Source organism: Sebastes fasciatus, chromosome 21 (genome assembly GCF_043250625.1).
Source record: "Sebastes fasciatus isolate fSebFas1 chromosome 21, fSebFas1.pri, whole genome shotgun sequence".
Classification (NCBI taxonomy): domain Eukaryota; kingdom Metazoa; phylum Chordata; class Actinopteri; order Perciformes; family Sebastidae; genus Sebastes; species Sebastes fasciatus.
In genome coordinates, this window is record NC_133815.1 from 26,802,969 (window position 1) to 26,915,220 (window position 112,252).

Here is a 112,252-nt window from a genome sequence, read left to right on the forward strand (position 1 = left end):
CTGGGAGGAGAGAGTTACAATTACAAAACTTATTATCTACTATTTTCATAAAAGTAGTCTCTTTATGGTGTTTAATGCCCCAACATCTGGGTGAATGTACCTATAAGAAGACTACATTAAGGACTGGTAGGATATCAACAGAAAGCCTTGAAGGATGGTCCCGTTAACCGGGCTCCTTCTGCGCATGTCCTCTACGGTCCAACCGGACAGAGAGAGAGAGAGAGTTAGAGACAGAGAGAGAGAGAGAGAGAGAGAGAGAGAGAGAGAGTTAACAGGGATTCATGGAGCATGTCCCAGCACCAGTGTTTTCTATGTCTTCTTGTCCACGATGCACTTTAGGATTTCAATAAGATGCGTGTGTGTTTCCAGATAATCAGTTTCTTCCTCGCAGTCTACTTCCACTGCCCGCTGCTCCGAGCTCAGGGTGAGTCTGTCTGTCATTATGTCCACATCTTATGTCCACATCTTATGTCCACATGTCCTCCTGCATCTCTAATGCATCGGTAAACGTGCTGAAAGCGACAGCAGAGTGTTTAATCGGAGTGTAAGCCATCTGCAGGTCGGGTCTAACTTGTTGATCCACTGACAGCTGCTGGAACATCCCGCTGAAGTCCATTCACTAATCTCTCATGTGACTTTCCATCACTCCTTAGTGGAGCTGAACACCTCGCAGACTGCTCAGTAACATGTCTTCTGAATCATCAAGGTCATTTGGTAAATTCGGGTGAACAAAATGTCCAACAGCCGGTACAGTTTTTGTCCGGTAAAGCCTGTCGGTTTCTATGTGTAGTTCACGGCGCTAGCTGCCGCCCACCGTGGGTGATGACCGGGGGAATAACGGGGGGAAACTACTGTAAAAGTCTGAATTTAATCACGTTTAGTGTATTTAATACACGCCGAATTAAAGGCTGCATATTTGATAATGTCTTTATAGTGGTGCTTTTTAGGTTTGTACGTTTGCTGAAAGCAAAGCGACAATATGGAGAGTTAGTCCGTTATTAGGTGGACTGTTAGCTGGACGCTGGTCTGTCTGGGAGGAACGACGCTCCGCAGACAGACGGGTCCGTTAGCGTCCCGGGTGGAGGTCTCTGAGGACAGCTCTGAAGGGTTAATGACTACTATGAGGGACATAACACATGGTGTCCCCGCTGGGCTCCTGGAGGCTCAGAGTTTAGAAAGTATCGCTGGATAGTTGAGCTGGTTTTGTGACAGACAGACAGGAAGCGGATAGGGAGGAAAAGGGAAAAGGGACCGTTACATGAACAATTTAGCACTTTTCCTGCTGCTTGGTTATTACACACAGCTTCTGTTGGATTATTAAGATATTTTAATAATCAGTAGGACCCATTCTGTATTCGGCATCCATCCCATGCCTTAAAAACACGCACTTCCATAAAAACCTCATTATTCCCACATCATGCTCTCTCAGAGCTGGAGTGGTCAACTCTGGTAGACTAATCCCAGGTACTGATAGGAGGATTAGATTATCTCGGCTATAGGTCACATGTGTGGAGCTAGTCCTCCATCATGTCCCACTAGTTGTCTTAGGTGAGAGAGGAGACTACAGGAAGTAAAAGTGACTGGTGTTTTGAGTCTGGCCGCTAATAGAAGTGAGAATGTGTCTCTGTTAGCTTTTCAGGGTGCTAATTCATTCTCTGGGACTTGTTAAGGTAGTCTGACAACACACACACAGAGAGAGGTGTCTCTGTGTGTGTGTTGGTGCTGTAGGACAAGTGGCCTGGACATTTGCTTTCACTTGTTAATTGTGTGAGTCAACATGGAGCTGCCATTTCACACTTTGTTGCCACATTTCGGAGCCATTTGGAGGAGACGTGCTCTCAAGAGACCTCCAGCTGTTGTCCCTCTTTAATATCATTTTGTCCGTTGTGTATCCTAGCCTCCTTTATCACAGTGGGGCTCCATGGACTCTCCGGGTTCTAAATGCTGCTGGGGAGCTCTTTGAAGTCCAGTCCACATGGGTGCAGGATGTGGATTTGCTCTGGCTGAACACCACTACTTTTTTTCTGACACATCTGCCAGGAACATGAAAGAAACGCAGCTCTTTCAGATCCTCATTTGGGGTGCACATTGTCTCCCAGAGGCTTGTGACGATAACTAAGGTCTCAGAAAATCCCCAAAAGGTGTAATAAATAGCACTGTGTGGGAGAGTGATCAGCTGGTTGTGCCCTCAGGAAGATAATGGCTTCTTCCTCTTCTTCACTTATTTGGTGTATGAATTCCATACATTCCATAGTTCTCTACTGAGTTTTGCGAAACTTCTCTCCTTCATTTCTTTCATGTTGTGATTCGGTTATGGAGGCTAGCCATGAGAGAATGCATCTGGAACCAATTTGACTCCTCAAAGCAGAAGGAGAAGAGGAGGGGAGGAGAAGAAGAGGGGAGGAGGCTGAGGGGAGGAGAAGAGGAGGGGAGGAGGAGAGGAGGAGGGGAGTACGGGAGGGGAGGGAACGGCAGCCCCTTTTCTTTCCATGTCCACTGTGAGCAGGCATCGGCCTGAGTCCCACAAACCTAATTATAGTTTTGTGAACACAAGATTAAAGTGCAGCACAGAGAATTGATTTTTTCTTGGTACAGTATAGGCTAGTGATATTTGAATTTACTATGAAATATAATGTTTTTTCCAACCAGCAACCCATTGCTAGTGTTTTGTCAAGGCTAAATATAAAGAAAGAGAAATACACCCGGTGAACATGTGACATATCGTGTATATATATACTGGGAAAAGAAAGTTTGGAAACTTGTGTTTGGTGGATTATTTCTCTGTTGTTACAATGCTAATGGTCATTGTATTTTACATCGTTGGAAAGCCTGTTTATTTACCTTCACAATGATGTCCAACTTGTAAGGATCATGCATTTGTGGGATGAGCAGCACAGCTGATTATGTGGGTAGCGCCCAAGAAAAATGTTCCAAAATGCTCTGCCAATGGTAAACAGTGTATTCTCATAAGGCTACCAGGAAGCCTGCAATGAATGCCCTTCACCGTCAGGCCCGTTTGCGCTGGTGTCGACAACACAGACAATGGAACCTGAACATGTGGGGGAATGTCATGTTCAGTGATGAGTCCAGGTTCTGTCTGCCAAAGTTGGATGGCAGGGTCAAAGTATGGAGACGACGCGGAGAACGCTATGCTGATTGTTGCACCGATGGAGTAACAGCTTTTGGTGGAGGCTGTGTCATGGTGTGGGGCGGCATCTCCCTCACTGGCAAAACAAGGCTTGTCATCATTGAAGGCCATCTCAATGCAGGGAGATATCGGGATGAGATTCTGCAGCCAGTGGCAATCCCATATCTCCACAATCTGGGACCTAACTTCATCCTCCAAGATGACAACGCTCGCCCCCACAGAGCCAGGGTTATCACAGACTACCTCCACAATGTGGGAGTAGAGAGACTGGAACGGCCTGCCAAGAGTCCACACCTCAACCCAATTCAACACTTTTAGGATCAGTTTGGGCGTGCTGTACGTGTTAGAGTGACCAACACAACCACACTGGCTGACCTGCAACCAATCCTGGTTGAGGAATGGAACGCCATCCCACAGCAACGTGTGACCAGGTTGGTGACCAGCATGAGGAGGAGGTGCCAGGCTGTTGTGGCTGCGTATGGATCTTCACACCCGCTACTGAGGCTCCTGATGGTGTATTAAATGAATAAAGTGTAAAATAGCCAATATGTCTTGTTTGTTCCTTGTTACTGATAGAGAGTTCAATCATCCAATCCACCAAACAACTCAAAACAAGAGTCAATACCAACAGGAGAATACACTGTTTACCATTGACGGAGCATTTTGGCAAATTTTTCTTGGGCGCTACCTACATAATCAGCTGTGCTGCTCATCCCACAAATGCATGATCCTTACAAGTTGGAAATCATTGTGAAGGTAAATAAACAGGCTTTCCAACGATGTAAAATACAATGCCAATTAGCATTGTAACAACAGAGAAATAATCCACCAAACACAAGTTTCCAAACTTTTTTATCAACCTAAAAATCTTAAATTGCGTTATTATCGCGTTAACTTTCACAGCCCTAATTAAAATATTTATTTGCGATTAATCGCATGATTGTCCATAATTAATCTCAATTAATCGCAAATTAACCAAAATGTACCTCAAAGGAAGATTTGTCAAGTATTTAATACTCTTATCAACATGGGAGTGGACAAATATGCTGCTTTATACAAATGTATGTATATATTTATTATTGTAAATCAATTACCAACACAAAACAATGACAGATATTGTCCAGAAACCCTCACAGGTACTGCATTTAGCATAAAACAATATGCTCCAATCATAACATGGCAAACTGCAGCCCACCAGGCAACAACAGCTGTCAGTGTGTTTTCATTCACATATCTCGAGGTCAGAGGTCAAGGGACGATGTTAGGGCTGTCAATCAATTAAAATATTAAAATATGTATAATCTCATGATTGTCCATGGTTAATGGTGAGTCCCACTATCGACTCCTGTCTCCTAACTGTGTGATATCATTCCTCTTTTGTAAAACAGTTGTTACTGAGACAGAGGAGGTTCCATTAAAGTGACTGGTGGAACCCAGATAATACGCTACAGTATGATAGCTCCTGCTCTGTTTTGGTCTCTCTGGGTCTCCATCCCCTCAAAGGACAGCTCTGTCAAGATGGCTTGCTTTTCACCAAAGCTATAGAACGCTATGGAACATTGGCATAGCTTCATTTTGCCACCTCGAGCAGATCCTCTATTCCAATGGAAGAAACTGATTCCTCCACGGAATTTCTGCATTTTAAGTCCTGGTGTGTGCATGAGGACTTTCACCATTTGTACCACAAGTACATTCAGCACTTTTACTTGAAACTGAGCTACCTGATTATTTAAAGGTAGGGTTGGAGTCTTCCACCAGCTGCTAGCTTGACAGCTGTGAGTACTAACAGTAGCCATGTTGGTTGTTCACGTTCATAATGATCATTTTGGGGGAGTGTCTTTGCGGGGAGGCCTGAAGGGACTGACTGTCAGTGTTGCCGACTTGGTGACTTTCTCTCTAGATTTAGGGACTTTTGGAGCTGCTAGCTACTTTCATTGGTAAAGAGTTGGCAACACTGGGCTGTTGTTGTTGTTTTTTTTTTTTAAATCTAGCGTACTCTTGTTTCTCAACATTACCAACCCTAGCTTTAAGTAAATGAGTGACTACTACTTCCACCATTGAACCTTTCACAAAATATTCCCTAATGACAAAAGCCCAACTGTATTTGGATGTCAGACTGCAACAGTCAAGATGTTTAATGTTCTCTGAATTGTTGGCTGTGTAGCTCTTCATTTAGTTAGAAATAAGTAAAGGACTATTCCAGGATAATTAAATTTTCTGCTCATTTCCTGAAAGTGTTCTTCCAGTGTCTTTATCATGTTACACATACCGTATTTGTTATATTTATCTCTTCATTCTCCCCTCAAAATGAATTATTCTTTCCCAGGAGCACTCCAGGAAGAAATGCAATTAAGCTGTACTTTTATACAATCAAACTTTGTTTTCCATTTCATTTGAATGGGCTACAGTTGGCTTGACTGGGTTGTTACTGACAGAAGGCAGGTCCAAACAGAACCACAGAGGTTGTATTGTGTCAGTTGATTGTTGATCCATATTGTTTTTGTTGTACTGCATTTCCAATAATTCCAATATACACCTGAGTTTCTGTTTGTAGAAATGATAGGATGGTATGGTTTGGGGCATGTGTTGTATGTTTTAGATGATCTAGTTTAGGGCTGCGCAGTATACTGTACGTACACGTTTCAGCATCAACATTGAAATGTGCGCATGCACAATATTAGTCACATCGCAGGGACGTGCAATGTCGTCGAATGAACTCAAACACGTCGTGCTACAACTAAACTGGAAAAACAAAGTTTGGAAACTTGTGTTTGGTGGATTATTTCTCTGTTGTTACAATGCTAATGGTCATTGTATTTTACATTGTTGGAAAGCCTGTTTATTTACCTTCACAATGATGTCCAACTTGTAGGGATCATGCATTTGTGGGATGAGCACTACAGCTGATTATGTGGGGAGCGCCCAAGAAAAATTTGCCAAAATGCTCCGTCAATGGTAAACAGTGTATTCTCCTGTTGGTACTGACTCTTGTTTTAGGTTGTTTGGTGGATTGGATGATTGAACTCTCTATCAGTAACTAGGAACAAACAAGACATATTGACAATTTTACACTTTATTCCTTTAATACACCATCAGGAGCCTCAGTAGCGGGTGTGAAGATCCATACGCAGCCACAACAGCCTGGCACCTCGTCCTCATGCTGGTCACCAACCTGGTCACACGTTGCTGTGGGATGGCGTTCCATTCCTCAACCAGGATTGGTTGCAGGTCAGCCAGTGTGGTTGTGTTGGTCACTCTAACACGTACAGCACGCCCAAGCTGATCCTAAAAGTGTTGAATTGGGTTGAGGTGTGGACTCTTGGCAGGCCGTTCCGGTCTCTCTACTCCCACATTGTGGAGGTAGTCTGTGATAACCCTGGCTCTGTGGGGGCGAGCGTTGTCATCTTGGAGGATGAAGTTAGGTCCCAGATTGTGGAGATATGGGATTGCCACTGGCTGCAGAATCTCATCCCGATATCTCCCTGCATTGAGATGGCCTTCAATGATGACAAGCCTTGTTTTGCCAGCGAGGGAGATGCCGCCCCACACCATGACACAGCCTCCACCAAAAGCTGTTACTCCATCGGTGCAACAATCAGCATAGCGTTCTCCGCGTCGTCTCCATACTTTGACCCTGCCATCCAACTTTGGCAGACAGAACCTGGACTCATCACTGAACATGACATTCCCCCACATGTTCAGGTTCCATTGTCTGTGTTGTCGACACCAGCGCAAACGGGCCTGATGGTGAAGGGCATTCATTGCAGGCTTCCTGGTAGCCTTATGAGAATACACTGTTTACCATTGGCAGAGCATTTTGGAACATTTTTCTTGGGCGCTACCCACATAATCAGCTGTGCTGCTCATCCCACAAATGCATGATCCTTACAAGTTGGACATCATTGTGAAGGTAAATAAACAGGCTTTACAACCATGTAAAATACAATGCCAATTAGCATTGTAACAACAGAGAAATAATCCACCAAACACAAGTTTCCGAACTTTGTTTTTCCAGTATATTTTGCTGCTTGATACAAAAGTGAAACTCGCACAGTTCTCATTTTTCACGACTAATCCAGTATTGGAGTCTGCTCGAGGATTCAACTCTGCAGGTCAGAGACGGTCGTTGGGTGTGGGAGGACCCTCTCCCCGGTGCTGGTTGGCCCTCGCCGTGCACATTTCCTCCAAGTGTGCCATTATAGTAGCAACCCACCCGACCCGTCTGGAAACACGTATCCCGTCTCGTTTACCTGCTTTGTGGTTGTGACTTTTTGCTGAGCCATTACTAGGGGTGGAACAGTTTGTGTATTTGACCCGAACCGTTCCGTTCAGGACCTTCGGTTCGGTCCGCAACACCCTTTCGGTTCGCCGTTATCCAAACAGCTGTTTATGTCTACTACTCGTACGCGCGGAACAGAAACTCTGAAGCGTGAGTTTTACCCGGAAAGTTTTGGCATCGCACCAGAAATGATAGTCGGGCTAAACTGACAACGATTTGTGTCAAACTGTACGCCGACACTGTTCAACTGAAGTCGGGTTTATATGTGGACACTTGAAACATTTAATTACGACGGCATCACCCGAATGTGTCAATCAGCGGAGCGAAACAAAAGCAGACTGGACGGAGAGTCCGTTCCCCTGCAGCGTTCAGACAGCCTCCCACTGCAGGTCCACACCGTGACAAAGTAGTATCTGATGCTATAAGAGTGTTCATTGCTGCATATACTACCACACTCCATCATAAACAATACAGAATTAATAATATTTAATGCTATAAGAGTGTTTATCGCTGCATATACGACCACACTCCATCATAAACAATACAGAATTAATAATATCTAATGCTATAAGAGTGTTTATCGCTGCATATACGACCTCACTCCATCATAAACAATACAGAATTAATAATATCTAATGCTATAAGGGTGTTTATCGCTGCATATACGACCTCACTCCATCATAAACAATACAGAATTAATAATATCTAATGCTATAAGAGTGTTTATCGCTGCATATACGACCTCACTCCATCATAAACAATACAGAATTAATAATATCTAATGCTATAAGAGTGTTTATCGCTGCATATACGAACACACTCCATCATAAACTATACAGAATTAAAGCAGATGGTCAAAGAGCGTGAGCCTTCACGTGTGAATGTTAGTCTGTTGTGCCTGCCCTGTAGAAACTAGCATCAGTTGAGGATTGACCAACAGCCTTAAGATGGAACATTACATTTACATTACAGACATTTGTGATTTTATTTTTGTAATTAATGTTTTCTTATTGACAATATGTCAGTATTTGAAGGTCTTAACTGTTATAGTAAGAATTATGACCGATGAGCCACTGTTGAATGAGTGGGAGATAAAAAGCTCTAAGTTTTTTAGCATAGTTCTGGTTGAGCTTATGCTTCAATGTATGGCCTTAGTTATAATTTCATCATATTTATATGAAAATAACAAAGCTGTTTGCACTAAAGACTGTAGAAGACCTATTCTTTCAGTTAAGATTTGTCAATGAAGGATAGTTTATGTTCCTTATGGAAGCCATACTTTTGTTAAGGCAAACATTTGTTAACTTATTTTGCCAAATAAATGAAAAGCATGTTGAAATCAGAAATTGACCTCCACGCTGTAACATAAATGTACCGAACTGAACCGAAAACCGTGACCCCAAAACCGTGAAATGAACCGAATTTTGTGAACCGTTCCACCCCTAATCATTGCCATTCATATCTATACAACCAATGTGTTTAAAGTATTTTAATTTTGCTCTCAAAGTGCACCAGATTGATGTATTTAACTTTAAAATGTAGCCTACACAATTTAGGGTGAATATTGCTGTATTTTTTCATAATGCCATACACAGTATATCACTGAAAAAGAAATTGTTGCAATGTCAGTTTTTTCCAATTTCGTGCAGTCCTAATCTAGTTATTGAGTGAGCTCCAATCAGTCTGATGTAATGGCAAAGTGACACATCAGTCAGAAGCTGGAGTGCATGTTGTTGCTGTACAAAGAAGTTCCTGAAGCACCGTTGAGTGTCTGACTGGAGGATGCAAGTTAGTGTTAGCAGAGTGTTTCATCGGACGCTCTTTTCTCTCTCTTTCTTCCATTCCAGTCTCCTATTTAACAACCTCAGTCTGTCTGTCCGTCTGTCTGTCTCACCCTATTCTGTAACCGTTGTTTATCCAGTTAGAAGCTGTGCTCTTTTCCAGCAACAATCGCTTCACATTCACACAGTTAAAGTCACGGAGCTGTTGGTCATTTAGCAGCTGCACTGGAGCCGCTGAGGGTTCAGGTCCTTGTTTGGGGGGTCCGGTGCATGCGGCCGCACGCAGAATACTCGCTATGTGGATTGATGCACGTAATGCGGAACCAAAGTTCACGTGCGTGAGTTTCTTTTAGACATACGCCGCTAGAAACATTTGCTGAGGTTGCGAGCGAGTCACAAATGAAATGAGCACAAATGGAAGACCTGCCTGGTCCAGCAGACCACGCCTGGACCAGTAGACCACAGACCATGGATGTAGAAGAGGGACCCTCTTCTACATCCATGGTCTGTGGTCTACTGGACCCTTTTCTACATCCATGGTCTGTGGTCTATTGGACCATCTTCGACATCCATGGTCTGCGGTCTACTGGACCCTCTTCTACATCCATGGTCTGTGGTCTATTGGACCCTCTTCTACATCCATGGTCTGTGGTCTATTGGACCCTCTTCTACATCCATGGTCTGTGGTCTATTGGACCCTCTTCTACATCCATGGTCTGTGGTCTATTGGACCCTCTTCTACATCCATGGTCTGTGGTCTACTGGACCCTCTTCTACATCCATGGTCTGTGGTCTATTGGACCCTCTTCTACATCCATGGTCTGTGGTCTATTGGACCCTCTTCTACATCCATGGTCTGTGGTCTACTGGGCCTTCTTCCACATCCATGGTCTGTGGTATATTGGACCCTCTTCTACATCCATGGTCTGTGGTCTATTGGACCCTCTTCTACATCCATGGTCTGTGGTCTATTGGACCATCTTCTACAACTATGGTCTGTGGTCTATTGGACCCTCTTCTACATCCATGGTCTGTGGTCTATTGGATCCTTTTCTACATCCATGGTCTGTGGTCTATTGGACCCTCTGTGTCCATCGCTCACTTTATGCTCCTCTGGGAAGTTTAATTAATAAACAAATAAGTAAGTAAATAGTTAAAGTAATATGCATATTTATGATATTTCCATTGTTCAATACAGGCCATTTCAGTAGAAACATTACATATATGACAATAGAATAGAAATAATATTGCTTTACTTTTGTATGTCACTTGTAGGTGGATGTTTTACTGGCGTCCGGTTGTCACTTCAATCCAAAATGGCGGAAGTTCTGCTGTTGATGTTGCAGTGGAACGAACAATTTGCTTTCACTTCTTATCGATATACTGTACGTTCTTTGCTTCAGTGCTCCACTTTGCTAAAGTTATGTCCAAAGAAATTTGTCTTACAAAGTTAATTATTAATTATAAAATTCTAAATGTGCCCAAACACTTCCCTTTATTAAAAATGAAGAATCACCGTTGGGAGTAATGCCAGGCTCAGACTACACAATATGTTTGACAGTTACGATGGTCACTATGTCAGATTAGACGATTGAGAGTCATACATTCTTGTCGTGACTCGGCCGCAACACATGACAGACTACACGCCGGTCCACTGTTCCGACAATACAAACTCTCCCGGCACCGCCGTCTCAATATACGGGCTTACCGGGGCTCAAGCACCCCGGACCAGACCATGTAAAGGGGCCCACGAGGCCCCCCAAGGAAAGAATAAAAATATAATTCACAGGGAGAAGCAAAAGCGGGAGTGCAACTGGATGCAGATGGATAAGTCGACACCCTCTGACGGCCGTGTCGGGCTGATATCGTGTAGTCTGAACCGGGCATAAGGCGACACTCTGACAGAACTTGGCTCCCCTCTCACCTGTCAACTGATAGAGATGCACTCGCATTTAAACAGCTGGCTGAATGTAGCTGAAACGTTGGAACAATTTTCCTATCAGCCCCCCCACCCCTCCTCCTCTGTTCTCACCCTCTATGTGGCCATATGCCTCATTATGTCATTTCCCATTACACACACAGGATACAGTAGGTCGGGTCTGCATCCTCCTTTGATTCTGCTAATTGAATATGAAATGAAGGGGCAGGACATACTCTACCATCTGGAGGTGTGTGTGTGCGTGTGCGTGTGCGTGTGCGTGTGCGTGTGTGTTTGACGTCTGTTCTTTCTCTGATAGGATTCAAGCGTTCCGGAGGTTTCGTGGATGTGTGGCTGGTGTGTGTGTGTGTGTGTCTGTATGTTACCTAGTTTACATCTGGTCAGCATGTGACTGGTCACTCAGGCTCCTTACATAACCATATATACACACCAGAAAGTGATGGATGATACCAGATACTGAGATGCAGATGAAAATAGTGGCATCATATGAAACTAGAAAACCTAATCCATTTGTACCAACCACGTCATACTAGCTTCCAAACTTAGCTCCAAATTTAGGCTAAATTTTGGTGAGGAAAAACTGACACGGCCATTTTCAAAGGGGTCCCTTGACCTCTGACCTCCAGATCAGTGAATGTAATTGGGTTCTATGGGTACCCACGAGTCTCCCCTTTACAGACATGCCCACTTTATGATAATCACATGCAGTTTGGGACAAGTCATAGTCAAGTCAGCACACTGACACACTGACAGCTGTTGTTGCCTGTTGGGCTGCAGTTTGTCATGTTATGATTGGAGCATATTGTTTTATGATAAATGCAGTACCTGTGAGGGTTTCTGGACAATATCTGTCATTGTTTTGTGTTGTTAATTGATTTCTAATAATAAATATATACATACATTTGCATAAAGCAACATATTTGCCCACTCCCATGTTGATAAGAGGATTAAATACTTGACAGATCTCCCTTTAAGGTACATTTTGAACAGGCAAAAAACTGGTGATTAATTTACGATTAATGGTGATTAACTATGGACAATCATGCGATTAATCGCAATTACATATTTTAATCGATTGACAGTCCTAATTCTATCATAAACTACCCCATCACCATTTTAAACTGAGCATTTTTATCTTTTTTCACTTCAGTAACTTCACCTGGCAATGTTTTATTTTACCCCACCATCTATCATTATGCATTACATACAGTACATTATATCATAAAACATAATATTACAAAGATGTTAAATATATGCTGCAGTTTGACATGTTATGATTGGAGCATATTGTTTGATGCTAAATGCAGTACCTGTGAGGGTTTCTGGACAATATCTGTCATTATTTTGTGTTGTTAATTGATTTACAATAATAAATATATACATACATTTGCAGAAAGCAGCATATTTGTCCACTCCGATGATGATAAGAGTATTTTTTTATAACTTAGGGCACATTTTGAATAGATACAATTACAATTGATTAACTATTTTAATCAATTGACAGCCCTAATTTAAAAGCATGGTTTACAAGACTGCAAATTCTGTGTCAGTGTTGGAAGAGAAACATCAGCTGAGCGATGGCGCTACGCTGAGTCCTTGATGAACTAGCTAATGGCCACTGTGTTTTTTTTGCCTCTCAACATTTAGTAGTTTGTGAAATAGTGGCCAACACCCAACAGTGTGAGGGTTGCCAACTATGTCCAAAGCTTTTTATAGCCGCCTCCTACGGAAAGTTGTCAGATTTTAACAATCCTAGCTGAGGCGCTGATGTAACGCAGCCACTTCATATTATATTTGAGATCCACAATACACATGCACACACCAGGGTCCCAAATGAACACCCACCAAGCGCCATATGCACCGGGCAGATTTTTCGTTTGGTGAGTAAATCTGGGAAGCTGAGAGTCTCTACCGCGTTGTAGTGTCATTTACGGGCGCGCTGCTTCTACCCTTTGCTCTCTGTGTCGGAGTTTGACACACACACACACACACACACGTGTTTTTAAGCGGGTCTAAACTGTGCCGTGACACTGACCGTCTCAAGCACTCCTAGTTTTGCGGCACTTTTTTTTTTCATACGTGACATCGGCTTCTCCGCTAGACTAGCATCTCACTGGCGTCTTATTTCCATCCTGTCGTGGTGGATGGTTGCATTTCATATTGCAAAATTATTTTGTTTAAAATTTTGCTCTGGCCTCTTCTTAAAGTATGTATTCAACATAATACCTGATTATCTCAGTGAAATGTAATGAAACAAATGTATATGTGACAGGGCTGGGACCATCTCCCGATTCGATATGTATTGCGATTTGATGTTAGGATTTACTGCGATTTTTGTTAACTTGTTTACCACTACACCATGGGAAAAAGCAGAATCATACACTTCTAGGAAGTATATAGGAAGATTTAGGAAAATACCTAAATGAATACAGTAAAAAACGTTTGATTTCCATCATGTATGTAGCCAGAGATGTCCTGCCATTATTAACTAAACAAAAAAATCATAGAATAAAGACATTTCCCTCACAGATTAGTTGTATTTTATTTTTAATTTATAAGGGGCATGTAATGTTTTATACTTCTGGTGAATATAATCAATCAATCTTATTTCCATAGATGTGTTTTGTATATACAGTTCCCTTTGTTAACACCTTATTTTGAAAAGTGGACGTAGTCCCACGTGTCTACTTCCTCTAACTTCTCCAAGGTGGTCTCTAGCTCTCCCGTCAGCTCCGTTCTCTTTATCCATCCATGGTCAGCTCCATCGGGGCCGTTTCAATGCAGAGAACACAAATGTCAGTAAATGGGCGCTCTACAGTCGTAGCGTCGGCCCATTTGACCACGGAGATGAGAGCGACGGCCGACTCCACTGCGTGTTACCGCCATACCATAACGTTTCCTGTCCGTGACAGAGTTAGCATGCAGCTTTAGCTCTGCTCTGTCTAGCTCTGCTTTTCCTGTCAATGTGTGAAACCCAAAGTGTTTCCATCCTTTACTGGATGTGTAGTGTTTACCACGCTGGATTTAACATGTGAGGGTGCAGGTCGTATCCACAACGACCCTCCAATGTTTTATACTTTTTCTTTTTTGGCTCGCGGCAGCCGGCTGCGGTTTGTTTTGGGACGGAACGGATATGATGTCACGGTACTCAGACTACAACAATAAAAGCGGTATCTTCCTTCTACCTCCGCATAGACTCAAATGAAGCAAATATATCAATTCTAGCATTAAAAAATCTATTTCAAAATCGTAAAAAAATACATATATACATAGGTGAATCCATTTTTTGTCTGTTGAGTCAATAAGTGAATTTGGGATACTGGCAACCACACAGAAACAGATCCTCAAACAAGGCCGCTGAGTCCTGTAGAAGCCATATTTAAGTCCATCACAGGAGAGTAATGAAACAGAGCAGGACGTCGGCCTGTCTCTCTCACAGATGAGATGTCAGTTTGAGACGTCTGGCAGACGATATTAGTTCTGTATCAGGAACACATAATTGTTCCATGCATCAGTGTCTCTCACTGAACGCTGTCAGAGAGGATGAAGGAAACTTTATAGAGGCACAAAAGGTTTTCATTGTATCACATGTTACCAAATAGGTCCATCTTGACTCAGTTTACTCTCATTTCTTACACTTTTGTATGATAGGGATTACTATCAAATCCAAATGCCATTCCTCTTGTAAGCTTGGGCAGTATCTATTTTTTCATACCTTCATATCTTCCTGACATTTCACTGACATTTCACATTTCTTTTTACATGATAAATGACAATGCATAGGAGAAAAGAAAATCAGTTTTCTACCAAACATGCTCTGGTGATCCTTTAATGCTCAGCTCCTTATGGCAAATCTCAATGAATCAATGCACAGGAAGTGACCTTTGACCTCCATCCATTAAACTCTTCCCCCACGGAGTCTGCAGCGGCTCTGAGGAATGCAGGAAGGAGGGCGGTAGCATACAAGAGGCTTCTCTGCTCTGTGCATGTGTGGCTGTGTGTGTGTTCCTACACACAGTAACACACGTCACCGTTGTTCATCTGTTCAACGGAATCATTGAAGAAGTCAATGTTTTATTTGCCTCTAGCAACATCTTAAAGATGAAATCTGTAACTTCATGTCATTAGAACGGGTCCTCTGCATGGGGAGTGGTGTTAAATGTTAACATGGCTGCCCTGGCTGTCTGTGTGCTGCTACTCCGTCATTGCTCTGTCTGGCTGGTAATGACAATAATGTCAAACAGTTCATTGTTTTTTTTTTGTTTCAAAATTAACAGTAAAACAAGATAAAAATGACAAAACTTACAGCTTCCGAGTTGAGTCACAGACAGTATCGATCGGTATCGATCCATCCTTTAGCTTCGGTTTTGAAGTGAATCCTGCTGTGTGCTGACCCTCGTTGAGAGAGAGTTTTTCAGTTGTTGTGGGGACATTTAAGGTCTGAATACGTGTAATCCACTGGGTCTACACATCCTCTGATGATGGGAGTACAGGAAGGAGATTCTGTTGGTCCGTGCAGACAACAACAGAACAAGTAGTGTGCTTTGCTGTGTTAGCAGGTCGCCGATAGCCAGGAAATCACAACGGTGGAGAGGGAGTTGGATTCGGCAGGTATACTCCATGGGCGGGGATGGAACTGGAGATGGCTCTATGGCACTTGAACTCCATAGGACATCTTACAAGTCTGACTAGCTCGTCGTTACACACGTTTTTTGAGTGGAGCCGGAGAAAAAGAGAGAGGATGGTCTTTTCTGACACTTTGACGGAGGTTGGAGATTACCTGATCCTGTCAGATGGTTTGATTCACAGAACCATCTGAAAAGGCAATTTAAATAAATCACAGTTGTATTTAAGAGTCTGCACCAGGTTAGGACAATATCATCTAAAAACATCAGCTCTTAAAGCTAGGTCTTGTCGGTTTAAACTAATTAGGACTGTCGATCAATTAAAATATTGAATCCCGATTAATCGCATGATTGTCCATAGTTAATCGCAAATTAATCACACATTTTTATTATCTCTTCAAAATGTACCTTAAAGGGAGATTTGTCAAGTAGTTATTCCTCTTATCAACATGGGAGTGGACAAATATGCTGCTTTATGCAAATGTATGTATATAATTATTATTGTAAATCAATGAACAACACAAAACAATGACAGATATTGTCCAGAATCCCTCACAGGTACTGCATTTAGCATAAAACAATATGCTCCAATCATAACATGGCAAACTGCAGCCCAACAGGCAACAACAGCTGTCAGTGTGTCAGTGTGCTGACTTGACTATGACTTGTCCCCAAACTGCATGTGATTATCATAAAGTGGGCATGTCTGTAAAGGGGAGACTCGTGGGTACCCATAGAACCCATTTACATTCACTGATCTGGATGTCAGAGGTCAAGGCACGATGTTAGACAATGTTCAAATGTAGAGCAAGTTTGGAGCGTTATTTAATCTCCTTTGTGACAAGCTAGTATGATCTGGTTGGTACCGATGGATTCCTGAGGTTTTCTAGTTTCATATGATACTCTAGCTTTAAAACTGAGCCCGCGTTGAGTTAACTTTGACAGTCCTAAAACTAATGCATTATACATATATGAAGGCTATTAAGAGCTAAATAAAGGGCAAAAGTTGTCCCTCAAATAGGTTTTAAATGTCCTACACTGCTGATCAAATTCATGAGTTTTACTGTAGTTAAGGGGAGAATGAAACCAGGTATTAAAACTGAATATTCACAATTCTTTAAAGCAAGCTTATTATTGTATATCTGTGTGGTTGTGAATGATTGGGGGCTCTCTCCAGTCTCTTATTGAGAAATATCTCTTCTCTTTGATTAATATGCTGCAGTTTATTTCCTGCTGTGTCTTTCATACACTGCCAGAACATCCAGCCCATTTATACATATATGAACACCTTGGCTGTTCAATCAGGGAAAAGCGTTGAATGAATGAAATGAACAAAAAGTCATCTTAATGTAGTGCTTTCTGAAACCTGCAAATGTCTTGAAAAAGAGTGGCGAGCCACATTGCGATGTCCAGTCCTTCCTTCCACTCATACATACACTACACACCAATGGAACAGGCTGGCAGGAAACCCAGAGTAATGTTACAGATAAATAGAAGGGGGGTGCACTGAAATTCCTCTCCTTATCGTCCCAGCAGCTGGCTCACAGTCGTGAGCGTGGCTGCTATTTCCAGATTGTTTGTCGTAGTTGAAATGGTGCTTTTCTATCTTTTTAATTAATTACTAACATTTCTTTTAACCATTTAACCGATAGCGTTAATTGGTTAAAATGCTTAATGTCGGTTAACGGTTAAACGGTTCATTATTAACATCCCTAGTACACATACTGCACTGCTACGTTCACAGCTATAACACCACCGACAGCCCCACACTCACCGCCGCCACACACACGTGATCTATCGGACACTCGCTAAAGTTAAGCCGGGTGGACAAGAGTACACCGCCGTCACAGATACACGCTCTGTCTCTCGACCGGACACTTGCTAACGTTACGCCGGGCAGACAAACAGCTGGCAACCTCGCAGCTGAACTAAATGGTGCGGTGTAGACTTACTGAGTCAATACACGCAGCATGGTGGCTGCTAACTCTCCTGGATAGGTGAACTGTGGGACTCAGCTCACAGCAGCTGGTCATAAATGATGGATTTAATCAGTTTGAGCATCAGCTTTTCGTCGCTGGGCGACTTGTTAGGCACTAAAAATAGCACCTATGCATGAAATGCACTAATGGTGTCGGTTAATAATCGGTTAGCGAGTATCGGTATCATCATGTTCTGCTCTTTATTTTTTATGGCGGTGGGAATCAGCAGACAGGGAACGCCAAACTTGGCCGTGGATGTGATTTTTGGAATGTTAATAATGAGCCGTTCACTGTTCGGTTTACTAAATCAATTAGACTGTGGTTGACTGTAAATGTGTGCTGTAAATCACAGCTGTTGTCAAGTAGCAATTTCTTTTTTTTGAATTGTTCATGATGTGACTGAGTTTAAATTGTGTGCAGCTTCTTCTGGATTTCACTTTTCCATCAATAAGTAACAGAATATGTATGGAGATGAATTCAACATGTCCAAAACACGTTGCCACAAGGCAGTTAGAATCACATCCAGGGCAGAGTCCTGCTAAATGATACACAGTTGGTATTTGGTTTTCATTTTATTTCTGGGTTTGCTTCTGGGTAAAACAAAGAACATGCGGGTCAGATCACGGGATAATGGATTTGTGTTTTGTTTTTTACTTTACTCCCTTGATACCTTCCTGCTGGATACCTGTGCTGCAGCGGCATACAGAGCTTCAGAGAGACGGGGATCAGAGCGGGGGGGCGGGCGGATGTCAGACAAGCTATTAAGCTATATAGCTATATATAAGGCCTAATATGTTGTTGAGTTGCCTCTTGATGCAGTCTATGTCTAAGGCTTTTATTGTGAAAGGTCAGAACGGTATGAGTGAAGCTGTTATGCGCTGCGGTTGACAATGTGGGAGTAATAAAGTGTTTGTCATGGCAACGCAACCCTCAGCCGCACGTGTCCTTAATACGTCTTGAGTGCATTCACACCCGTACTCAGAGCTGTCCACTTGGGATTGATGCAATCGTCACCCCGATATTTCTCTTTGACTCATAGATGGTCACCAGCTGGCGGCGTTTACACCAGTTTACACCACATCTTCACCACATCCGTGTCACCACTGACAATTCAGATTTGGGGTTTCTTGTGGAATTCCCATGCAGTCTGAAGATGCCTCTTTTTGCTGCTTGTTTGTCTCTCTTCTGTCTCTTTGATGGTGTTTGGTTTGGATGTGATGTTTTTGAATTCTTAACATGTCTTCACAGACGTGGCACTGATGCATGCAGATAATGGTGTGACTGATTCTGGTATTTGACCATCAGGTGCTAAAACTAAATCCTGCTAATGTGATTTGCAGGTGGGACTTTGAACACAGACACAAAAGACACAATTTACCCCCTTAGTGTTTTGAGTAACCCCCCCTAGTTGGACCCCATGCTCCCCCTGGAGAGATCTCAGACCTCATGCTGACACTTCCCTTATCTCTGGGGATAAGCTGTGTTTGTATGTTGACAGATGTACTTACACTGTCCGAAATTAACTTTTTGACCCACCGGCCAAGGTGACTGGTAGAAGAAAAAAACACCGGCCAAAATAATAAATTGCCTTTTTGTGTCACATTTCCATTTGTTTCAGTACATTTCATTGAGATAATACGGTATTATGTTGAAAACAAACGTAGAGAAGAGACCAGAGCAAAATTTAAAGCTTGGATGGTATCTATTTTGTATACCTTCCTGACATTTCACCGGGTAAAGGCTACCAGAGACGGGACCAAGTCATTGTTTTGTAAGTCTCAAGTCTGTGCACTCAAGTCCCAACTCAGGTCTCGAGTCCTCAACAGACCATATGCGCTCTTCACCAAATGGAACGCCATTTTAACAGCAGAGTAACTGGATCCAACTGGTGCTCAGTAACGTAACGGTAGTTCTTCATGGTTTTCTCCTGAAACTTGATTGGATGCTGTTGGATTGGTTCAAACTAAGTGGATCTGGGGGAGTTAAGTGTAAGATGGTCAAATGCAAGTCCCAATAATATTCACCGGAAATACAGAGTCCAGAGTTCAATAAAACAAAACACCACTTTTCAGAGATTTAGCAATAAGCAACAAAAGATAGAAATTCAGTTTGTTCAGTTCAGTTCAGTCCCCCCCCCCCCCACCGAGTGAATCCTCTTCCAGAACAAATCAATAAAGGATCTCTGATCAGTTTGTTCAGTTCAGTTATTTCCACACGAGTAATGGAACTATTTTGGTACAGATGTTTATCCGCCAGTGTGGCGGAGAGCCTTCTAAGACTTACTCGCCAAACGGAAAATCTACCTGCATATGGCGCTTGGCGGGTGTTCATTTCAGACCCTGTGTACTTGGATAGTTCAGGTTTCAAAAGCTCATTTCATACATAAATCATGCAACATCTGTTGCTTCATCTATCTGTTAAAGTGATGGCTTGTTGTCATTCAGATACGTAAATGTTCCTTTCAGAAATTCTTGTGTGATATTTGTCGCCTGGTGCGTGAGAGGGCGTCGTGACACTGCTGGGTAGGAAACTAATGATATGAAAGAAGAAGAGTTTTCGGTTCTCTCACGGGTCAAGTTTCCATCCAAATGTTGCACAAATTTCAACAGAATTTTCAGAAAATTAGCAAAAGAAAATGCAAATGAAAGCATGCTTACTGGTATGGGAATATTATCGGATGCATCAAGACAACCAACCGCCAAATGCAGATTTTCTGCTTGGCGTGTAAATCTCAGAAGGCTAGTCCCCTTGGCCGGTGAGAAGAAGCTCATTTGGGACACTGGTGGTACTAATTCTCCAGTCGTCTGCTGTAGAAGAGCTCCTTTATGGAAATATGCCATATATACTTTTATTTCATCTACTAAGGCCTTTGCTCACCAAATCTGTGTTTTTCGTCCAAAATTGTCGCACATTTAAAAATAAATACACGTTGTGTCAATCACATTTACACACCGACTCTGAAACTTTCGTTCGTCATTAAAATTTTCGGACCAGGTTACATTTTTTTTCACATTCTGTCAAAAGCCAAAAGAGGTTGTTTGACCACTCAGAGCCACCGTCTGTGCAAACGTCATCATTCAAAGTGATTCACGTCTCCCAGCACAAAGCACTTTACCATAAAGAAATAGAAGAATACAGAGACGCAGAATTTAAAGATAGATTGCGTCAGGTGGTTGCAGAACAGCTTAGAATCAGGAATGATGTTACAGCGGTTACTGTTTTCTATGCAGCTAGACGATAGCTTCTTGCTAATGTCATTCATTCATTACCCAACATAACTGATAAGCCATAAGAAAAGCTTAAGAAAAGCAAATAGTCCTTTTTGAACCCATTTAGTCTTCCAAATGTAGACACTCTGTCAACATAGTAATATTCACATTGCAGTTGCACATCTTTCAATCCAACATTCCTCCAGTCCTCACTGATGAGGAACACCCCTGTGCTCTCAGTGTCCACACAGGTTGTTGTATCGCCGTATACAAGAAAGTATAAAGTGTCATTTGGATGTCTGAATGAAGTTCAACAGTTGAGCTGAGGGGCTGACCACACTGTACTTCATTCCACAGACTGAATGGAACAATGCAGCTGAGGGGGGAGTTTTTGTTCCTGTTGTGTGTATGCTGAGCCAGAATGGGGCCAGCGCTCATTAGCAGCCAGCCTGGGGCCTCATACTGTACATGACTGAATGGCCTCCATCATCCCTCCCCCTCCCTCAAATTATTATGTCACCTGCCATTGTTTGGAAAAGCTGTTTCTGTGTGTGTGTGTGTGTGTGTGTGTGTGTGTGTGAGAGAGAGAGAGAGAGAGATGGAGGGGGAGGGAACGAGACTTCATTTGTTCTCGGTTCATTTAGGCCAGAAAGGTCGTGGAGAGATGAACAAAATCAGCATAATAGAGTCAAGAAAAGTGTATTTCCAGCCCTACTAGCAGCATGGCTCTATGGCTGGTCGGTCCACCACTTTGGTCCAGATTGAAATACAACTGTGATATGGATTGCCATGGCTTGGAATAGACATCCATATTGCTGACTTTAACTCTAGGGCCACCAGCAGGTTGACACATTTAACCTTCTCAACAACTATTTTATGGGATGTCATGTAATTCTTTGCAGATATTCTTGGTTCCCAGAGGTGAATAACTTTAATAACTTAGGTGATTTTTCAGGCTTTTCGTCTTAGCGCCACCATCAGGTCATTATTTAAATTTTTCCAATACTTTGGTTTATGATCAAACACCTGAAAAGCTTATGACATCCCCATCAAGTCAGAAGGATTCCTGCTCTGGGGACCGTGAACCAATCGTCCAGTAACTGTTGACTTACTGTATTTCATTCTGAACCAATGTGGTGGACCTACATTGCCATCAGAGCCATGCCGCTAGCATACATTCATCTCTTGTTATATAAAAGTTTCTTTTATACACATGTCTAATCATTATTTTGCCATCCTGAACCTTAGCCATCGCAATACCTTAATAAATTGAGGTTGATCGCCTTCATGTCCCTTCAGTCATCCCCCGTCCAACACAGTGGCTCATCCAGACTTTTCTACATATCTGATTGAATCCCGTTAGGCTGAGTGTTGTCTGTAAATAACCAACATGTTAATAACCAACAGTTTGATCTATACGCTGAGATTTAGCTGGAGACGACAGTCTGATGCTGCTATAACGTTAATGTATGACTGTATTACTGCAGCAGCCTCCCTCCCCACGCTAGTCACTGCCACCAGCATCATTTAGCCATTTAGCACACTGACAGTGAATATTCACGTATCGTATGAGTCTCAGATCTCAGTGTGAAAGCCTCATTAACCCGCTACACAACAGCTTTTCATCATTTCCTCTCCTGAGACGGAGAGTTTCTTTCCCCCAAAAGGGAGCGCAGCCTCAGAGAGGACGCCATGCTGATCTGGTCTATAGCTTGGAGCCATGAAGCCATGCTGGTCTGGTCTATAGCTTGGAGCCATAAAGACATACTGGTCTGGTCTATAGCTTGGAGCCATAAAGCCATGCTGGTCTGGTCTATATCTTGGAACCATAAAGCCATACTGGTCTGGTCTATAGCTTGGAGCCATAAAGCCATGCTGGTCTAGTCTATAGCTTGGAGCCATAAAGCCACGTTGGTCTAGTCTATAGCTTGGAGCCATAAAGCCATGCTGGTCTAGTCTATAGCTTGGAGCCATAAAGCCATGCTGGTCTGGTCTATATCTTGGAACCATAAAGCCATGCTGGTCTGGTCTATAGCTTGGAGCCATAAAGCCATGCTGGTCTAGTCTATAGCTTGGAGCCATAAAGCCATGTTGATCTAGTCTATAGCTTGGAGCCATAAAGCCATGTTGGTCTAGTCTATAGCTTGGAGCCATAAAGCCATGCTGGTCTAGTCTATAGCTTGGAGCCATAAAGCCATGCTGGTCTAGTCTATAGCTTGGAACCATGAAGCTTCTCTATTAGATCTTTTTTAGGACGTGGCAGGGGAACAGATCAGAGATCAGCGTTGACAATTTATTGTTGGTGCAACCAACTACACAGTAACTCTTCAGCATGGCGTTATTACTGTTAGCGGTTTGTTTAAAGTAGAAGTTTAGAGACATGTTTCAACTTCTTCTGTTTACTCTGTTACCGTCTACGAGGGACACGGGATTAGTTTCCCGATTGATTTTCAAAGGTTTGAATGTCACCCAAAAGTTTTTTGACTGCAGTGAAAATTTTGTTTTTGAAAGGCTAAACTCCAGCAAATATGGACTGAAACAGAATATTTGGAAATGATTACATCTATCTTTTTTCAATGAATGTTGACTTCATTTGGACTTTACAATACTGGAGATATTGGAAATGTTTGGATCACACGATGTGCAGATTCGAATGCTGGGTCGGGCTCGGGCATGCATCAGGCAGTAGGTACCGGAGAGAAATTGGAGTGGGAGATAAGGCAGCGCTGCAACTTTTTTTTAAAAATCCACTCTGTGCTCCATTCAAAATCCTCCTGCTCGTGCTCCACTCAGCTCACATGCTCTGTCACACACACACACACACACACATTGTGGAAGCTCCTCTGTCGAGCATCATAGATGAGTGTAACAGACCCAGTGATGGAAGCCAGATACTCCTGTGTCAGGCAGCTGAAGACACACCACCGGAGGGGTTGCTCACACACACACACACACGAGCATACTGATAAGCGGGTGCTATGGTTCTCATCGGCCTGTGTCAGACCTGTCAAGTAAACTCACTCTCCTTCAAGTCTCATAATGGCTGCCAGCAGTGGTCAGATTGGGAGAGTGTAACAGAGGAGCTGCTGGCTGATGGAAGAGAGAGCTCCAAATAAGGACAGACATACAGCAGAATTTAAGGCCATACTCATTACTCTCTCAACTAGATTCATTTCAAACCCTTTGTTTGAAATAACTGCAGTGTATATAACTTTTACACTTCAGTTTTACATTAGTAGATTAAAAAGCCATACGTAGACCATGTCCACGTGTGGAAACACATCCTGTCTGTATCACTTGGGAGGTTTCAGCCTCTCAGTAGAGTGCTCCTGAGATGAAATATGTTTGTAGGCCAACCAAGAAGTTGGCATTGCCGTGGTTCCCTCCACTAACAGCCAATGGGATTGTTCCATTGGGTTTTGGATTATTGCAGAAAATCAGCTCTGTGGCAAACACACGTTTATAATACTGACACGTTTTGTTCAGCAGGATAATCTCCACACATGAACACCACTTTTTATGATTTTTGAAGCTTGAATGCAATCGCCAAAAGTAAAACACCGTTGGGTCCCTGGCACTTTGGTGCTCGGGTCCTAATTAAAGACAGTAGAAGAGACAGAGATGGTGGATTATAATAGAGAATCCACTGTCCCACTGCTTGCTTGTCCTTCCGTTCAGTACTGGAAGAGTCCAGCTCAGCATCACTGTGTTAAAGTGTCATGTGAGGTCCACATAGAGATATGAGCCAAGTCCCTTCCTGGAACCCTGGGCTGGGCTGTGGTTTAGAGCTCTGCCGCCAGCCAACATCCCTGTCTGTGTGTGCGTTTATCACTTCTGCTATCACTTCTGCTTAGCTATGAGACAAGTACATGTTATTTCTATGTGTGTGTAACGAAGGCCACTTCGTTATTAGTGACGGCTTTGGCCTGTTATATAAATATTGCACAGTTGGGTTTTGTATTGGAACTTTTAACAAATAACTTAACCATGCACATTAATAACGGTACTTTGGTAGCGATATTTGCACTTTATTAGCAAGAGTTGCACAGAACATTTTGCACAGTGCATATTTGCGCATTTTGTATCAGGTGTTTATGGACTATTTTTGAATATTTATGGACTATTTATTGAACCTTTAAATGGTGATTGTGTTGTCCTCTGGCAGGTGCCGGGGTGGGTATCCGGCTCCACCTGAAAGAGAGTGGAGTTAGATTAGGCTCCGACAACACCGTTGTCGAAACGTGTTCATAATGAACAAACGATAGTTCAACGGTGTTCTGTGTAGGTTGATTAACATTGATGTGCTATATATCGTAGTATAAAGGGTGTGCTAGTGCATTAGTTTAGCACATTTTGTTAAGTTGTTGCATAAATACTCATCTGTCCTCTCCTTTGTCTGCTCCAGGGTGTTCGGCCAAAAGAGTCCCCCGGTGTACAAACACCTACATAAACGTTCCGGGAGGGATCAAGTGGGAGTATAGGAGAAGGGTGGATTTGGTAGTTGGTTGTACTAGTATTGTATATGTATTGTAATTATGTTTTGTGTGATTATTTTGGGGGGAGTTAACAGCAGTAAGTAGACCTTTGGGAATATTATGTGTAAAACATATTCTACATAGTCTATGGTAGTACAGCCAAGTGATAATAAATTGAGAATACCTGTTAATGGTAAAATCCAATATGGTCGACCGGTGACACAGTATCAAAGGTGCACGTTTCCATATGTCTGTGTTGCTGGTCAGATCTCACTATGTTGCTGTCCTGTTGGTGCTGCTGAAGCTGCTTGTGGATGAACCACACATGGCTGGTACACCTTACCATCGCCTTTGCGTCTTTGTTTTACTGCATCATCCAGCTGCTAAACTATCATTCTAACAGTGGGATATAAATGTCGCCTTGCAACACTCTGTGCGTACAGAGGATGAATATATCTCTGCAACAGCACCAAATCATCCTTCAATCAATATCTGAAGGATGACAACAACCATTTCCCAGGTTTTAGTCAGTCTCCCCCCCCACCTGGTGTTCATCTTCCCAGAGGATGAACCCAGTTTGGACACTCTCTGTCCTCTAGCGCCATCCTCAGGACAAATTAATGATAATGCTGTACACTAATGGTAATACCCTAATAGCAGTATCACAACTAAATGTATGCATCTGTCTGCAGATCCCTCCTGTTGCCACCATGCTGCCGAGTTCTCACCTTGCAAAGAAGCTTGTGACCAGGTATGAACACACACACACACACACACACACACACACACACACACACACTCACACACACACACACACACACACACACACACACACACACACACACACACGCGGGCGCCCACTCCTCAGCCCATTATAGTCGGCCTATGAATAGAGGTTTTTGAAGGGGAGTGGGGTAAAGTTTTTTGTCTTTTGGCTCTTTGAAGTGAAGAAAAAAGTCTCACCCTGTTTCAATTGGTAGCAGGTGACGCTCTCTCTCTCTCTCTTTCTCTCTCTCTCTCTCTCTCTCCATCCCCCTCTCTCTCTCTTTCTCTCTCCCTCTCTCTATCTTTCTCTGTCTCTCTGAAGCCTCCATGTCCTTCTTTATGGTCATAAAAGAAGCTTTTCTCTGCAAGCAACAAACAGACAGAGAGTTCAAACCTTACTCCTGCTTTTGAAGTGGGGGGGGGGCACTGAAGAGGGAGCCTGGACAGAACCTATTGTGCTCTTATTGGCTGACATCACCACTTTGCTAGTCAAAGAAAAGAAAGAAAACAGATAGAAAAGGACATTAAATGAAAGATGAAGACGGTAAAGTAGTGGGGAAATGGGAGGGACGTCTGAAGAGAAAGAGTGATAATGATGGAGAAGGAAAGATAATGGCCTTTTAGAAGTGCAATGGCCTCAGAATACCCCTCAGAAGTTGTGCTTAAGGTCTGGAGTGTGTGGGTGGGTGTGCTTCGGTATGAGGGATGGGGGTGGGGGTCGGCGTTAGATACACGTAACCACCAGGACCATTTTAGCTCTAATGGAGGCTGGTTACACCCAGAAAATGAGCGGCTTCAGCTGTTCTGCTGATTACACATAGAAGCTAAAATAAAGATCTTAATGTGGTTCCAGGCTCTGTGGATACTGCTGGTTAGGTACATTTCAAATAAAAGGGGAAGTGAAGTAAGTGCAGTTGATATCAGGGATAGGATTCAGAGTCAAGGGTTTGATATTATCATAGTGTTTTCAATATCTGGATGGTCCTTGTGCTCCAATAGACCTATCAGATCAATTTCATCCTCAAATATGTCTTGAAGGTTCTCGATACGACATCCAGAGCATTAATATAGCAGCAGACAACTCTTGTCCATGTGAAGATATAGAGGAGTAATGTCTGCCTATCACGCCAATAAGTCATTCATTAATGTTATCTGACAGACGGCGAAAATAAATACTCAACAGAATACAGAATACAGTTCCTACAGAAAACTCAGGCAAAGACTGCACAGAAGCAACAAACACTGGAGGACAAGAGAGGGAGGGAGAGAGAGAGAGACAGTCCGTCGAGACAGCGACAAGGCCGAAAAGATTACAGAGAGGGTTTGTTGTTTTATTAAAAATAAAAAATAAAAACACATTGAGGATAAGCTTGGATGCAGGAAAAATTTGTATGAACGCGATGCAGAGCTATTCAAGCAGATTTGATTTTAATAACTTAAATGCACTTGGACATGTTTTACAGCACCGCTGTATTATCTAGGAAAATAGAGGTGGATCATGACTTGTATCGGCGGATACTCGGTGTTAAATGACTCGGATCGGGGGCAAAAAAACGTTATCGGGACATCCCTGATAAATTGTACAAATGGGGATAATGGCTCCCTTTCAGATAGTCTCTCCTCAAAAGACATTCATGGTGTTTCACTCAGCTGTACATAGAACAGGACTAGGTTGACACCTGGAACGAGTAGGGTCAATATGCTGAATTGTTACACAGCTAGTCAGTGGGGGTATCTATAATATTAAATGTTCATCTGTAATGTTCTCAGTGATATCTGTTCTCACTAAAGTGTACTAAAGTAGCATATCACATGCTAATTAAGCTACATTTGAGTCAAATAATTAAGGACTGCTTTAATTTAATACAGTCAAAAATATGATCTGCTGCTGGAATACTCATCTAAAGGTTTACTGTCCTATTTCAGTCACATGCCAACGCACAGTGGACTTTGTTAAACAGACCAGACCGCCTTTCTTGGCAATTAAGAACATGCCCACAGCCTCAAATGTTGGTCTTACGGAAAACCTAGCGAGACAACTTTCCTGCTTCAGCTTCCTGAGCGCGGTCGGGAAGCACAGGGGAGACTTTGTTTGGCCTCCAGGTCCGAAGTTGATGCTCTCTTCAGGGCTAACCCCCTTTCACTTTACACAGCAGTTAGGAAGCAAGACATGGGCACTTAACGTGGCTCTTGAGGAACTGCAGCATTCTGTTGGAAAGACGCCGGACCAGACTCCCAGGCCTTAATGGCACATGATTGGAAAGCGCATCTTTACCGAAACTGTTTTTCTTAGGCGCGCATCGCTCGATGAGCCCGGCACCGGAGAAAGAGCCCATTAGTCTGCCAGCCAGCACTTATTCACCTTTCACACAGACTGAGAGAGCCTTACAATTGGCCTGCTTGGCCCGTTGGTCTTTTGTTGCATCGTAGAGAGTTCTTCTTTGATTATCTGCCAACAAATCACTGTCGCTCCATTTGGTGTTGTGTCTTCCTGTCACTTCAGTAGGGATGTAAGAAGTTACTGTCAATCGGCGTTGTAATCCTCTGATTCAGTTTGCTCCGACAAAGAACAAGTCCAAGAACACCTGATTACAAACACATTACGAGCACCTGGAGCCTGGCATGAAGGACATGTTCCCGGAAATGAATAAGCTCCACATGGACAGTGGCATACAAACAGAACTCAGTGCTACAGTTGCTGAAATAAAACTGTTCTCCTTTTCAGCCAAGTGAAAGATAAGAAGAGACTTTAGTAATCCAGTGGGACAGTATTCAGCAGCAACATTGTAACAATAAACAGAAATAGAGAAACTTTGAAGTGTTAAACATGTACCACAACCAACACTTCCAATGTGCAAGAAAGAGACATCAGACACAAACAAAGAAATAGAAACACCATTTGTATGATTGGTCTCCACCATCTGTCCACTACAGATCTGTCTCTTAAACTCTCTAGGTAGTGTACTGTGGGTTGGTGAGAGCCATGTGACTAAACCCCAACCAAAGTTGCCAGATGTAAAACTGAAACAATGAGCTAAAAGAGACTAAAACGTCCATAGAGCTGAGAAGAGCTGCAGCGTAGGGTTCATCTTAGAGTAACGTACAACATAGTCATGTGATCCATTGTCAATTTAGTAATATGATTATAGATAACACTTCTTCACTAACACTTCAGGCTACAGTTAGTGAGCCGTGACGCCTGAGGAGGTCAGCAGGAGGCTAAACTACTAGCATTTTCTCTCCATTTCTGAAACGCTTTGCCAATATAGTAGCTCACTAGAGCCTTGAATCACAGTTTTGCCCAATGATGCCAAAAATATTCTGCCTACTGCAGGTTTAAGTGCTTTTTTTAATCACCAATGTGCAGTGGTTCTCAACCGGCGTAAACAGCTGTGTCCTCACGCCTCCCTTCGCTAAAAGAACAACAATCAACTGCACTTACAGCTTTTTCTTGAGAACACGTATGTGTTTGTCATACTTCCAACTTTGGAAAACGTGTAATATACCAGCTCATCTAGTCTGTTTACATTTTTCCGTTTGCTCGAGCATTATTTTTTTCCCATCCTGATGCGCTGTGATTGGCCCTCTACACCGGGCGGACCTGGTCACTGGTCGCTCAGCGCTACGTCACATGTTGATAACCAGTAATCAGAAATGAACTGAGAGGTTCCTGACTAATTCACATTTGCGATTTGGTCTGGTTAGGAACCATGTTGATGTGCTGATAGTGTAAAACAAAAACAAGTTTATTTAATGGCTTTTGTCCAAGACTTCCGAGGTTATGGACATTGGAGATGCTGCCGTCACTGGAAAGAATGAGTCTCCATGACTCCAGGAGTGTGTCCTGTATGTGATGTCTGTGTGTTTAGCTTTGAGTCTCTCTGAGAAGACAGAGTGCACTTTTAGATGCAAATTGTGCTCATCTGGTTCAACTGGTAAATGTTGTATTGTGTATTACGTACACGGATTTAGAGCGTGTTGTATTCATTCTGTATTTTGCTCCCATCTCGCAGCTCGCCACCATAAAGAGTGAGTCTCGTCTAAAGCATCTCCTCCAGAGGTTACCCAGTTACTGTCCAGAGTTGATGGTGAGTCCACTGCCTCTATCACTACAACACCAGCTGTATTGATTTATTTATTATGCACAACACCTGGTTGGGATGGAATCACTCAGTCCTACTTTACTACTTTACTTATGGAATAGGAACAAAAACTTTACATTCAACTAAACTAAAAAAGTATAAAGAAGTTTACAAGGTGATGGGTAACACTTTATAATAATCAATAATAAGTAAGGGATAATGTTCGCGGAGGGGTCTCTCATCGCCCTGTCGGGGTTTATTTCACAACAATGACCCGCTAGCTGTACATTATCCCGCTTATTACACGGCTACTTACTGAAGAAATCAATATTTTGACACAGAAACGGTCCACCAGAGTCTGACATCAGAACTGCGCCCATAGCAACGTTCTGTTATACATAGCAACGGTCTGTTATACATAGCAACGGTCTGCTATACATAGCAACAATCTGTTATACATAGCAACGGTCTGTTATAGAGAAATTTCGGACCGCAGAACGCCACGATTGACCAATCAGAATCGAGTATTCAACACAGCTGCGTAATAATAAAAGGTAAATTGTTAGTTAATTAAACTTTAGAGAACTTGAGATCTAAAAACACACTGCTTATCGCTGTACGTGCCGCCAAACAGAACGAAACGGAGATCCTTGAGATTTGAAACTTTAAACAGGAAGTAGGTTAGTGGTTGCGGTTACCAGAATACTGGAGCACCTGGTTAAACCACACAATCTCTCACACACACACACACACACACACACACACACACACACACACACACACAGGCTCTGACCTCCCCCCCACCACGGCTAATTACAAAGCAGAGAGGCTGATTTGCTGCCTGTCTCGCCTCTCTCCATGAGCCTATTAGAACCACACCAGTAATTAGACTTAGGAAGTCTTAAATTAACATGTGTCCTGTTCTTATATAGCTGAACTGATGCAACAACACTGTAAGCTATTGACATGCACAATGCACATGGACTGTATGCTTGTATTATTACAGCTGCTACTCTAATTGAACTGGGATTGAATTGTTATTCTAAACATGTAACTGATTGTATTCAGGTTTGGGTTTAGGTCTTAGTGCTGTCACGATAGCAGAAATGTTGCTTTTCTTACCATACTTTGGGCCAGATTTACATGCAGATTGCAACTGCTAACTCAATGAAAACCAGAGGGAGTTCCTTGATAAATCTGTCCCTTAGTCGAGAATACTGGAATTGTTTTGATACTGATCCTAAAAAGCAGAAACACTCAAAAGCGGTGATGTTCAAGTTTATAACAGACTAATGTCAGCACACTGAGAAAAACAGAAAGGTAAACGAGGGCATTGAACACAACACTACTGTTATGCAAAATACAGAAGGCTTCAATAATAAGATAAATTGATGAGTTCAAAGTTCACTCTTGACCCTAAAAACAGTTATTTGACAAAAAAAAGTCCTAACTCTGTTTGCTCAGTTGTCATGGAGATGGTTCAGTTGTCATCATATGACCTAAGTGAGGGCTGACAGGAGCATAAATATGACGGTGCCTTCAAATGAAACTCGTGAGCTTGTGTGTTTACAACATGGGAAGTTGTGTACACAATATGTTTGGCGTTCAAGCGATGAAGTCGTGAGAACACCGTTGCTAAGCAACGGCAATATTAACAGGAAATGCAAAGACATGATGACAGAGAAGAAGGTGAGGCCGTGGGAATATCAACAATTTCCGCAGTCCTAAGAATGAAGAAAACAATATACAACTAAAATTACAATATATTCACTTATTATGCACCGAAAAATGAACTTCCATGGCCTCCGGCATTTCTGACAACCAATACAAACACGTCACAACTCGTGAACTCGGAGCCTTCAGAAACGTTCCACTTACGATGTCGTCAATACCACAAGACGGGGCGTTCATATGGATTATTCTTGTGTTCTTCTTTTGAACACGGTAAACACGACCCCATTTGAAGGCACCAATAGACCACAGTGTACAGACATCTGTACAGTGGTGGTGAGGAGCCTCCAACACCAGTGTTTCACAAACGTTTTTTTCTGGGGACCCACTTTTTAAAATTGACAAACCACTGCGTGATTGGCTTGTTCGGGTGAGTGGGCACAACCTCGATACCCCCGATCACTACTGCGCAGACTTTGGCTTCAAATGGCAGTTCCTGTATCCGTGATATTTAGGCTTCACTTTTGTATAGTGGGAGGAAATGGAGACGCATCATCCATCTACTATATACAGTCTATGGCCCCAACAGGTTCACCCAGCCATGATAGTGAGGCATCCAGATTTCATATCACGTCCATATAACTATGAACATATAACTATGTTTCATCTTTATTCATAGTCATTTAATTCAGGTCTTTTCTGACCTGAAGAAGAAGACTGCTTAGCTCTAATGTAGATCATATCAGTCTGTAACAAACAACAAGAAAAGCTTTTATCACACACGTACACACAAAGGCTCTCAGAGGAGACTGGAGGGATTTGTGCTTTGGCTCATGTAAACTGCAGCATTAGTCTTCCTGTCATGTTCTCGCCTTATTGGCCTCCAGCTACATCACAAATCACGTTTATGCTTCATGTAAAGACACTGTAACTCCATGCTCTGGCTCTTAAATGATGCTGACGCCCGCTGAAGGGAACCTTAGTTCCCCAGCCAAGAGACACGGTGGGAGTGTTAACAGTGACGTGCTTATTTACACAAATGACTGGCCTGGAAACGCATACGAGCATGAAAGGATTCTTCTTCTACCACACTATTTCCATGTTTTTCTGTGCCGCTGTCCCTATCGGTGTCTCTCTGTCCCAGACGAGCTTGTTTGTGATGATTAATCCCAAAGCATTTCACCACAAACCCACTGGGAGTTTCATAGGATTCATGATGCTTTCCTGTTTTGATCCAACCAATGTACCGTTTGTTCTCTGTGAAATTAGAGAAAACAACTTTTACCATCTCTTCAACAGTTTATGTGTTCTCTGGCAGATTTTTTTCTAGAATTACTGGATAATGAGAATGTATTTAATTATAAGCCATGCTATGGTGAAGCATTAATGTGATACTTACTTGATAAGGCTGGCTAGCACCATGAAGCAGAATCTTTGGTACCACTGCGGATAGTATAGTGTGTGTGTATACGTATATATATATATATATATATATATATATATAGCTTATTGGACTTTGGGTCTGGCACTCCACCGTGAATCCCATTGTTGAAGCCCAACCTCCTTTACCAAAACATATATCTGAATATTATGTTTTGCTATACTGTATTGATTCTCAAAAAAGGTAACATAAACATAAAGTGTGCCTCAAGCTCCGTGTGTCATTATAGTACACCACTTTTACATAAGACCTTATTGCAACCTTATTACACGGCTGGGTTGAATACTCGATTCTGATTGGTCAATCACAGCATTCTGCAGTCTGTTATTTCTCTATAACAAACCGTCGCTATGTATAACAGACCATTGCTATGTATAACAGACCGTTGCTATGTATAGCAGACCGTTGCTATGTATAGCAGACCGTTGCTATGTATAACAGACCGTCGCTATGTATAACAGACCGTCGCTATGTATAACAGACCGTCGCTATGTATAACAGACCGTTGCTATGGGCGCAGCTCTGATGTGGGACTCTGGCGGACCGTTTTTGTGTCAAAATATTGATTTCTTCAGTAAGTAGCCGTGTAATAATATATAATAAAAGATATAATAATCCCCGACAGGGCGATGCTGCATCCCTCCGCTTCACGGTGCAGCATCATCCTGTCGGGGATTCTTTCACATCAATGACCGGCTCGCTGTACATTATCTCTTACTTAAACATGACTTGGTCTGACTGGAAACTGGCTTTTATCAAATGTTAGCTCTTACCCATCTTAAAGCTAGTGAACAGTATAGCATTGCTTCATTCTTTAGAAGCAACAGGGTGTATAAGAAATTACAAATATTTTGCAACATGAAACCTAAAAATGTAAAATGTATAATATAATGTATATAATGTAATGTATAATAAATTCTTCCAATCATGATGTCAAAGTTTGTGGAACATGCTCAAGTTCTCCGCTATTGATTTTGTAAGCTGGCGTGATAGGACATGTTTTATTAAACCTCAAGTCAAGAAGAATGTAACCTTTTCTTCTCCTTTGTCTTCTAGAATGAACTTTGGATGTGCATCAACTCTACCCTTCCAGGTAAGACAAGAGTGCTAATATTAAACCCTGTACCAAAAAAACAACCACCACTTGACCCAACTTTTTACCAAACTGAATTAAAATCTGCCAAGTCATTTTTTTATATCCTGGCAACAGACGTAGAAAAGAAGTTGCACCACGAACACCATATCAGCAGTGGACAACACATATATCAAGCTTTTAATAAGGGCCAGTATTGTGCATTAAATAACTCAGTGCCCACCATATGATTGATTTTGTGGTGTTTGATTTGTCTCCAGGCGTATCCAGGAAGTCAGAGGGCTGGGTGGGTCTGGGCTGCTGTGAGCTGGCTATCTCAGCTGAGTGTCGCAGGGAATGCAGACAGGTGAGATATCGTGAATACAGTATGCCCAACTTTCTTTTTTAAGAATGACTGCCCGGACATTTATTTTGCTTCCACCTATATGCTGTGGTTTCATGATTTCATTTCCTTTTTCCCCTTATAGGCATCATCTAAAAATGACATAACAAAAGTATGCAAAAAAGTCACAGAGGTAAGTCCGATAAAATTAATTCAGTAGCAAGAGAGCAGCGATGGTGGAGCGAGCTAGAGAGTGAATGAAGAGAGGGAGCGGCGTTAGTGAGAACCGAGCAGTGAATCAGAGAAATAAAACATTATAGCTTACGCCCAGAGGACACCACCACAGACTGCTAGAGGGTCATAGTGATGATTGAGAATGATTGTTGTTGTATCAGTCTATACATTGTTTTGTTTTGTTTTTTTAGAAAATCCCTGCATATTATACCGTTAATTATAAATTAAAAAACATATATGACTACCACTATTCCTACTGTACTTCTAATTTCACTTGTGGTATAACTGCTAATATTATGTAAAACTGAATACCATACTAATACCATAATAGTTACTTTTATGGTATAAGTGTCTATTTTACATATTTTAGCTTTTTTTTAAGTGAAAACAAAATAAACAAGATTGTTTAAAGAAAATACATAGATCGGAAAAAAAGAATGAAAAGGGATAAAGGACAGATACTTCTACAACATTACATAAAAGACTTTCCATTATGATGAGAATATATCAGGGCTCTCAATCGATTCAAATATTTAATCGCGATTAATTGCACATTTTTTATCTGTTCTAAATGTACCTTAAAGGGAGATTTTTCAAGTATTTAATCCTCTTATCAACATGGGAGTGGACAAATATGCTGCTTTATGCAAATGTATGTATATATTTATTATTGTAAATTAATGAACAACATAAAACAATGACAGATATTGATCCAGAAACCCTCACAGGTACTGCATTTAACATAAAACAATATGCTCCAATCATAACATGACAAACTGCAGCCCAACAGGCAACAACAGCTGTCAGTGTGTCAGTGTGCTGACTTGACTATGACTTGCCCCAAACTGCATGTGATTATCATAAAGTGGGTATGTCTGTAAAGGGGAGACTCGTGGGTACCCATAGAACCCATTTACATTCACTGATCTGGAGGTCAGAGGTCAAGGGACCCCTTTGAAAATGGACATGACAGTTTTTCCTCGACAAAATGTAGCGTACGGTTGGAGAGTTATTTAGCCTCCTTCTCAACAACCTTGTATGACATGGTTGGTACCGATGGATTCTTTAGGTTTTCGTTAAAGAAATTGGTGGTGTTAGAACAAATTTGTTACGTTTGTAACGTAAACGCGTTATTATCACGTTATCTTTGACAGCACTAGAATATATTCATCTAAATGAAAAGATAGAACAGTGGTTCCCAACCTGGGGTGGGGAATCCCCATGGGGCCCCAAATATTAATCCAACATGGTTAAAGGAATCCGAACGATAAGATCATTTTGCAGTACTTTCCTGTATCTACAGGGGAGTTTCAGAGAAGGAAAAATCACTCTCTGGTCATGACTCACATCCATTCTAAGGCCTTTGATTTAGTCGTCGTAAACAGTCACTGAGACAGAGCTTTAGTATGCTCTTTTTGCTTTGTATATGTTCAAATATATCACCACAACGTTTCTCTTCTCCTTGTAGAACTCCCTCTACAGCTGCATCACCAAAAATGAAAGTAAGTTGTTACTCACACACACACACACACACACACACACACACACACACACACACACACACACACACACACACACACACACATAACCAACATAAACAGTGAAGACGCCAACTACTGATCTCATATCTGCTTCCAGCCAACAAATAAATACAGCACACCACTGTCTTCTTGAACCAATAGATGGGCTTGTTTGTATTCTCTCTCTGTTTCTCATTCTGTAAATATACAACGTGTTATTTGCCTGGCAGGATGTGAGGTCAGTAACTTCCTGTTGACAGGTGTAATGTTACTAAAGCTGACATTAACACAAAAAAAAATGTTACTGAAGTACAAAAGTATTAGCATCAAATATATACTTAAAGTACCGAAAGTAAAAGTATCCTACTCATTATGCAGAATGGCCTATTTCACAATAATATATATTATGGTATATTATTGTATTATAATTATTGATGCATTAATGTGTTCATCACTTCAATGTTGCAGCTGGTAAAGGTGCTCATTTTAACTACGTTATATGCTTAATAATGATATACTACTTCATAATACACCACAGTTTATTAGTTGATTTTTATTTAGTATTACGTATCTGGATCTGCACATAGCTAGTATCTAATATTGTCAAATAATTGAAGTAAAAAGTACAACATTTCCCTCTGAGATGTAGTGGAGTAGAAGTGGGCTATAAAGTTACGTAAAATAGAAATACTCAAGTAAAGTACAAGTAGCTCAAAATTGTACTTAAGTACAGTACTTGAGTAGCTTACAGGCCACCACTGCTCGAGCACAAATCTAGTCTCTTAATTTAGCTATCAAAGTGCACCAGGCTGATGCATTTAACTTTAGAATGTACAACATGTTCTGGTTACTGTGAAAACCTGGAACAAAGACGGGGAAAACTGCTGGAAGGAATGTGTTTCTGTGAATAAATTAATTTACTTTGCAAGTAACTTTGGGCTTCCAATTTTCTTTCATATGCTTAGTACTTTCTTACCAGTATGGACGTGAAGTAGGTCTTAAATTGCATACATAACAGTCTTAAAAAGTCTTAAATTTGACTTGTTGCATACCTGCAGATACCCTGAGTCAGAATGACCAAATCTGAGGAATGTAGCTTTACAATAAAAGAATGAAATGCTACTAAACGTACACTTTTTATATGCCATGGTAGTTCTTCCTCCTTTGCTAATGTGGCAGCTCCAGTATGTAGTAAGCAAAGAGAGAGAACAATGCTATCCTAACACTGACCAAAGACATGAAGGTCTCTTATGCTTCCTGATGGTTCTTAAAGTAACACTTTGACATTTTGTGAAATATGATTTACTGTATTGCAGACAGTTAAAGCTCCAGTAGGGCACATTGAGCGAATGATAACAAATAGTTATTTTTATATAACAGTCACTACTGTCAAGTAGTGCATGAGATAGGTAATCTGAAAAAGAAAATCATGTTCATCTGTGCTCATAATGGCATTTGCAAGATTTCACAGACCGGAGGAAAACAACCAATCAGAGCCGAGTTGTCTCAAAGTGTCACGAAACTCGCGAACTCCGATCAAACGGTCAAACTAAGCAGCGCTGATCAAATATGAATCAATATTCTGTTACTGTAATGCCTATTTCTCTCCTCAGATGTTTTCAGAATCATCTTATAGTGCACGGTTTAGCTGTAAAATGTCAAGTCAAGTCAAATCAAGGCCGATGGTGTCTGTTTTTATTCCGGAAAAAGGGTCACGTGGTAGTGGCGGGACAAATGAGGGAAGGACACTTTGTGACTGATGAGACCAGGAAGTAAAAGTGGGTGTGTGCGTCAGCGTTTCCACCCATCCAGATTAACACATTTTAAATTTTAGTGGTTGGAACATACTGGAATAGTGTGGACGCTAGGCGTAAACGTAGCAAAAGTTATGCATTTTAAAAACATATTAGTGTGGATGTAGCTTTAGATGAGAAGATTGTCATCTAACTCACTGCAAGAAAGTGAATATGTACCAACATGTTGAAATGTCCCTTTAAGAACCATCAGAATACTCTTTGTAGTCTTCTACTTTTACTCACACAAAGCCAGTTTGTGTATTCAAGTATGTCACTTGTGTGTGTGTGTGTGTGTGTGTGTGTGTGTGTGTGTGTGTGTGTGTTCCTCCAGTGGGCTCCACCTGCTGCAGCTATGCAGGACGTCACACCACCTGTAGGGAGTACTGCCAGGCCATCTTCAGGACCGACTCGACCCCCACCGTGTCCCAGATCAACGCTGTCAAAGAGTACTGTCAGAGTCACAGCCCTCAGCTGCTCAGCTGCGTCAGCAACTTCACCAAGTCCTACCCCATACGCAGCCCTATCGACAGTAAGTCCAGCCACGCTTCATAAAGCATATGGAGCTGCAGGAGCACTGGACTCATTCAGCCATCACTGATGCCAGTAGTTGTATGAGTTGTAACCTCATCTGTAACCCAGGCAGTCTTCATTTCGTTAACCAAAACTATGACCAAATATGTTCGTTAAACAAACTGTTTTTCCATGACGAAGACGAGGCGGCACCGACGTCATCAAACACTAAAGCTTTGTTTATACTCGAGACTCGTACTACAAGCATGTACAGAGGCGTTTATGCTCAGTGCGTTGTTCGTTGCGGTATGCTCCGAAACGCCAGAAGGCGTACAAACTAAATACTCTGTTGATAACCAAGAAGTCAACGAGTGGTGACGGAAAGGAAAGTAGGCTGCCTGGCAACAGTAGTGAACACCGACGTACCGCTAAACATGCATTGTATTGTAACTTGTATAACTTGCATGTGTGTACTGTAATTATTACCGTCGCTTACCTCCAAGTCTAAATGACTCTCTGTCTCTCGGTGCTTCCCGTCGGGTCGCCACTCAGACCTTTATTTAGCTTTTACAAAACGATCTCTCGTATTCTTTCACAGCCTGCAGCAGAAAGCCTCTTCTGTCCTCAGTGTGTTGCCTGTTTCTTTCCAAGTATTTCATTTCATGTGACTGTCCCTGTGGTCTCTCCATAAACAGTTGTAAAGACGTCTTCCCTCGGAGGCATCCATGTTGAAACGAAAAGCGCAGTTACAAAAATTCAGAGGTGCACAAAAAAACAACAGCGACAACTGTGCGCGCTACGCGAAAGCCATGATGATGATCACTTTCTGGCGCTGACCTCGCGCCGGCTTCACTACGGCGAGCATAAACCAGGTTTAACCGTGATTATATCAAACATGCAATATCGTTGACGGAAAAAGACGAGTTTAAATTTTAGTTTAAAAACATAAAAACGTTACCAAAATCTCTCTTTATTTTTGTTCACTTCCACCTTCTCTTCCCCTCTCTCTGTCACTCTCTCTCTCACACACACACACACACACACACTCCGTGCTGCAGTGCAGCGCTCAGTCCGTCTCTATTCTTACGCCTCATCCACACTGGGAACGTCAGGAGCGCGTGGTGGCTGCGTGATTCATGCGTCTGATGTTCACACCAGCTGCATTGCAACTGCATGTCAGCTGCTGCAGCTGCTGCTGTCAGCCCTTTCTTTATACATAGAGTTTGCTTTTTAATGGCCATTTCATTTCATTATAAATATAATTTATATATATTTTAGACTGAGAAAGGTTAAGAAACGTGTGGTAATTTGTAAATAATAGTAATAATACACAATTAAATCTCCGTACTATGTTCATTCATGGAGCTCTCCAAGTCACTGCATGTTCTACAACACTGTCCGGCACATATTTCAGAATAAAAGCCTTGTGTTAACAAATGAAGGAATTCTGTCCACAGAAAAAACGCTTGAGGGCTTTTATTTTGAAATGAAAGCAGGAAGTGTTGATTTAAACCCCATACTTTATCGATTCATGGAGCTCTCTAAGTCACTGCATGTTCCATAGCACTCATATTTCAGAATAAAAGCCTTGTGTTAACAAATTAATTAATTCTGTCCACAGAAAAAAATACTTGAGGGTTTTTATTTTGAAATGAAAGCAGGAAGTATTGATTTAAACCCCATACTTTATCAATTCATGGAGCTCTCTAAGTCACTGCATGTTCCATAGCACTGACTGCTCATATTTCAGAATAAAAGCCTTGTGTTAACAAATTAATTAATTCTGTCCACAGAAAAAAACACTTGAGGGCTTTTATTTTGAAATGAAAGCAGGAAGTATTGATTTAAAAATAAGTCTTTACTTTTTTTCATGTCCGTAACATATTCTACAGATAAACATGTAAACTGTAGTAATCTTGCTGATATGATGTTAATATTCAGTAAATAGATCACTTTCACTGCCTGTTGTTGTTGTGAAAAGCAAGCGGCTCGCGTTAAAATAGGCGAGACCTCGAATCTTTAGAAGAGAAGCAGCTGAGACGCAGCTGAGACGCAGCTGAGACGCAGCTGAGACGCAGCCGAGCCGCGCGTCTCATGTGGGCAGTGTGGCTGCTCTAACCTGTTAACACGGACGCCGAAATAAAAAACAAAGGTTTCCTCGGCCGCCACGTGCTGCTGACGTGCCCTGTGTGACCCGGACTTAACAAATAGCTCCAAACAAATAGAGGTCAGTATTTCACCTCTACTACTGGCTACATACAATCTACGTTTACAGTCATCAGTTATTAGAATAAGCCAACTACTAACTAACAGCAGGGAAAGAATACGCACAATTCAACCAAACTGCTGAAACTCTGAGAGCCGGTCAAAATAACACTGCTGTCTTATCATCTTCCCGTGTGGCTTCCGCCTGTAGTTTACCATCTGTGTGTTTACGCTGCCACTACGGCATGGTCCATGTATGTATGTCATTTTCTATATTGGGAACCATATATATCATGATATAATACATTTTCCAGCACTTATCAATCCATCCGTCCCTCACATCCAGGTCTGTACTGCTGTGACCGGGCAGAGGCGACCCACTGTCAGGTGGCTTGCCGGCGAATCCTTCGCACCATGAGCACCGAACATGAGATCATGGAGGGTTTGATCGAGGAGTGTGGCTCCCAGCCTCTCCCTCAGGAACCCATGTGGCAGTGCTTCCTGGGCAGCGCCCACCCTCCTTCCCCACCTGAAGAGGAGACCCCCCATCCCGCCAAGATGGACTGTGCCAAGCTGCACTGCTGCTCCAAGGCTAACACCTCCCTCTGCAGGTACAGCACACTGCTCAGTGGAAGCCGGCACATCGCTGATCAGAGAGCAGGTGGAGGTGAAGTGTGTTAGTTCTTCCTGTTCTAACTGTGCACTGTTGCTCTGACAGGGACATGTGTCAGGAGATCAGCACTAACTGGGGCAGCCAGACGTGGCAGGACTTTGACCAGCTCTGTGAGTACAACCCGGTGGAGACGGAGCTCATCAACTGCCTGGCTGATGTCAGAGAGCCCTGTCAGCTGGGCTGCAAGGACCTCGGCTACTGCACCAACTTCAACAACAGGTCAGACACCGGGGTGCTCACCAGGAGGCTTCTCTTCTCAGCTCCTCTCTTTATCTGACACTGTTTTACCCACTAATGATATTTTGACATTTCGTCATTTTCACGTCAGTCGAACACCATTAAATGTTCACACAGTGATCGCAACCTGCTCCAAAACAACAAGTGGATATGATCGGGTTCTTTAGGGTCCCAAAGTCCTTCTGCTTTTTTTTCTTCTTTTCCGTTATAATTTATTGGGAGTAACATCAGGTCTACAGAAACATGCAAATAGACCACAAATGTGAATGATTGTCCCTCCAACCCTGTGCCATTGCCGATGCAAAAAAATAAAGAACAAAAACAAAGTATTAAAAAACAAATTCAAATAATAATAAATAAAATACACATTGACAGTAATAATAATTATAGGATAAATCCCAAACTACAGATAAAGTAGGCTGATAAATCTTACTGTACAAATGGACAAATTAACTGTTTTTTCTTTTTTTACATTTTCATCAACAACTAAATTCACCCTCCTTTTTTGACTCTAATTGCTTTTAGAAGCAAGTGAATAAGAAAAGCATATTTGCATCAGTATTGTAAGAAATTACAGAAATTTATTAGGCGAATTACCAATCTAAAAGTCAGACGCTTAAACAAATTAAAGCTGCGACGAGGAACTTTAGTTTTGTGTTGATTTTAGCGGTCCATGTGAGTGAAGTGTTTCCAAGCACCAGACTCCCTTTAGAAAACCTCTCATTTTACTGCAGCAGGGTCTTGCAGTCTTGCCCGCTCAGTCCTGGTTCTGGTTCTCCCGTGCCTCCCTTCCCTCCAGCGGGCCTAGCAATACGGCCTGGGCCTGTGCTTAGAAATGAGCCATCAGGATTTCGTAAGGTTGTGATGTCACTAGTATACATTCACTTGTAGAAGTGCCGCTAAACTCTGCGTAGTTGACACACACGGTGACACTGAAGATGACACTGCCATCAGTGTGTGAATGTGTGTGTGAATGGGTGAATGCTGACATGTAGTGTAAAGCGCTTTGAGTGGTCAGAAGACTAGAAAAGCGCTATATACTGTAAGTGCAAGTCCATTTACCATTAGGTGAGTGAGGCAACCACAAAAGCTCACAGTCATTTGATACTGAGCATTCTGAAAAGCCTCGGTCACGTGAGATGTTAGATCGGAGTATCAAATCTAATTTAAATAGAAGTAATTTCAAATGTTACTGTATATGTTGTTGAAGTACTTGGTGTTGTGTTAATTATAATTATACCTATTCATTCCTGAAGCTGCGAGAAACTGTAGGATCTTCTCACTCAGTGTGTCTCCTACAGCATTCTGTAGCATGCTTCCAGTTCCAGTTTAATCATGGTTGGCTCTTAAAACATGACCGTGCTCTTGAGCAATCTGTGTTGAGGGTGGGGAATAAATTGGCTGAAATGGGTTTTGACCTAAAAGCATAGAGAGTGTATAAGAAGTGGACGAAGTCACCGTGACGTTACCCATTGGTTCGTGTTGTACCGTGTTGAAGCCTTGAGTTCAGCATTTTGGCCATCGCCATCTTGTTTACTAGATATTAATTGTCATGCATGTTTTGTCTAGCGAATAACAGGCTTGTTTGTAATGTACTCACCGAAAAAAAAACAGACTCCTTAGAGTGTCTTTTAGTGTAACTACATCATGCTACATTGTGAACAACAAATCCATTTTGATATTGGCAGGATGAGAGGTAGTTAACGGGAGGCTCCATTGATTTACATTATGATGCGTTCAGGCTCCATTCTGAAAAATGAGTATTCGGTTATGGTAAATTCTAACGTTATCATGATGTGTTCAAATGTAATCTTGTAAAATGTCGTTTTTTTTTGTTAAGAAACTTGAATAAATCCAGATGTTTAAAGGAGATGTTCTCACAGCAATATAAAATAGATAATAGAGAGAGAATTATGAGCTGTTTAACTTCATAACAAAAACCAGGATGCAAACGGTAATAAAGGAGTAGATGTTGAAGTGCATGGGATTTATTGTTTTACTTTTGTTTTTTTACCATGGTATCATATTGGTATCGAGAAACATGGATTCCACTGGTATTGGTGTCGACTACTAAATGTCTGTTATGGTGACATCCCTAGTGTAGGCCTATGGGGAACTGACAAAATGCTAAATGAAAACGTTAGGTGCACCAGTGCAACCAGTGTAAACAGTTAGTCTGGAGCCCTGCCTCATCCCAGTGGTCCCAGATCATCCGTACCACTCAATGGCTCTTCAAATTTAGAAGTTATCTTATTTTGATTCTTCTGAACCACCAGAGATAAGTTCAACACTTGTATTCGCTATTCAGAGCACAAAAATGCAAAAGCTTTATTCTCTTACATTCCACGAGAAAATATTATATTCAGACTAGAGGTCCAAAATTGAGTCTCAGTTTTCAGTGTCTGAACCTCAAACAACAGATTCGAAGTGAACAACGTTCTGAGTAGAAGAGACAATGATACTCCCTCTGAAGTATTTGGGTGGATTTTACCCTAAGCTTTCTGTTAGTACTCACAAAGTACAAATTGTGGTTTCAGATCATGACGGCATGGAGCTCGTGCTGTGGCATTGTGGGACTTGTAGTTCAGGCAAACAAACTGTGTGTAAGGCTCTTTGAGTTTCCTTCGATGGGCTCCAGGAGAGCCTTGTATGTCTCTCTCCTCCCCTGAGGGGTTCAAACACCGGGCCGTGGAGCCGGGAGATACGTGGAAAACTAACCCTGTTCTGGAGGTTGTGGAGTCAATGCAGAGACGCGAATAGACGCAAATTCACGCTGAGCGGCGAAAATGACGTGAAATTTGCATGACACACAGTCGCGAAAGCTTATCAGCGTTGAGATTCTCCTGTCGTGATGTTGTTAAATCAGAAATGGAGGGAAAAGGACTGTAGACGTCTGGGGGCACCTGGGGGCTCTACGATAAAAATCTATAGGTATAAATTAGGGCTGTCAATCTATTAAAATATTTAATTCCAATTAATCGCATGATTGTACATGATTAATTAAAATGAATTGCACATTTTTTATCTGTTCAAAATGAACCTTAAAGGGAGATCTATCAAATATTTAATCCTCTTATCAACATGGGAGTGGACAAATCTGCTGCTTTCTGCAAATATATGTATATATTTATTATTAGAAATCAATGAACAACACAAAACAATGACAGATATTGTCCATAAACCCTCACAGGTACTGCATTTAGCATAAAACAATATGCTCCAATCATAACATGGCAAACTGCAGCCCATCAGGCAACAACAGCTGTCAGTGTGTCAGTGTGCTGACTTGACTGACTTGCCCCAAACTGCATGTGATTATCATAAAGTGGGCATGTCTGTAAAGGGGAGACTCGTGGGTACCCATAGGACCCATTTACATTCACTTGTCTGGAGGTCAGAGGTCAAGGGACCCCTTTGAAAATCCTCATCAATATTTAGCATAAGTTTGGAGCGTTATTTAGCCTCCTCCGCGACAAGCTGCTATGACACCGTTGGATTCCTTATGTTTCATAGTAGTTTCTTATGATACCAGTATTTTCACTCTAGCTTTAAAACTGAGCCCTAAAGAAACGCAAGTTGCGTTAATGCGTTAAACAAATCTGCATTAACGCGTTATCAGTGCGTTAACTTTGACAGCCCTATTATAAACGTATGTGTATAAACAATAACGTCACTGACGTGTTTAGATGAGGTTATTTTGAGTGTTAATGGAGCAGTTACAATGTTAGCGTAGCATAGCATGAATGAAAACCAATGCTGCCTGGAAGGAAGGAAACACACAGCACAATAGAACCTGAACATTTCATATTTTTAACTTTATTTGAAAAGGAAGATGAAGAACGTTGATTGTCTGAGCTGCAGCAGCCCTGATTGAGCTTTACTGAGTTACTCTTAATAAGAATCAGCTGATCGCCGCATTTAGTTTTGGTTGGAGAGGAAAACCACTGTTGACCATTTAGGGGTGAAATAAAGTTAAAGACCCTGGGTTTTATACACACACACACACACACGCGCGCACACACACACACACACACGGCCGCTTCAAGATAAATAAAGCATCAGTCATCAGGAGCAAATGGAATGATGGAGCCACACCCAGAGCTTCTGCCTGGAACCTTCTCCGTTTAAACCACCAATTAGCTGACTCACTTGAGACCAAACCCACCAATCAGACATCAAAGACACTTCCTGGTGCAGTGGAAGAGGAAAACAACCCTCACATTATCCAGAGGGACTCCCTCTGAGCACACTAAATTACAATCCCCAACTTGCGTTGTTAACTAGCCTGATATATTTTTGACTTTTTGTGAAGTGTTATTTCTCTTTGAGGTCTTGTAAAATCACCTCTGTGTGTGTGTGTGTGTGTGTGTCTCCGTCCTCAGGCCAACGGAGCTGTTCCGCAGCTGTAACGTCCAGTCGGACCAGGGCGCCATGAGCGACATCAAGCTGTGGTCCAACGGGACGATCAAGATGCCGTTCATGAACATCCCCGTGCTGGACATCAGGAAGTGTCTGCCGGACATGTGGAAGGCCGTGGCCTGCTCGCTGCAGATCAAACCCTGCCACAGCAAGTCCAGAGGGAGCGTCATATGCAAGTATGTCCACTACCAAGTGACAAGTGAATACCCAGTAGTGGGAGTGGAACCAATACTGACACATATTTTGGGGTCAGTAATAACATGACATTGTAACATTTTGCATTCCAAACATTGCTGGAATGAAGCCGTCATTAATACTCTTAGTCTCACCTGCAGGTTAAATAACGCTCCAAACCTGCGCTACGTTTTAGTGAGGAAAAACTGGCATGTCCATTTTCTAAGGGGTCCCTTGACCTCTGACCTCCAGATCAGTGAATGTAAATGGGTTCTATGGGTACCCACGAGTCTCCCCTTTACAGACATGCCCACTTTATGATAATCACATGCAGTTTGGGGCAAGTCATAGTCAAGTCAGCACACTGACACACTGACAGCTGTTGTTGCCTGTTGGGCTGCAGTTTGCCATGTTATGATTGGAGCATATTGTTTTATGCTAAATGCAGTACCTGTGAGGGTTTCTGGACAATATCTGTCATTGTTTTGTGTTGTTCATTGATTTCTAATAGTAAATATATACATACATTTACATAAAGCAGCAGATTCGTCCACTCCCATGTTGATAAGAGGATTATATACTTGACAAATCTCCCTTTAAGGTTAATTTTGAACAGATAAAAAAAATGTGTGATTAATTGTGATTAACTATGGACAATCATGCGATTAATCGTGATTAAATATTGTAATTGATTGACAGCCCTAGTAATTAGTAATGGTATCAGATTACATTTTTAAAGTAACCTTCCCAGCCCTGTCTTTCTTATCAATTTGTTTCAAGCAGTGTTCCACTGGCTTTTGTTTTTAGTTATCTCTTATCTGTCCTCAGGTCAGATTGTGTGGACATCCTGACTCAGTGTGGGGACAGGAAGCGTTTCCATGAAGGACAAACTCCAGAGGGGATCTGTGAGCTGCTGTCGCCCATCGATGACCCTGAACGCTGCATCCCCCTCCGCACATACCTCAGTGAGTCAGCACTCATTCTATCTACATGTAGGGGAGCTCAGCTAGAGGTGGAAATACCAACAACAATATCGTGCTGTAACTGGAAAGAGCCCTTTTACAAAATCAAATCCCATGTTAGATTTTATAACCATACTGCCTTCAGTTCTTCAAAAGCTCATGCAAACCAAATCTGCAAATAAATGCATTTGTGTCCACCAGGAGGCAGAAGAGCACAGACATGATCTCATCTCATGGAGCCGCTTTGGACAACATTTGACCTACTTATTTATACATTCAGCAGACACAGAGCAACGTTAGCATCCCATCGGAGTTGTGTTTCTGTTCACCTGACCAGTTTAAAACCAATAGTCACCGGCCTTTTGGCTAACTGTGTCTGCTGTTTGGTGCTGCACAGCTAGTGTACAGTGGAAACAGCTGCTGCTGCTGGAAACAAGGTGGATGAGAGAAAACTATTCAGTAAATGTGCCGTAAAACTAAAACAACGAGCTAAGAGAGGCTAAAAAGCAAAGATGGAAGGGAATCATTTAGAGCAGGGGTCTCCAACGAGGAGCTCGTGATCTACCGGTACCCGGTCCTGAGTGGCTCACTAAAACAAATTGAAAACTGTGAATTTGAAATTTGATAACAAAAAGTCACTTTGTAAAACTGTTTAAATGACTACCCAATCAAATCACAGACACCCTGCTCCCTTCTGAGACCAAATGAGTATATGCCTGTCGGCTGTCAATTAAACTAGTGAAGCTGCTGTCAGGTTTGTAACGCCATAACATACAGCGATGTGAGCAGACTAGCCTCTCTACTAGACTCACATGTGCGGCGTGAGCGTGTCAGTCAGTAAAAGATGTAACATCGAGCGCCAAGTCAACAGCAACTTCTCACGGGACTTTCCGTCTGGTAGCAGTCTACGAACAGAGAAGGTAAAGGAACCAAAAACAACGCTTAGAAGACGACAGTCTCCGTTTACTAATCTGACGAAGAAGGCCGATGAAGCAAAGAGCCTTCGTTTAGTAGCGCACATCCTAACAAAACACAAGAAGCCCTTCGCCTATGGAAGATCTGTAATAGAGACGATGACTGCGGTGGCTGAAACGTTATTAAAGGACCATGAAAGTAAGACAGAAATGATGTCTGTTATTGGCGATGTACAACTTGGTGCTTTGAAGAGCTTTCAGCCACTTTCATTTAGTCCAATTAGCTCTCAGGGGAAAAGGTTGGAGACCCCTGCTTTAGAGTAACAGTTAGCACTGAGTAGTACACTGAGAGAAATAATGAACACATCTGTATTTACTTTCAAATGAACTCACATAATTTGTCATCTCTCAACTAGATGTTTTTGAATTAACCACAGCAAAGTGTTGGTCAGCTGGTCTGTAGACGTACCTTTCTCTTCTGCTCACATTGTTTTGAAGTATATCAGGGAAATTAAAACAGGATTTTTAGCCTTTATAGTGGCCTCAAGGGACATTGTCGGCCTGTTGGTCCCCCACTTTGGTTCAGACTGAAATATTTCAACAGCTGCTGGATAGATTGTGATAAAATGCTTCACAGAGATCCCCCAGAGGATGAATCCTATACCCCTTTCACACCGAGGACTCAACCAGGGTTGAACCAGGGTTGGTTGTGTATATGAGGGGTTGACCCGCGTTGATCGACTCACCTTTGCGATCCAGGTCAAGAGGTGGGTCGGACCAGGGTCGATTTCGATGTGAATTGCACGGACCAGGGTCGCTAACAAACGGTGCGGGACAAACCTATTCGGTTGCAAATGAGGGCGCACGGTCCGTGACGTAACTGTCTCAGGTCACAGGTCGCCGTGGCTCATAAACAAACTGTGGGACGGCAGCAGGAATGATTTCACACACCGAATGAGAGAGACATCCGCCGTTACGTTACACGGAAACACACCACGTTAATAATAAGCCGACCACCTCACGGTACCGCCAGCTGTACGCACATCTGTTTATAAAGCGTGTTTACACATCTTCTATTTGTAACGTTACCTTTTTAAACTTTTTATCTTTCAAAATAAACCTGCTAAAAGATCCATCTGTCGCCTGTTCTTTCTGTTATAAAGTAGAAGTATATCTTTGCTGGGATGGTGGAGTGAGTGAAATCTACATCTCAGTCTTCAGAAGTGTCTAATCCTTTAGTAAATGTAGCCTATATTATCATATTAGATAACACAATGTAGTCTGATATATGATAAATGGGTACTGGAGATAGACAGAGGAAAACAGGTTCATGTTGATGAATAGACACTGTAATCTGTATGTTGTCTGTATGTGTTTGCAAATATTACAGCTCCATACATACAACATAGTTCAACATGTTATAAAGCTAAACATGCTCGATGCACTCCATTTACACTGTAAACCCCCCCAGTGGTCCTAATGGCTTTGGACCCACCGTGAGGTTGACAACTATTGGATGGATTGTAATGGAATTTGGTACAAACATTCATGTCCCCCTCAGGATGAATTCTAATAACTCTGGTGACGCCTTTCCCTCTAGCACCATCATCAGGTCAACATTTAAATGTGTCCAACACTTTGGTTTATGACCAAACACCCACACACCTAATGACATTCCCATCAGCCTCAGCCGTACGTTGTGTTTACTGCTACTTGGCTAATGTTAGCATTGGCGTATTAGCGTTGTCGTTGTGAGCATGTTAGCATGCTGACATTAGCATTTAGCTCAGCCTCACAGAGCTGCTAGCATGACTGGAGACTTGTTCATCTTTGGGTCAAGTCTCAAGTCCAGAGGCTGTTACATTGGGGCTTTTTCCCTCTGATTGGGCTCTTTGTTTTGATAAACAAAAAATACTCTCATATCTCATCTGACACTCATATTGAATCTTGTTTTACATCTTCATATCCACCCTCTACCCCTACCCCTTTACACAGTCGCCAGTCCCCTTGGCAACGGCATCATGGAGGAGGTCATCCATCCGTGCAACCCCAACCCCTGCCCCAGCAACCACTTATGCCAGGTCAACAGGAAGGGCTGCCTCGATGAGCTCAACTGTCAGCCGTACATCTGTGTGCCAGGTACGAGCAGCTCCTGCTACCGTTCAGCAGCTTCACTGTGTGTCTGCAGCGTGGCGGTCCATCTCACTGTGTGTGTGTGTGTGTGTGTGTGTGTGTGTGTGTGTGTGTGTGTGTGTGTGTGTGTGTCTTCAGGCTGTAAACTGGGTGAGGCCTCAGAGTTCCTGGTGCAGCAGGACTCTCGTATCCTAGTGCCAACTCGAAACGGTCCTACCGGGTGCCACGAGGTGTGCATCTGTGGTGTCAGTGGGCGTCTGGAGAACTGTCAGGAGATGCCCTGTGTGGACATCAACAAGCCCTGCGTCGTAGGAGGCCAGAGGAAAAGTAAGAGCTCCCTCATGTCCGTCTGCATGTCCAAACAGTTTCCACAGATCCCTAAAAGACAACAAAAGTCTGTCGGAGAAACTCTTCACCTGGCCAGTTGGGTTCAGATTCTCTACTGGACTTCGAATCATTTTGAATTAACCTCTTCAGCTCTACAGGGTGCTGGATGGTGTGGTTCGCCTAGACAGACAAACCAAAATAAATCAAGAATAGCTCCACAACTACCAGGTCTATATGAATAATCTTGGTCTCTATGGATAGGTAAGACCTCAGAGGATTCACCCCCAGTGTCAGGAACATTGTGACTGTTACTATGCCTGAGGAAACTGTGATGAACCAAAGGAAAAATATACATTTTGTATCCTGGCCTAAAATGCTTTCTAGATTAGACAGTGGATAACACCATTATAGCAACGATACGCCAAGAGACGCCACTGAATTCATTCAGCAACTCCTCGACTACAACTGTGCCAAAGCAGATATAAATAACACAAAGCACATAGATTCTACAAAGGTTTTAGTCAGGATAGGACCAGGATGACTCTCCGTTTGGCCACTTGGATACCCAAAATGCGCCAAATGGGTGTTCTACCTCTTGAAAGGGAATCTGGCTCTAAAATACTCCTGATATCCACTACAGGAGGCTATGGGCACACAATGGAGCCTATGGCCGTGACATTCACCCTGTGCATCATCACATTCTACCATTGTGCATCATCACATTCTACCATTGTGCATCATCACATTCTACCATTGTGCATCATCACATTCTACCGTTGTGCATCATCACATTCTACCATTGTGCATCATCACATTCTACCGTTGTGCATCATCACATTCTACCGTTGTGCATCATCACATTCTACCGTTGTGCATCATCACATTCTACCGTTGTGCATCATCACATTCTACCGTTGTGCATCATCACATTCTACCATTGTGCATCATCACATTCTACCGTTGTGCACAGTATAACTTCAATAAAAAACTACTAAATTGTATAATTTTGACTCCAAATGGAGTAGTTTTATTATAATAATGAAATATGATCAAGTAGATAATAACAAATAAGATCAATAACAATTTAAATAAGAAAACAAAAAAGAATCCAAAGTCAATTATGTACATTAAAAATACAATTTCTCATGCATTGATTTTGTAACTAAAATATGGAAATCATTACTCAACAAACATTGTTTGGACTAAATCCACTTGGAGTGTTGTTTTAGTCTCGTTAAGTCTGTTAGAATCTATTCAGAACAAAGACCACCACAGCATTTGATGGAGTTTTTAAAGGCAGTGTTTTAACACACAGCTCAGCAGAACCCCGTACCGGGTCCGTCGGGTAAAAGAGGTTAAAGCACACTTCTCAAAGAAGACAGACTTCAGACTTCAATGTGGATTTTTAACTGTGAATACAGAGCACAGATAGAAAGAGGAGCCGGTCTGGAGAACAGGCACCTGAAGCATCCTCAGCAGGAACCTGAAGTCCCCCCTCTGTGGGTTTACACCTGGGCTCCTCCACCCGAGTTTCTTTTACATTTCTTGGCCACCATTATATTTGATGTTCTGGGTACTTTCCATTAACACTAGATTCTATTGTTTCCAAGCTGTTTCTAGGCTACTAGGTAGTTACCACTCTGAGTTACTGTTTGTCCTCCATCTTTTCCTCATTTTCTGTCACCATTATTTTCTTGTCAGGTGCTTGGATACAAAAAAAAGTGTTTATCACAGAATTTTTTTAATTTTTTTTTAATTTCATACCACCAGTTTTAGCATACAATAAGCTGGAATTTATTTTCCACAAGTCTCTCTTCATGCCACGTAGTCTAATCAAAGATCAGGAGATTCCTGTTTCCTTCACCAGTACCCTGTCTTTTGGTCACATTAAGTACAAGCCACATGTCTGCTTTTGAATTTCTAATAGATCCGAGTCATATAATTGACTATACATGAATACAGCATTCAGCTCCTGCAGTCGCTTACACCAGTTTCAACGTTGCCTAGTTATTAAACAAGTTTTAATACACAAACACGCCGTACTAAGAGAGAGATGATGAGTTGTTTCTAATATTTACACACACTAGCCTCTGAGTGGAGCTATGGAGTCAACTGATAAAACTAACTTAACCATATGAAGTGTGAAGAAATCTGCATATGAGGGTCCTCTGCCTCCGTACTGCGCCCGAACCAGAACAACCAATCAGAGCAGAGCGGTCTCTGAGCAGCTCGCTGGCGGTTTGACAGGAGTTTGTGAGTTTTGTACGTACGTACGTCCCGTTCTCGTGAACACGACATCTCAGGAACACCTGGAAGGAATTTCTCTAAAACTGATTAGATTTTTGGTGGTCAAAGGTCAAAGGTCAAGGTCACTGTGACCTCACAAAACACGTTTTCGGACAAAACTCAAGAATTGTTATTATAATAACACTAATAATGATAATTTCACTCAGATGTCTAACAGCATAAAGTGATGACATTTTGGACAGACATGAATATAAACTGCAGCTTGACCGGCTGGCGGAGGCACGCAACCACAAGGCTAGTTATTATTCCATTATTCTATGTATTAGACTCAAACTCTCCAGTAAACAGCATGTGATGAGATGGTTTGATCTGTCTGCTGCTGAGGACACAATGACTCCCAGACTGTTTACTAAAGTCCTCCCACACTACACTGAAAGGCTTCCTCTGCTGAGCCATCTGTTACAGACTGTAGTAATGTAAAAGCATACTGGAGGAACAGCGCTGGGCTCTGCTGTGTGCAGTGAGCAACTTTCACAGCAATGATCGGGCGCCATCTTCGAGCGTGGTTTCCCCTTCTGCTTCATAGATCCATTATTAAGGTTCAAGGTTGTCTTCATTATTTAAATGACTCTTTGAACCGGTTTGTTCTGCATCGTGGCAGGTTGTATCTGTAGGGATGGCTCGGATCAGGCAAGCTCGATCGGGCTTTCTTCAAGGACCTGACCTTATACAGGTCATGGAGGTCGATCGACAGTGTACCAGCAATGTTGCTGCACACCTTCACCATACCCTGCAGGCCAGTTTTATGTTTAACAGAAAGTGACCCGTGCCAGCAGATAGAAGTAAAGGTGAGAACAGAGTCCATAAAACAGGAATCAAACGTTTTCATAAAAGTGGTGTTAACATTAAAACTGTGAAGCTTACAATAAAAGTGCATTTTCCTGAAATCAGTGCACATCTCTTTAGTTTTTGACACATTAATGTTTAAAAAGGAGGATTTGCACCGATCAATAAAATCACTCACTACAGCACCATGTTCATAGTTATGAAATATAAGATGGGCAACATTAATTGTACAAACTGCACCTGCATGGATCTTTTACATACATGCACATTCACACTGTTGACCAACAGCACACCATCCTGACAGTGCAGACTTTAAGGGAATAGTGCACTGACAGCTCCCAGTGCTGTGTGAAGAATGAGACAGAACTTTGTAACTTCTCATACTACCTGGGCTGAGTAAAGTAGTAAAGTATCCCTCTGTCAATAGAATACCAGCTGTGCTTTCATCAGACATGTCAGCTTTTTGATGACTTCTGACTTCTCCTATCAACTGTTTTTATGACATTACAGCATTAGAGATGTGTGGCTTATTCCCTGAAGAGGGAGCATTGCAGACTTATGGAGTGTACGCTGCAGGGAAACTCTTGGACCAGTTTCTGGCTCACACACCTGGGCTGTAGTGGAATAGTCCTTTTTCTCTTAGGAAGGTTCCTAACGGAGTGAAAGGACCCAGAAATCTCAGTAGCAGCCATGATGAGAATCATGAATCCTCTAAATGTTGAGGAAAGGAGCTTCAATGCTTCCTTTATTATCTCCTTTAGCATAGGATACACTGGAGCATCATTTACCAAAGGATAGGAGAGAATAACATCCCACAATTCCTTGCGGCCGCAGCATTTAAAGCGACGCACCATTCCGCCGTTCATAATAACAAACGATATGCTGATCTTGCATATTATTTTCATACAGTCGTACACTAATTGTGATTCATGTTTAATATGAGTGGACAGTGACAACCATTTCATTTCACTTTATTTTTAATTAATTATTTATTTTGAACATGTAACAAACAAATAAATAAATAACACATAAAATGAACAGTAAACAATCAATTAACAAATAATTAACATAAATAAATATTACATGTCCTAAAAGAAGTTGGAAGAAGTATATGATCCTACACCTTCTCCAAAACTCCAACAATGAACTCAATATTTATCATATATTCCTGTTTATTGGTAATGAAGTGATATTTTCACTGGTTGTCCTCGTTAGGTCAGATGACCTTTATTATCTGTTGATGTAAAGTGTTCCAGCAGCAGGAGGACCTGTGGTATCTCTCTTTAACACACCGCTGGTGAAGCAGTCTGTCACTGAAAGACCTATTTAAGAACGCACGGGAGGAAGCAGCGTCTTTTGTAGTCCATCTTCAGAACATTGTAGTTTCACCACGGCAGAACCACGTCACTAACATCCGCCGCCGTCGCATCATAATGACAGAGTCTAGTGAAAGAGCAGTCGGATTCTCTGAACACCAAGGTTGTCTTTTCCTAAGTCCTTCTGAATTCTCCTTCTCATCTTTCCTTGACCTCATGACGTTTTCCATCGAGGTCAAGGAGAAGTGGTTAGGAAAAGACATTATTTTTTGACTTTTCGACCGCAGCCAGGAACTCATCTTTTTTACACTGCTTATAATTTCTCCCTGCATTGCTGTCATTTCTGATACTGCCCACTGGGGGGCACCAAAGTCAAAAACGTTCTAAATCCTCCCACAGTGTCTCTAACATGTTCTACGCAGTAAACCTCCACTTAGCCACTCCATTGGCTGAATGCTCTTTCTCTCTCCTCTGTCGCCGTCACCAGCTCAGCTCCTTCCCCCCTCACAGAGGTGTGCTGCTCTTCTGGCTTTGTGCTTTCATGTTTGTTTCCGCCTGCACTTCTAAGGAGGAGGGGTGAGCTGCTCTGCTCTTATTGGAGACAGATGTTCAGTTTGATTGGACACATGCTGTTGTTTTAAGTAGAGCCAAACTCCGTTCAAAAGTCTGGCAGTGTAATGTGTCGTTGGCTAACAGCGGGGATAGACACATCACAGAGCAGGACTCATGAACCCTGAAGAGCTTCTTCTCAGTTCGGCATGTTCATATTCCACATCGCAGGAGAGAGAGGACAGGGAGCCAAGAGATAGAAATACTTTGTCTGTCTCTAATCCTCAGTCATCTTGTTGACTGAGGTGTCAAGGTGCTGTGAGGCTTTCTGTAGCCTGTTATTCCCACATCATACTCACCATAGCAGGTGGTAGAAACGACAAAGGAAGTGCTGCTTGGTGGAGGAGGTGTGTGCTGAATTTAGATTAATTATAATAACTGTGAACATGTCATAAATTTCTCCCTTCATTTCCTATCAGCTCTCTACGGTTAGTTTTATGCATTCGATCAGAGCCAGCAACGCAGTACAACGAGCAACCGATGACGTGGTATAATAGCGAGTATAAGAAGTGGGAAAGTCCACTAAGAGTGGATGGAATGTGTGATGGATGGGTCAAACAAACACAGGACACTCACACAGGAGACCGCAGTGTGTGTCCCGTGTGAAACCAAAAGTAAACGTTGACATTCCGCTTGTTATGTAACGTTACGTAAAAAAGGGTGGTTACTTATTTACAGTAGTTACGTTGTTATGGTTGTTACGCTACGTTATTACGCTACGTTGTTACGCTACGTTGTGGCGTTAAAATGGTTGTTACGTTACGTTGTTACGCTATGTGGTTATGGTTGTTACGCTACGTTGTTACATTACGTTGTTACGCTACGTTGTTATGTTGTTATGGATGTTACGCTACGTTGTTACGCTACGTTGTTACGCTACGTTGTTACGCTATGTTGGTATGCAACGTTGTTACGCAACGTTGTTACACTACGTTGTTACGCTATGTTGTTATAGTTGTTACGTTACGTTGTTACATTATGTTGTTACGCTACGTTGTTACGTTGTTATGGATGTTACGCTACGTTGTTACGCTACGTTGTTACGCTACGTTGTTGTGGTTGTTATGTTACATTGTTGTGGTTGTTATGTTACGTTGTTATGGTTGTTAAGCTACGTTGTTAAGCTACGTTGTTAAGCTATGTTGTTACGCTACGTTGTTACGCTACGTTGTTACGCTACGTTGTTATGTTACATTGTTACCTTACGTTGTTATGCTACATTGTCACGTTACGTTGTCACGCTACGTTGTTACGCTACGTTGTTACGCTACGTTGTTACGCTACGTTGTTACGTTGCGTTATTACGTTATTATTTGAACACAAACCATGATGTTTCTTCTAACCTTAACTGAGTAGATTTGTTGCCTAAACCTAACCAATCATCTCACAACGTTAACAATGTGGCATTATGCGTTTCTGCAAGCGTGAAACATATTTAGATATTTTTGGTTCAGAAACATCAACATTCAACATGTCCTGTGGTTTGCCAACATTTTTTCTGGCACGACTAGAATAGTATGTACACTATGAGCATGAAAAACAAAATAAAATGCTACTAAATAAATGTATTATATACACCAACAGAAATAGTAACTAAAGATGTTCTGAGACAAGAATAGTCACCAATATATCCTGAACATACAGTCAAACGATGCTCACATGTTCTTGTGTTGTCTTGCTGTGCGTGTTGTCACCAATAGGTCACGGGACGTCTTTCAGGGTGGACTGCCACACCTGTTCCTGCTTCGCTGGCGACACCATCTGCTCTACGAGAGAATGTCTCGGCTTCGACAGCTCCGATGAGGACCGCAGACGCTTTACTGGTCCGTCTGTGTGTGTGTGTGTGTGCGTGCGTGCGTTCGTGCGTGCGTGCGTGCGTGCGTGCGTGCGTGCGTGTGTGTTTCATCAAAGTTGTTCATCTTTAGTTTGGTGATGAAATAAACTCTGCACAGAGGCGCTTTTTCGACGTGCAGCAACCGTTAGAGCTGCATTGATCTAATCCATGCAACCAGCTCTGATTGGGTCACGCTTTCTCTCTCGTTAGAACGGCCATGGATTGGATCAACAGCAGCTCTTTGAATTTGAATCACTAAACAAATCAGAAATGTCCAACAGAGGCCTGGAGCCTACATGTAGCCTACAGAGAGATCATTAAAATGGGAATCTAGTTGGAACTTTATACCTAATGTGGAGCAGAATGGGGGCTAATGACACCTTAACCCTGACTTACGTCATGGTTTATGACATGTTTGGTTGTATTTCTGCAGCTCTGGTCCATGGGGTTTTCAGTTATGATAACATTGATTTCACCAAAGTAATTAAGGAGATCCAGGAACGTGGCAGCTTTGCTAAAAATGGGTCCCGCACAGCAAGAAAACTCAAGCGGTCAGATGATGAAACGCCCCCCAAACCCAAGGTGTTGTGGGAAGCCGTAACTTTAGTCAGTACAGTGTTATCAGAACCAACAGAACCAATGGCCAGACCTACGCAAATATAACCCAAGTTGTAATTTTCCTTTTCTCCGTCATACTACTTGTCCTCTCCCTCCCCGTCCTCCTCCAGGCCTTCCCTGTAGCTGTCCAGACCGCTTCGTCCCAGTGTGTGCCTCTAACGGGCGGACCTATCCCAGTGCCTGTGTAGCTCGCTGTATGGGTTTCAAGGACCACCAGTTTGTCTTCGGCCTGTGCCGCCTCAGTAACCCCTGCGCTGGCAAGCCCTGCCAGAGGAACCAGAGGTGGGTTCAGCTGCTGCTAACACAGAGCACCAACTCTCTCCCTCCCTTTCTTTTCTACTCGTTCTCCTTCCATCTCTCTCTCTGTGGCCCTTATCAGTATAGGCTTTGTTACTGCATTTCATTCACAAATCCTCATCATCATCCCTCACCCACAAGCTTTGACCCCTGACCCATGGTCTAAAGGCTGACAGGAATAGAAATAGAGGGAAGCATTGACAACATCTATTTTCAGCATTTATCTATCTGGTGTATCTCAACTACAGGGAGGCCTTTCTTTGAAGCAAGCCTATATTAAAGACAGGCCTGTATTCCTAACTTTAAGGATTAAATGAATATGTAAGGGAAACGTAATGTGCCAGGCTCTAACATCATTCATTCATTAGGCCTTTGTATTCATGCAGAACATCGGCCATTGATGAATAGTTTCCGCCCTTGTCTGTCTCGGGCCATCTTCTCCGGCTCTTTCCACGTCAGTCTCTTCTTTTTCAACTCTTGTTCCGTGCTCCTTCTCCAGGTGTTTCCACGTCAGTCTCTTCTTTTTCAACTCTTGTTCCGTGCTCCTTCTTCAGGTGTTTCCACGTCAGTCTCTTCTTTTTCAACTCTTGTTCCGTGCTCCTTCTCCAGGTGTTTCCACGTCAGTCTCTTCTTTTTCAACTCTTGTTCCGTTGCTCCTTCTCCAGGTGTTTCCACGTCAGTCTCTTCTTTTTCAACTCTTGTTCCGTGCTCCTTCTCCAGCTGTTTCCACGTCAGTCTCTTCTTTTTCAACTCTTGTTCCGTGCTCCTTCTCCAGCTGTTTCCACGTCAGTCTCTTCTTTTTCAACTCTTGTTCCGTTGCTCCTTCTCCAGGTGTTTCCACGTCAGTCTCTTCTTTTTCAACTCTTGTTCCGTGCTCCTTCTCTAGGTGTTTCCACGTCAGTCTCTTCTTCTCAACTCTTGTTCCGTGCTCCTTCTCCAGCTGTTTCCACGTCAGTCTCTTCTTTTTCAACTCTTGTTCCGTGCTCCTTCTCCAGGTGTTTCCACGTCAGTCTCTTCTTTTTCAACTCTTGTTCCGTGCTCCTTCTCCAGGTGTTTCCACGTCAGTCTCTTCTTTTTCAACTCTTGTTCCGTGCTCCTTCTCCAGCTGTTTCCACGTCAGTCTCTTCTTCTCAACTCTTGTTCCGTGCTCCTTCTCCAGCTGTTTCCACGTCAGTCTCTTCTTTTTCAACTCTTGTTCCATTGCTCCTTCTCCAGCTGTTTCTGGGTCTTCCTCTCCCCCGTTTGCCTTGTGGGTTCCATGTCAGCGCCTGCTCGGTTATTGCCGTTTTGCTTCTTAGAGTGTGTCCAATCCAGCTCCACTTTCTCCTTTTCAGCTGTACTTCTGCTGTCTCTTGTTGGGTGCGTTCCCACAGGTTGATGTCGCTGATGGTCTTTGGCCACTAGATCCCAGGATGTGTCTCAGACAGTGATCAGTGAATGTCTGCAGCTTGTTGATGATGTTAGTGGTGCTCTTCCAGGTTTCTGATCCATACAGCTGTACTGTTTTAACGTTGGAGTTGAAGATTTTGAGTTTGGTCTTTAGTGAAATGTTTTTTCCAGATTTTCTTCAGTATGTTGAATGCTGTTCTTGCTTCTCCGATTCTTGATTTGATGTCCTCGTCTGTTCCACCACCCACAGCTAGAACACTTCCTAGATATGTGAATTTGTCGACCTCTTCCAGTGGCTGGTCCCCGACTGTTATAGGATTCATGCTTTTGTTGTTGATCCGCATGATTTGGGTTTTTGGTCCATTTATTTTGAGTCGCAGCTCAGCTGCAGTTGTTTCTAGCAGCTGTTTGGTGGGTATGTGAGAGCAGTGTGATGTCATCAGCAGGCTCTAACGGCTGTGCTAAAAGAATAAAGGATCAGAAAAGAGGATACAAATTCAAACAATAACGGATGTCAAAATCTAAAACGTACATATGAACAATTGTTACCTTTTTATTAAGTATATTTGATCATAATATAAGATATAATTATTTAGAAATATCCCTGTTTACTGATCTACTACGTTACAGTTTGCTGTTTTTTCAGTCAGTGTTAAGCTACTGGCATTGAAACACTTCCTGCACAGATATTTCACAATAAAAGCCTTCTAGAACATCAGAAGGATCTGTCACACTCCTGGTTGTCTATTAAAGGTACCCTATGTACCCTGAGCTTTCCTGTCAAGGAATACAGTTATAGTTCCATTCAGTGTTTGTTTTATTATTTTTATTTTATTATTACCTGAAATTTAGAAAAACAGATTTTTGGCCGGACCGCAGAGGGCAAAAAATCTGTCACTGAGTGAGTGATGAAGTTATGTGATTGGTCGGCCGATTGTTGGAGTTTCCTCATTGGTCGTTGCTCTTCAAAATGAAAAGTCGTCCAGCGCGACGCGTCTGGCTCACTAAACTTGGACCAAGCTGTGAAACTAAGAGATCTAGTTCTAAAACTAAATGACATTCAGCAGTGACATCATCGCCTATTTCTCTCTCAGAATGTTCTCAGAAGTAGATGTTGGTGGATCGCTCAGACGGAATAACAGAAAGTTTACGAGCAGGCCGCCATGTTGTTTCCTGTTTGAAACGTAGAAAGTAGAATTAGTTAGAGTGTGTTTATCCTCCATGTCTACATGTTTCAGTCAGAGATTGGTGAGTGATGCATTCTGGGAGACTTCTATCCCCACATACACACAAGCAGCAGATTCATCGCCTTCACTCACACCCCATGATGACTTCTGTTATCCTACAGCATACAAGGTCTTAAACGCTTTTCTTGGCTCTCTGTTCAAAGGCGGAACACACACACACACACACACACTAATGAGTGGAGGTATGTGGAGACGTGGTGGTTGCTATGGTGATAAGAGCAGGGTTTCTTTGTGTTTGGAGGGAAGCTCTTTTATCACAGCTTTTTTACCTAATATCCTCCAGCGTGTGATGTTTCCATCCGTCATTGTGTGAATGTGAGTTGTGGGTGGGATGTAGTGTGTACAGTACATACTATTAGTAGTCTGGGGCTCCTCACCTGCTCTCATGTGAGGACAGGGGGTAGTATAGATGAATAAAAAAAGGCATATTGTGTGTGTTTTCAGGTGCATCCCGAAGTATCGCGTGTGTCTGAGTGACTCGTCAGACTGCCCGCAGTTCGAGTGTGTCGGCCGACCGGCAGCCTGCGATAAGAACAGTGTGGAGCCGGCCTGTGATACCGATGGTCTGGTCCACCCCAGTCTGTGCCAGCTGCAACAGGCTGGGAAGAGCCTGGCCTACATGGGCCACTGCCAGGTAGGTTCCACAGGACGGCGGGTGTCAACGGAGCTCAGGGACGGCTGTCTTCTACCTGAGAACACTCATCTCTGACCTCGTTGACGCTGTTACTGTGTGTATGTGCAGTACAGGCCTGGACCGCAATCAAGTGCAGCTTTCAGTGTTGTTAAAGCTAAAAAGCACTCAGTAGAGTGCTTCATCAAGGTCTAGTGATCCTCTCAGTTAGCTGTTACCTTCAGAACGCAGAGGACAGAGCACTAAAAGGAAAAGTTCTAAATCAGATTAGCAGCTTTATTCTCGTCTGGAGTGTGACTCTGCAGAGGAATGATGATGGTCATTTTGCCAGTTGAGCTTTTGGTCTGTTTGGTCCAGACCAATGTATCCTGACAACTACAGTATAGTGTCTGCACACTGACTTTTAGTTACTATTTCATTATTTCTCCATTATGTATTATTGTACATCTAATGAAGTAACCAGTTTGGTGTCTATCTATATATACAGCACCTTGCTCTATGTAATGTCGGCCGTTTGCCTGGTGATGCGGCCCAAACTAGTGGTTTCAGGGTATACCAATACTAGAAAGCAGTACGATACCTTGTTTTATTAGTACCGATACTTCAAGACTGACAGTGTTTTAAAACGAGCCGTGAGTGGCGTCGATGTGCGAGGGGGCCGTGTGTGTGTGCTTTAGAGGACGCCATTAGGATTGGCATCCCGCGGGAGCAGGCGGTCAAAAACTAAAGTGTAGTGACAACCAGAAGGATGGAGTCAACTAGAAGATTAAAGCAGGTGATGAACGTCTCGCTCTGAGCTGGTGTTTCTATCAGCACAACTCCCTTCAAAAGAAACAAGGAAACAACAGCGTGGCTCTGATTACCGATCAAACGTAGCGATAACATTCCATTCACCATCTTCTCTGAGTCTGTCCAGGCATCTCCTGTCATTCAGCAAACACATAATCCGCCAAAGAGCACGTGTTAAAGTCTCATGGTACCGTGTGACTCTATAACGTGGAGAGGAGAAGCGGTCCGCTGAGAGGGACTCTTACACACAGCTCTCTCTACAGTTACTGTGGTGTCTTCTCATTTTAACAGCTTTGCTCTCATCAACTTTGTGTGTTCATCAAGTTTTACATTTTTCCCGTGGTATCATTTCAGTATCGGTATCGAGGTATTTAGAATTTTGGTATCGTGACAGCACTTGCCGAAACATTGGCTTTTAAAATCCAGTGTGTGGACGATATACTTTCTCCTCATTGAATCTGCTGTCCTGCATCTGGCCTATAGGATGGGATGTGCACACAACTACCTATCTCATATTGACAACCATATAATAATTATAATACCATAAAAATACAGTATTCTTAATATTACACTTCCATGAAGTTGGGGGACTTGGACAAATAAAATAAAATAAAAAATGAGCAACAGAGGCTGCGATATTGTGACGTTTAATCTCTAGTATGGTTCAAATGGTTCAAATTCCCAAATCACTGGATCCTACATTTCCCATAATGCAACTCAGTTGTGTTTTTCCTTAAATCTTCTTAAATCTTGACATCACTATGACATCATCAAGGTTATTTTCTCAGACCTGACACAGCTCAGACATGAAACCAGTGAGCATGGACCTGGGATCAGTATGTGTGACAAAAATAGTCTCAACTCAAAGATTTACTTACTAGCTTTTCAGGGCTTTCAGTAACACGTCATGGTCTTCATCAGCGAATGGTATCTTTGAACCGTGACCGGGGTTACAGCTTACTTTCACGTGGCAGACGTTCAACACTCAGGCAACATGATGACACCTCAGCCTGTTCCATTTGAAAGCTCTGATTTCCATCAAAAAATGTAAAGTTTGGCCTCAGGGTATCACCAGAGGAGAGCTCATAGAGTCAACCAAATAATCACCAAGACAGACAGACAGACATAATGTGAAGGAAGACAAACATATATATATGTATATAGTTTACACATTTGCTCTGTGTGCTGTGTTCTCAGGATGCCTGCAGGAAGCCTCAGCCCATTTGTGGCCATAATGGTGAAACCTACAACACAGTGTGTGACGCCTTCTTTGACCGCGTGGCCGTGGACTACGAGGGCTCCTGCCACGCTGTCGGGGCCATGTCTGACGTGGCCCCCGACTCTGCGTGCAGTGTGATTCCCTGTCCGCCTCTGTCCACGCCAGGCTGCCAGCCTGTCAACCCACCTGGTGAGGAAATCACCATTTTAAGACTCTAAATATCTAAAAGACTTTGTATTTTTTGCATTGAACGTCACACAATATTCACCTCACTTGATGGCTCTTCCATTATGACATGTATACAGCATTAGTTTGTGGAGGTTGTATAGAAATAATCCATGACCTCTGACCTCTTTCCAGGAGCCTGTTGTCCGATATGTGCCAGCATGCTGCAGATCCTCTGGAACAAAGAGCTGATGAACACTTTCTCTAAGGTACAAACGGGTCACTGTTCACCTGTCAAAGCTGCTGTCAAGTTCACCAATAATGTGCAGACCTTGGTTAGACTGATGTTTAACAGAGTTCAGTATGTGATGCTGCTGGGATCAGATGTAACTACATATGTTGACCACTAGAGAGCACTATAAATCCAAAGAGTCCCTTACTGCAGCTACAGGTGGATGCACAAAAAAACCCATTATAGTAGCAGTGCAGTTACTGAAGGACCAAATACTGTGACGCACAAGTCCTGTTTCACTGTCAGTATGTTTCAGCATAACATACAGCAATAATCCCTCTCAGTCATCACTGGTGACCCACTACAAGTGTGTCTGTATCTGCTGTTTCCCTGTGTTCACAATGTTTCTGCCTTTGTGCCCTACATGGGGATGTAACCCCGGCCACAGCCAATAAGCTGTGGGGGAGGGGGGCTTTATTAAGTGTATAATTAACATTATCATGTTTCATGAAAGAAAGACATTGACAGAGAGGCGTATACATACTGTCACTTATGCGCACAGGCACGCACGTTATTACGTCCACAAAAACTATAAACTAACACCGTGTCCTAACTCTTTGTCCACACTGAATATGTTAAATCTGCACTTCTGTCCTACATCATACCAGCCTGGAGCTGGAGACGTAACCACTTAAAAAGATGGGTTAGTAGTGCTTGCTATCTTCCTACGTTTGTACTTTTTAACCAGAAAACACAGGTTTTATATTGTGATATTTACTGTAAATAACATACAATACAGCCAACAGCAAGTAGGGTGTTATCTAGCGATCTTCTCCAGCCAGCTGCCACCTTATTATGGTTGTTGTAGTGAAATGAGGAGGTATTGCACCCAGTAATGTTTGTATAGAAGAAACCTGTCTATAGTACGATCTGTTAAAGAGGAAACCAATGTTTCCCAACCTATGGTAGTGGTTGGAAACCTCTAGATTAACTACATGAAGTAGATCAACTAGCTCCACCTCAAGCAGCTACAACAGTAACATGCTGCTCTAACATTGATGCATCAGTATTAACTAATATGAATTCATCTTATAATAACACATGTAATAATATGAATCAGTCACAGGAGACGTTTTACTGCAGAACCACTGTTTTTACTTTGATACTTAGTATTTTAACATTGTTGTATTGTTACGTCCAAAACAAGAATGCTTTTTTAGTTTCCTATTGTCAGTTGAATGTGGTGTCAAACACTGGATTTGATTGTTTAGTTGTGTTTTGTGGTTTCATCTTAACCACCTGATAATTTCTTCACTTTTGCAAAAAAAGTATTTTCTAAGAAGAAAAAAAAAAGGACAAGAAAAAACTGTTAAGTTTTGCACAATTGATAAGAAAAAGGACTTAAAGCTTCAGTAGGCAGAATGTTTTTGGCATCATTGGGCAAAGATCCCATAATAACCTTTCAGCATATTGTAATTCAAGTGTTCTGAGAGAAAACTAGACTTCTGCTCCTCCTCATGGCTCTGTTTTCAGGCTTTAGAACATCTAGCCCGTGACGGGAGACTTTGACCAATCACAGGTCATTTCAGAGAGAGAGAGCGTTCCTATTGGCTGTGCTCCGGCTGGTGGGCGGTGCTTGGTATTTCCTCAACTGATCTCAACATGGCTGCCGGGTCACAAACTTTCTCATTTTACAGCTAAACAGTACACTACAAGATGATTCTGAGAACATTTGAGAAGAGAAATAGACATTACAGTAACAGAATATAGATTGATATTTGATCAGCGCTGCCTAGTTTGACCGTTTGATCGGAGTTCGTTAGTGATTGACAGCTGCTCAGAGACGGCAGACTCCAGTTCAGCTCTGATTGGTTGTTTTCCTCCGGTCTGTGAGATGATGCAGATGCCGTTAGGAACACCGGAGGAACATGATTTCTTTCTCATGCATTAATGATATTTCGCTCCAGTCTTGCCTACTGCTGCTTTAACATTCATAATAACACTAATCAGAAGTGGTTACATCCTCCCACCTTTGGCCACAGCATTCCCTCACATGCCTCCCTGAGCGCCCCCCCCCCCCCCCCCCCCCGCCCCCCCCCCCCCAGTGGGTGTGTGTGCCCAGCTTGTTAAACAGCAGTAAAAGCCTGAAGCCTGCCGATGCCCTAAACACTGACATGTTAGCTGCTAATAAGTCCCAGCGGCATCTCATCCCGGTCAGCTTAATTATACAACAAAGCCCCCTTTTGGCTGTCAGTCAACTTGGCTGTCGTCCCCCAGCACCAGCACATCATAGGAAGGCTCAGCCTGCAATAAGCCTGTTAATACGGAACACAAGCAGAGCTGATTTGATCTGCAGCTGCGAAGATACATGAGAATATGAGTGGAACTGTGTTGCTGCACTACAGCTACAGCTTAGCCTGCTGAGAGCCCCCTCGGCCCTGCTTAGTATTTTATAACACCAGTTCAATCATTTATCTGTCCATCCGTCCGTCCGTCCGTCCTTCCGTCCTACCTTCTGTCCGTTCGCGTGTCACACTTTGGTTTCCGGAGCAGACATTTTGGGCACCCTGGACTTGAAGAAGGTGAGCTAATAACAAGCTACATTGTGCTCAATAGACTAATTCCATTAGTTCCTAAAGGGCAAAACCTCTGGCCCTACTTTAGTAAGGGTCAGACGGTGAGCGGGGGGGTGTGAGCCTTTCAAAGCTGTTTCCTGCTGGATGTTCTGTTCTACATTTAGGTTGCAGGTTTATTGGTTTATCCCTGACTGAAATGCACCCAACATGCAGTATTTTCATTTAACATTGTCTGACGTCTCCCCTCTCTGTTTGACCTTTGACCCCTGGGTGCAGTTGAATAAGAACCAGCCGGTGACGGTCCACGACGTCCTGCAGATCCTGAGGTTTCACGTCTCGGTGCCGCAGTGCGACGTCTTCGGCTACCTGAGCATCGACCACGAGCTGGTGGTCCTCATCGCGCCAGTGGACCAGCAGCCGACACCGCTGCAGGTAACACACACACATACACACACACACACACACACACACGCTGTAGATTCAGTCATTTAGCTAATTATTTGTCTTGCATGTCTATTTTGTGGCTGTTCACTACAGTGTGTTAAACATCACTTCAAACCAACTGGAGTGTGTGAACATTATTTGACTTCATGATCATTTCTGCAGTAAGCAGAGATTATGAAGGCCAAAACTCCTGCCCAGATAATAGCTGCTAATAAGTTGATATTCTGTGTCTATTTGACAGTTTGCTGTATTAATAATGACATTTATTTAGTCACATTGAGATCAATTCAAAGCAAACGGGACTCATATGAGAGAGATAGATGAACTGGATAATTAACTTCTAATGTTGTTAGAAACGGGTCCTCCTGCAGCGTGTCCTCCTGCAGCGTGTCCTCCTGCAGCGTGTCCTCCTGCAGCGTGTCCCATGGACAAGAAACAATGAGACTTGTAATATTTCATATTTTTCTTATCGTCAATAAATTCCATGTGCAGACCCAAACCAACAATGAGTGTATCTACTGACAAGTATCTTGTGTGCAGCGGCGCCGCAATGAGTTTTTTGAAGTGGGGGGGCCAACTTTGGATGACATAGGCTTATAAGGTGACTGTGGTGGGTGGACCTCGGACGCTTGAGTGGGGTCACTTTATACTACGGTTACATTATACTTCCCTGGAAGAAAATTTTTAACATTTTAAAGTTAAAGGGGTTGTTTGTAACTTTTTAAGTGTATAAATGTACCGCGGTGTAAGCAAACCGGATATCGACCCAGCTCTACTCCCTATGTGGGATATACACCGATCAGCCATAACATGATGACCACCTGCCTAATATTCAATAGTTCCCCCTTTTGCCACCAAAACAGCCCTGACCCGTGGAGGCATGGACTCCTCTAGACCTCTGAAGGTCTGCTGTGGTATCTGGCACCAAGCCGTCAGTAGCAGATCCTTTAAGTCCTGTATAAGTTGTGAGGTGGGGCCTCCGTGGATCGGACTTGTTCGTCCAGCACATCCCACAGATGATCCATCGGATCGAGATCTGGAGAATTTGGAGGCCGAGTCAACACCTCCAACTCGTTGCCATCCACATGATGTAAAAGAAAAAACGTGATTCATCAGACCGGGCCACCTTCTTCCATCGCTCTGTGGTCCAGTTCTGATGCTCACGTGCCCATTGTAGGCACTTTTGGCGGTGGACATGGGTCAGCGTGGTCACCCTGACCGGTCACCATTCGCAACAAACTGCTCCTCACTGTGTGTTCTGACACCTTTCTATTAGAACCAGCATTAACTTGTTCAGCAGTTTGAGCTCCAGTAGCTCTTCTATTGGATCGGACAACACGGGCCAGCCTTCACTCCCCATGTGCATCAATGAGCCTCGGGTCTGACCCTGTCGCCGGTTCACCGGTTCTCCTTCCTTGGACCACTTCTGGTCCAATGAAGTCGTCTAGACAGCACTATTTGGCCCTTGTCAAAGTCACTCACATCCTTACGCTGGCCCATTTTATCTGCTTCCAACACAAAGTTCAAAGTTCAAAATGTTCACTTGCTGTCTAATATATCCCCCCCCACTGCCAGGTGCCATGTTAACCAGATAATGTTATTCACCTCACCTGACAGTGGTCTGAATGTTATGGCTGATCAGTGTATATATATATATTACAGTGCATTACTTTTTGTAGGTATAGTGCGAGCGGTGTATGACAAGCCTGCACACGTTTGATGCTTCAGAAGGGATGTCCTTTAATAAGCACTATGTATTATTACTTGAGTTCACTCATGTGATGTTGCAGAGCTGCAGTCACCAGAAACAAGACCTAGCAACCTGAACACTGCTGAGACTGAACCTCCACTGACAGCAGCTTCTTATTCTATGCTACATACGGCCTTAGAAAAGTTATCTCATAATTGATTGTAATTGAAAATGACATAAAAACTCATATTGTACCCTCAAGTCATGAAAGGGGATCATGTTAGGTTATTGTAATGTGTGCCAGCCAGTAAGTGGGTTAGAGACCCAGTAGAGCTGCTGAACTCTATCTGGAGCTGAGATGTCTTCAGGCTGCTGTTTAAATGCTGCTGCTGGTAGCAATCTAATCTAATCTTAGATCACAATCAGTCCATGCCCAAAAGCATTGAACGTGCTTTGTACAAAAGCTGCAGATAGACGGATAGTGTGTGGTGGAAGAATTAAAGGATGGATAGAAGGAGAGTAAGAAAGACGTGACGACACGGAGAGAGAATGAAATAGCAAGAAAACCCATATCATCACCATAAACATCATCATCCACCAAAATGAACTCATATGCTAATTATGACAATTTCACACCAATATCTAACAGGATCAAATGATGAAGTGATGACATTTTGAACATATAGAATGGATAGAAACTACAATTGCAAACACTTTTCAGAATAACCTACGTAGAAGCTCCCCTCTAAAAGATCAACAACACTGACAGCAGAATACATAAACCATGTCTCACCAAGAAAGCTTGGATCAGTCATTGATTTTTTGATTTTTTGAATGATTGAATTGTGAAATCAGCTAAGTGTAGAGATTGAATCGTTGCAGGAAACACCGGGAACTGTGGGAGGAATGTACAGATATGGCAAAGACAGCACAGATAGTTCAGTGTTTGTTAGTGCTCCTTCTTTTTTTAGCTCAAGGTCTTTCTGTCCCAGTGAACAAAGCAACAGCAACGCTGTGACCTCACAGCCAGAAGTATTTTCGAAGAAGAACGTTATGCTGAAAAGAGGTATAAATATACTTTAAAGAGCATTAGAAATAACCTTTACAGAAGTCAAACTCGATCCGAACTTAAAAGGAGCCTCCTTTCATATGATTTCTAAATGGATAAAAACCTTCATTATTGATCCTGACGCAGCTGTAAGGACTGCATTCTGCTGATTGCAGCAAGGTAGCATTGATTGCAGCATTGTTACACAATCAAACCCCAAAATAAGAGTAGGAATGTGAAAATGAGCGTGACATGTCTCCTTTAAAGCTGCAGTAGGCAGAATATTTTGGCATCATTGGGCAAAAATCCCATAATAACCTTTCAGCATATTGTAATTCAAGTGTTCTGAGAGAAAACTAGACTTCTGCTCCTCCTCATGGCTCTGTTTTCAGGCTTTAGAACATGTAGCCTGTGACGGGAGACTTTGACCAATCACAGGTCATTACAGAGAGAGAGAGACTGTCCTATTGGCTGTGCTCTGGCTGGTGGGCGGTGCTTGGTATTTCCTCAGCAGATCTCAACATGGCTGCCGGGTCACAAACTTTCTCATTTTACAGCTAAACAGCACACTACAAGATGATTCTGAGAACATCTGAGGAGAGAAATAGTCATTACAGTAACAGAATATTGATTCATATTTTATCAGCTTTGATCCCAACTTTCGTAGTGGCCAAACGGCGGTACTGCAACTTCCGTATCCGTCACATGACGCCATCGGGCCCAGAAAGACTTTTTCCCATAGACTTCCATTGGTAAAGAGATGTCTGTAACTCAGAGGATCATTTATTTGGGGTGAATTTGAATATAACTCACCTGTTTAAATAGTATTAGGGTTTAAAGTTTGGCATAATTGAGGGCGTGAATGACAGCCACTAGCTGTCTCCTCTGCTGCGTCACCCGGGCCGGGAGTTAGGCTGCACTGTCGCTGTGGAGATGGCGACGGACGCCACTACGAGCTTCACAACTGCTCTTCAGAAACCTCCGGGTGACGTCACAGAGACTACGTCCATGTTCTCCACAGTCTGCGGTTTATACCAGGGAGGGTTTGAACATGAAGAACATGAAACATGCATCACTGTTTCATAATAAATAAAGGATGATAGAAATATAAAGGTTAATGGATGTGGTTCATGTTTAGTGGAAACAACACTGCTACCATATGCTAGCTTTATTCCCCAGATGTTTTCAGCTGCATTGCCTCAATCAGTGCCGTAATTCAGCTGCAAACATTGTGGGGACAAACAGCATATGGGAGGAGAGTGGTTCAGTGTGTCAGCGGGCTGGGATCACTGTGTGGATGCTGCTGGAATATCAATCTGTGTTCCGGGGCTATACAGTATCTTAGTTTATCTCTCCAATCCCCTCCAGCTATCTTGTACGGATTCATTTTGAACCTGCAGTTCTTGGTTCTTCTCTAACTTCACTCTGTGAAGGCCAGTACTGTACTCAACCTGTAGGACTAGATATTGAATCATTTATACTGTTGCTAAGTCAGACAGGCTTCCAAGAGAATGATCCGACTGAGACTGAGTGAAGAAGACCCTCCAACCAAACAGAAAGGTCACATTAAGAGCTTTTGAAGAACAATATTGATACTTGATTGAAACTATATTAGCTGTTGTACTACAGGACTTCATCATGAAACTAATGAAACATACATTTCAACCTTTTTGGAAACAAAAAGATTTGAAGAAAAGCAGCAGATACGAGTATGAAGAGGCAGAATAAATCTCTCACGGATGGTTAAATGCCGCTGGATTTAGACAGAAGAGCAACGGAAGAAAAAAAAGACAAAACAAACAAGCTTCTTCTGGTGGCTTTTAGTTTCAGCTGTTACTAGGCAACAGCTTCTCCAACTTGTTTGAGAAGTAAAATAATATTCATCCCTGGGTTGACGGAGGCAGCGCCAGAACAATTCCTAATCACATCTGAGCACCGCTCGCTCGTAGTTTGTTCCTTAATTAAAACTCTTTTGTGCAAAAAGCACAACCAGCAAGCCTGAAACTGAAGGATGAAGCACAGAGCAGCTCCTCATCGCTTCACCACAGTCATCCCAATTTAAATTCTGTCCTCAGTCATCAATCACGGCCCACGTCGAGCCGAGTACACTCCCGTTTGATTCAGGACAGACTACTATGGGAGCTGACTGGCGTGGACTTGGAGTAACACAGTTTCCCAGAATGCATTTTGCGCCAACCTCATAACTCAAGAATTCATATGCTAATTATGACATGAAAATGAACAGAGGCAGTGCAGTCCATATTACATTTTGATTTATTTTAAATATAGATTACAGATTACAAAGCATAACAAAGCGTATCTTTTAGTTGAAAACTCAAAAAGCTTTATTTTTCTTGTGATAAAGTTTGTTGGTGGACATTTGAGTTGAGGTTATTTAGTGACGGTACAGTAAAGTGCAGTTGTTGCTGAGTTGGTGATGTCAGCCAGAGTGATGCTAGCGGACTGCGTCTTCTCGTCCTCGGGACTTTGGACTCCTGAGTTGAACTTTTAATCAAAGTTTGAACACCTAACACACTTAAGGCCTTTGCACACATTTTGATTAATTCACATGTCAATATATCTTTTTCAACTGTTGTTTTTGTCATGATTATTTTCACACGTAAATATTACACGGCGCAAAAAGCAAAACAAATTTACCGAATAAGGCCAACTTTTCAAAGAGTAGATGTGCTAAATGGGATATGGAAATGGCTTTAACAAAAGAATTGTGACGTAGTGAACATTTAACAGCTGATTCTGCCGTCCTTCTTCCTGTAACCTTCGTCTCCTGACAGCATGAAACATGGCCAATACTAGCTGACATTAAAACTTGCCCCATCAAAACTAATTCCTGAAGACCTCTCTCCATTTTTTCATTTAAAAATGAATAAAAAGATGAAGAGAGAGAGAGAGAGAGAGAGAGAGAGAGAGAGAGAGAGAGAGAGAGAGAGAGAGAGAGAGAGAGAGAGAGAGAGAGAGAGAGAGAGAGAGAGAGAGAGAGAGAGAGAGAGAGAGAGAGAGAGAGGCCGGCTGTGCTCTTGTGCTTACTCAGATGGAGGAAATGGAAGTGCTGACTGTGCTCTCTCGTATATTCCAGATCGAAGCCTGCAGTAAGGAGGCCGAGAAGATTGATTCCCTCATCAACTATGCCAGTCCCACGCTGGTCTCCCATGTCCCCCTCTCCGCATTCCTCACGTCCGAGATCAAGACCTCCTCCATCCGGTCGTCCGGGGGCGCTCCGCCTTCACCTCTAGCCCCAGGCCTGTGCTTCCTCCTGGGCCTCCTCATCACTGCAGTCCTCCAGCAGGGCTAAGAGTGCTGCTCATCCACACCCAGCCCCCCCCGCACCCCCCTCTAACTCTTGAGTGGTCCAAAGTACCCCCCGCCCCCCTTCCCCCCGGATGTCATGAGGTGAGTGTGTGTTCGGGCGGTCACGAAGCAGGAAGAAGCAATGCCATTTTTTCGACAATCATTCCTATTGACTCACCTGCGTGTCAAACAATCAAGGCGGTGGAAAAGCTCTTATTCTGGAAAGCTTTTGTATGAACAGTGTTATTCAGTGGATGAATTACTCACCGGGTTCCCTCCAGTGAAGTGTGTGTGTGTGTGTGTGTGTGTGTGTGTGTGTGTGTGTGTGTGTGTGTGTGACCTTTTAAGAAGTATTTGACTTCATGCCAGCAGTGTTTATCCATTAGTCCCAGCAGCAAGCTCTCCTCTGAAAGCTGTTAAGTGGGAACGTAAATTTCATGACTCACTCTGTCTTGTTCTGGGGCTTTGTATGTGTGTGCGTGTGTGTGTGTGTGTGTGTGTGTGTGTGTGTGTGTGTGTGTGTGTGTGTGTGTGTGTGTGTGTGTGTGTGTGTGTGTGTGTGTGTGTGGAGACAGACGAGGACAAAACATCCCTGTCTGGCAGCACATCTGTCTGACAAATTAGCCCAAATTCCCTCTGCCACACACACTCCCACACAGATATTGGTGTCACTCAGGCCAGACTCCTCTGCTCCAGACGGAGTCTGATCAGCATTGAAGTGACATGTTTCAAGCCTCTGGTAAATAAGAATGCACAGTAGCACAGTGCGTGATGTTTCTCTACATGTGAGGTGTATATACGGACCTAGTGTTTGAACCTCTAACCTCAGCAGTGTTAGTGCTCATGGACTGAGCCAGCTCATATGAGACTAATCCAGCCTCCAAAAGTCGGTTCGAACTACCGACCGAACAAAGTGCCGGAGAGTCGATCAAAAAAGTTGAAATATTAAGGGAGCCCAGGGGTTGCGGTCCAATAGTCCAACAAATGTCATCCTCTGTCTTTTCCTAACTACTTTTCCTCAACCTCAATGGAAAACGTCATGAGGTTCAAGACAGATGTGAAGGAGAATCCCACTACACTGATGAGTACAGCGAAAAATGCTCAATTCAAGTAAGGATTCCTGTCACAAATAGAATCACACCTCCTGAGACTGATATATAGTGTATAATCATACTTGCCAACCTTGAGACCTCAGAAATAGGGAGGATTTGTAAACCAAAGAGACTTTGTTTCCTGCATTCTGGTGACTTTTAAAGAATAAAATAGCTCATTAATAAGTAGCTACACTTTTTAAACTTAAATACTTTTCATTTTACTTTTAATTCTCAGGAAAGAAAACAGAATAATTCACCACTCTGTCATGAATCTCTGGTATCAACTAATATTCCCCTGCTAGAGTATTTCTGAAGGTCCTTTCAGACACAACCCAACAAGAGCACCACTGCGCTCTGAAATTTCGCTGTGTTGAGCAAAGCCCAACTTTGGGTGCTGCATGTTGCGATGTGCGGCGAGTGCATCTCTCTTCTGCCAGTAAAGAAGAAGCAGGTTGTGATAACGATAAGGAAAAAAGGTGTGAACATTTGTCATAAATCAGGAGAAATGAGGGAGAATTGTGACCCCTTGAGGAAAATCAGGAGGGTTGGCAAGTATGTGTCCAATTATACAGTGATGGTGGACGTTATTAATGGCCAAATGGTGCGTCGCTTTAAAGGTCCCATATTGTAAAAAGTGAGATTTTCATGTCTTTTATATTATAAAGCAGGTTTAAGTGATATATAAATACTGTTAAAATATCAAAAACGCTCAATATACGGAGAAATACACACAGCCCGTATTCAGAAACTGTGCGTTTGAAACGAGACGTCAGGATTTCTGTCCATTTGTGATGTCACAAATCTACAATATTTAGACCGTTACACGGTTTTAAACGTAAACATTCTAAATGTGTCCCAGTTTATTTCCTGTTGCAGTGTATGTTAATGACATCAGCTGACAGGAAGTAAACATGGACCCAAACTGCTGCCTAGAAACGCAATTCTCTTGCAATTCTGTTGAAATGCACTAAAACGGAGCGTTTCAGACAGGGTAAATACAGGTATATTCAGGCAGACAGTATGAGGAAAATAAATTTTTTTTTAACATTACAGCATGTAAACATGTTCTAGTAGAAACACAAAATACAAGTATGAACCTGAAAATGAGCACGATATGGGACCTTTAAATATTGCTACCGCAAGGAATTGTGGGACGGCATTATCTCCTTTCCTCCGGTAAAGGATGGTTCGGTGTACCCTAAAGGAGATAAGAAAGGAAGTAGCATTTAGAGAATTGGACCAGCTCTTATCATGGCTGCTACTTCGGTACTTGCGGGTCATTTCACTCAGTGAGAACCTTCCTAAGCAGAGAAAAAGACTATTGGACCACAGCCAGTTGTGTTTCACACAGCAGTGTAGTGAAGCAGACCAGAGCTGGGATGGTGATCTACGATCTGTATCGGTAAGATGACATGAAGCTGTTCTCCAAAACAAACCTGGTAACACTTTATCTGATGTGGTGTTCATAAAGCATCATTCATATATATATATATATATATATATATATATACAGTATTACAGTACATTACAAGTGCATGAAAAACTATAAATATCAGAACATGATATATTATTCACAATGTATCTCAGAAACTGTAAAGGGATAAATGCTTAATGGAGCAAATGTATAATTCAATTTATGAGACTGTTATTGTGCAGCGTATAGCCTGATAACTTTAGTCATGTATACTTCTGCTGAGCCCTTCCGAAGCAGGACATTACTACCTAGATGGATTCAGCTCATTTCAGAACCATGTTTGGGGGTTTAACTAACAATTACTTTCATTTTCCATCAATGTGAGTATTTTTTCAATTTAATCAACTAAGTCAGTTTAGTCTATGGAAAGTCATAAAGTAGTGGTTTGACACCATAAAACAGATAGCTCTGCACATTTTTATTACGCTGTAATATACCTTCAGACTTCTGAGAAAGAGCCTGGCACTCAATACATATGTTTGCTATATTTCTTTATCCAGCAGCCATCCTATCAGACACTGGATGCCTTACCGCATTTTATTGAGACCAGTGGTTCCCAAGCAGGGGTCCGTGCTTGTAGCTGCAGAACACGGGATAATTTATCTGAAAGAGTTCATTGCAACGGATCACCCATCTCACCTTTTACAACTCTACAAGTGTTTTTATAGCATTCTGAAATGAACTGAAACCATTTCTAATCTGACCGTGTGCTTTGTACGGGGTAATCCTACAATTTAGCATAATAAAGTCAGAGAACATGCAAGAGACAACATGAGATATCCTGACTTTTAGTCCCTAGTATTGGAACCAGATTTCCCATAATTCAACTTGAACTCAAACTTTTTATTAGATTCTTATTGTCTGATAAACACCAGCATCTAATGTCTTAGGTTTATACTCTCCGAGCCCAAGCTGAGATAACTCTGATGACATCACTATGACATCACCAGGGTTAAGCCTCGTCCACTCTGGGAATGTCAGGAGCGCGTGGCGGCTGCGTTACCTGTTGTTCTTTATTTCGGCGTCCGTGTTAACAGGTTAGAGCAGCCACACTGCCCGCGTCTCAGCTGCTTCTCTTCTAGAGATTTGAGTTCTCGCCTATTTTTGACACAAGCCGCGCGGTTCACAGCAACAACAGACAGTGAAAGTGATCTTTTTACATCATATCAGCAACATTACTACACTTTCAATGTCTCTATCTGTACAATTTGTTACGGAGATAAAAAAAAAAGTAAAGATTTATTTTCAAATCAACACTTCCTGCTTTCATTTCAAAATAAAAGCCCTCAAGCGTTTTTTTTTCTTCTGTGGACAGAATTCCTTCATTTGTTAACACAAGGCTTTTATTCTGAAATATGTGCAGGACAGTGATGTAGAACATGCAGTGTCTTGGAGAGCTCCATAAATTAATATAGTACGGGGTTATAATTGTGGATTATTACTATTATTTTCAAATTACCACACGTTTCTTAACCTTTCTCTGTCTAAAAAGTAAATATAAATGATATTTATAATGAAATGAAATGGCCATTAAAAGGCAAACTCTATGTAGAAAGAACACCCGACACGTCAATCACGCAGCCGCCACGTGATGCAGCCGCCACGCGATGCAGCCGCCACACGCTCCTGACGTCCCAAGTGTGGACGAGGCGTTATTCTCCCAGAGCCACAAAAAACATCCAACTGTTTTCACAGTAGTACTACCGCTGACTAATACATTGGGATACTGTCTCTTTAATGAGCTAAAGCATGCCCAATGATTGTATTTGCCATCCACTAACGTGTTCCTGTGTGTTAGAGGAACAGTGTGCTGGAGGATCTTATGAGCAGCACATGTTTAAAGTGTTACCAGGAGGTTCCCCGACAGAAAGGCCTGGATCACCACTCCCTCCCTTTGTGTGAGGCCAGTAGCTCAGTGAAGCGTGAAAAGGGATGCTTCCTGTCTGTACAGATGAACTAGAAGCCATTTAATGACAAAAGGACAATCAGCTAGTCACTACCCACAATCCACTTTGGGTAGAGAAGATTTCCACAGTATGCCTTGCATATCGTGTCTTATATGAAGTAATAATGAAAATGCAATAACTTTATATTTGTTAAGAAGTATTTCTATATTTGATGTGTTTTCTGATTGAAATAATGATCACCTATGTGCCATGTTTTTTGTTTTTTAAGCAAATAGCTGTTATTCTTTATTGCATGATGACAATTATGAAGTGTTCTTACTCCAGAATGTACTCCAGTGTGTGTTGTCCCCTGTCTTTGTGTTTGTCTCTCTGCCTGTACAGCACATCGTGTCCCCTTCTCTAACAGTATTACTGTGCTAGGCAGCTCTGTAGCGGAGAACCCTCCAGCCATTATTATTTGTATTATTATTATTATTATTATGGTTATTGTTATTGTTATTGTTATTGTTATGTTTATGTCCTCCGGAGCCAACATGAATTTAGTCTTTACTGTTTCATTTGATTTCATGTCACATGAGATAACTTAGCTGAAGTTGTAAAGACTGAAATATTTCACAGATAAAAGAATGAATGATCTAATGTCTGGACCATGTTAGCTTAGCTTAGCTTAGCTTAGCTTAGCTTAGCTTAGCTTAGCTTAGCTTAGCTTAAACACTGGAAGCAGGGGGAAACAGCTAGCCTGGCTCTGTCCAAAGTCCAAAAGTACCTGTACTCTAAAGCTGACTAATAACTTTTAACTCTAAAAGTTAAAAACATTCATCATATATATCCATGAGATGTGACCTCTGCATTGAACCCCTCGTCATCATTACGGAGCAGTGGGCTTCTGTGAGGAGCCCAGAAAACAACACCTTGTATAGTGGATCCAGAGAGGGATACTTGTGTTAGCTAACAAGCTCCATCTCTTTGTTTCAAAAACTCCAAACTGCTTCCAGTTAAAGGGACTTTTTGTAACTTTCAGAATGTCTTGTTAACAGCGACACCTGTGGCCGTGAAGTCAACGAAAGTCAGCGTCGGGCTCGCGCTTGTGTTCGCTCTAAATATACCTGAAGGAGCATCACTCAAAACAGTGAGGCGACACACGTCAGCTAAAAGCACAATACCACTCTATAGTTCAGCTGCTTGGCAGTAATGTTAGCTGACCAGACGAAGGTCTCTCCTTGAATCAATGCTTGAAAAGCTGGTCGGTGCCGGGGCTGAGCAGAAAGAGACACGTTACCGTCTCCGACCGTGTGCCGCTGATAACGTTTCTCTCTGCGGAGCCCCGTCACTTCACAAGACACGGGAAACCTCTGTTAGTCTGGAGGAGCTGCAGCAGTTATTTCTGCACAAACGTCCACTTCACTAGATATTCTCAGAGCTAAACTAACTCTTCTGCAGTGTGGAGTGAGCGCGCGTTCACGTCTAGAGGTGGAGCGAGACAGCGAGAATGCGCGCGCACTATGTCAGTGAAGGCAAGCAGGCGAGCGCGCATGTGTCCCGATCCGGTACATTTATACGCTTAAAAAGTTACAAACAGTCCCTTTAACTCGTATGAAGGTGACAAACGTGCAAAAGGGTCTTGAGTGTGCATGTGATGGCTACATACAGAACATGATGTAATGAAGTGCTCTGTAATGAGTCAAAAGAGACTAAAGCTAGAGCAACATGTTCCAGAGCAAAAAGGCACGCAGACAACAAATAAAGGAGCAGCATTGTTCATGAGTACGCCCTAACACTGTATAAGAAGAACATATCCTGTTATGTCTCTAACGTAACCCTGTTCAGACCCTTCCAGCTCCAGAAATGCTTGCTGTTGTGTCAACTGGGATTGGCTGTTTGGAGCTTTAGAGGGCAGAGCCAGGCTAGCTATTTCCACCTGCTTCCAGTCTTTATGCTAAGCTAAGCTACATATGTCCTGTCTCCAGCTCCAGATTTAACACACAGACACGAGATTGATATCCATCTTCTCGTCGCGCTCTCAGAAAGAAATCTAATCAGCAAATTTACCAAAATGTTACCAACTATACATATATTATGATATCTTTTTGTGTATGTTTTACAGCCATGTTGGCAGCCCTCACGAAGCCGAGGGGAACGGTAGGCTTCTTTTAGCAGGAAGCTCATGTCTCCTGTCTGTCCATGTGATGTAAACGCAGTGTTGTGGAGACTGACCTCAGCATATGTGAGCCCTGAGGCAGGCTGGAGGACGGTTTCTATAGTGACAACACCCAGGACTTGTGTCACTCATGCTGTGTTCTTTGGGTTCTATCGTGTTTGATTCCTCTATGGTTTCTAAGGCTCCCTGAGTGTTCTTTCCTGTACATCATCACTGTGTTTGACTCTGTAAACGTGCCAGGAATTAAAAAAAAAGAATTGGAAGAAAGTCAACAGGATGCATATTTCATGAAATATAAAAAAAAGCAATACCACAACCAAGAAAGTGTTTTTACTGTTTCATCACAAGCTGCTGGGAGACATTTTCAGATAGTGGGTCCGCACCGTTTCAGCGCCGGCGTACGCCCGCTGCGCTGGTCTGCACACCGTTTAAAAGGCGTATCAGCCAGCGTATGCGGCGGCGGCGGCGGATGCTGGGGTAAATCTTGATGCCAAAGCAATCTTAAATTGATGAATAAAGTCGGTGACATACAGCTGAACAGTCAGCTGCTATCGTTTCGCCTCTGAGGCATCGTTATCTCGTCAACAATTAATGACACCTTAAACCTTGATCGCTCAAAGTGACGCCTCCTCCCACCAGCAAATGTTTCCCTCAATCTAAGAGATGTGCTCCTCCCTCGCCGCTCATCTTCACTTCTCGGCAGATTGTGCCGCGGCTGTATGAACAGGAGAGCTCATCTCAGCATTCACTCTCCTCTATTCGACAGTACCGAAGACCCAAAGATGAGATCTGACTTTTTAATCATTGTTGAAGCTTCTGGTGCAACAATAAACAATATCAGTTAATGTATAGACTGGCCTCAGAAAAGAAACCAAAACCTCTCTGCTTACAACTCAAAACTTCAAAATACAAGGCTAAAGTGAGCATGGCTAGCACCCCCGCTCACTGCTTGACCCCTACTTAGGTAGGGCGAAAGGTTTACCCCTTTTGGAACTAATGGAATTAGTGAATTTTCTAAGTTAAATAGTTTCCGAGTTCTGCTCCGGAAATGAAATTGAAGTCGAAAAAATCACAGTTTTTGGCCAAAATTTCGAAGAAATTGGGCACTCTGGACTTTCAACCCCCAAAAGGCACAACCAGACTAGACCAGACTGTCAACCATCAGACCAAACACAACTAGACCACACTGTCAACCATCAGACCAAACACAACTAGACCACACTGTCAACCATCAGACCAAACACAACTAGACCACACTGTTAACCATCAGACCAAATTAGGAGTTCCTAAATTAAATAGTTTCTGAGTTCTGCTCCGGACGGACGGAAAGATGGACACACGGAGCGCTGTATACCCTGGACTATGTTGTTGCGGGGGTATATACAGTATATATACATATATACTGGAAAAACAAAGTTTGGAAACTTGTGTTTGGTGGATTATTTCTCTGTTGTTACAATGCTAATGGTCATTGTATTTTACATCGTTGGAAAGCCTGTTTATTTACCTTCACAATGATGTCCCACTTGTAAGGACCATGCATTTGTGGGATGAGAAGCACAGCTGATTATGTAGGTAGCGCCCAAGAAAAATTTGCCAAAATGCTCTGTCAATGGTAAACAGTGTATTCTCCTGTTGGTATTGACTCTTGTTTTGAGTTGTTTGGTGGATTGAATGATTGAACTCTCTATCAGTAACAAGGAACAAACAAGACATATTGGCTATTTTACTCTTTATTCATTTAATACACCGTCAGGAGCCTCAGTAGCGGTGGAAGATCCATACGCAGCCACAACAGCCTGGCACCTCCTCCTCATGGTGGTCACCAACCTGGTCACACGTTGCTGTGGGATGGCGTTCCATTCCTCAACCAGGATTCGTTGCAGGTCAGCCAACGAGGTTGTGTTGGTCACTCTAACACGTACAGCACGCCCAAGCTGATCCTACAAGTGTTGAATTGGGTTGAGGTCTGGACTCTTGGCAGGCCGTTCCATTCTCTCTACTCCCACATTGTGGAGGTAGTCTGTGATAACCCTGGCTCTGTGGGGGCGAGCGTTGTCATCTTGGAGGATGAAGTTAGGTCCCAGATTGTGGAGATATGGGATCGCCACTGGCTGCAGAATCTCATCCCGATATCTCACTGCATTGAGATGGCCTTCAATGATGACAAGCCTTGTTTTGCCAGTGAGGAAGATGCCGCCCCACACCATGAAACTGCCCCCACCAAAAGCTGTTACTCCATCGGTGCTACAATCAGCATAGCGTTCTCCACGTCGTCTCCATACTTTGACCCTGCCGTCCAACTTTGGCAGACAGAACCTGGACTCATCACTGACCATGACATTCCCCCACATGTTCAGGTTCCATTGTCTGTGTTGTCGAAACCAGCGCAAACGGGCCTGACGGTGAAGGGCAGTCATTGCAGGCTTCCTGGTAGCCTTATGAGAATATACTGTTTAGAGCATTTTGGCAATTTTTTCTTGGGCGCTACCCACATAATCAGCTGTGCTGCTCATCCCACAAATGCATGATCCTTACAAGTTGGACATCATTGTGAAGGTAAATAAACAGGCTTTCCAACCATGTAAAATACAATGACCATTAGCATTGTAACAACAGAGAAATAATCCACCAAACACAAGTTTCCAAACTTTGTTTTTCCAGTTTATATATATATATATATATAATAAGGTGTGTGAAGTCAAAGTATGCTCGAGGACTGAGGTATTAATCTTTAATCCACCGAGATGTTCTCTCTCTTGCTCACACATACACACTTTCTCAGATGAGCAGCTGAAGGGAATGATCAATGATGAAAGCAGTCAGGTGTAACTCCAGTCTCTGCTGTGTTGTTTCTAGTTCTGTGTCAGAGTTAGATCATCGTCTTTTTCCTAACTGAACCTGGTTTTGCACAATTGTATTTATATCTTATGCTGTATTTTAACCTCATTTTGTAGATGTACAGTGGATTGAAAGTCTGTTAATAGCATGCTGACAACTGGAATTAATCAAGTGCTGGTACGTGTGCACATATACAGTACATGAATGTCACCGGTCACCTGCTCCTCTCTGCATGCTCAATCATTTTCCATTCACCCTGGTGTTCCCCAAGGCCTGTGGAAGGAGGCTGGGTCACGGGCGGACACGGGTCTTGGGGTATAACACATACGCAGTGTTACTGAAGCTGTGGTCGTGCGTTGCGATTGGCTCAATTTCGGCGAGTGCAGACCAGATTTTACCGTGCATGTGTTGTACCCCCAAAGATATGACGCGTTGATGACGCGTGACCCAGCCTCCTTTCCATAGGCCTTGGTTTTCCCGCTCTTTAGCCACGCCCACCTCATCAACGCAGCTCTGTTCACCTGGACCTCCTCCGCCACTGCCAGTAGAAACACTCCAGCCTCACAGACACTCTGCCAGGCAACAATCATCTTTTAAACTGTGAACATGTTGGCCTGTGGGGCTGCCAGCATTGTGCTTTAATGGAGGCAGTGTGATCACATCTGCAGCTTGTTTGTCTTGATTTGACGCTATATAAAAATCAATTGAATTGAATGTCACAGGAAATGTTCTACCAGCCGAGTCCAAACTGTGTCTTCTTAGTGGGTATGTGATGAGTCACATGTCCCAAACAAAGCCATGAAATGTTTAGCTGTTCAGAGTTTGGCTTAACTGAGACAGAACTTCAATAGTGCAAACAGAGCAGAGTCCATGTTTGCAGAGATAATCCACACAGCACGATGAAGCCCAGCTCTCTCTGCAGTAACGCAGACATCCTTGTTCAAAACCCTTGTTCAAAGTTCACCTTCAAATCCAGTCTGATGTTTCTACGTTCCGTTACGGAGAGAAAATGGTTAAATAGTCAAACTCAGATGGCAATTGAGGTAGAAAGCTGAACTGTGTTATCAATGCATTTTCCATATAGTGAAGATCACACCAGTTTTCATCCTGCTGATCCTGAAGGCAGTATGTTCACACCCCACATTGTAGTTGCCTGTATTAAACTGGCAGTAGGCAGTATATTTTTGGCATCATAGGGCAAAAATCCCATAATAACCTTTCAGCATATTGTAATTCAAGTGTTTTGAGAGAAAACTAGACTTCTGCTCCTCCTCATGGCTCAGTTTTCAGGATTTAGAACATCTAGCCCGTGACGGGAGACTTTGACCAATCACAGGTCATTTCAGAGAGAGAGAGCGTTCCTATTGGCTGTGCTCCGGCTGGTGGGCGGTGCTTGGTATTTCCTCGACTGATCTCAACATGGCTGCCGGGTCACAAATTTTCTCATTTTACAGCTCAACAGTACACTACAAGATGATTCTGAGAACATCTGACAGTAACAGAATATTGATTGATATTTGATCAGCACTGCCTAGTTTGACCGTTTGATCGGAGTTCACGGGTGTTTGACAGCTGCTCAGAGACGGCAGACTCCAGATCAGCTCTTACTGCTTGTTTTCCTCCAGTCTGTGAGACCTTGCAGATGCCATTAGGAGCACCGGAGGACACACCGGAGGACACAGAGGAACATGATTTTCTTCAGATACCTGTCTCAGGCACTACTGTCAGGATATACTGTAGTGACCGATAAATTTATAAAAGCATCTATTAGAATACCTCAGACTGTCTGACTTGTTTTTAGGGAGGTCACCTCTTTCCCAGATCACAGTAATTACTTTGGTGAATACAAAGTTATTTTTTTACAGATGAATGATCATCAAAACTATAAAAATAAGACCCAAATTGAAATAAACCTGAACTATCCTTTAATAACTTATGTGCAAATGCTTATTCATTTGTTTGCAGAGATTTTAAAATAGCCCCCTCAAACTATTAAAAATTAAAGTACAAATGAACTACATGAGAGGAGTGATTCTACTGATCTCTACTCTCTACAATCACATGTCCTCAACATCATTAAGCATTGCTCTCACAAGAGACATTTGATTTCACAGTGTCTCAATACAGAACATGACGAGACACTGTGAGCTGATAGTTCCACCAGTTCTTACAGGACAACGAGTCTCTCTCTCTCTCTCTCTCTCTCTGTCTCTCTCTCTCTCTCTCTCTCTCTCTCTCTGAATGAACACAGTGATGGGGTTTAATGGTAGTCACTAAAAGTCTAATCAGTAGCTGCTCCTGTACCAGCTCTGTGGTGACCTTGGCTTTGGCCTTGGCTTTCACTCCGCTTCAGCATCCACCAGTAATCTGTTCTTACTTTCTCTCATTGTACGTAGGCAGACACAGACTGCGTCACGTTTATCTGTTTGTCATGTTAGAGGATGTAAAACACAAAGATCAGTGGAGCAAAACAATCAGTCTTTAACCTACTAGCTGAAGACCTCTAGTTTGAAAACCTAACCTTACTAAAGACTGCAGTGGAGTTTCAGTCTGGTATGACGGTTTTACTGTTTTATTAGTGTTTGGGAGTTTTATATTAGATTTGACATTTCACCTTTCAGTGTGTAGGCATTGGTTTAAATGTATTTTTCACTAATTGGATAGAGATTGGCTGTTTCAGAGGCTCTTCCATCAGGACCAGAAGACTCCCAGTGTAACATATTCATCTCCCATCACCTCCCCATAGAATGACATGTTTTCTGTTCCGTCACATTCAGCAATCATCAAAACATTATTTCCTTGTGTTTGCTCCAGGAAACTTCATAGATCTTTTTTCTTCTTTGGTGAAATCTTGCACATCCCCTCGACAATGTTTGTACATTTCTGTACAAAACTTCTTAAACTGTTCAGCTCTTTCACTTTAAAACAGACATTTTGTACATATTTTTATAGTATTTCTTTTAAATTTGTATTCTATATCTATGTTTATTGACTTTTAAATTACTTGCTTTTATTTTTATTTTGTATTTTTAGGGCTGTAGTCAAGACCAGATCCCAGTTGAGACCAAGTCAAGACCGAGTCCAGAGCAAATCAAGTCTTGTTCAAGACCATAATAGGCAATAGTGTCTTTCAAATGCTAATATAGTGATTAATGAGTTCGGGTAGACACAGATAATCTCTCTAAAGACTACTGGAGCAGCTGTAGCTCAGTGGTAGAGTGGTCGTCCTTTAACCAGAAGGTTGGGCGGTCCTTGAGCGAGACACTGACACAGCAGCCCACTGCTCCTAAAGATGCTGAGGAAGGGTGAAAAGCAGAGGTATTACAGGTATGTACCTGTATGTATATTATGTATATAATAAAAGTAAAGTCCTATAGGCTCTTCTAGTATTTGTCAGACTGCTGGCCTTTTTCCTTGACTTAGTCAACTTTATTTTGCTTTCCAATAGAGGACAATAAAAGCTGATGACTCAGTCCACCTTTAGTGCCCCGTCTCCTCAGTCTCATTACTCACATGTCATCTTTGCTGTGTCACATTTTGCTGCTGCCACGAATCAACTCTCCTGTGGGGTCATTACAGCTTCCTCGTATGACTCTTCCTCTTCCTCTTCCTCTTCCTCCATCATCTGTGATTCCTGTCTTTCCTCCTACTGTTCATGCAGGTGACTGGGCGAGGCAGCGGCCTGACCTTCCGTGAGTGTTAATGGGACCACCAGCGTCTCCATCTGTCCCACCAGGAGACACGTGTGCCTCCTGGACGCCATCTGTTGCCAACACATCCCTCACCATCACAGAGAGAGGCAGGATGGAGGGGAGGATGGAGGGATGAGAAAGAGAGAGGACGAATGAAGAGAGGGAAGGTGATGTGGGAAAAGAGGAGTTGAGTAAACATAAGAATAAAACTGCAGAAATGGAATATAATATGCATAACTATGTTTTCATCAGTGTATGATGACCTGAAACTAAAACTTGTGTTTTCAGTAGCTTTGAATATTGAATAAGCTCTTCATATCAAATATTGTGTCTGAGTCTGAGACATGTGTCCCCAGCTTCAAGTGCTGCTTCCTGTCAGACAGGAAGTCTCTGATCCAGCTGCAGGTGGAGTCGGGTATATGTGCAGCTGGGACAGCTTGTCCTGCAGCAGAGCCACGACGACGGGATTGAAGGCAGAGATGAAGTCCACAAACAGGATCTAGGCACAGGTTTACGAGGAGTCCAGGTGCTGCAGGATGAAGTGGAGGCCCACAGAGGTCAGGGTGATGGGGTCCAGGTGCTGCAGGATGAAGTGGAGGGCCACAGAGGTCAGGGCGATGGGGTCCAGGTGCTGCAGGATGAAGTGGAGGCCCACAGGACTGGAATGATGCTGGAGGTCTTGAGCAGACATAGTGTCTCAAAGTGAAGGGAGGGACACAGTCTGGTCCTGCTGCTGGCTAAAACTTCTACACAAATAAAGTGGAATGGGTAGAAAAAGGTTCCTAATGAACCTACATCACGGGAATGTAGCAAAGAATAACACCAAACTCACAATAAATAACACCACATTTATGGAGCCAAATATATTATCAAAAAAGAACATAAATATCTTTCTAAAAATGTTTAATTTAAAAAATCCTGCTTTTAACTGACAGAGCAGAATCTTTTTTTCCCAGCAATTAGGCCAGCATTACCATGTGAAGAGAGAGCATGATGACAGAGGATGAACTGGCCACGGCCCTCTACTCCCTTTACTCCCTCTACTCCCTCTACTCCCTCTACTCCCTTTACTCCCTCTGCTCCCTCTGCTCCCTCTGCTCCCTCTACTCCCTCTGCTCCCTCTGCTCCCTCTACTCCCTCTGCTCCCTTTACTCCCTCTACTCTCTCTACTCCCTTTACTCCCTCTACTCCCTCTACTCCCTTTACTCCCTCTGCTCCCTCTGCTCCCTCTGCTCCCTCTGCTCCCTCTACTCCCTCTGCTCCCTCTGCTCCCTCTACTCCCTCTGCTCCCTCTACTCCCTCTGCTCCCTCTGCTCCCTCTGCTCCCTCTACTCCCTCTGCTCCCTCTACTCCCTCTGCTCCCTCTGCTCCCTCTGCTCCCTCTACTCTCTCTACTCCCTTTACTCCCTCTACTCCCTCTACTCCCTTTACTCCCTCTACTCCCTTTACTCCCTCTACTCCCTTTACTCCCTTTACTCCCTCTACTCCCTTTACTCCCTCTACTCCCTCTACTCCCTCTACTCCCTTTACTCCCTTTACTCCCTATACTCCCTTTACTCCCTCTACTCCCTCTACTCCCTTTACTTCCTTTACTCCCTCTACTCCCTCTACTCCCTCAACTCCCTCTACTCCCTCTACTCCCTCTACTCCCTTTACTCCCTCTACTCCCTCTACTCCCTTTACTCCCTTTACTCCCTCTACTCCCTTTACTCCCTCTACTCCCTCTACTCCCTTTACTCACTTTACTCCCTTTACTCCCTATACTCCCTTTACTCCCTCTACTCCCTTTACTCCCTCTACTCCCTCTACTCCCTCTACTCCCTTTACTCCCTCTACTCCCTCTACTCCCTCTACTCCCTCTACTCCCTTTACTCCCTCTACTCCCTTTACTCCCTTTACTCCCTCTACTCCCTTTACTTCCTTTACTCCCTCTACTCCCTCTACTCCCTCTGCTCCCTCTACTCCCTCTACTCCCTCTACTCCCTTTACTCCCTCTACTTCCTTTACTCCCTCTACTCCCTCTACTCCCTCTACTCCCTTTACTCCCTCTACTCCCTCTACTCCCTCTACTCCCTTTACTCCCTTTACTCCCTCTACTCCCTTTAATCCCTATACTCCCTCTACTCCCTCCACTCCCTTTACTCCCTTTACTCCCTTTACTCCCTCTACTCCCTCTACTCCCTCTACTCCCTTTACTCACTTTACTCCCTTTACTCCCTATACTCCCTTTACTCCCTCTACTCCCTTTACTCCCTCTACTCCCTCTACTCCCTCTACTCCCTTTACTCCCTCTACTCCCTTTACTCCCTCTACTCCCTCTACTCCCTCTACTCCCTTTACTCCCTCTACTCCCTTTACTCCCTTTACTCCCTCTACTCCCTTTACTTCCTTTACTCCCTCTACTCCCTCTACTCCCTCTGCTCCCTCTACTCCCTCTACTCCCTCTACTCCCTTTACTCCCTCTACTCCCTTTACTCCCTCTACTCCCTCTACTCCCTCTACTCCCTTTACTCCCTTTACTCCCTCTACTCCCTTTAATCCCTATACTCCCTCTACTCCCTCCACTCCCTTTACTCCCTTTACTCCCTTTACTCCTTATACTCCCTTTACTCCCTCTACTCCCTTTACTCCCTATACTCCCTTTACTCCCCAGCAGGCCTGGATGGAATATCAGCTTGTAGAGGGAAAATTTGTAATTTAGTGTATAACCTTTGTATTAAGTGTGATTCTCTGTGTTATACTGTTTTGTAGAAAGCATGACTGGCTCCCTTTCCGCTGAACTATACTCGAACCCCTGATATTAATGAACTGTCCTTTTTCATACAATGCCTGATCTGTATAAATGATGTAAGGATGAAATATAGCCTAGCATGCACATTAACTCTTCTCTTTCATGTCTGAGACAAAAGTGTGCCTTCATTTGGGAAATTCCTTTATTAATCAAGTGCATTGAATGTAACCATTGACTCTTTTTTCTTATGCATATAAAAACCCTGGTGAGGATGCACTCGGCATCGATTCCTCGGCAGTCGCTGACTGTCACTTTAGAGGTTTCGGTCCTTTTGCGCAAAAGCTTAATAAATATACAGAGATAAATTTATCTTTGTTGGTCTCCCTTATTCGGTCAATTTCCGCCACACAGCTGAATTCTATCAAACCTTTCATCACCAGTATTTGACAAAGGGCTCTTTCATGTACAGTTCAACGTTTCCCTCTTTAGTCTTTAATTATTTTCCTTGATGTCAGCCTTCATGGAAGACGCTATTGCAAAGTTGTTGCAGTACCAGTATCACCCCCCCAGATAAACTAGATAACATGTTACAACTAATAATATGGTTTAATAGTAATCTGTTGATAGATGACCGTCCTTATGTAAATGTAAATTTAAATGTATGTAACTACTAAATAAAAACATTATATTTGTAACAGACAGCAATAGCAAAGTTATGTCTTGATCCAATATACACACCACTAGAATAGAACAGAATGATTGCATCAATATCTAATGTTTGGGACATTGGAAGCAAGACAACAATCAGTATGCTGACCATATAATAAAGAGCCATCATGGATGAATGGAAATAAACAAATATATATATATAATATAGTCAAAGACAAAATTGACTCAATTAATTTAATAATTCCATGGAAAGATATATTTGATATTATCTATAATTCAACCCAAGATGTATCCATACTCCTTATAAGTGTGTGAGGACCGTTCTTGCCAGTCTATCTCCATCCTGAACACCAGGTAACCGGGGTAACGGCTGTATTACACCAGGTATAACACCAGGTATAACACCAGGTATAACACCAGGTATAACACCAGGTAACTGGGGTAACGGCTGTATTACACCAGGTATAACACCAGGTAACCGGGGTAACGGCTGTATAACACCAGGTATAACACCAGGTAACCGGGAAAACGGCTGTATTACACCAGGTATAACACCAGGTATAACACCAGGTATAACACCAGGTATAACACCAGGTATAACACCAGGTATAACACCAGGTAACCGGGGTAACGGCTGTATTACACCAGGTATAACACCAGGTATAACACCAGGTATAACACCAGGTATAACACCAGGTATAACACCAGGTAACTGGGCTAACGGCTGTATTACACCAGGTATAATACCAGGTATAACACCAGGTATAACACCAGGTAACTGGGGTAATGGCTGTATTACACCAGGTATAACACCAGGTATAACACAAGGTATAACACCAGCTTTAACACCAGGTATAACACCAGGTAACCGGGGTAACGGCTGTATTACACCAGGTATAACACCAGGTATAACACCAGGTATAACACCAGGTATAACACCAGGTATAACACCAGGTATAACACCAGGTAACGGCTGTATTACACCAGGTATAACACCAGGTAACTGGGGTAATGGCTGTATTACACCAGGTATAACACCAGGTAACCGGGGTAACGGCTGTATTACACCAGGTATAACACCAGGTATAACACCAGGTATAACACCAGGTATAACACCAGGTATAACACCAGCTTTAACACCAGGTATAACACCAGGTATAACACCAGGTAACTGGGGGAACGGCTGTATAACACCAGGTATAACACCAGGTAACCGGGGTAACGGCTGTATTACACCAGGTATAACACCAGGTATAACACCAGGTATAACACCAGGTATAACACCAGGTATAACACCAGGTATAACACCAGGTATAACACCAGGTAACTGGGGTAACGGCTGTATTACACCAGGTATAACACCAGGTATAACACCAGGTATAACACCAGGTATAACACCAGCTTTAACACCAGGTATAACACCAGGTAAAACACCAGGTAACCGGGGTAACGGCTGTATTACACCAGGTATAACACCAGGTATAACACCAGGTATAACACCAGGTAACTGGGGTAACGGCTGTATTACACCAGGTATAACACCAGGTAACCGGGGTAACGGCTGTATTACACCAGGTATAACACCAGGTATAACACCAGGTATAACACCAGGTATAACACCAGGTATAACACCAGGTATAACACCAGGTAACCAGGGTAACGGCTGTATAACACCAGGTAACCGGGGGAACGGCTGTATTACACCAGGTATAACACCAGGTATAACACCAGGTATAACACCAGGTATAACACAAGGTAACCGGGGTAATGGCTGTATAACACCAGGTAACCGGGGTAACGGCTGTATAACACCAGGTAACCGGGGTAACGGCTGTATAACACCAGGTAACCGGGGTAACGGCTGTATTACACCAGGTATAACACCAGGTATAACACCAGGTATAACACCAGGTATAACACCAGGTATAACACCAGCTTTAACACCAGGTATAACACCAGGTATAACACCAGGTAACTGGGGGAACGGCTGTATAACACCAGGTATAACACCAGGTAACTGGGGTAATGGCTGTATTACACCAGGTATAACACCAGGTATAACACAAGGTATAACACCAGCTTTAACACCAGGTATAACACCAGGTATAACACCAGGTATAACACCAGGTAACCGGGGTAACGGCTGTATTACACCAGGTATAACACCAGGTATAACACCAGGTATAACACCAGGTATAACACCAGGTATAACACCAGGTATAACACCAGATATAACACCAGGTATAACACCAGGTAACTGGGGTAACGGCTGTATTACACCAGGTATAACACCAGGTATAACACCAGGTAACCGGGGTAATGGCTGTATTACACCAGGTATAACACCAGGTAACCGGGGTAACGGCTGTATAACACCAGGTATAACACCAGGTATAACACCAGGTAACTGGGGTAACGGCTGTATTACACCAGGTATAACACCAGGTATAACACCAGGTATAACACCAGGTAACTGGGGGAACGGCTGTATAACACCAGGTATAACACCAGGTAACCGGGGTAACGGCTGTATTACACCAGGTATAACACCAGGTATAACACCAGGTATAACACCAGGTATAACACCAGGTATAACACCAGGTAACTGGGGTAACGGCTGTATTACACCAGGTATAACACCAGGTAACCGGGGTAATGGCTGTATTACACCAGGTATAACACCAGGTATAACACCAGGTATAACACCAGGTATAACACCAGGTATAACAACAGGTATAACACCAGGTATAACACCAGGTATAACACCAGGTATAACACCAGGTAACTGGGGTAACGGCTGTATTACACCAGGTATAACACCAGGTAACCGGGGTAATGGCTGTATTACACCAGGTATAACACCAGGTATAACACCAGGTATAACACCAGGTATAACACCAGGTATAACACCAGGTATAACACCAGGTATAACACCAGGTATAACACCAGGTATAACACCAGGTAACTGGGGTAACGGCTGTATTACACCAGGTATAACACCAGGTAACCGGGGTAATGGCTGTATTACACCAGGTATAACACCAGGTATAACACCAGGTATAACACCAGGTATAACACCAGGTATAACACCATGTAACCGGGGTAACGGCTGTATAACACCAGGTAACCGGGTAACGGCTGTATTACACCAGGTATAACACCAGGTATAACACCAGGTATAACACAAGGTAACCGGGGTAATGGCTGTATAACACCAGGTAACCGGGGTAACGGCTGTATAACACCAGGTAACCGGGGTAACGGCTGTATTACACCAGGTATAACACCAGGTATAACACCAGGTATAACACCGGGTATAACACAAGGTAACCGGGGTAACGGCTGTATAACACCAGGTAACCGGGGTAACGGCTGTATAACACCAGGTAACCGGGGTAACGGCTGTATAACACCAGGTAACCGGGGTAACGGCTGTATTACACCAGGTATAACACCAGGTAACCGGGGTAACGGCTGTATAACACCAGGTATAACACCAGGTAACCGGGGTAATGGCTGTATTACACCAGGTATAACACCAGGTATAACACCAGGTATAACACCAGGTATAACACCAGGTATAACACCATGTAACTGGGGTAACGGCTGTATTACACCAGGTATAACACCAGGTAACCGGGGTAATGGCTGTATTACACCAGGTATAACACCAGGTATAACACCAGGTATAACACCAGGTATAACACCAGGTATAACACCAGGTATAACACCATGTAACCGGGGTAACGGCTGTATAACACCAGGTAACCGGGTAACGGCTGTATTACACCAGGTATAACACCAGGTATAACACCAGGTATAACACAAGGTAACCGGGGTAATGGCTGTATAACACCAGGTAACCGGGGTAACGGCTGTATAACACCAGGTAACCGGGGTAACGGCTGTATTACACCAGGTATAACACCAGGTATAACACCAGGTATAACACCGGGTATAACACAAGGTAACCGGGGTAACGGCTGTATAACACCAGGTAACCGGGGTAACGGCTGTATAACACCAGGTAACCGGGGTAACGGCTGTATAACACCAGGTAACCGGGGTAACGGCTGTATTACACCAGGTATAACACCATGTAACTGGGGTAACGGCTGTATTACACCAGGTATAACACCAGGTAACCGGGGTAATGGCTGTATTACACCAGGTATAACACCAGGTATAACACCAGGTATAACACCAGGTATAACACCAGGTATAACACCATGTAACCGGGGTAACGGCTGTATAACACCAGGTAACCGGGTAACGGCTGTATTACACCAGGTATAACACCAGGTATAACACCAGGTATAACACAAGGTAACCGGGGTAATGGCTGTATAACACCAGGTAACCGGGGTAACGGCTGTATAACACCAGGTAACCGGGGTAACGGCTGTATTACACCAGGTATAACACCAGGTATAACACCAGGTATAACACCGGGTATAACACAAGGTAACCGGGGTAACGGCTGTATAACACCAGGTAACCGGGGTAACGGCTGTATAACACCAGGTAACCGGGGTAACGGCTGTATTACACCAGGTATAACACCAGGTATAACACCAGGTATAACACCAGGTATAACACCAGGTATAACACCAGGTATAACACCAGGTAACCAGGGTAACGGCTGTATTACACCAGGTATAACACCAGGTAACTGGGGTAATGGCTGTATTACACCAGGTATAACACCAGGTATAACACCAGGTATAACACCAGGTAACCGGGGTAATGGCTGTATTACACCAGGTATAACACCAGGTAACCGGGGTAACGGCTGTATTACACCAGGTATAACACCAGGTATAACACCAGGTATAACACCAGCTTTAACACCAGGTATAACACCAGGTATAACACCAGGTAACTGGGGGAACGGCTGTATAACACCAGGTATAACACCAGGTAACCGGGGTAACGGCTGTATTACACCAGGTATAACACCAGGTATAACACCAGGTATAACACCAGGTATAACACCAGGTATAACACCAGGTATAACACCAGGTAACTGGGGTAACGGCTGTATTACACCAGGTATAACACCAGGTATAACACCAGGTATAACACCAGGTATAACACCAGGTATAACACCAGGTATAACACCAGGTATAACACCAGGTAACTGGGGTAACGGCTGTATTACACCAGGTATAACACTAGGTAACCGGGGTAACGGCTGTATTACACCAGGTATAACACCAGGTATAACACCAGGTATAACACCAGGTATAACACCAGGTAACCAGGGTAACGGCTGTATTACACCAGGTATAACACCAGGTATAACACCAGGTAACCGGGGGAACGGCTGTATGCGTCATATATTCTTTTAATAAGTCATGTCGTCTGGAGCTCGACATTTTTAATGATGCAGTAATAGCCTGCAGGTAGATGTGTGGCTGTGATGAACAACATGATGTGATAGAGATAGTTTGGGTTCAAATTAATATTTCCACCAGTGTTGTTAACCTCTTAAGCTCTACAGGGTGCTGGATGGTGTGGTTCTCCTAGACAGACATACCCAAAATAAATCAAGAATAGCTCCACGACTACCAGGTCTATATGCATGATCTTGGTCTCTATGGATAGGTAAGACCTCAGAGAAGTCATCCCCAGTGTCAGTAACATTGTGACTGTTACTATGCCTGAGGAAACTGTGTTGAACCAAAAGGAAAAATGTACATTTTTATCCTGGCTTAAAATGTGTTCTAGATTAAACAGTGGATAACACCATTATAGCAACGATGTCATGCACAGAGACGCCACTGAATTCATTCAGCAACTCCTCAACTACAACTGAGCCAAAACAGATATAAATAACATAAGCTCATAGATTCTACAAAGGTTTTAGTCAGGATAGGACCAGGATGACTCTCCGTTTGGCCACTTGGATACCCAAAGTGTGCCAAATGGGTGTTCTACCTCTTGAAAGGGAATCTGGCTCTAAAATACTCCTGATATCCACTACATGAGGCTATGAGCACACAATGGAGCCTTTGGCCATGACATTGACCCTGTGCATCATCACATTCTACCATTGTGCATCATCACATTCTACCATTGTGCATCATCCCATTCTACCATTGTGCGTCATCACATTCTACCATTGTGCATCATCATATTCTACCATTGTGCATCATCACATTCTACCATTGTGCATCATGACATTCTATCATTGTGCATCATCACATTCTACCATTGTGCATCATCACAGTCTACCATTGTGCATCATCACATTCTACCATTGTGTATCATCCCATTCTACCATTGTGCGTCATCACATTCTACCATTGTGCATCATCACAGTCTACCATTGTGCATCATCACATTCTACCATTGTGCATCATCACATTCTACCATTGTGCATCATCACAGTCTACCATTGTGCATCATCACATTCTACCATTGTGCATCATCACATTCCACCATTGTGCATCATCACATTCTACCATTGTGCATCATGACATTCTACCATTGTGCATCATCACATTCTACCATTGTGCATCATCACATTCCACCATTGTGCATCATCACATTCTACCATTGTGCATCATCACATTCTACCATTGTGCATCATCACATTCTACCATTTTGCACAGTATAAAATCAATAAAAAACTACTTAATTGTATCATTTTGACTCCAAATGGAGTAGTTTTATTATAATAATGAAATATGATCAAATATAACTTATAAGAAATAAGATAACAATAAATAATCCAAAATCAAGTATGTACATTTAATATAAAAATATTATAAAGTAAAAATACAATTTCTCATGCGTTGATTTTGTAACTAAAATATTGAAATCATTGCTCAACAAACATTGTTTGGACAAAATCCACTTGGAGTGTTGTTTTAGTCTCGTTAAGGCCTCGTCTTTTAGAATCTATTCAGAATAAAGAGCATCACAGAATTTGATGGAGTTTTTAAAGGCAGTGTTTTAACACACAGCTCAGCAGAACCCCGTACCGGGTCCGTCGGGTAAAAGAGGTTAAATGTTGTATATATTATTTGTCTCCATAAAAACAAAAACAACTGAGGCAGACGTTGTGACTTAATTAAGTAGGTATTAAGTATATGTGTATACGTACAATACATAATATAGCTGTAATCTTGAATTGCATGCCATCATGGCCCAAACCAGCAGGTTTCCAGACCTACCGAGCGCTGCAACAGTTGATTTAATGACCATGAATCAGCTGCTGGAGGGTTTGGCAGGAAACTTGCTGACTCATATGTCTGTGCGGCACATCTCCGCCTCGTGCATTGTTTTGCATTCCACGTTCTCTAATAAACTGCCAACAAATGCTCCGATGAGAGAACACATGATGGGAGTATAGTAGCTGGCTGCAGGGGACGTGGGTGGAGGGCCTTCCTCTTATCAGCCTCCCACAAGGCTTGTCTCTGTGGGAAGCAAAACAAAACCTTGCTGCTGGATATTCTCATTACCAACAGTGATCCTATCCACTTTTGTTTAATTGCTTTCGGATTCAAAAAGGAACACACTGTACCGGCACTTTCCGGGCCAAATAGACAAACAGTCGGATAAGAGAGCCGTGGTTAAAAGCCGCTGAACTCCTTCTGCGGGCTCTTTCCATGTGCTGTCAGCCATAGACTGGCCGCCAGGAGCTCTGTCATTGTAATGATTAGCTCATGTTTGAAATTAATGGAAAAAACTGCTGGCTCCCTGTAAATGGCAGAGAAGCTGTTACCTTAAACTCCGACAGAGGTATTGTTATTGCTGATGCTTTAGAATGAAAAATTAAGGTGTCTACCGTCATGGCAACAGCTGCTCCATCCTCCTGTCTTCCCTTTTCTGCCTCCAGCTCATCTGATTAATGTCTGTGTCATGAATACTAACCAGGGTTCTCATTTATCAAACTAAATGTAGTCTACTAATTGTATTTTTGTGCGTATGTGTATGTGTTAAGTTGTTAAAACCAATAAAGATATTGTTGGGAAAGAAATGTTAGCATACGTAGAAATGAGGAAATGTACGTATGCCAAAATATTCAGATTTATAAAACCGTGCGTACACTTTGGACCCAGTGCCCTTTTATAAATCCCAAATCAACTTAAAATTGTCCACACGTGTATCAGCCTCATATCCCGCCCTCTACACTGCCACATTCAGCCATTAATGGTCTATGCAAAGCACCTCATGAATGTTTCTGCCTAGAAATGAGCCTGTTGATCTGTGGACCTTTACGGTGAATCACGGCGACTACCGAGAGGAAGACCAAGAAAAGGAATTCATCTGACACAGAGATGTATGTGCTTGTGGGTGAGCTGGTCCCAACTCAAAACAAGAGTCAACACCAACAGGAGAATACACTGTTTACCATTGATGGAGCATTTTGGCAAATGTCTCTTGGGCGCTCCCCACATAATCAGCTGTGCTGCTCATCCCACAAATGCATGATCCTTACAAGTGGGACATCATTGCGAAGGTAAATAAACAGGCTTTCCAACGATGTAAAATACAATGACCATTAGCATTGTAACAACAGAGAAATAATCCACCAAACACAAGTTTACAAACTTTTTTTTCCGAGTTTCTATATCTCACATGTACACTTCCTCTGACACTTAACAGATTCAGACTCAAACACATAAAGCAGATTTTTTGAGAAACAACAGATCAGTATGAGATGAATCATTTCAAAGTAAGTGAGATCATATTAAACTTTCATGCATGTACACTTTAGCTCTGCACACTGCAGGAGCACGTGGATATAACTTAACTTATTACTCTCGAGGCCTGAGGCGCCAAAACCAAACTTTTTACATCAAAGGCAAATATTTAATATTTTATAGTTTGTGTTGCTTTGTGGAAGGTTTTGAGTGCTCCTCTGCATATATAAAGATGTGTTTGGCATTAATCTGGAGCTCAGTGATCACGGGAAAAAGACATTAATGATATAATACATGATTATTTCTACTATTCCTTTGCTGTCACCCTGAACTGGGTGAAAACTACAGTATTAAGCAAGAACAGGCTAGTCTTTCAATGTGCCCATGTTGTGAGTCTTATCCAGGTTTTACTATTTGACATGACACAAAACATAAGAAACGTGGATATTCATATCCTTTTATGATTCTAACATGACAGATTGCTGATCATCTGTGCAGCAGCTTCTTTCACTCCTTAACTTCCCTGACAGAATCGCTCACATCTCTACTGAGGTGCAGGCATCATCAGTTACCACTCCTAGTTGGTCTAGGGGAGAGGAGAGTAACATTAAACTAGATGAAGAATATGAGGAGTCAGTTTGTTCACTTTCTCCATATTTTATTGCCAGATACAGAAGTTGAACTTCAGAGAGATCCCAGGCCCAAATTTACACAGCAACCATGCAGCCCTGATGAGAAATAAAACCACAGTAGAGAAAAGGTTATAATACTGAGCCTAACTAACAACACAAAAAACAAATGAAACAAAAATGGAAGTTCACCCCTGAGGCTACCTGGCATGGAGCCAAAGGTCATACATAAAATACAAAAACAATCATTTAAGATGATTTACTGATTAATAGTTAGCGCTGTTATCACACGATACTGATCTCTGAATCAAGAGAAACCAGCAGAGACCCGAGGAGGAATACTAACTAACTAATTTGGCAATTTATGACCCCCAACCCCGTCTTTATGGCCGGTAGCCTGCATTCCTCTGGCCATGCGACCATCAAAATCACACCTACACACACCATGAACTGTGAAAGAGCATAAAAGAAACTGATGTTTCAATATGAAAAATGAGATGTACTTTTAAATGATGCGTTATGCTAAGCTAACATATTTTAGCAATAGAAGGTTTGATCTTAACGTGTTGCCGGGGAATCAGGACGTGCCCACCGAATACGTGCATCACCACAGTATATAAGGCGGTGTCCAGCACTGCCTGGTCATTCCTTCCTCTTGCCCACTGACTGTTACATCTCCACGTATGGAGCTGCTGCTTCAAGAACCTCGCCGGTGCCTGTCGTGCCCTGGCCTCATCACCGGGATGGATCTTCACAACGCCTGCTTCCAATGCCTCGGAGCGGACCACACAGAGGAGGTCATTCAGCAATCTCCAACCTGGCTGAACTGCCGGTTGATTCTCAAGATTTGACGCAGGCAGCGGTGGGACCGCTGTCGAGGCTGCAATGTGAGGCTCTGCTGTGATGACGGTGACCAGGAGTCTGAGCTTGAAGCTGTTGAGGCTCCCGCTCCAGCCACCAATGCTCTGCCACTGCTTCCAGCTATCCCTGCCGAGATCCCGGCTGCTGATAATGACGCCGATGTTTCTTCGGTTTCTGGCGCATCTGCAGTTCGTGGAAGGCCATCGGCGATTTTGATTCGCCAGGACTTTCCACTGGTGATGGCCGCTGAGGCGGGACGCGTTGGGATACAGCTTCCCCCCCCCTCGCTCCTACCCAAACCTGTGAGCCGTCTCCGCTACATTTTTGACTGCCCAGCTCCTCCAGCTCAGGAGCTCCTTCGTCTCACCTTCACTTCCAGATATCTGGCAATGTGTTGAGGCGTCTTGGCCACAACCATTGAAGGCGAGAGCTCCGGTTGCAGGTATGCTGGATCAGGGTGAAAGGCCGAATGGAGGAGTCTTGCCTTGGCATGCCCCCACTCGATGAGTTCATAGTATATTTGTGTACCTGCTTCCACAATCAGCGGGCTGGTCAGAGAGCAGAAAACCTCTGCCAACGCTGGTTCGTGACAAAGAGATGTTGGAATATTTTGACAAGCTATTTCAACTGGGAACGCCGCTGGCTTTGGCTGGGACTCACGGCTCTGCAGTGGAATGATCGAGATGATCTCCTGGGAGCTCCCTTCACTGCAGAGGGGCTCTTTGGATCATTTTCATCTGTGACTCAGCGCTTTAAATGCCTAGAGGAGGAGAAATCGCAGCTCAGTCGTCACCTGCCTCTCGCCCAGCCCAGACCGATTAAAGGCGAACAACCACGGTGAGAAGGAAGAATGACGGTGGGACCATGGTTGCTTCTTCTTCATGTGAGGCCTTGGCCAAGACGCCCCGGCATCGTTCGCCTCGTGGCCGTGGTGAACGGATCCAGCTGAGCGGAGACGGGGCTCCGTGTCAACAGGCTCCTGCTTGGAGTGGAACAACTAGAAATGACTGTCTACAGGAGGGAGTGTCTCGGAGATGAGGGTCATGTTTCCCAGGCCCACTCACAACACGATGGCGAGCCTTTCCGCCCACTCCCTCGTTCCTGTTGCTGATAATGTTGTGTTTGAAAGTGTAAAGAATGTTTTGCTTAAAACAAAATACATTCCTCCCCTCTCTCCAACTCCTTGGCTTCCCATGACGTATTGTTGAGCTCAGCCAGAACCAAGCATGACGCTTCATGGGGCCCAGTGTTAGTGCTTGATGCATGCAGTCTGCGGGCTACTCTGTCGGAACACAGACGGACGGCCCTGCTGTAGGAAGTTTGCAAACTGTGGTGGGGGGGCGACGGTGTTGGCGTTGTCATGGCGCTGGGGTTCATGGCAGCTGCTCACCCGGTGGTGCCACTGGGGCTGTTGCACATGCGGCGCCTGCAGAGCCTACGCTTGGTTACCATTCCCCCCTCGGCAGAGAACGATTTACACTACTGGGGGTTCACACAACACCTGTTGTAGGGGACACCGCTGGGACGAGTGACCTCCTATATCACAGTGTTACCGGACGTGTCCCTGATGGGTTGAGGAAGGACTTGCCTAAGAATGGTGGATCAGTGTGGCTAGGTTGATGTGGTGTCGGGGCAGGGCATGCGTACATCGGGCCCTGGACTCTGCAGAGGTGCAGAGGTGTTCCCCACCTGTCTCCTATCTTTTCTTTTGGTCTTGAGTGTGCACCGCAGCCAAAAAGCCATGAAAACAGTGTGTTTTGAGCAGATGGAAACACAAATAAAGTATCAATTAACTGTAATGAGGGTGCATTTGCCTCTGCAATTTGCATGCACAAAGAATCAATAAACAAGTTCCCAATGTTGCCTGTTTATCATTATATAGATGCATCCAGGTGCTGGAGGAGGACTCTCTCTCTCTCTCTCTCTCTCTCTCTCTCTCTCTCTCTCTCTCTCTCTCTCTCTCTCTCTCCCTCTCTTACACACACACACACACACACACACACACACACACACACACACACACACACACACACACACACACACACACACATACACACACACATCAGTAGAAGTCATGGAAACATAATGGTGAAATGAACCGAGGTGATGTTATAGCTGCAGGCCTTTGCAAATTTCTCATTAGCGCTTGGACTTGACACGAGTTGACCAGATGTGAAAGCTGTCTGCTGGAAGCTGAACTCTTGGATAATGAAAGAACCCTTAAGAAAAACCCAGAGAAAAACTGACCTGCTCCTGGAAAAATGGCTTTTAATGGACCCCCCCAACTTGTAGGAGGAACATGCAGGTGTAAAAAACCAGGCCTGTACCTCTATGTGGATAGTTGACTTTCCATGTTGAAGTTTTGCTTCAGTTATATCTGGAGCTGTTGTCAGTCCTTTTTACATTAAAATTTCCGAACTATAACTTTCAGATATGCCTCAAAACGCAGCAACAGATCAATGTTGTTATGAGCTTGAGTGGAGGAGATTTGTGAATTACAAGTATCCGACTGTTATTGGAACTACAGCCAGAGCTGTCATGCTCAATCATCACTCTTAGAGATTGCAGTTGACATGTTGGTATTTTCATAAGAGAGAGGTTTGTCATGTGTGAGTCCTGTGTCCAGGATGCCATGTCTCCTAGCCAAGTTAGCTGCACATGATTTAATCAAGGCACCCACAGCTCAGCGTGCATTATCATGTATGCTCTTCTGCAACTGGCTATCTGAGTAACCCGGTTCAATACCTCTGTACTGTTGCCAACATCTCCAGTTTGTGCAGTGATTCAGTTGGTGAATGATTCATTCACATTGTGTCTAACAGGACCAATGATTCCCAAGATAGCCTTTACGTCTGGAAGGGCTGGTGACACCCCATGCAGGCTGAATCAATCTGAGGAATGGCCTTCGCATCTGACAAGGCAGTTGCCACCCTGTGCATTCAGCATTTGCATCTGGCAAGGAGTGGTTGGCAACACCATGTGTCCCGGAGGTAGCACTGTCTGCAGTACTCCTCTAGAGTTAACAGTGACTGAACTGCAAATAGTACTACACTCTACAACTGGATCCTGGACTTCCTCACACACGGACCCCTATCAGTTCAGATTATTGATCACATCTACTCCACAGTAGTGTTGATCATTGCTGTGTGCTCAGTAGGGCTGTCCTGATAACCATATTTTGGGCTCCGGAGCTTCAGTCATCAGTCAACAGCAAATATCCGGCGCTCCTCCTCGACAGCTGTGGCTGCTTCTTGTCTTCCTGCTTCATCTGCCCCGTTTTACCGCCTTGTGTGGAAGGTGCACACATGCCTGTTGACATTTCTTGGTTCTTGGCTGAGATGGACGGCAAAGGAAAACTAAGAAAACTTAAGAAAGCAAAATCCATTTGAACTTTTTTACAGAAGAGCAATAGGAAGCATCCTGACTGTAAGCATTACAAACTGGCATGGGATGTGCACGGCCCAGGACCGGAGGGCTCAGCAGCGGGCGATTAAATCCGCCCAGAACATCACTGGTACCCATCTACCTGCACAGAGCTAAAAGGATATTAAAATACCCACAGCCTGTTCACCCTGCTGCCGTCTGGCAATAGATAGACAGAAGTATCTGCTGTCGTACCACCAGAGTTCAGAGCAGCTCCTTTCCGCAGGCTGTAAGACTCCTCAATAGGGATGATAATTTAGACTTTTTTTCTGATCGATAGCCAACCCCTTGTGAACCAATCATTAACCATTAACCAACAAGATAAATGCGTTGCAAGCAGGGGTGCTGTGGTTGAAGTACCTATGCACAAACAGGTTCAATTCATCATTTATCACCAGCTGCAGTGTACACGCAAGACAACTGAGTCCCCAGTTCACCAGTCCAGGACAGTCAGCAGGCATGGTGTTGCGTATTCTGTCAGGGTTCCCGCCAGTGTATTGCAAGCCGTGCGGCCCGCCGTGTGGGTGACAGTGAGTATGAAGTTAGCAGTATAGCTGTGAACGTAGCAGTGCAGTGTGTGTACAGTTTGTCGGTAAATACATGCTACAAATCCTCAAGACCCATGAGGAGACCCGAGCCAAGTTCTTGTGTCTTAGTTGCCACCTGCTGATTAAAGTGAAGTGTTCAGCCCCGAAGATAGCAACAACTTCGACCCTTTTTTGAACAGAGAGTCCATGTTCCTGCAGAACATCCAGGATGTCCTTGATGACAAAAGAAGAAATGCTATTCCTTTTTTATATAGTGCAGAAATTACTTTATTTAGTGGCATTTGATACATTCAGTTAATATTTAATTCAACATTTAGTAGCAAGAGTCCATGATACGCCTCATGCTCATGAACTTCATGTTACTGGATCCCATGTTACTGAAGCTCCTGTACTCTCCGGGCCTCATGTACATCTGCCTGCCTCTGTAGTGGGCCTGCTCGTACATCAGCCAGTGGCCGTCCATCACGTTGCAGGACATGCAGTCGTTCATACGGTAGCGGTCCATTATGTTGTCGCAGTCATCCATCAGCTCATGCATCTGACCACCGAAGTTCTCCCTCTCGTAGATCTTCATCCTGTACTGGCCTCTGTGCTATTTTTTTTAGAGAATAGAAACAAATGAATGTCTTAAAATCAAGTTTTGTGTGTGATGTCACCCGTAGTAGAATCACAGTACTGTTGTATACCTACCATGGGGATCATACGGCAAGACCTAATGCAGTCTCTCATTCCCATCATGCTCATGTAGTCAGAGTACTCGCCCCTCCTCATGAAGTACTGGTTTCCCATGTAGTTGGTGCGGTCGTAGACCATGAAGCAGCCGCTCTCCACCCTGCAGGAGTGACACCTGCTCATGTAGGAGGACATGTCAGAGCAGTCGCTCATGCACTCGTAGGAACGACCCTGGAAGTTCCTGTCCTCGTAGAAGGTGATCTTGCCCCTCATGTTCATGCCGGCGCTCATGTTGGCTGTAGATGTGCTGCTTCTCCTGAACTGCCTTCCTACCGTTTAACCCTTTCCTTTTATACCTGACCACCCCACCAGAGAACCCGCTTATTCAGCAACTTACTATTGAAGTCAACAGAATACTTTTTTTTTCAGGGACTGGGTACCTCGCAGTCTTTAGAAAGGCCTTTTGTAACATGTGAATAGTTTTGTTTTGTTTGAGGAAAACAAAAGGAACACAAAACTATGACTACGGGACAATTAACAATAGATTTTTCAGTGAACCTGGCAGTCCAATATGAGGGACAGTTTACCATTGGTTTCCTTCCAGAAGCAGGGTGAGCAGTGCCATATCGCATGGATGTAATCGTCTAAGGTGTCACTGTCGGAGGATAGTGAGCAGTGACTTGAATCTGAGAGACCCATTTGGTGCATTTTTTGGGAGTGTGAGCTGTGTTCTGTGGTTTACCTCGTACTGTACATTATATGAGTTGAAAGTTGGGGTTATTTGTCATTGTGAATGTGTTTGTACAGATTATGGTGCAGGCGTTTTTGTTGTTAGTGAGAAGAATAAATCTTTTTCCCACTTTGATTGATATTGTCAGATCACAGGATTTTTTAAGGTGTTTTCAGCTTAACTATTTCTTCTGCTAGTGTAGATGGTTGAAGATTGTTTTAATACCTTATGACAATTTGAGTTGTAGGTATTGGAAAGAAGATTCACGGCCTATTCTGTACTTGTGAAGCAGTTCTTTGAAAAGAATGACAGCTGACTTTTTGTGCTATAAGTTGAAGCTGTGTGATACTTCAAAGCAGCTGCTCCTCCGGCCAGGAGCAGAGCTTCGCCTCGCTGCTCTATAAAAAAAAATTCTATAAAAAAAACATATATTTACATATCTGAAAAATAACAAGTAACTAAAGCTGTCAAATAAATGTATGGAGTAAAAAGTACAATATCTTCCTCTGAATTGTAGTGGAGTAGAAGTATAAAGTAGCATCTAATGGATATACCCAAATAAAGTACAAGTACCTACAAATTGTACTTTAGTACAGTATGGTATAAATGTTCTTAGATACTTTCCTCCACTGCTGACCAGAATCAGAATCAGAATCAGAATCAGAATCAGAATCAGAATCTGAATCTCGTTTATTGCCAGGTGTATCAGGTATACACTAGGAATTTGCTTTGGTTTGTTGCTGCAAATAAGCAGTCAAAATAACAATAGAATAGTTCAAAATGTTAGAATAAAATAAGAATAGAAAAATTTAAATTCTACCAATATACAATATACAATATAAGATATAAACAAGAACTAAACATAATATATAAACACAATCAGGTACCAGAGAGGGAGAGAGAGAGAGAGAGAGAGAGAGAGAGAGAGAGAGAGAGAGAGAGAGAAAGAGGGAGACAGTGGGGGGGTGGTAATGTGTGTGTATGAGAGAGGGGAGAGTCAGTGTCGGGGGGCAGTGGTGTGTTGTGTGTGTTTTGTGGTCGTGTGTGTGTGTGAGAGAGAGAGAGAGAGAGAGAGAGAGAGAGAGAGAGACGCAGGGAGAGAGAGAGAGAGAGAGAGAGAGAGAGAGAGAGAGAGAGAGAGAGAGAGAGAGAGAGAGAGAGAAAGACAGTCACGGGAAGGCAGAGGGGCTGTTGGAGAGTCCCACTAACTAACCCTAACACTAACTAATCCTAACACTAACTAACCCTAACACTGACTAACACTAACTAACCCTAACACTAATTAACCCTAACACTAACTAACCCTAACACTAATTAACCCTAACACTAACTAACCCTAACACTAACTAACCCTAACACTAATTAACCCTAACACTAACTAACCCTAACACTGACTAACCCTAACACTAACTAACCCTAACACTAACTAACCCTAACACCAATTAACCCTAACACTAACTAACCCTAACACTGACTAACCCTAACACTGACTAACACTAACTAACCCTAACACTAATTAACCCTAACACTAACTAACCCTAACACTGACTAACCCTAACACTAACTAACCCTAACACTAACTAACACTAACTAACCCTAACACTGACTAACCCTAACACTGACTAACCCTAACACTAACTAACCCTAACACTAACTAACCCTAACACTAACTAACCCTAACACTAACTAACCCTAACACTAACTAACCCTAACACTAACTAACCCTAACACTGACTAACCCTAACACTGACTAACCCTAACACTGACTAACCTTAACACTGACTAACCCTAACACTAACTAACCCTAACACTGACTAACCCTAACACTGACTAACCTTAACACTAACTAACCCTAACCCTAACCTTAACCCTACACTAACTAACACTAACACTAACACTAACTAACCCTAACACTGACTAACCTTAACACTAACTAACCCTAACACTAACTAACACTAACACTAACTAACCCTAACACTGACTAACACTAACACTAACATTAACTAAGCCTAACACTAACTAACCCTAACACTAACTAACCCTAACACTGACTAACCCTAACACTGACTAACCTTAACACTAACTAACCCTAACCCTAACCTTAACCCTACACTAACTAACACTAACACTAACACTAACTAACCCTAACACTGACTAACCTTAACACTAACTAACCCTAACACTAACTAACCCTAACACTGACTAACCTTAACACTAACTAACCCTAACACTAACTAACACTAACACTAACTAACCCTAACACTGACTAACACTAACACTAACATTAACTAAGCCTAACACTAACTAACCCTAACACTAACTAACCCTAACTAACCCTAACATTAACTAACCTTAACACTAATTAACCCTAACACTAACTAACCCTAACATTAACTAACCTTAACACTAACTAACCCTAACACTAACTAACCCTAACACTAACTAACCCTAACATTAACTAACCTTAACACTAACTAACCCTAACACTAATTAACCCTAACACTAACTAACCCTAACATTAACTAACCTTAACACTAACTAACCCTAACACTAACTAACCCTAACATTAACTAACCCTAACACTAACTAACCCTAACAGTAACTAACGGCCGAGATGGGAGGGGTCGGCCACAATCTTCCCTACCCTCCTTAAGGTCCTGGAGGCGTACAGCTCCTGGAGGGAGGGAAGGTTGCAGCCGATCACCTTCTCTGCAGCACGGATGACCCGCTGCAGCCTTGCCTTGTCCCTGGCGATGGCAGCGGCGAACCAGACGGTGATGGAGGAGGTGAGGATGGACTCGATGATGGCCGAGTAGAAGCGCACCATCATGGTCTGTGGCAGGTTGAATTTCTTCAGCTGCCACAGGAAGTACATCCTCTGCTGGGCCTTACTGATGAGGGAGCTGGTGTTTAGCTCGAGGTCCTGGTCCTTGAGGTCCTGGGCGAAGGTCGTGCCCAGGAAACGGAAAGACTCCACCGTGTTGACTAGGGAGCCGTGCAGGATGAGGGGTGGGGTGGAGTTCCTCCTGAAGTCCACCGCCATCTCCACTGTCTTCAGAGCGTTCAGCTCCATGTGGTTCTTCTGGCTGCACCAGGATGCCAGATGGTCAACCTCCCATCTGTAGGCAGACTCGTCACCCTCGGAGATGAGGCCGATGAGGGTGGTGTCGTCTGCAAACTTAAGGAGCTTGACAGATTGGTGTCTGGAGGTGCAGCCGTTGGTGTACAGGGAGAAGAGCAGTGGGGAGAGAACGCAGCCTTTGGGGGCAACGGTGCTGATGGTCTGGGTGTCGGAGACTTGCTTCCCCAGCCTTACGTGCTGACTCCTATCAGTTAGAAAGTCTGTGATCCACCTGCAGGTGGAGTCAGGCACGCTCAGCAGGGAAAGCTTGGAGAGCAGCGGTCCCCTGTGTTTCAGCCGATTTATAAAGTAAGCTGACAAGCTAACGTGGTGGTGATATTTCTTACAGCCTCGATATAGTGTAAAAGCCTACAAATGTTTTCTACACTCAAATACACTAAACACTTGAGCATTCAAAAGACAAAAGTATAATAATTCTTCATGCCCTACCATGTAATTCACTAAACAGGTGTGAGTTGGAAAGCAGCTCTCTTTAGTTAACATATTCTCCCTCCCTACTCACTGTTAAATACCTTTTACATTACGGCGTCTGAGAGCCCTGCATAATGTAAATGGATATATCCTCCGCTGTAGGCAGACAGATTATGCACGCTGCAGTCCCATCTGCTAAAAGAGGTGTTCGGCATAATATGCCACTTTTAGCTTAAGAGTAAATGACATGTGGAGAATATGGAGGTGCTTTTAGTCTCCCTACCTCCTCTGCCCCCTGCCATCCATCCACAGACTCCTAATATTCATCTTCAGAATCAGCACAGAGATTCCTCAGGGTGTAATTTAGCAGGGAGGTTTTTAAAGCTCCCACCTACCACCCAGCTAGGTTATTAGTCATGAGGAGAAGTATGGAAGATGATTCCATATATCAGTTGCTCTTCAAAGCGAGCAACTGCAAAGGCAGCATACAAGGAACATGATCCGATAGGCAAGGGCCTTGCCAGGAAATGAATGCTGTGCCATAAAAAGGTGTTAAATGCTCCGCCTGAAGGCTACTTTGGTACAGGACCCCTTTGCTGCCTGGTAGAATATTACACAACACTGTTAGTTTGGATGGAACACTGCAAGAGCTACTGTATCTGATCAGAGCTGTGCTTAAAGACAATAAATAAAGTCCTGCAAGCAGCTTATCATTACCATTTTTCTTAGGGCTGCAATAGGATTGAAGCTGTGAGGTTCATCCTCTGTCCTGACAACTTGTAGTTTTATAAGTTGTCAGGACAGAGGACGTTAGCGGTGTTATGTTAGCGGCGTTACGTTAGCGGCGTTACGTTAGCGGCGTTACGTTAGTGACGTTAGCGGTGTTACGTTAGTGACGTCAGCGGCGTTACGTAAGTGACGTTACGTTGTTTCCGTACGTGTTTTACTTAGTTTACATACAGATTTTAAGCCCAACCATGAGGTTTTCCCTTAACCTAACTAAGTGGTTTTCTTTCCTAAACCTAAGTGAGTGGCTTTGTTGCCCCCTGCTGGTACCGCACGTTAATACAGGCGTGTAATATTCACGTCTTTGCGAGGCAAAACGTGACACTGACACGAAATTCTGTAGAAAGAGAGGAAGGAATCAGACAGGGGAGTTTTATTGATAAAGATCTAAAGTTTCACCCCATTTGACATCCGCCCTGCCCCCCCTGGACAGCAGACTATAAACCAAAAAGAAGCCCAAAGATCACGTTTGTCTCTTCTCCTCTGATCCTGCCTTGCTGCTCCACTACTCTTCCAACCCGTTGCTTCGGGGCAACAGGTGACCTCTGCTGAATCCAAACTTTCAAAGACACAAACTCTGAAATCAACAAATTGGCCACGGCTCCCTCACCCCAGCCAAGTGGGGGTGGGGGTTGTATATCTGTCCTAGGTCCTGAAGTGTCTCCGAATGTAATCCCTGACTTGCAGATAGTGTAGGAAGTTGTTTTTCCCCAGTCTCTATTTCCTCTGTAGCTGTGTAAAGGAAACAAAGGCGGGTAAACTGTACTTTGGAGATCAAGTCATTTGTATGGGATGGCATAGGGATGCTTTTGGTCCAGTTGATTCTGTAACCTGAAAAGGTTCCAGATAGATTTATTCTGGTCTGTCTAGAAGTGTTGGAATAGTACTCTTACTGCTTTTTGCACTTCTGGTCCGATAATAAACTGTACTACGTTGTCTCAGTACCTGTACTCTATGCAGTGACAATAAAGTTGAATCTAATCTCGCACAGTCTCTCATACAGACTGAGGCCTTGTCCACAGGTAGACGGGTATTTTTGTAAATGTTGTTTTTTCTATGCATTTTGGGCTTTCGTCCACACCCAAACGGCGTTTTAGCTCACTGAGTATGGAGCTTTTGTGGAAAAAAAACGTAAAAATAGATTATTTCAATAAAATTGGGGAAAATACTAGATTAAGTTTAGCATCCAAGATAAAGTCACATTACTCATATATCTGCTGAGAACACATTCCAAAACTGTTCAATTCCTAGCTCAGTAGAAGAACACGAGGCGGATATATCATGTGTTTCTTGCAGTGTTTGGAAAGAACTGGTGTCAGAGTGTTTTGTAGGGTTGGTTCTGAGTCTAAAATAAAAGCAGAGGAGTGGTATGACTGGCAGAGCTCCATCCACACCACCAGATATCAGGGTGGAGTCCGAGAATGATCCCTGACCAGGGCACTAGTGATGGGAATTCCAGCTCTTTTTAGTGAGCCGGATCATTTGGCTCAGCTCACCAAGAAGAGCCGGCTCTTTCAGCTCCCAAACGGCTCTTTGTTTTACCACTTCTGCCTTTTATAGTTCAGTCAAATTTAGCCCTGTTTTGACCTGTGATTAGTATGTGTGCACATATATCACTTATTCCCATATTATAAAAAAGTGAGATTTTCATGTTTTTTTTATTATAAAGCAGGTTTAAGTCCTGAAAATGAGCACGATATGGGACCTTTAAATTATTCAATATAATTATACTATACCTTATAATTCCCAGAATACCATAATTTGACATGCTGCTTGGTTTCCGACTGTCACTCATCTTGTCTGCTATTCGCGCACCGCACTCCTCTCTCTTTCTCTCCTCCTCTCCCTCCTGCTCTCTACCTGTAGACCGTCAGCACGCCGCGCACCCCCGCCCCTCCCTGCTTGATGGTATGATCCTTGTCTGTCATCACCTGATTGGTTGCACGGACATCATTAACACAACAGTCAGTGCATGGAGTAAAGTGGCGCGGAGAAGATCATCCCATCATTCTGCATTGAATTTATAAAAAAAAATTTAAAAAACGTCTCTTGGACGGGAGCCGGCTCTTATCGTTCCCTTAAAGAGCCGGCTCTTATCGTTCACTTAAAGAGCCGGCTCTTTGAGCAGCATCGCTACAGGGCACAGTCCGTCTCCTTTAGTTAAACACATGACATGACAGCCACTGTGTGTCTGTATCTGTATTCCACATAGACGGCCTTTATTTTTCCTGTTCAAACATTTCCTTTATTTCTAAAATAAAATAGCATTTCCTGTATTTGTTGATTCCAACTGAAAGGCTGCTCCATCAACAGAATCAAATTCAGTTTTATAAAAATACTTTGATTCCAATCTGTCATTCATTCAACACAATTCTTCTTCTTCTTATTTATTTCAAATCATCATGCAGCAA

At 43.1% G+C, this 112,252-nt stretch overlaps 2 protein-coding genes across 5 annotated transcripts; one reads left to right on the forward strand and one right to left on the reverse strand.

Moving 5' to 3' along the window:
* Window positions 1-214: 214 nt before the first annotated feature.
* Window positions 215-80,324, forward strand: reck (reversion-inducing-cysteine-rich protein with kazal motifs). Of its 4 annotated transcripts, none has more exons than XM_074622031.1 (23): window positions 215-424; window positions 26,128-26,186; window positions 30,214-30,288; window positions 34,451-34,487; window positions 34,748-34,833; window positions 34,955-35,002; window positions 36,512-36,545; window positions 38,691-38,888; window positions 41,421-41,685; window positions 41,793-41,966; window positions 46,367-46,579; window positions 47,406-47,542; window positions 50,449-50,592; window positions 50,725-50,913; window positions 57,632-57,754; window positions 58,494-58,665; window positions 61,761-61,950; window positions 63,934-64,144; window positions 64,316-64,389; window positions 67,205-67,360; window positions 73,208-73,936; window positions 73,991-78,545; window positions 78,591-80,324. In XM_074622031.1, exons 1-21 carry the CDS (start codon window positions 352-354, stop codon window positions 73,421-73,423), a joined length of 2,874 nt encoding a protein of 957 aa, XP_074478132.1. In that variant the 5' UTR covers window positions 215-351; the 3' UTR covers window positions 73,424-73,936; window positions 73,991-78,545; window positions 78,591-80,324. The 4 variants fall into 4 exon arrangements, with proteins under 4 accessions (XP_074478132.1, XP_074478130.1, XP_074478131.1 ...); XM_074622029.1 differs by having other exon boundaries at window positions 73,208-73,932; XM_074622030.1 differs by having other exon boundaries at window positions 73,208-73,928.
* Window positions 80,325-104,361: 24,037 nt separating this feature from the next.
* On the reverse strand, window positions 104,362-106,054 carry LOC141759836 (gamma-crystallin M2-like). Its single transcript, XM_074622256.1, has 2 exons — window positions 104,791-106,054; window positions 104,362-104,692 (listed from the first exon to the last, which is right to left on the reverse strand). Exons 1-2 carry the CDS (start codon window positions 105,061-105,063, stop codon window positions 104,414-104,416), a joined length of 552 nt encoding a protein of 183 aa, XP_074478357.1. The 5' UTR covers window positions 105,064-106,054; the 3' UTR covers window positions 104,362-104,413.
* Window positions 106,055-112,252: the final 6,198 nt, after the last annotated feature.

Excerpts from the sequence above, each read along its gene's own strand:
- reck (XM_074622031.1), top strand. The coding sequence starts at position 352 with ATGCGTGTGTGTTTCCAGATAATCAGTTTCTTCCTCGCAGTCTACTTC. Across the intron at positions 26,187-30,213 it reads GCAAAGAAGCTTGTGACCAG|CTCGCCACCATAAAGAGTGA; the intron begins GTATGAACACAC and ends CCCATCTCGCAG. Across the intron at positions 38,889-41,420 it reads CATACGCAGCCCTATCGACA|GTCTGTACTGCTGTGACCGG; the intron begins GTAAGTCCAGCC and ends CCTCACATCCAG.
- LOC141759836 (XM_074622256.1), bottom strand. The coding sequence starts at position 105,063 with ATGAGCGCCGGCATGAACATGAGGGGCAAGATCACCTTCTACGAGGAC. Across the intron at positions 104,693-104,790 it reads CTTGCCGTATGATCCCCATG|CACAGAGGCCAGTACAGGAT; the intron begins GTAGGTATACAA and ends TAAAAAAAATAG.